The sequence below is a fragment of the Spea bombifrons genome, chromosome 2 (genome assembly GCF_027358695.1).
Source record: "Spea bombifrons isolate aSpeBom1 chromosome 2, aSpeBom1.2.pri, whole genome shotgun sequence".
Lineage (NCBI taxonomy): Eukaryota > Metazoa > Chordata > Amphibia > Anura > Pelobatidae > Spea > Spea bombifrons.
The window spans coordinates 34,575,365-34,717,509 of record NC_071088.1 but is presented as its reverse complement, the minus strand read 5'-3'; the positions used below and the strand labels follow the sequence as shown (position 1 = coordinate 34,717,509).

General features: G+C 40.1%; 4 protein-coding genes across 7 annotated transcripts; 1 reads left to right on the top strand and 3 right to left on the bottom strand.

Moving 5' to 3' along the window:
• Positions 1-4,812: 4,812 nt before the first annotated feature.
• NYX (nyctalopin) lies at positions 4,813-14,531 on the bottom strand. The gene is made up of 2 exons (XM_053455882.1): positions 14,498-14,531; positions 4,813-6,209 (listed from the first exon to the last, which is right to left on the bottom strand). The coding sequence occupies exons 1-2, from the start codon at positions 14,529-14,531 to the stop codon at positions 4,813-4,815; spliced, it is 1,431 nt and encodes a 476-aa protein (XP_053311857.1).
• An 18,711-nt stretch (positions 14,532-33,242) lies between these two features.
• DDX3X (DEAD-box helicase 3 X-linked) lies at positions 33,243-44,610 on the bottom strand. 2 transcript variants are annotated; one of them, XM_053457450.1, is made up of 19 exons: positions 44,313-44,610; positions 41,896-41,950; positions 41,707-41,757; positions 41,034-41,105; positions 40,380-40,499; positions 40,162-40,279; positions 39,574-39,732; positions 39,396-39,495; positions 39,036-39,171; positions 38,743-38,828; positions 38,356-38,454; positions 37,931-38,091; positions 37,535-37,679; positions 37,145-37,289; positions 36,872-37,053; positions 36,677-36,794; positions 36,237-36,390; positions 35,789-35,916; positions 33,243-35,706 (listed from the first exon to the last, which is right to left on the bottom strand). In XM_053457450.1, the coding sequence occupies exons 1-19, from the start codon at positions 44,355-44,357 to the stop codon at positions 35,624-35,626; spliced, it is 2,157 nt and encodes a 718-aa protein (XP_053313425.1). In that variant the 5' UTR covers positions 44,358-44,610; the 3' UTR covers positions 33,243-35,623. The 2 variants fall into 2 exon arrangements, with proteins under 2 accessions (XP_053313425.1, XP_053313426.1); XM_053457451.1 differs by lacking the exon at positions 41,034-41,105 and having other exon boundaries at positions 44,313-44,608.
• Positions 44,611-64,754: 20,144 nt separating this feature from the next.
• RPL8 (ribosomal protein L8) lies at positions 64,755-67,152 on the top strand. Its single transcript, XM_053457455.1, has 5 exons — positions 64,755-64,923; positions 65,152-65,293; positions 65,930-66,148; positions 66,535-66,650; positions 66,950-67,152. Exons 1-5 carry the CDS (start codon positions 64,786-64,788, stop codon positions 67,106-67,108), a joined length of 774 nt encoding a protein of 257 aa, XP_053313430.1. The 5' UTR covers positions 64,755-64,785; the 3' UTR covers positions 67,109-67,152.
• Positions 67,153-75,509: 8,357 nt separating this feature from the next.
• Positions 75,510-136,270, bottom strand: USP9X (ubiquitin specific peptidase 9 X-linked). Of its 3 annotated transcripts, none has more exons than XM_053457440.1 (45): positions 135,669-136,270; positions 119,812-120,065; positions 111,376-111,521; positions 110,990-111,069; positions 110,515-110,627; positions 110,053-110,271; positions 108,092-108,207; positions 106,644-106,895; positions 106,062-106,200; positions 105,778-105,930; positions 103,912-104,016; positions 103,408-103,614; positions 102,324-102,508; positions 100,716-100,849; positions 99,532-99,619; positions 98,470-98,812; positions 96,355-96,450; positions 95,791-96,002; positions 95,371-95,611; positions 95,123-95,272; positions 94,915-95,035; positions 94,342-94,472; positions 93,721-93,999; positions 91,959-92,075; positions 91,736-91,861; positions 90,671-90,837; positions 90,189-90,297; positions 89,537-89,683; positions 88,798-88,944; positions 88,243-88,450; positions 87,582-87,802; positions 86,951-87,141; positions 85,773-85,946; positions 84,994-85,135; positions 83,980-84,730; positions 82,602-82,725; positions 82,122-82,347; positions 81,843-81,972; positions 81,010-81,195; positions 80,536-80,756; positions 80,222-80,310; positions 79,715-79,871; positions 79,396-79,608; positions 78,045-78,140; positions 75,510-77,271 (listed from the first exon to the last, which is right to left on the bottom strand). In XM_053457440.1, exons 2-45 carry the CDS (start codon positions 119,905-119,907, stop codon positions 77,137-77,139), a joined length of 7,683 nt encoding a protein of 2,560 aa, XP_053313415.1. In that variant the 5' UTR covers positions 119,908-120,065; positions 135,669-136,270; the 3' UTR covers positions 75,510-77,136. The 3 variants fall into 3 exon arrangements, with proteins under 3 accessions (XP_053313415.1, XP_053313417.1, XP_053313416.1); XM_053457442.1 differs by having other exon boundaries at positions 102,324-102,460; XM_053457441.1 differs by lacking the exon at positions 135,669-136,270 and adding an exon at positions 134,592-135,354.
• Positions 136,271-142,145: the final 5,875 nt, after the last annotated feature.

Genomic DNA, 142,145 nt, shown 5'->3' with positions numbered 1-142,145 from the left:
CATTAGACTTACTAATGACGGAGCAAAACTAGATTGCACCAATGAATTACACAACCAATTGCAACTTGGCATCTACTCAATAAAAGGAGAGTTGAGAGGAGAGTTGTGATTTCAGCTCTTTGGCTTCACTACAAATCATGAAGGTCCAACCCAAGTGAGCCATCTGCTGCTTCTCCCCCTGGGCAGGAGAATTGCTTAGCCACACCCAGTCTGACACAATACCACCAAAATTCCTCTCCCATTGCCGTCCTATGTCATCTTCTCTGGGCCTAGTCCTGACCTAGTAGCAGCTACTCCTGCATGGGTAACCATGTCACCTTGTGTGGATAGCCCCACCAGCTTATGAAGCACTACCTCAGAAGAGGGAGAGCACCAGGTAGCTTACCCTAGGAAGTCCAAAGCAATGATAATGGATAGTAAAGTGCAGGGGCCACAACTACAACTCTCCTGCTATTGCTGTTTCAGTGTGGCCCTGCATCCAAGAAACTATGCATTTTGCCTTCCAAATCTAGCTTTTTGAATAGGGAACCTCAGAAGAATAGGACCATCATCAAATTTGTCCAGTTGAAACCTGCTTCAGTGACTAAACTCAGTGTCTTCATCTACATGCAGCTGCTTGGCCCGTGTCCTTGATCAGATTTAAGGAGTTGCAAGTTTCTTGCATGGGCATCATACCAGGTATTATTGCTATGAACAATCATAATAGATTAGAGTATATAAAAATTGCTTTAAATCTTAATTTAATAAAATAATAAATACAGCTGTCCCCTGTCATACAAAGACATTTTGAACAATGCTATGTTTCCATCTTTGTGGGAACAGTTTGGAGAAGGCCCTTTGCTATTTCAGCATGACCTGTGCCCCAGTCCATAAAGACATGGATGGAAGAGTTTGGTGTAGAAAGAACTTGATTGGCCCACACAAAGCCCTGACCTCAACCCCATTGAACACCTTTGGGATGAATTGGAATGGAGATTGTGAGACACGCCTTCTTGTCCAACATCGGTGCCTGACCTCAAAAATGCTCTACTGGGTGAATGGGCAAAAATTCCTACAGAAATTTTGTGGAAAGCTTATAGGAGCAAAGTGGGGGGTACTGTCTATTTAGAATACAATGTCATAAACGTCCCTGTTGGTGCAATGGCCAGGTGTCCCAATATGTTTGTCCATCTGGTGTGCATCCCTACCACAGCCTTGGGGATCAAATCATCCGAATCTAATGTTTTATTTGTTAATTTTAATTTGGTATTGTAATATACTATCACTAGTAAAACCCACAGTTACTGTTATATATTACATTTCTATAATGCGTGCATGTGTGTATGTGAATGAAAGCCTTCTGATAACATTGCAAGCCAATAATTGCCTTTAACTAGATATTTAGCTTGGGGAAAAAAAGATCAATCTGCAACATATTTCTTCGGTTTCTGTATTGTGTATTGAGTGCACAGCAGACTACATTCAGAGCACCAGTGGTTATTGGGCTTTACCTATTTAGCAGCTCAGGATCAGTAGCCATTATATTTTGTCTTCTAGGGGCAAAGAGATCACACAAATCCAAAGGCAGCCCTGTCCACAACTAATAAGGTGTTATAGGGAATTTCTACTACTATTAGCTCTTATGTAAGCGCAAATATGATAAAAAAAATGAGTTTGTATTGATCCCTATAGGACGTGTTTTTTGTTTTTTGTTTTTTGTTTTTAGGTATCAGTATATTCTTTGGTAATTTCGAAATCTTTGGTTATATATTTAAAAAAAAAACATTTTTCCCCATTATATTTATATATAGTTGTAGGTAATAGTATAGAATATACTGCAGAGTAGGCATGCAAAAGAAGAGGTTAAATTCCATAATTATTCTAAACAGCAAAAAACTGTTTTCATTTACAACAGCATTTTCTTCACTTTAAAAAGAAATCTGTGCCTTTACCCATAAATGCAAGGCTTTCTTCTGTAACAGATGTCCTGACAGTGCAGTTAAATACAATGGGCTTCAGCTGGGATGTGGGTCTCAGGACCTGAATAACTATACTCTAGATACTTGGTTGTAGCTAAAGACATTAAAGTAAGGAACTATCGGACCTCAGTAAAGCTGAGACCTATGCAAGGAGTGGCAGCATTTAGTTACTTTTCCCGCTGTCTCCTCATCTCACCTTTACAAAGGCTACAAAAAGAGAAAACCAAATTAATAAAGGGTAGAAGCTTCATATAATGGGAACTGAAGGGCACTTCTCCCATTGTGTGTGTGTGTGTGTGTGTGTGTGTGTACACCGAACAGTAAAAAATGACTCAAAAAGGACAGCTCTCTCTATTTTTTTTCATATGTATTGATCTCCTGTTAAATAGTGTCCATTTCTTGTCATTTACTTTTTACTCCCATTATTGCTTGGAGAACAGCAGCAACTCAGGGATTTATTAACGCTTGTTGTTTGTGATTTATAAATGCATTTTAACAGCCCCCTCCATCATACCTAATATATTTAAATAAACGAATTAATAAACCATATATACATATTTAAAATGTATGCTGTGGAATAAAACAATAAATCATAATACTAATGCACATACCAATCATTCCCAGTAGCAGTAGATTTCTAAATGGCCAAAGGGAGAGAGTAACTGTATGTGCAACAGCTGCATCAAGTGATTGGAGGATGTATTGTAAATGAACCCCAACTTACAAGTCGCAGTTAGTTGGTGAATATGCAAGTCATTTTGCAAGTTGTAGCTTTAGTGAGGTTAACCCTAAACTGCACTGGCAGCTCTACTTTTTAGTGAATCAACCTCTATGCTTATCTATAATTTAAAAAATATATATATTAGTGCTTTTTTTTTTTTTATTTTTTTTTTTTTAACAAAAGTAACACTTTATCTTGCTATTTTTGCCATATACCACTGCTTATAATGTTTTGTTATATATATAATAATAATTGTACTTTAACCACAATGCATTGTTCCAGGGTCCCAGCTGGCAAGAGACGGGTTGCTTCATTCCATTAAGCATAGGCTTTGTAAAAGCATCCTTTCATAATACAAGTATGAATTAAGTATTTAAGAGGATTATCTTTTTCATAAATAGCCTCCAAAGCAAGACATTGAATGCAATGCATTAAAAAGGTCAGCCAAGCGCTCATCCAACATCTGGCACCTTGTTTTTATTATTGGGATGCAGAATTGGTCAGTTACCCACAAACCCTTGCTACAGATTAAAATTGATATTTGGTATGATATATTGTACATTTGTACTGCTATTTGTTTTTAAAAAAGCAATTTTACCATGCGCTTATCAGCGACTTCAGTGCTGCACCGTTTTGTGCATTAGTTTTTTTTTTTTTATTGAGGTCAAAAAGAGCATGAAATATAATGTAACGCTAGCATAAGGAGAGGTTAAAAGATATGATATGTAGCCAAAAATAACCACACACACACACACTCTCCCCAGTAGCAGTCTTACCTGGTCTCCAACGACCAGTAAATGGCCACGCCAATCATCTTGTGGAACATGTGTCCTTGAGACTTCATTTCAATCTTTCTTTTTTTTTTTTCTTCATTATTTTAACCATGTATCTTATACATTACAGTTTTAAATTCTAACAATGTCACATTTGAAGAGAAAGGTATTATATTGTGATAAATAAGCAGTACAGTTTGCAGCCTGCCTCACATCACCCGTTTCATCACGTTATCCGATAAATGCTGTCTGAAGATCAGTTTGCACGTTCAAATCAATGTACTTTGGAAGGAAATTGATTTTAATTCTAAACATTGCCTTATTTTCTCCTTCTAAATGTTTTAGAGACTTAAAGGAACACTTTAATGTCTCTGATGCCGCACTGTAGTAGAATGCATATCAATGTACTCTTCAAAACACACAAAAAAATTTAAACCTGACATAGAAGAGGCAGTCCTGAGTATTTTTTGTAACCGATTGGTTGCTTAAAGCAAGCAAGCAAGCAAGCAGTGGCGGGAAAGTGATCCCAAGAAATCAGTGGGAACACTGCCCACAGTGGTCCTCAAGCCAGAGCTGGAGCTGACTGGCAGGAAGTATATGACTTGCACGAAGTTCACGATACACAGCGTTTAGCAGAATTTTTGCAGAATCCTCAAATGCATTTGCATAATAAACACACACATTCAAAGGGACCAAGCAGCTATTTTATGGATTAAAGTGCGTTTGATGGCTGGAATGTCCATTTTACAGCTTAGTAGATATGTAAACAGACATTCATTTTATTTGGCCAACCTTGGCTCATGTCTCTTCCAAAGCAGTCCTACTCTTCCATATACTTGGGGACCAATATTGATAATCAGACACACACACACACACACACACCGTACGTGCAGAAAAATATACATAAATAGATTGCTATCAGCACACAAAAATGCACATATACAGAAGTATACAAATACATATGAATATATACAAACAGTAACAGACATACAGCAATAAAACAAAACAATGTGCATAGACAGTGTCACATGGATTGAATACATGCATTTAATTTAATTGATAACAGTTTATCAACACTGATCATTACAATCTACAATCAGGGATAGGCTGGCCTGGGGGAGGGGGGAGCAATTTTCCTCTGGGCTTGTCCGATTTGGACTGGCTCACTCGTGTAGGCTGGAATGTGGCAAAGTCACATAATGTGATGTTACTTGACCCCATGAGTGTGTATGTGTAAGTGTGTGTTAGTGGGAGTGCATGTTAACGTGTGTATGTGTTAGATTGTGCGTATGTTAGCCGCCAGAAGGGGCAAGAGGCCTACTTGGTTTTACTTGCCTCAAAGGTGCCCACCCTCCCCTGTCTACAATGTATCAAATATAACATAATAACAAGCAATAAAACATAGCGTATATTTCATTCCGAATACTGTACTACCCAAAGATGATCCATTGTCCTTTGTAGCATTTATATTATAAAAGGTTCTGTTGTCAAACAGCTCTGTCATATTTCCCTGATCTTCATAGCTGCCCATTGGTCGAAGCAGCCTTGAAATTAGGCTACTTAGTTTGGTTTCCATAGTCGATGGCAAGCCTTCTGTTGGAAGGGGAACAGAATAAGTAAAATTTTGTTCTGTTGGATCCACGCACATACCATCAGGTGACTTTATGAAAACCACATTACTTAGGTCAACACCTGCTACAGGTGCTGGTGAAGAGCAGGGTATATCACGTACAAGCTTGTAACTATCCATCCAGTCTTTTAACCATTCAATCCTGCAATCACATTCCCAAGGGTTCTTAAAGAGAAAAAGCCTTCCTATAAAATAAACTGGTTTGAACACATCAAAGGGCAAAGTAGTTAAGTTGTTACTATTTAGGTGCAATGATACCAAACTGGTAAGGTTTTCAAAGGCGCCCTCATCAATGAAAGTTATTTTATTACGATCAAGATAGAGGACTTCCAACTCAAATAAATCTTGAAACCAAACATTTGACACATTTGTTATAAAATTCCCACCCATGTTTAGCATCTTTAATCTTCTCAGCCCTTTGAAGGAGTTTTCTGGTAATTCATTCAATAGATTGTCATTAAGAAATAAGTACTCCAGTTTCTGACAATCTTGGAAAGACATATCATGAATAACATGTATTTTATTGTCTTGAAGGTTGAGGTATTTAAGATTTCTTACGTCCTGAAGTGAATTATAGGCCACAGCTTCAATTCTGTTACTCTCCAAGTAAAGATGAGTCAAATTCACCATTCCCTGGATGGCACCAGGTATCCTTCGGAAATTATTCTGAAAAAAGACGAGTTCCTTTAAGTATGGAAGATCTATAAATATTCTATCGGGGATGTTAAAAAGGTTGCAGTCTGCCAAATCAAGTTTTACAAGCCTCTTCAAAGCGGAGAATGCTCGAGTGTGTAAATAGCGTATATAGTCATTGTGTGCCATTTTCAACTCCGTCAGGGTGGGCAGTCCTTTGAAGGCCCCTGGGGTGATGAAGGTAATGTTGTTGTGACTCAATGAGAGGCATTTTAATGAAGGCAAAGTACCAAAAGCCCTTTCAGAAAGGAATTTGATGTTGTTTTTATCTAGGTTAATAAAGGAAGCTTCACAGGGAAATTCAGCGGGGATTTCCAAGAGTCCAATTCGATCGCATAAAACAGAACAGTTCCGTTCCTGAGTGCAAACACAGCTTGGCGGGCAAGACCGATAACAAGCCCATATTGCATAAATTGGTTGGATAACAAGAACAGCTAGGAGAGAGCATAGCAGTTAGTATGAAGTTAAGCATAATATTGTATATACTTGTAAAATTTGATTTTATTGCTTCAGTTTTAAACTTCAAAACTACATAGAAGAATGTGTTTGGTACATGTAAGCATTTTTTTTGATATTCTGAACAATTAAATACTGTATGGCAGGCAGATTATATTGCTACCAGTGCAGCAAAAATAATTTAACACAGAGGGAGAGAGTTATGGGTTTCTTCTCCTTTATTATTTTAATGTGTTTTTGTTTTTTTTTAAATGCTAGTGAACTTACAATAAAAAGGTAGAGGTTCCCAATCAAAAAATAATTAGCACAAGAAACACAAGGAAGAGGCATGAATGCTGGGTGAGATGGGTGCTATGACAACATTATACAACATACTGCATTGCAGCATGAAAATCTTATTGGTGCCATACAAGCTGTTAGTTATAATAAACAAAGAAAAAGATTAAATGAATGGCTCACTTTTCAGCCTGCAAGCTACTGCTTGAACCTGATGGGAATTACCTTCCATCCACTTATTCGTTTAGGTCTCTGTGCTATTTAATAGGTGGCATCCTTTACTTTCTCCCATATATTGATTGAAATGCATGTGTAGAAAAAATAAAAAAATGGAAATTCTTTATTTTAATCTCTGATGTCACCTTTGCATCCACACTAAATAATTAAATATCTTGATGTTATATTTATTTTGGTGTATTTAAGTGGCAGCTCAGTTTAATACCAATTTTTTTTTACTAACTTAGAGAATCATGCTGAATTATTAAATATGTATGGATGGTTCGGTTGATTTACACATTGCATAAACTGTGGCAAATTGCATATTCCAGAATGTTTGAAAAGTCTTCCAAAAATATACAAAATTACAATCAGTGGTCATGTATAAACACACCATGTAGAAAACAGCATTTAATTATTATCATGGTAGTTTGAATGCGAGGAAATAGCTTGCATGTGTCACTGCAGAATAATTTTCACCCGACGTGTGTTTTTACAGAATATGCTAATTATAACTTGTCTTTTTACTGTTCCCCACACCAATAACTGTGCCGGTAGGTGGTAGCAATTTTCCATTTGCAACTATTATCCAGGGCACTCAACTGAGTGAAAAAAAAATGTAGGACATATTAATTTCCCACATTGGCAACACCAATTGCATTGTATGGTGGGGTACTTTGTTATTCAGGATACTGTACTGCAGGGCTCGACAAATCCCAGGTGCCAGGTCGCCATGGCGACTCAGAATTTTGTCCTGGCGCCTAGGTGTTGTTCAGCCTGTGATCGCGGGGGCGCTGCTGCTGCTGTCTGCCCAGGAGTCTGGGCAGATGGCACAGCCACTCAGAGCCCGCCCCCGAGCCTGAGATCACTCCCACGGAGTGATTCTGTAGGCTGAAACAGCGATTGCAGGAAAACCTGCAATCGCGTTTTCATCTGCCACAGGCAGCTTCAGGAAAGGGGGTTTAGTGTTGATCTGGTCCCCACAAAAGTGTGGGGACCTGACACAACATCCCCCTGCTGCCTGATCGCTCCATGAGAGCGACAGTGCAGCGTTAACCCCTTCAATGCCATGATCGCGGCATTTAGGGGTTAATTCCCGTTTTGTAAGGGGCCCTGCTGCTGGTGGTCTGCCTGGAAGCCCAGCAACAGCAAAAACGAGCCCCCACAAGCCATTTGATGATTCCTGTAGCCATGGAAGCCTACAGCAGTCATCAGAGAGACTCCCCCTGCAATGGCTGGTCTATAGACCAGCAATTGCGTCCCAGCTGCCAGAGGCAGCTTCAGGGACAGGGGGAGAGGGTTCTTTGGTCTCCACATGAGTGTGGAGGCCAGCCCCAACACCCCCCTGCTGCCTGATCGCTCCATGAGAGCAACAGTGCAGCGTTAACCCCTTCAATGCCACAGTTGTGTATAACACATTTGTGGCATTGCAGGGGTTAACATTTGTCCCCACAAGCTTGTGGGAACTAAATATCAGTCAATGCTGTGCTCCAATGGAACATCAGCATTGAAAGCGTTAAAAAACAAAAAAAATATAATATATATATATATATAAAAAAAAACAGCACTGACCTGAATGTCCAGGGTGCTTCCAGGTCAAATGCTGTGAGTTTAGTAAGTGGGCTGATGATGATCAGATCACTCCTAACCAACTGTTAGTTTAAAAAAAAAATCCTGGCTCCTAACTTTTTTAGCTGGCGCCTAGAGTCACAACAAATTTGTCAAGCCCTGCTGTACTGTAAAGTAAAAAATCTTTAAAAAGGTTTAAAGGGGAACTCCCATCATTTTTTCTATAAAGTATAAGTAATACAGACTTTCGCTAACATCCTATGAATATTTAATCATTTTACGTTTCACGTAAGTACTCGAAATCTATTTTTGAAGCTAGTCCTCATGAACTAGAAGCTTCCTGAAGATCAGGAAAATTTCAAAGGCTATGACATAACCTCATAAATATGAATGCAGTAAATGCTGTCTGATGCCCCATAGGCAAGCCTATAGGCAATTTTGTAAGTTGGGTACTTAATACTGTGTGCTTCACACATTATTAAGTACCCAACTTACAAAATAACTATGCCACTAAAGAAATAAAAACAACTGAATATGATAGGAGTCCCTCTTTAAGACTAGTCATAGCTAAAAGGCCCTCTTTCCATGTGGCTCCTCTTTGCACGGTCCCTAGAGGGATGTTGAAGACTTCTCAATTGCTTCACTTGAAACAGAAAGAAACTGAATTTTCTGCCATATCCAATATACTGACACTTCTTATAATCACTGAGGTAGTGCCAAGTGCTGGATGCAGCTTTCACAATATATTATTTAAATGGATTTCATCTTTTCCCTGTCTGTGTTTTATGTTACGCTAACCTTCACCTCAGCTTCACCGTTCATTTTCAGGGTGTGTAAAAATGCCAGTGACAATTGGCTATACTAAATTATTATTGCCAGAAATTAATTTGTGTCAATGTAGCCATCACCTAAAAATATTATTCATGTTTTAATTGGATTATAATACATTTCTAATAAAATGAAATATATTCACAGATTATATTGTAGTTGGCAATCATAGTCTGCATAATGATCCGAGAGCTCAAATTCAAGTGAGTACAAGAAAAGTAAGTGATGATTACTTCATCATCTGTCAGGTCTAAATTATTAGCTATAAATGGCTCCACTTCTTAAACCCCTTAAGGGCCAAGGATGTTTTACATGTTTTTACACTTAAGGACCAAAGCATTTTTATTTAACTGGGATTTTCCACTCAATTATATTACCCACAAATATTTTTTTCAGGACCAGTAGGACTTTCTTTTGAAGCAATAATTATATAATAATTGAGCATGATAAAAACACTCTAAAAGAGTGGGAAACAATAAGAAAAAAGCCAAATTACCCCCAAATTATATTTTATTTTTCTCAGGGCTAGTAGTACTTTCTTTTGATGCAATAATTATATAATAATTTAGCATGATTAAAAAAAATCTAGATTTTCACATTTTTAACTATACATATCCAAAGCAAATAAAAAACAAAACAAAATGTATTTAGGTATTTGTCCTGATTTTGAAATACCTCATATGTCTTGAATTTTGATTTATTTTGGTAGTTACAAGGCTAAATATGAATGACGCGCATCGCAGTTTCCAAAGTTAACTTTGTTTAAAATGTGATATTGTTAGAGAGTGAGTGTGAATAAATGTACTGGATAAAAAATGGTGTTCCCGAATTTGAAATGGATCCCCATTTTCTTCCGAAACAAACAAGAAACAGAATTCATTGTCCGAAAACAAATGGGCCAAAGACAAACCAAAAAATGTGTCAAAATTGTTTTCAAATGTATGTATTCAATGTTTTGTGTGCAAAGAGTGCTCGAAATACACCCATCTTTTGGTGCCTTTGCTAATGTGTCATTGATGGATCAGTGTGAGCTGAAAGAAAAATGCCACTAGTGTTTACACCAGACTATGTCTATGATTTACAGCTCAAATACTGAATTTTATGACAGGGAGAGCCATTCTGACAAATTTTTGGTTTCTATTTTTCATGAATGAGTGTCAGGTTTGCATGTGAGATATCTTGAAACCTTTAAAAACCTTACTACATAAGAGAGGTCGCAAATAACCAAAGAACAGATACCTTCCTTTCTCTTGCCCCTCATTTGCCTCCTTCCCCTTGAATCTTTCTTTATGCAGTTGACATAGTAAGTAAGAACATTTTGTCTCCAGACCTCTATTGTTTTACTTAAATGTGTTCCATATTGGCTTGTTTTTTTCTCACTTTAACACTTACTTCCACTAAAAAACTAAAAAAATACATTAAACACTAAGCTGTAAGAAATAGTGACTTCAAATCTGAATAATATTAAAAAAAATTAATGTCTAGAAGAATTTTTTTTTTTTTGTTTTGTACCAATTACAATCCGGCAACTATGTTGGCTGTCATCAATCTTTGTTAGTGTTAAGTATTAAAATTCAAATGCTTTCATACTCATTATTTAATGTAACATGCTGGATTAAGACTAGCACTGAATGAACATGCATTGCGATTTATAATTACATTAAAAGGTCTACAAATGATCAGGAAGCAATATAATTGACATGGAAAATGATCTGGAATATGGAATCACACGGATAAACCAATATAATCTCTTTGCAGAGCACGGACTGTACATTTGAATGGAACTGTTTTTTCCTTGTGTTGATGAGTAATAATTGAGGCTCCTCTTTTCTAGGTCAATGGTCTGGCATTTTCCCATAGCATTTTGAATCAAATCCTTTAAATATTTTAACAACCTTCAGTACTGGCATTCTACAATGTGAAGGCTACTACCATCCATATTATATAAGTAATTATTTTCCATAGAAGAGGTCAAACAGTACATTCCATACAAAAAATGGATGCAGCCAGTGCAGTTACCAATCATCCTCATTATAGATTAACTTCAGTATTTTTCTTTTTGCAATTATATAGATTGAAGCCCTGTTACTTACATTTTAAAATAAGGGGGCATGCATACCTATCACTCCTAAGGGATTTGATATGCTACCAATCCCCCACATCATTTTTACACAGTGTGGGTCTGGGAACCAGTTTGAATACACATGGATGTTCAAAGGGCAGGAGAGCAATGAGGAGAAATTGTTTTTATCCACCGTTGAACAGAACTTGACTTGACTTATGCAACCTGAGCTGACATTCACTACTGCACATACCTGGGCAGGACAGCATATTTAATTGCACTGTCTAATTTAGTTTAGGGAAAAAGTAACATAGGAGTTTCATTTTCTTAATGAAACTTAAAATGAACACATGGATGTGAATGTGCATGTCTTTGTGGCTGGAGCGTGGCTGGAGCGTGGCTGGAGACACACAAAGATACAAGGTATGTCGTGTTTCAGTTTTTTTAAACCATATTGTACGGGGTCCCTAGTTTACATATGCTTGTTACGTGATGCATTGCTTTAAGCAGAGCAAAGAAACATACAATTTGACTGCCATTCTGCCTAGTTTTCCTGCTGAAGAAACATCAGATCCTATTTGGTCCTTGATCTTGTGTTAATTTGCCTATTTCATCAATTTGTACAAGGAAAATGAAAGGGACCCCAAACAAAAACGAACAAAGAGCTCTAAAGTTTCATTTGAAATTCCTTGTTTTTTTCAATCACCCTCATTCACTCATTCATGCTCTTTCGCACTCCCACTCACGTTCTCTTACTATCTAACTCACACTCTCTCTGTCTCTAGGGACGGGCTGGGTCAGGAGGCAATTGCACCCCAGGCCGCCCTAAATGTAAATAAATGGCCAGCCATGCGGCCGCGCACTAAAGTGACCAAAGCAACTGCAATCTCAGAGGTCACTACCCCTGCAATTACTTTCACAGGGGCCCTGCCGGTTACCTTTGCGTTGCTCACACACGCTGTGCGAGCAACGTCTCTTTTTCCACCCAGCACAAGCAGGAACCCAGCAGAGTCACGTGACTTTACGTCACATCACATAACTCCGCTCCGTTCCTGCTCCCCCGGGCAGTACCAGACAATTTGTTTGCACAGTGTCAGAGCAACGCAGGGGGAAGCAGCAGTCCCTGCTGAAGTCTGCAAGGGGCACCGAGATCTACAGTTCAGGTAAGGGGGTGGGGAGGTTGTATGAATGAGTATGCATGATTAAGGGAATGAATGCATATCTGTCAATGAGTGAATTAATGAGTATATCTAAATTATTAGTATCTGTGAATGAGGTAAGATATGAATGAGTGAATGAATGTTTGTGAATGTGTAAATAAATTAATGAATATGTGTGTGATTGCATGGATGTGTAAGTTGAGGATACCACAGGCAGGTTGTTTGGTGCAAAGGTGGCAAGTCCTGTGCTTCCAATCTGGGTGCTGGGCAGATCCTGTGAATTCAATCAGGGTGCTTAATGGGGGGGGGGGTTAATTCACAAGGGGGTGCTGGCTGGGGAAAATACTTTTTTTTTTCAAATTGTTGACACCCAGTGGGTGTCAGAGCCTGTCCTGGTGTGTGTTTGGCTGTCTGTGTGGCAGAGCCTGTCCTGGTGTGTGTTTGGGTGTCCGTGTGGCAGAGCCTGTCCTGGTGTGTGTGTTTGGGTGTTGGTGTGGCAGAGCCTGTCCTGGTGTGTGTTTGGGTGTCGTGTGTCAGAGCCTGTCCTGGTGTGCGTGTGTTTGGGTGTCGGTATGGCAGAGCCTGTCCTGGTGTGTGTGTGTTTGGGTGTTGGTATAGCAGAGCCTGTCCTGGTGTGTGTGTTTGACTGTTGGTGTGTCAGAGCCTGTCCTGGTGTGTGTGTTTAGGTGTCAGTATGGCAGAGCCTGTCCTGGTGTCTGTGTGTTTGGGTGTTGGTGTGGCAGAGCCTATCCTGGTGTGTGTTTGGGCGTCCGTGTGGAAGAGGCTGTCCTGGTGTATGTGTCATGCTGTCGGTGTGGCAGAGCCTGTCCTGGTGTGTGTGTTTGGGTGTCTGTGTGGCAGAACCTGTCCTGGTGTGTGTGTGTGTGTGTGTTTGGTCATCTGTTTCCTTTCTGTAGGAATAAATTTAACTATTTAATTTTTACTTATCCAGAAATATAATGCCCCCCTGAATTTGTAGTCACTTCAAAGGACAAAACTTTCTAGGCCCACAAATCAGTGAGCAAAAAAGTAAAGTTTTTGTGTTATTTAGCTATTTCAATCTGCATATCTTATTAAAAAGGATTAGTGGCACTAAATTGTGGCTTCAGGCATCCCATGTATGATTACTTTTTTAGTGTACTGATGTCCTCCCAATCCCATCACATGACATCAATATGTGTTGGAAAATATCACATAATCAGGCACTTTAATTCATTTTTTTATTTTCATTTTCCAGCTAAGTCGAATTAACATTTTTATAGATTTGAGGCCCCGCCCTTTTTGTTGAGAGTGTGAGAGAAACAATGAATGAGGGTGAGTGACAACAAATTTTGTTTCCGAATGTAAAATGTCCTCCAATTTTCATCCAAACTGCAAGGGCAGGAAACTAAATTTTTTGTGGAAAAAACGAAAAGAAAGATTTGCCCAAATCGTTTTTGGTCCATTTACACAAGTCTATTTTCTATCACTTTCTCACTTAAGTAAAACCTCTTTGGATTACACCTAAGCCTCTGTTCCAATAGTTTTAGGAAGTGCCAGACTGGTGATGTTGGGGTGACTTTAAAGCCTGGCCATCTGCTACGTTTTTATGCTTACATAGCGTGTGGAGTATGTGGTGCTGATGGCCAGCAGCCTACTAGGCATTTGCTCGATGACCAGTTCAGGCCTGGTTTTAGACAATGACCACTTGTCCAAACCTTTATCTTCCGTGAAATATAGTTCCTCCTTGTACTTTTTGTTTCAAGCAGTTCCTTTATTTCTTCTTTAAGCTATACATATTGAGATCATTTCATTTGTAACGACAGACAAAGATGTTTGAAAACAGCTCAACTTAAAAAAGGCAGCTGCTACATTTACTGGGAGCATCTCAAGTTTTAACTCACTTGTCCCATTAAAGAAGAACAATCTCCATCAACATATCAGCCTAATCCTGCCCACCAAGTCAGTCCAGAACCAAAATGCAAGGTAAATTTATGGATACTGCTGTATTATGTACAACATTTCATACATAATGTCCTGACTGTAAATGTTTGCTAAATACCATATCTACAACTTAGAGATATATGTATGTTGGAAGCACATGCATGGACGAACAATGTCCTTCTTTACAATAATGAAATATCATGTATAATTTAAGCATTATATAAGAACTTACCATTCAAAATACTGGCAAACATTAATTTTCCCATTAGAAATTGTCAGAATCCACTTACAGGAACATATTATCTGAAAAATATTTATTAAACAAAATAATAACTGATCGACAAAATACGATTTGCAAGAGTAGCTATGTAATAAAACTGATTGCATAGCCCCTTCCAAACCCTTCCAACTTTCAATATTCTATATATACAGTGTTTTTGTTATACAACAATATTTAAAAAAAAAAAAAAATACTGTGATAAGTAACTCACACTTTAAACATATGTTGAAATATTTAACAGCAATTATACTACAACATGAGCAAATCTTAAACATAATAATAGTAGTGAATATGAATGTAAATACTATATATAAGTGTTAATGCAACTATATAGAAATATTTAACATTATCTATTCAATTACATTTATATATCTATTTTGAGAAACTATCCTTGAGTTATTAATTGTCACTAATTCATTAATATCTTCCTCAGCTAGAATGCACACTGTTTCCTTTATAATAACAGTAGACATAAATAGTCATAAATTAAAGACCAATAGCACATGTAAGGTAGCTTACCTAAGCTCCAATTTTGAATCTTCTTCTCTTTTCATTGTCTTTCTCTGCCGCTCACACAGTGCCATTTGGTGTTTATCCCTCTGAAAGTGATCATTTAATGGTAGCAAAATCCTCAGTATCAAATAGGGATTAGAGAGATGGAGGAATTGAATTGCTTCAAAAGCAAGGCACAGATTGTTGATAAATCTAACCTAAATATGATATCCCAGTCTCAGCATGACTCCACCCTATGATAAATGCTGTGTCACAGATCCAAAGGCAATTTGCGTAACCTTATTTACGATTAGCTGGGACATTTATGTTATGTATATTCACTAAAGAGGGAGTATGTAGAAGAGTTGAATATGCCAACTCCCTGATATCACTATGTATTGTCAAGGGCCAACCCTAGTGACCTTCGCCTGCAGGAAGGTCTGTGTTGGTCCTGCTGTGTGAAAGATTGCTTAAAACCCTCATCACTGATTTAGCTATGCATTATACAAGGCCAGTTTAGCCCAATGAATAGACCTCTTTATATATTTGGTGCTATAGCCAGGGAACATAACACATTGTAGTGCACCATGGCTATCAATGAGGACAACAAAGCTTTTATTTATAATATATGGCACATGGTTCAAGTATATTTAGTTTTGTTGCAAAGTGATTGTGACGAAGACCCGTACTTGGACTGAGTAGCTCCGCCGTAGAGATGTTCCTTGCCGCTGATAGCTCAATTGCTCAGGGGATTAACCCTTCATATTTCCTCAAGCATTAGCTGCGACGTAGTGTAGGATACAAACAGAACTCAGTTTATTGAAGACAGAACAGATATTTATATACCAAACATGATAGGATTAGGGGTATAATCCCATCATCTACCAGACAGCCCTGCATCTCCATACAGTTCTATGGCCAGCAAAGAGTCAATTTTTCAGGGTGATATCGAGGGAGTGCCATCAATCCTGGGTACCAATGGAGAGCTCAGGGTCAAAGGATGTTATTGTCCAAAAAGCATTGTGATCCGACATCAGGAGCGACAGCGTCAGAAACTTCCTTGGGAAAAGTCTGCTCAGTAGCCAGGCCAGAGTTCCAGAGCCTTGGCTGGATAAACCCCAGTCCTAATGATTGGTAATAAACCAGAGTTCCCAAATGAGCTCCCTATTCAAAACCACCTCTTAGTGTTACCTCAAAAGAGCAACACAGTGGGACAACAGGTGTCCGTAGTGACACAGTTCCAAATGTTGGCAGGCATCGCCACAGTTCCTAGCCACCGTAGAGTTCCATGAATTTGCTGCTAGGTTCCAGTCAGGCATTTCCTGGCTTGTAGAGCCCCCATAGCCGGCTAGTTTATGGGAGTCTGGTTAGGGCAGACCAGACAGGGTTTACAGATTACATCTGTTATCTGATCAGAAACACTCTAAGATCTCTACCTTCTGAGGGATGAGTAGCAAGGAGCCGACTAGTTAGAGAGGGACACACAGATATGGAGAAATCAATTAGCGTAGGGGATTGTGTATTGGGGTAAAAAGAAACACCTTTATGTTTCTGCTTTAAAAAAACTTGTAAAAGCCATTCTTCTTTAAGAAAGAAATATGCAGAAATATGAAACTCTTTATCTCAGTGCAAATCACTTACAATCACTGACATGTTACATTTAGAAAACAAAAGCGGAGAAGCACGTTGCACAAAATAATTGGTACTGGATTTTTTAAAAGCTATCAATTTTTCAACTATATAAAACTAGTGTTCCACATTTTGACCCATTAGGTATACTAGGCATTTACATATTTGCCATCTAAGCTTTGAGGAGACTTTAGTATTTTATTGGATAATACATCAATCCCCCACCGCCAGCCACATAACAGTAGCCATAGCAAGCTGCTGTAGCCAGGAGGTAGGTGCATTAGCAGGGTGGAACCTGGAGTGCTTTTCAAACACAGCCTTTATAGTGTGCAAAAAGCATGGTATCATGGATAGAAATAAATGCTTATCTGGAATTTGTGCATGCTGATTTATAGTCTACATCAAATTAAAAACATAGTTTAGTTGAGAAACAGAGTGGGATTAACAGTATACAGTTGTGCTCAAATGTTTGAATACCCTGACAGAAATTGTGAAATGTTGGCATTGATTTTGAAAATATGACTGATCGTGCAAAAAAACCTTTTATAGTCTTTTATGTAAGGCTAGTGATAAAATGAAGCCATGTTTTATTACATAGTTGTTTGGCTCCTTTTTAAAGCATAAGGATAACAGATATCACCCAAATGGCCCTGATCAAAAGTTTACATACCTTTGAATGTTGTGCCTTGTTACAGACACACAAGGTGACACACACAGGTTAATATCCCACATCTGTGGCTTTTTTTAAATTGCAATTAGTGGATAAATAGTCAATGAGGTTGTTCTCACGTGGATGTACTGAGCAGGCAAGATACTGAGCCATGGGGAGTAGAAAAGAACTGTCAAAAGACCTGCGTAACAAGGTAATAGAACTTTATAAAGATGGAAAAGGATATAAAAAAATATCCAAAGCCTTGAAAATGCCAGTCAGTACTGTTCAAGCTCTTATTAAGAAGTGGAAAATTCAGAGATCTCTTGATACCAAGCCAAGGTCAGGTAGACCAAGAAAGATTTCAGCCACAGCTGCCAGAAGAATTGTTTGGGATACAAAGAAAAACCCACAGTTAACCTCAGGAGAAATACAGGCTGGTATGGAAAAAGACGGTGTTGCTGTTTCAGGTACACAATACCAATACGAATACTTGAACAAAATGAGCTGCATGGTTGAGATGCTGGAAAGAAGCCTTTACTACGCCAATGCCACAAGAAAGCCCGGTTACAATAGGTCCAACAACACCTTGACACACCTCACAGCTTCTGGCACACTGGAATTTGGAGCATAAGCTCTATGTTTGGAAAGGGGTCAACAAGGCCTATAATGAAAAGAATACCATCCTCACTGTGAAGCATGGTGGCTCACTGATGTTTGGGGGGGGGGCTCTAAAGGCACTGGGAATCTTGCAGACCTTTAAACAGGAGTCATTTTGTCTTTGTTGTAATTTTCTGTCTTTGTTGCCATGTTTTGCTTTATGATTGTGCCATTCTGTTATAACCTACAGTTAAATATGAATCCCAAAATAATTGTAGCTCACCCATTTTGCAACCTGTTGATTCAAGTTACAATTTCCAGTTGGCTAACAGCATATAATCAATAAAGATCAAGCACAACAGAATTGTGTAAATAATGGATATATAAGGGCAGGTAATAGAGAAACAAAAATTAACTTGTATGATTTTCTGACTAAATAGCATACAGTGAGCATAGTTCACAGAGCATAGCTCCTAGTTTAACTACGCATCCAATGAAATGATAGTGTTACAAATGTATCTCTTCCTCTATTTTTTCACCCTAAGTTCAAAATCAAAATAAAAAATAGTGTTTAAATCTCCCATCTCCTTTTAATAAATATATCAAATAGATGTGGTTGCACCAACATGTAGATTTCCCATGCTGTCCATGTGGTTACACTAAATACAAGTATGCTTACACTTTTGCACCTCTGATGCAACCACTTTCGAGGGCTACAACTTCAACCACCCTTGTCATCATGAGGGTCATGGAAGTTGCAGTCTATGGACATGCATTGATCCATAATTTTTAATTAAAACAATAATTAAATGTGTTCATTTTCTATGTGTTTTTGTATTTACTATTTTATTTACATTTTTATTCAACATACAGCCTATACACCATTGTATTGTGGCATCAATGTTCTCATCCAAACATCATAATACTACAACAGTGGGAGGTTACATAATATTTCTCTCGGTCTACAAGGCACACAACTCTGTATGTCAATGCCAGGTCACTGTAACTTAGGTCTTAACATGTCACATCTGGAACTGTGTTATTGCACTTTCGCCTCTGATTGCCTGCCTTCAGAGATTAGACAACACCCCCAAACCAACTACCTTCACACACACACACATAACCATAGCTAGTCAAAATCACATGTTGTCCACCTTAAGTCGCCAGTGTGGTGCAGCACCCCATGTCTGTTAACTCCCCCTCCCCCAGCTGTTATTATGTAATCGGGTGCTCTCCCCTTATTACTTTAACAATACCAGTTCAAAAGTTCTTTATCAACTGTTTCACCTCTGGTTCCAATGTATTAATTAAGGATTGACACCTGAAAACCTCCTGTCATTGCCTCCAACCAATCCATTCTAAACATATATACTTTTTTAACATTGGGTGAGGGGGGGTTATAGTGGTGGTGGGGCACCTGTGACATGGTAGCGCGGTAGGCCTTTTATTTTTTTTTATTTTTTTACCAGCATGCCAGCAAGCTGATCTCACAATAGTTCTGCTGGCGGAATGTTGGCTTATGTTCCAATGGTAGCAAGCAGCCATATTAACAACTGTGTTGTCTGCAGAATAAAAAGAATCCTGGGGAGGTTTTTGAATTGTCCTTGAATATACTTCTGTATGGTAATTATATCCCACATGAGATTTTGCAGTGCTGGAAACATAAAAACAAACAATTTTCCTGCTTTAAGGGTTTTTTTTACACCTAAGCTCTAAAGGGTTTCTAGCATTTGTGCTGTATTATTTTAAAGCATAATCACCCAATTCATTTAACCACATAAACCATATACCGTATTGGCTCGAATATAGGCCGCACTTTTTTCCCCCACTTTAAGTCTTTAAAGTGGGGGTGCGGCCTATATTCGGCGTCTAGCGCCCGACGCCCGGGACATGGAGTCCCGGGCGCCGGGCAGGCAGCGGGGTTAGGATACAGATCCCCCGCAGCGGTGCAGGGGACCTGCATCCTACTCCCCGATACGCTCAGACAGCCTCCCCTGCCAGCACTTCCCACGGGGGTGGTGCCGGCACGGGAGGTTGTCTAAGTGCATCGTCTGGACGGTCACCGGCTGCAGCGATGCGGGTAAACAGCCTCCAGGTTGTTTACCCGCATCGCCGCAGCCGGTGACCGTCCGGGCGATGCGTATTACCTCTGCCCCCAAGACTTACCGGAGCAGACTCCCGGGTGTCTTGCGGGGCCGGCAGGGGACATCTACGCAATACGCGTATACAACTTCCGGTTGTATACGCGTATTGCGTAGATGCCCCCCGCTGGCCCCGCAAGACACCCGGGAGTCTGCTCCGGTAAGTCGGGGGGGGCAGAGTGGCAGCATATCTCGGGGGGGGAGGAGGAGGACAGTGGCAGCATATCTCGGGGGGGGAGGACAGTGGGAGCATTTCTCGGGGGGGGAGGACAGTGGGAGCATTTCTCGGGGGGAAGAGGACAGTGGGAGCATTTCTCGGGGGGAAGAGGACAGTGGGAGCATATCTCGGGGGGGGACAGTGGGAGCATATCTCGGGGGGAGAGGACAGTGACAGCATATCTCGGGGGGGGGAGACAGAGTGGCAGCATGTTTTTTTTTTTTGGTGCTTTTTTAAAGAAAAAAACTTTTTCTTTAAAAAAGCACCAAACTTTTAGGGTGCGGCCTATATACGGGGGCGGCCTATATCCGAGCCAATACGGTATTAGTATGGTATTTTTTAGAAACCATATGTTAATAGATAAACCTTCTTCTTAGATCTACAGGTGACAGTAGTGGAGGATATAATATTACATCCTCAGCTTTAAATGCCAGTTTTGCAGAGACATAATATCACATTTCCTGGATTTAAGGGTAAAACTTTAATCAGCCCTTGTTCTCATCTTAGATTCAGAATAGCCATATGCCTAGCCCATGCATGGAAAGTCCTTTATCAACAAGTCTTCTCAGATCCTTTTTTTATAGAAGATTTCCCTAATACATGGCCATTTAAAGTATAATAAGAATGCTTTTCTTTTTTTTAAATGCATAATTTTCCATTTTTCTATGTTTTCTATTTTATATGTTGAAACATACTCTATATACAGTATATATGCAATGTACCTGCCCAGTCTTCTATCTTGTCTAAATCCATCTGCAGGGAGATGGTTTCCAATCTTCATTTAATCGCCTTAAATAATCTTGAGTGATGTGCAAATATCAAAATATTGCTTTCTGTGTCATGTTCCATGTTATTAATTAATTAATTAAATACATAAATAAAAGAATAGGACCAAGGACAGACGCTTGGGACACTCCATTAAAAATTGTGTTCAGCTACAAATTGGTGTATTTATATCAACCGTCTGTATTCTGTCTTTAACCAATATTTAACCAATTCTGTATTCAACCAATTCTCTGTCCAAGTACAAATATTTTCTCCTAATGATATGCAATTTATGGAGTAACCCACTCTGTGGGTTTGCAAAATCCATATAGGCCACATCCACTGCATCTGCCTAGTTCAGATTCATGAATATCATAAAATGAGTTCTGACCAGCTTAATTTATGACATCACTTAATACTAAATAAATCTGTTCAAATAAATAATATTATGCGTCATGTTAATAAGATTTTGTACCCGATTAAAGAGCTTAGAGTTTCTCTTTTCTTGCGAGCCACTATTTTATTGCAGATTCCTCTACATTCATGGTGATGTCCACACCTGGGAACTCTCCGGGTTTGACCCGGAGATTGCCGTGTGAAGCACCGCATCTCCGGTCCCCGCCCATTTTCCCTTTAAATGGTGGTGTTTCCCGCTGCCGCCAACGTCAGCAGGACCTCCCACCAACGTCAGTGGACATTCCTAGCTGCGTCCCGCAAGGGAAGGCTCCGGGAAGCCGGAGCCCAGAAGTTCCCAGATATGGTGATGTCAAATCATATTCATATTAATCATTGGCATCACATTACGTCCCACCTGGTCTAAAACCTAACTACTGCATTTGTTTCACTGTAAAATAGGCACTGTGCATGTGAAACCAATATGGTGCCAATCTGTGACTTTCGACAGGACTGTTGGCAAGTGGCAAATAACTCCTGGTCAACACTGTCCCATGCATATCAGGATAACATTTCCTTGTCTCATCAGCAGGACACAAACCCATGTATGTGGAGGAAAAGGAAGGTCAGTGAAGCAAGGGACGCACTTGCCTCATTAGCGGCTGTTGGCCTCAAATTGCCAGGGGTGCCTCGTCGTCCCAAGACTAGCACTATCTGGGGCAATTACTCCATGTGCTCCTTGGTTAGTCTGGCCCTGGGGTTTTCTTTTTTGTATACCTAATTAATTTATACAAATAGTAGGCCTGACTTATACAAGTCATGTGAGTTATTTTTCTTTATAACAGAAGTATGCACGTAATAAAAAAAAACACATTATCTTCCCAAGTTCTATTTTGCTCTATTTATATCAGGAATCTCTTTTTCAATATAATAATCTCCACTTTCATTTGAAGATAAAAGCATCAAAAATACTTTTTTTTAATCTTGTGTTTTGGAATCTTATCAAAATATGCTCAGTGTTGGCCGGGATTATGGAACAGGTTGAAAAAACGTCTCTCCTAATGATGTTAAAAAGCATTAAAGTGTACATAATATGACTCTCAGCTTCAATAAATTCTCTGCTTCTGTTTGACAACTCCTGTGGAAAATTACAGTTTCCCGGGGCCAATCTGCAAGAGAACCATGAGACGAAATTGAGCAGAATGTTTCCAGTGCCTGTTCTACTGCTAGAACCACAGCCTTAGTATTTCTTATGGGGTTTTTTTGTGCGGCTGGTAGATATGACTGGAACAGAAAAAAAAATGTAATTTCACACTGGTTTCACAGCAATGTTGCTTAAATAAGACATTTTAGAACCAAATGACCACATAATAACTAGGACTCCACACAGTGTTATACACAAACAGACATACAGCAGCTCTCTGCCCATTATATGCACACTTCCAGACTCCGGCTATCTGGCGCCCTGTCCTCCCTCTTCAGCTAGACTGATATCATCAGTGGATGGTGGACAGGGCTGACAATGTTGCAGGAGAGGCTAGCCCCAACCAGTTTACATTTGTATAGGGCTGAGATGGGCCCGAAGAAGCAGCTTTATGATTTATATGGCATAAAACTCATATAAATAAGCATTTTTTAGCAACTTTTTTTCTTTTAAAAAAAAGGCCACCTTAAAAGAATGTGTGATGCAACATATCAGGGGCTGAGTATATTTCAAATGTAAAACACTGTCCCTCTGCTCGAACAAAAAGAAGAAATTTACTTTGGGGTGAGCCTGGAGAGTTCCCAGGTATGAATACAGGAAGGCAGTGGTGACTGTTTTGTAGGAATGGTCATAGTAAAGGACACATCCACACAACTGGATTGCCATGTGGTTGGCGTGATATAATAGTTGCTTGTACCTTCACCTTCAAGTAATAACATTTAGTGCATAATTAATAAAACCCACATGAAATTAGAGTTCAAAAACACAAAACAAATTACTATAATGAAGCAATACGGGCTTATAAACATATCAAAACAACCATACTATAATACAAATGTGGACTTGTGTCTTTAAGCATAGCAATTCACACACACCCTAAAGCACAGAAATTATGAACTTAAAAAATCTAATTCAAATAAAAACACGAAATAATTCGGAAGATACACAGGTAATTGTTCCAAATAGTGTACACAATCATATATTATATAATTAAAGTTTACTAGTTCCTCAGTATGCCAAAGGGATCCAAGGAAACCTCGGAATAGAAAATTACACATAATTACCATTAGTGTGGTAATTAAACATTAAATGCAATGAGGCATTTGACAGATCCCACACTGACAAGAATTGCTCCTTACATCACAGCCAATCACTCATTCCCACACTATATTATTTGAACCTCTCCAATTTGACATCCTCTTGGAACAGGACTTGAGCTCATCCTTAATGATCTAGCCAAAATAGAAGTTGTCTATGGCTGTATTAACCCAAGGGAAAATTGAGTTTTTAGTTGCAGTTAATACCTTGTAGCCTACTGGACGAACATAGAAGAGCGTGTGTAGTCACATAAGCTTTCAGGACCCCAAAATTCCATCTGAGGAAGGACATCTGACATCCCAAAAACTGTATATAATTTTCTATGTTGCCCCAATATAAGGTATTAACTCTGTTAAATCTCTGGTTGTAGGAACTTTCTAGCAGGGCGAGTGCAGAAATGTTTGTCACCTTAGGCAAAACCTCATTTGCCTCCCCCTTGGCTACATCCTTCCTTAATTGAAGTCTCCGGTCCTCCTCCATTACAAAATGGAGGAGCTGGAGCCAGCCACCTGGCACATTAGCCTGGTACTGCGACGCCTGTTCAGGGTGGCAGGAGGCTTTCACTCAGACCAGTGCCACTGTGAGACACAGCAGCCACCAGCAGAGCCAGCCTTAGTTGTTCAAGTGCTCTGTGCGGGCAACCCCCATGGTGCCCTCCCCCATCATCACTCCGAGATTCCCTTTATCCCCTTCTTCACTATGCTACACCCCCACATGTAGTTTAGGTACAGATCAAATAAACAACACATGGAAACAGGGCATTACGGGTACAGATCAACTGAATAAGATATACAAGCCACTAGAGTAAATAACACTAGCTGAGCTCCGCTTCCATCAGGATCACGAGCGGCACATACGCGGCAGACACCTACCTGAAACCCACGAGGAGAAATCTTCCCTCGGAGGATCCGGCGCGCAATGCGGATAAATGGCTTCCAGAGCCGCTAAGTGGCAAGAACGGCAAGAAAAACAGGGGAACTTCTTCCCAGCCACGCAAAATGGCGGAGGACACGCGGGAGAGGCCCAGCTTTGAAGAGGCATTACCAACCTCAGACGTTCCTGCAGAAGACTCTGAAGTAAGTCTTCCAGTTTCTGAAAAAGCCTTTAAAGCTATGTTGCTAGACCTACACAGTTCTCTACAAGGAGATTTACGAGAACTAGCTCAAGAAATAAAAATTGATATTTAAGCACTGGGAGAAAGAACCTCCCATTTGGAAAATAAAATGGAGGAATTCAGCAATGTTCATAATGATTTAGTAGACCGGTTTAACTTACTTGAAGAAGATCATGAAATACTCAAAAATAAATTGGCTAACATGGAAGACCGTAGCAGACGTAATAACATTCGAATTAGGGGCATAGCAGAATCTGTGACACTGCAACAGCTCCCTGACTTCCTGGCTGGATATTTTAGGGCCCTGGTCCCTGATCTGTCAGATATGGATATCACTTTAGACCGTGTCCACCACCTGCCTAAACCCGCACACCTTCCCTCATCTGTGTCGAGATATGTTATTACACGGATTCACTTCTTTCAAGCTAAAGAAAAGATTATACAGGCAGCACGCTCCAACAAAGATATTCCTGAGGCCTTTACAGGTTTGTCTATTTTTACAGATCTCTCTGCGTATACACTGGCCCAGAGACGGCTGTTTCAACCAATTACGGCCATCTTACGGCAAAACAACATCAACTACAGATGGGGATTCCCCACCAAATTGTTAGTTCACCGGAAAGATATTCTCAGGGTGATCACATCACTGGAAGAAGGTAAAACAGAGCTTTCAGAGTGGGATCTACCTTCGCCTACACAGCCCCTGATACGGCCCCCTAACACTCGCTTGCGCAAGGAATTGTTCAAGAAATGATATGGATTGACCTTCCGAGATGGATAAATCTTGACCTTCTGTGGCTGACTTACCTCTATCCTGATTAACGGCTGGGAACAACTGAAGACAGACGGAAAAATTACTTTTTTTTTTTTTCTGTAGCATCATACTACCAGTCCATGGCTCCTCAACGTCCTACTCCTTTTTGGACTTGTGAAACGGATTATACACCATCACTCCGCAGCCCTTTCTGACTGCAAAGTACACTAAGCAGACCAGAGCTGCCAACAGAACTAGTGCCTTCCATCATCACTCTACAAACATCTCTACTCTATGGCCATATCATGATGCGGAACATTGCATCAAAAAACACAAGCAAACTCAGCATTGAGGGTAGGCCCGGATGGGGCAGTCGAGCTGTAATTGACACCAGGGCCGGCCCTGCTATGGAGCAGAGTGGGGCAATTGCCCCAGGCGGCACTTTTGAAGAGACGGCACTTTGTGTGAAACGGACGAGAGGGACGCCCAGTGGTTTTCACTTATCAAGTTTTCAGTACCCGATCGGCGCCCCTCTCCTCTGCAAGCCCTCTAGCTCGGTCTCTGTGACGGCTTGTAATGCTGAGCGCCGGAATATGACGTCTTTTCTGGCACTTAACAGTGAAGCAGCGCGCACCACGGCAGAGCAGGGAGACTCTCGCCGCAGGACTGCTGGAAGGTAAGTGAAGTATAAAGGGGGGGATAGGGAAGATAATAGGGAGGGAGGGGTAGATAATAGGGAGGGAGGGGGGTAGATTGTGAGAAGTTAGGAAGGGAGAGAGGTAGATGACTTTGAAATATATTGAAATGAATAAAGGAGTGAGATTGCGTGAGAGAATACATGAATTAGTGCGTGGATGAATTGCCTAAATGAGGGAGTATGAATTAATGTGTGGATGAATTGTCTGAATGAGGAAGAGTATGAATTAATGTGAGGATGAATTGTCTGAATGAGGGAGATAATTAATGAATTTTTGAGAATGCATTAATGAATATGTGCAAATGATTTGTGTGAGTAAGAGAATAAATGATTATGTGAATGAAAGTGTGAATTAGTGAGTAACTGTAAAAGTGTATCATAGATGGATTTGTGGAAGATGGCACAGGCAGGGTGTTTCTGTGACAAAGATGGCACAGGCCGGGCTGTTTGGTGACAATGTTGACTCATGCTCGGCTGTTTGGGGACAAAGATGGCAGGTCCTATGTGTGTTACTTGGGTGCTTGTCAGGTTCTATGTGGACAGTGTGGACGCCAGGGCTGGCATTTTGGTGTGATCTGTACCTGTAATTTAGGGGAGTTTACCTTTATTGCCAAGTCCTTATGCAAATTCCAGTTGATCTATACCTGCAAAGCAGGGTTTGTGTGTTTATTTGATCTATACCATCAGTGCTGAGTTTACATGTGATTTCCAGTTGATCTATACCTGCAATGGTATGTTTCTATACATTATTATTGTATACCTGCAAATACAGGATTTGTTTGTCTGATTCTATGCCTTCCGTGCTGAGTTCACATGTGAATTTCAATTGATCTGTACATGCAAAGCTGGGTTTGTGTGTTAATATGTTAATCTATCCCTACTATGCAATGTTTCCATACATTATTTATGTATGTAGTTATGTAGGTTTGTGTCTTATTCAGTTGATCTATACATTCATGTGCTGTTTTATGTGTTGTTTATTTGATCTATACCTATTTTGTGGTGCTGGAGCGGAGGGAGTGATTGCATGCTAAGGAGCGTGAAGCAGGGCCCAAGGAAATGCTTATGTAGGGTCCAATTTTTTCACTATATATATATAATGGCAGCATGATCTAATCTTGATACATATTGACAGCAGGCGCTAATATTTATATATATTGGCAGCAGGGGCTAATATTAATATTTATATAGTGACAGCAGGGGCTAATATTAAAGTAACTGCGCAGTTCAGTTGTTATTTGCCCCCCCTGCCCCAGTAGAGGCACAGACACAGTAGAGGTCCCAAATATCAATTTAACTCCATAAAACCATATATTCCCTGAAAGCACACCCCTAGTAGGGCAATCATTTCACAAATTTCACAAAAGTGCCATATTTAAGATCACTGAGTACTTCAGTACAACCCATTATACTGCCAATGTTTGTCTACACTATGTGCTTGTATACACTGTAAAGCCAATTACACTGTATTTGCAGCATGCTAGCACCTGTTTGGTAGGCCTCATTTTACACATTTGTATTATTTGAGCCTGGGACTAGCTTAGCGTACCAACATTTTTCATTTGCACTTATTTGAGGTTGTTGGCTCATCATTTGTCTGGTTGCAGCTTGCTTACCAGGGGTTAATTGGGAGGAAGTTTACTTGCACCTCCCCCAACACATTAATAAGTTTTTGGTACCAGTATAAACTGGTTTGTGTGCCCACTATGTAGGAGGTAAGAGTAGGTTATCATCCTATTGAGAGTGTGTTTTGACAGGGTGGGTGAGCTTAATTATGCTTTGGCCAATTCTATTAACCAAAACCTCTCATTTATATTATGATTCCTGCCAGGCCTGTTGAATCTATACGTCAAAAACAGTAGGCCTACCGAAATTCCTCCAAGAGCACATGAACGGCCCATCCAGGAGGTCATAAAAAAAACCTAGACAAAAGCTGAAAACTGCAGGCCATAACTGTAACCATAAATCCTGCTCTTTACTAGAAAATCCTGAAAACAAAATAAACAAAACGAAGGATTTGGAGTGGCCTAGTCAAAGTCCTGACTTGAATTCGCTTGAGATTCTATGGCATGACCTTAGACAGGCAGTTCTTGCTCGGCTGAATTAGAACAACTCTGCCACAGCAATGTAAACTCATTGGCAGTTATCACATTTCATTGCAGTTGTTGCTGCCAAGGGTGGCAGAACCACCTATTAGATTTAGGGGGGATCCTTAATGTTTTGGGGCTGTTTTTCCTTCAGGTGAGATTTTCACAAATGGAAGAAACACAAAATAACTGTCAATCTCCCTCGGTCTGTGGCTTCATTCATGATCTCACCTTGTGGAGTTTCAGTGATCATAAGAATGGTGAAGAATCAGCTGAGAACTACACGGGAGGATTTTGTCAATGATCTCAAGGGAGCTTGGACCATAGTCACCAAGAAAACAATTGGTAACACACTACGCTGTGAAGGACTGAAATCATGCAGCTCCCGCAAGGTCCCCCTGCTCAAGAAAGCACATGTACAGGCCCGTCTGAAGTTTGCCAATGAACACCTGAATGATACAGAGGAGAACGGGGTGAAAGTGTTGTGGTCAGATGAGACCAAAATCGAGCTATTTGGCATCAACTCAAGCAATGCTGCCTATGACCCCAAGAACACCATCCTCACCGTCAAACATGGAGGTGGAAACATTATGCTTTGGGGGTGTTTTTCTGCTAAGAGGACAGGACAACTTCACCGCATCAAAGAGACGATGGATGGGGCCATGCAATGTCAAATCTTGGGTGAGAACCCTCTTCCTCAGCCAGGGCATTGAAAACTGGTCATGGATGGGTATTCCAGCATAACAATGATCCAAAACACACGGCTAAGGCAACAAAGGAGTGGCTCAAGAAGAAGCACATTAAGGTCCTGGAGTGGCCTAGCCAGTCTTCAGACCTTAATCCCACAGAAAATCTGTGGAGGGAGCTGAAGGTTCAAGTTGCCAAACGTCAGCCTCGAAAGCTTAATGACTTGGAGAGGAGCTGCAAAGAGGAGTGGGACAAAATCCCTCCTGAGATGTGTGCAAACCTGATGGCCAACTACAAGAAACGTCTGACCCCTGGGTGGCAAAACCCTTGTTGGCAATCAAAGTAAGTCATGTTTTGCAAAGGGGTCAAATACTTATTTCATTGCGTAAAATGCAAATCAATAACTGCAAATAATTGCAAATGCAAATTTATAACTTATTTGAAATGCCTTTTTCTGGATTTTTCTGCGTTTTGTTATTCTGTCTCACCATTCAAATAAAATTATAGAAAAAAAAAACTGTCTGCGCTTCTCACCCTAATAAAGTTGGCAACAAATATATGAACAATATAAATGAGAGGTTTGGCCAAAGCATAATTACGCTCACCCGCCACGTCAAGGCACACTCTCAATAGGGTGAGAACCTACATAGTGGGCACACAAAGCAGTTTATACTGCTACCAAAAAATTACCAAAATTAAAATTATAGTCTGATCATCTCGTTATCAGTGGGCAAACATACAAAATCAGCAGGGGATCAAATAATTTTTGCCGACATGCTCTAGAGCAGTAGAAACAGACAGGGGAGGAGGAAAATGAGATTTTCTAAATACAATAATAAAAAAAAAAAAAGAACACATGCACACACTTGCATGTGGCGAAATGCATTGGAGTCAATGCAAAGTAGATTCCATGTTCAGAGTTTAGTTTTTATTTAAAGAATACGTAACATTGGATCGGAACAGAACCAAGCAATGATTTTAAAAGGCAAGTTCAATTGAACGTGCTTTCATATAGGTGAGAACTTAATATCTTGATAAACTCACATCTTAACTAGGCTTAGTTGTTAAGAGACAGCGATGGCTTCTTTACGTAGTAATAACCGCACTCTAAATCGATACACTAGCATTATGGAATCTGCTGATATGATGATTCTGTTTCCTTTGACAGCCCCCCCGTGTTTTTAGATTTAATCAATTTATTTACTGTGTATTCTGCCCTCTTCTGTCTTTAAAAATCCTGACATTCCCGTTTCTCCTTTGTACTTTCCGAGGAAGGTAAAGTAACAGCCATGAGCCAATAAACGAGACACTTACACATTCTCGTCTGTGTCTACTGTCAATGAGCTTACTGGGCTTGTTGTCTCTAACACTGCCAAATATTCAATCTTTTAATGAGTGCAGACCCTTCAATCTCAAGAAAAAAAAAATCACAGCATGTGGTTGTGGGATTACTGTCAATTCAACAGAACACAAGCAGATAAAGGAACAAATCCCGATGGCATGTCTCCTGTTTTGCATACTCAAAGTACAGGACACAGCCTTATTTATTTTCTCCTTGAAATCATGCAGTTTGTGTTAGACAACTTATAACGAAATAGCAGCAGTCATTCCATCCTAAAACTATTTCTAAACTATGATCCACACACCCGTCAAATAAATGTAAATATTGTAATATAAATGTAAATTATGTAAAGCAGTCTATATGCTAACTGGATTATCAGAACTGTAGTGTTTTTGCAAATCAGCAACTATTTTGTACTTAATGTGGCAGGAGTGTGAAAGGTCCAAGAAAACTGGGGTTATAGGCATTTTCCTTCATGGCACATTAGAAGGAATGAGTATTAGAACTCAAATTCACTTAGCGGTCAACATGATACAGCATAAATCCAAAAAAACTTGGAACAATAAGATTTTAGTACCTTGCTTATTCTGCATGTTTTTTTAATGTTATTAAAATGCAAACGTTCCAAAAAAATAAGGCTAAAAATAAAAATGATTAGGGAGATCAAGTATTACCAAGCAACGATTGGTCTGATAAGATGACCTCGATTATAAGATGGGGGTATTTTTCCCCCCCAGAGCATTTGCTCAAAAAAAAAAAAAAAAAAACAGAAAAAACACCTTGTCTTATAATCGAGCAAATACAGGTATATATAAATGTAAAAAAACCAAGACATGTAATAAGCTCTGAACCTAGTATTTGCTCGATTTAAAGACGACCCCCTAAAATCTGAATGTTAATTTAAGAAAAAAAGCTTGTATAAGACGACCCTACAGGAAAAAGTTACTGGTAAATATTAATTTATGTAAACTTTACATATTTAATAAAAGCTACGATTGAGAAAAAATTTCCTTTTATTTGCCAACCTACCCCCCGTTATGCTCATCTGCCCCCAGGCTTGCCATTCTGTCCTATACCCCCTGCCTCCCTGATATGCCTTTAATCTCCTATATGCCGCTGCCTCCAGAAATGCCTTATACCCCTATATGCCACCCTGTGCCATTATATGCTTTTTAACCCCCTATCCCTATATGCCAGTGGCATATAGCAGTATAAAGCATTTCTGGATGCAGTGGCATATAAGGGGTTAAAAGGCATATCATGGGGCACCCTGCCTCCAGGAAAGTCATATGCCAACCATACCACACTACCCCCCCGACTTACCAGTGCTTCTGACTCCCTGGTGTCTGGTGGGGGCAGCGGGTGTTCCGCCGGAAATTCTGTGAGCACCAGAAGGTCATAGAAGCCACAACGGAAGTACAAGTAGTAGCGGGGGTTGTCTGCGTTCACTGAGCGGATGTTCACCGGCTGGCAGAGAATTCCCCATAGTGCTGCAGGGAATTCTCCTCTCTGGCAGCCAGGGAGGGTATGCGCAATGGGCGTAGACAACCGCTGCCACTTTGCGATAGACGCCTGGTGTAAGTGCCAGCAGCAGCTGAGGTTACCAGACAGGAGCGCTGCAAGGGGATCTGGATCTCAATCTCATAGTCAGACCTCATTTGAGGTCTGATAAGATGACCTCAGTTATAAGATGGGGTATTTTCCCTCGCAGAGCAAAAAACCTTGTCTTATAATTGAGCAAATACAGGTATATGTAAATGTAAAAACCAAGACATGTAATAAGCTCTGAACCTAGTTAAACCTGCAGCAAACAAATAAAAACCAGATGTCAGAGTATGGTATTGGTCTAGTAGAGACAAGTATGGGTAGTGAACAAAACACAGGTGGATAATACACAAATATATTTAATAGAGGTCAGGAAGTTACAACCATTTATGTACCCATGTGTTTAAATTGCATAATGAAAGTAATAGAGAAATGATACAGCATCCAAGATAGAACTTGCCAGGGGAGAGGATTTTAGCTAAAAGGAGTGCTCAGGATCCAATTTGCCCCTGCATATGCAATCTGCTAAACTATCAGCACAGGGTCTAACCAGAGCAGTCCTTGTTCTTACTGAAGGAGTGGTTTACAAGCTTGGCAAAGTTGACGCACAAAAAGGATGCCATACTTGCAGACATGCATTTCCTATTTTGGGTGCCCAAGCTGTTGTGTAGCCACCAATATCCCAATGGGTATTTTTCTGGGGAAAGTCGTAAAAATGTTAACCACTAGGATCCCTAGTTTGACATTCAAGTAGATGCCTATGAATAAATTAACTTTGTCTAAAGAAGAGGGGGGTTACCAGCTGCTGGCAAGCAAGAGGATCTACTCACTAAAGGGAGAGTTGCCATTTTAATTTAATTGCCTTCACTAAACATGAGCAGGCAGCGTCAGTGAGCTTCTGCACCAACAATAGCTTGACTGGCCTTGTGTAACGTATAGTTATATCAGTCAGATCTCTATTCAATGTGAATTTAACAGGGCAAGTTCAACTCTTCACAAGCCTATGAAAACTTCCAAGTATTTCCCCTTCATATGGGGTATATCTGACCGATTGGGCCATTCATGTATCAGATAATGGTTTCCTAAATTGATGTCAAAAAGGTTTTGTACTGTGTTAGCCATTGAGAAAACAGAAGAGTATAGTTAAAATGCCATTGATTGGCTGAGAGTTAAACTGTTAGCCAATAAATGGTATCATTTTAACTATACTTTTCTCCTAAATTGATGTCATAACAGGTTAGAGAAATCAGACCATGCAATGTAAAACATAACTCAAGTCAAACTGTTTGCCATTCAACTTTTATTTTAATAAAATCAGTAATGCACAGCACATGCAGTGCTAAGCATCTAAACTAGTACAATAAGCATTACTAAACTAGAGCAACTTGAGTCAATCTTGACATTAGCAAGTTTGAATCCATTCATTGCATATGATTTTTTTTAAACCTCATCTTTTAAAAAAAGGTATTGCTGCCAAATATACTTGCTAATATGTAATCATTGAAGACAAGTCACCGATTACACCAATATGACAAAAGAACCACATGTTTTGAGGATTGCAATGTGCCAGACATTCACTGAAATATTTAAAAAAAAAAAAATTAACCACACAACTAAACAAAAACTCACACAAACATCTTGAGAATCTGGACACTTCACATGTGTTTTGAAGTGTTTCATTAATATCTTAAGACAAGTGTATCAAAACCTTGGCATGTTTAAATTTTAAATTGCCAATTGCATTTCAATTACACCAGAGAGTTATGGCTGTGCCGCCAATACCGGATCTGCTTAATTTGACTTAAGAGTTTAATATGACTTAACATTAAAAGCTCACACTACCCCGAAATATATAATTTCACGCATACGTTGACATTCAACATTCAAGTGCCAGTGTTTTTGTACTGTCTTTTGGTCAAGTTTCTTTAAACTTTCAAAGAATCACTTAGGCTTACAAAAATAAATATTTGTCAAAATGTTCAATAAATATTACACAAAACTAGCAGCAAAAAGTATCTAGAAATCCATTGTGTGCAAAATAGTTTCCTTCCCCAGCTAACACTCCTATGGTCCCAAATAAATCTCAGTCTACCCTACACCTCTTTCAAAGCGTTTTTCTTCCCCACCCTATTGAGACAAAATATTTGAGGTTAAAAGGACACGCACACAAGACTTGTATAAAAATTCTCGCCATGTGCAATAAAAGTTTTGTATAAAGTTATGGGCAAAATGTACAAGGGCCACCTATATTTTAAATAGCACCATAACAAAAAGACCTCAATACTGTCAAGTGCACCTACAAAAATGTTGAGCAAGGCACAGTACACAAATCTATTGCACTTTTTTGCCAATCCCATGCCACTAAAATTGTTATTTTACTACACAGTATAAGCTTAATTCCAAAGTGGCAGAGACATGTTACAGGTGAGAATTAAGTCTTTGGCTAAATTTAGCATTGACATACTAAATACAATGGAAACCTATGCAACTAAAACTGACTAAACTGCACTGATTAGCAGATTTAACACCTTGTGCAGTCGTACATTTTTTCCACCACTGATCTTGTGATTTAAGTTTTACTCATCTGGAGCCATTTTTAAAGTCTACTGTAAGCCAAGTATGTTTTAAACTCTCAACGCAGCTTAACAGAGTAATGTGAATCTGCATTAAAATAAAGCCTGCTGCATAATTCCTCCTGTTCATACCCTCTTGACCAAAAAACATCAACACTAGCATGCGTTATTAGACCAAAATCAGCCAGGCCTGTCACAGAACCACATACTGCTGTGGTCAGCCATTCTGCCATATTTCATGACAGGCATATGTAAAATTTGATACGCCCTACAAGCTATTTCAAGTTTCAGATCAGTTTACATGTTCCTTCTAAATGTTAGGCCTTCGTTTGGCTAGCTCAACTTATGGATCTGCCTAAACATTGTTAAAAGGAATTCCTGTATTTTCTTGCATTCTCTGAAAAAGAGTGCTCTGTATGAATGCAAGTCCTTAACACCTTTTGTGACTGGAATGGCTTATTGTAAAGACTTCAGGTTCAAAGTACCTTTCCAGGATAGAGTGAGCAAATCAGAAATTAACTTTGTACAGTTTGCTACATTAGTAACTTAAATATGCTTCAGGGTGTTTTGCCTAAAAATGGCAAATAAACAGAAGCTCTAATGCAGGCTCACTGCACACAAGTTTTGCCTCGTAATATTAATTAGTGGATGAAACTAATCCTGTCTTGTGTTGTATCAGACCTTTGTGCCAAGGTTTGATTTTGCCCAAGTTTGATAAGTTTATTTTATCATAACAATTTTATCTTGAGCAATACTGAGCCAACAGGACATTAAAATAAAAAAGTTATCTAAAGTTAAAGGCACAGTACATTAACAAACAAATTATCCTCAGACAAAATAAATGCAGTTGGTAGGGAGGGGTGGATTTGGGTGTAAACCCCAAAACTACAGCAATGAAATCTTCCAACACTTTCAGAGTCGGGTTTTTGCCCCATTTTTCTTCATGGCCCACAGCTCCCTTGAAAAGAAAATTCCGTGGAGTCACAGCTGGTTAATGTACACGTTTTCTTGAAGCTACACAAGGTATAGTCTGGCTAAGTTACATGTGGTTTCCATATTAGCTTGTTTGGTTTGAGTCATTTCTGCCATCCTTAGTTGCCCCACCAGTCAACCTGGGAGCTACCGCCATAGTTTCCTCCATATCCATCACTGTTATAGAAACCACCATATCCACCTGTAAAGAGAGCAATTACTGTTAAGCACTGCGAGAGACACATTAAGCAGAACCATAGATCGCCAGTACAATTGACACTCACCACCTCCAAATCCCCTGCTACTTCCATGGCCACTGCTCCGGCCTCCACGGCTGCTGCTACCAAAGCTAGTGCTTGAACCACCGCTGCTTGTTCTGTAATCTCTGGCACCAAATCCACCGCTGAATCGGCTATAAGATCACATTTCAAACCGTTAACTATGCATGCATTAAAAGGATTCAAAATTACAAGGATTTCTTTCATAAAATGGTACTAGACCCAGTGTGCAAGGAGACATTACCCATCGTGCCCTTTCTGTAAAGGGGCATGAGAACAGACCACAGTATAAAGTAAAGGAATGATATCCAAAAGGCCATGCTAAAGTAAAAGCAGGCTAGATGAGCCAGTTAATCATTCCTCTATGAACAGGCCTCTTGTAACCTTCAATTTAACACTTAAAACCAACTAAAGACAGCCAAGCCCATGCAAAACCAGGATATAAATTTGTCACCTCTTTGAACGGCCACGAGCGCTACTCTTATGATGCTGTTCATAAGCCATGTTCTCCAACCAAGACGGTACTTCTTGTTTTGCTTCCACCAGCAGATCCAACAAGTCCTTTGTTATATTTATGTTCTTCTCGTTAAAAAAGGATGTTGCAAGTCCTAGAGGGGAAAAACCAAACATTATGCAAGGGAAATTGCTAGACTATAAGTCTAGATATTGACATGCTAAGTGTAGTACTATGCATCAGCTGATCTTTAATGAGAAAGTTAGTGCTTGGGAAGTAAACTTTGGCCAAAAGAGTGGTCATGAATCTAAGCCTAAAGCAGGAAACTGGCAGACTAGATGAGCCAAGTTCTTATCATATGCTGTTAAATGCCACATATAGCTTAATTGGTATTCCAAAACTAATCAAGCAGGGAGTAACATAAAGGCTACAAAACTCACCAAGATTACCAACACGGCCTGTACGACCAATACGATGTACATATTCTTCAATGTCACTCGGCAAGTCAAAGTTAATAACGTGTTTGACATTTGAAATGTCAAGTCCTCTAGCTGCAACCTGTAAGCAAGAGGCACGGTGTTATAGCAGCCAATTACATGAAAGTTATAATACTTTGCTATATGCTAAGAACTTACAGCAGTGGCAACAAGGATAGGGCTTTTCCCCGAGCGGAACTGATGAAGTGCTTCTTCTCTGTCTCTTTGGGACCTGTCTCCGTGGATGCTTGTACAGGCATAGCCTTCATGGTACAGGAAATCTTCAAGTGCATCAGCACCCTTTTTTGTCTCAACAAAGACCAATGTTAAGGAATCTTTACCTAGGACATAATTGTGCACATTTTAACTAATCAGCTTTGAGAATACAAGCCATGTAAGCAATGCATGAGTATTCTAGAAAGAACAGTCTACCTGTTGCATTAAGGAGATCCAGCAAAAATGATCGCTTGTCCATTTCCTCAACCCAAACCACTTTCTGAGTAATGTTTTCAGATGTGGACCCAACTCGTCCAACTGCAAGAAAGATGTACTCCTCCAAGAAATCACGAGCAAGGATCTATATATATATATATAAAAAAAAAAAAAAAAAAAAAACACAAAAACTCATCAACTGTAGAACAAGGGAAGCTGAATGCTCACTAGTCCTCGAATACAAGTTTAAGGTATAACCATTCAAATGTCCAGACACTTATTTACTGAAACAATCCTAGAACAACCTGAAAGAAGCTGTAACTGAAAGCCAAGCATTCTGCTTCAGAAAACACTGCAGAAGTTAATTAGGATTTTTTTTTTTTTAGTTACCTGGATTTCCTTTGGGAAAGTGGCACTAAACATCATAGTCTGGCGGACCCCCTTTGGGGGCATTGTGTCTTGCTCAACAATGCGTCTTATCTGGGGCTCAAACCCCATGTCAAGCATTCTATCAGCTTCATCAAGGACAAGATACCTGTATAAGTGAAAACCAGGGGTAAATGACAACACAAAAAGTTCCTTAAAGTGGGACTCTAGTCACACTCCCAGTTAATTCTGTATTATGAAAGGTTAATTGTGCAAGTCATGTGAGGTTTGAGATTCCTATGTATAAAGAATCCATTATGCATGGTCAAGCAAGTTCTTCCTACAGGAGAAAAATCTGGGGGTCTTGCACCCATTCTCCCAAAGCAACCTGAACATTTGACTATATCCTATTTAACATACTTGCAGTAGTCCAAGCCAATCTTCCCCCGCTCCATCATGTCAACAAGACGACCAGGAGTGGCAACAAGTAAATGGCATCCACGCTCCAAGTCCCGAATTTGTTGCCCTATATCAGCTCCTCCGTATACAACACATGGGCGAACTTTGGATCGGTATGCAAACTGTATGCAAGTAAAAAGATATAGGTTCACCAACTGTTATGGATTCACTGGCACTATGCAGCAGTAAAGTAAGATGGCATTGTGTACCAAGTGTTATTGCTTTAGCAAGAGTGACCAACAGCTTGTTTGACATACTTGACAAGTACTGAGAAAACCTATAGTGTGCTGCATTTTAGCATGTTTTCACTCCAAACTAGAGATTTGCCACAGCTGACATATGGGGTTCACAGGACCAATAATGTCAAGTTGCCTGGTTTAATATACCTTTCTGGCCTCTTCATAGATTTGCACTGCCAGTTCTCTTGTTGGAGCCAAAACCAGGGAGAGAGGAAATTGTTTACGTCTGCCATATCTTCCATTATCCTGCAAAGTTTACAAAGTTGTGTTAAATCAAATCTAAGACTGGTTGGCAAGTATCAGACTTCTCATGAACCCCAATTTAGCATGCTTTATATACCAATGTTCTATAGAAAAGAGTTGAATAGCAGTCTTAGAAGGCAACTGTCTTTCCAAGAATGAAGTTTCTGCAGAAGAGTGTTATCTTCCCACTTCACAGCTACCCAACTTACTATCAAACTACAAGAGAGCATCTATAGACTTCTAGGAGTCATCGTATGGACCCAGTGCAAAATTTGAACAGTTTCACAATACCTTAATGTGCTTAAGTGCTTCACCAGGACCATCAGCATATATCTGACTTAAAATTGGAAGAAGAAATGCTGCTGTTTTCCCAGAACCTGAAAGCATGAACATTTCAAAATGTAAGAGCCACATTAAGTAAAAAAAAACAAAAAAACCCAAAAGTAAATAGACAAGTTGCTCTAGCAAGGAGCTTATGCAAAGGAACCGTAGCATATTTACAAATGAATGTTTGGGACGTTTATACCACAAATCAGGAAGTGAAGAATCAACATCAAGATTACACAAGCCTTAATGCTAGTTACCTGTCTGAGCACATGCCATAAGGTCCCTTTTTTCTATGATTATAGGAATTGCATGTTTCTGCACTGGGGTTGGTCGTGTGTAGCGTGTCAGTTGAATATTTCCCATTATTATTTCACCCATCTGGACATCTTGAAACTAGAAAGAACACATTTTCAGACTGTAAAAAGCAAACTCATAAAAATGCAAGCAATAGACTTATACTAAGGTTTGCCCTTAATGTTATAGCACCGTATTAAACATTGCCAACAATATGCCAGTCTTGGTTTTTATTGTAAAAACTGAGGAACTATGAATAGCTAGCTGCAGAGTTAGATTTAACCAGACCACTTCCCTAGCTTTCTGAGAAAGAAAATACGTACAATTTCAATGTGTGGAGGGCAATTTGAGCCTGTAGCTTCAACTGGAATGTCATCATACTTCTCAAAATTAATGCCCGTGTTGCCTCCGGAAAAGAGCTCCCTGAAAGAGCAAACAAGGTTGTAGGTTTTGGTAGGATGGGGGGGGATTTGAGAGATCTACTCATGATCAATTACTTACTGCTCTATACGATCATTTGGAGCAAGGGGTTTTGACCAGTCATCTTCATCATTTCTCTCATCGGACCAACGGCTATTGCCACGATCAAACCTGCCAAATCCTCCCTTGTCTGCACGATTGCCTGCACCATCAAAGCCATCAACACGACGGTCATCAGATCTACATGTAGAAACACAAGTTAGATATAGGGTTCTAACCTGAGGCACATTTTAAAGAGCTCTACAAATTAATTGTTAATTATAAACCCAAGACCAGCAACACCACCCACCTCCTCTTTCCACCACCCTTTACATTCCAATGTATGTCATGCTTACCTGGGACACATTTGGAGGTTTACCAGTTTATGATGTGGTGGCCAAGGTGCGAGAACAGCACACAGGACTACCCTCAGGTTTATGGGCAAAGGAAAAGTGTTTCACCTTACTTGTGTGCACAAAACACAAGGTGTTTAGTAGGTTGTTTAAACAAATCCCCAGACGACTCACATTAGTTAAATAATGTCAATATTTATAACTAAGCATTCTATATCCAGAATTATACTCTATATAATAATTTGCTTCAAGATTCTGGAGTATAAAAAAGCCTTACCTTCTGGTTCCACTTCCTCTATCACCATATAAACCTGCTTTGCCACGGGATCCAAAACTGCTGTATGCATCTTTGTCTCTGCCAGAGTTCCAGCCAGAATTATCACGGTCATAAAAACCTAAACACAAGAATTCAGAAACTGTAGGAAAGCCCATAGCTCGTTTGAAGGAAACTTTCTACACTGCAAATGAACATATACAGTTCAACGCTGCCAATACCTCCTCTGTCTGTACGTCCGGAACCTCGATTCCCAAGGCCACCACGATCACAACCATTCACACGATCATCATTGGTTCCATTGATATAGCCATTACCTCCACGGGAATCCCAGTTTGCATCTTTAAAAGGAGATTTGAAGAGGAATAAGCTGATAGTATACAACACACTTTAACCTGGGTCATGTGACCAGACTTGAAACTAGTGTCTAAAAGCGAGCTAAAGCAAGCTGACAAAATCTCAAGGTTTAATTTCACATGCATATTAGTTCATTACTTCCAACCGCTGCCAGATTCTTACAAGTGAAAACAACAAGATTAAGACTTGTTGTAAATCAACACGTGTAATTGTTAAAATATTTTAACAAGTTCTACAAAGGGAGGATTCAGATTGTGTCTGCTCTGCAGTTTTCAAAATACAGACCTGAGGGTCAGTTGGGGACCCTCACAAGACTTTACCAAGAAATTATTGCAGGCCAGACTGCTGCATTATAGTCAAGGTAAAAACATTAAGCTGTGGACAGTTTTGGTGTGCTCAGAAAGTTACAAAACTGAGCAACGCGAGTGTAATTTCACTGCAATTCACAGGCAGCTTAATGGCTATAGCTTATGCAAGCCAAGCTATTGCACAGCCAATACACTGACAGGTAACCGTACCATTTCTTTGTGACCACCAATCACCGTAGCCCCTATACACCTCTACAGCAGGGTACGGGCACCGTGGATAACCTACACAACAATAGATCTTTCAGCATGAAGTTTACTCATCACTAGCATGTTTCAAAGGTAATAGTTCAACAGCAGATATATTACTAGTTTATTCCTGTAGTATTATTTCTACTAGTGCACATGTGCCTACTGATTCAAGCAGCAACGGTTTTTTTAATGGCAGTAAGACTGCATACCAAACAGAAGTTTATGAATCCTTTTTTGTGGTGTCAGTAAAGATACTGCATGAGGGACCCCTTAATACACTGCTGCAACTGATCATACTTTGTGGTATGCTCAGCAGGCAGATCAGAAGTGGGGAGAAATTGGCATTGATTGCCAATGATTGTTAGTGATGCCACTATATTTTAGAGATTTACCCATTTAATAAAATGTGAATGAGTTAACTCCTTTGGGACCCCTACTATGTTAGACTTAATGGTAGCCCGTTTGTTTCTGTGTACTGCTCCATACTCGCACTGGCTCAGAGCTGAAGTCTGCATTTATAAATGATAGTCCATATACTCAATCCAAATAATAAATGTTCAGTGAATTCACTACAATGCACGAATAGCAAAGGCTAGTGGTGTTATACTTTCCTTAATAAAAAAAAAAAACTTACCCTGTCTTGGAGGCTCTCTGTTTCGTAGATGAGGTGGGATGTAACGCCCTTCTGTAGTGAAGGAAAAAAATAGATTAGCATCACATGGTTCTATATTCAAGAGCACATTTCCAATAGAAGCGGAAAGAATCTTCAAAGTCAACTGTGCTAGCAGATACAAGACAGTCTCAAGACAAATGCACTACTTACTAGTTGAAGCACCACCACTTTGTCCGTCAGCAGAATCCAAGTCTAGGCCAGCAAACTAAAATTAAAATAAAAAGTTAGTATTCAAACGCAACATATTTAATTACAAAACTGTAGAGTAAATGCATTGATTTGTTCTATTGAAGGATAGGTTCTCAGGGATATGCTCAATATACTGAATATTGACGTATAAGTGACCTCTTCTGGTTTTGTTTGGAACTGCAACGAAAGATACAACGGAAACAAGACAAAATGGAGGATAAAAGTTAAGGCAGTCCAGAAGCAATTCAAGTGAGTGCACTGCTGAGGTACGCACACATTAGCAGAAGAATTCACTCTGACGTTATTTTAACATGTGGATCACACAAGAACACTGGCTCCAAAAGTCACACGTACAGACACTGGCTATGTTAAGTCATAAAGCTACCATAAAAACCCAAATCACTTAACACTGCACAAATTAGGATATCTTGTGCAGAAAGATGCTTTTATCCATGGGACTGAAAAAACAGATACCAGTTATTGCCAAGTACCTTACAGTAAAATAGTTTACATAATTTTTCAGTGACGATCAAGCTCATTAGACATACCCCCAAAGTGCGATATTTAAGGAATAGGACAAGATAGCCATATTAAACAATAAAAGCCTGAACACCGCATGCACTAGAAATAGGTGTATAGCTTATATAAGTCAGACAAAATGTCATTAAAGAGTCTCAAATGTACACAGCAAATCTTTTACAAATATGCATAGAAGGGACACAATATCTGACCGATTCAAGCCAGGTGATACGGATCGATCTTGTCAATGAACTCAAGCCGACCACCCTTATTCCACTGACATTACAAACATCTAAGACTAACTTGGAGTCACTACTACATAAATGTGTTATCTGTAAACACTTCAAAAGCTGTAAACAGAACATGTGTAAACATTGTGCAGTAGCTATTTAACTGTCGTAAACACATTAAAACGTTTACAACATGCCTCCCAATAATGTGATGTCATATGGAAGGCTTCGCTTCAGAGTTTTTTTTTTTAGCTACAAAAAGTTGGATATTGCCCACGCTTAAGAACGCTAGAGCAAAGACATAATAGTATAACGGCAGAGGAGCAGTCGAGATCTATTTTTTACGCTAAGCATTTGCACACATATAATTACACCCATCTTGTGGCTTAGACAGGGTTTTACAGCAGCGTACTTATGCAATTGGGATCCAGAAAGCAAGCAGTACAAGTCAAGATATTTTGGCGCAGGCTAAAAGGCCTAAACCATATTCTGCTCCAATACACAAGAGCAACACCAACCCTGGGTAGGCAAGAGGTTAAAAGAAAAAAAACAAAAAGCCAAACTACGGATCTATTTAAAAAAAAAAATAATAAAAAAAAAAGTCAGCACATTTGATTTTAGGGAAACTCATTCAGTTTTAACACTCGGATTTATTAATATGTTGTACTGGACAGCCAATGGTGTCCATTATAAGACACCTCTAGCCATGGGCCAAAGGATTTTGAAACATACCTACAGTGTTGGACAAGAAAGTGGCCCATTGTCAAAATAAAATAAAGTATTTGCGATAACTACACATTCTGGTTTGATCCAAGGATCAGACTTTACATTGTCTTAGAAACTCTGCGTGGCTGCTTTCCGTTAAAAAAGTAGAGAGCGAATCAATGAAAATAAAGGCATCTTGTGCCCCATAATCGCCATATAAAATACTTAACACGTGGCAATGAACTCTAAGAAAAGGACTAACTTAAAAGCATCAAGCGTAAAATGTTTACCAGTTAAAAAAAAAAAAAATCATATCGCTTTAGAGGCTGCGATCCAAAGCCTAGAACGTGACCAACATTAAAAAACGATTAAAAAAAAAAAATCGAACGCGCGTCAAATTATTAACGGCCTCTTAGTCTTTTTTTTGTTTCCTTGTATTAAGCCAGCTGCGTGCCCCCCCCTCCCCCATAAAGACGGCCATTGTGAGGAATGCCGCATCGCGGCCTGCTCCCAAACCCTAATTAGGACACGAACATCCGCAAGATAAATTAAATATGCAAAAGCAATAAAGGAGAAACTACCGTGGACGGGGGGGGACAATACAACGGGGCTAGAATGAGTCAGCCGGGGCAGCCCGGCCCTCATGACGCACTAGGGCAGTCGTAATCAGAATGAGATATTGGAAGAAGAAAATTAAGGCCGAAACAAGGCCTCATTCGGCTAAGGAGGAGATGATCCGCCTGCACTGGTACGATGTGCCAGGGAGGAGGGGCCAGCAGCCACTGGGATTTCTCCGCATAATGTAACTGCGCACATAGGCGAAGAGCCCATGACTAGGCCTCCATTGTCTGACAAGGGCTGAGCGCACATCCGCTTCACACCACGAGTACACGACATATACTCAGCTCGTTACAGCGAACTCACCTGCTGGTCTAGACCGTGAACATTTTCGATGGCCACATGACTCATAACTAAGGTGTAGGAAGGCCGGGACCTCTCGATCAGTAATTCGGATGTAGATGCCGGGCGGATTAGTTGACGGTTGAATCTGTCTTTCAGTTGCCGGAGTCGATGTATTTTACAATCGGTAATTCGAACACAAAACAAAATAAATAAAAGACGACTATTAGCGATATTATTAGAAATGTCGCTCGTCTATTTCGAAACGGAGACGCGAACAGTACGAGAAGCTGCTCCCAACTGAACGCCAGAACGAGCCGGGCCGTTTTCTTAAATAAGGACGCAGTATAAGTGACGTCAGTACGCTTTCGGGGGAAGCTACCGGCTCTGGTGTAGTTACTGGCAGGGGGCGGAGAGTAAGAGAATTCGTGCACGCGCTCTGAATTCGCGGGAGAAAGAGAGCGTCCGCATCAGCGTTCACGAATCATCGCAGTCTAAAAGCACTTCATCGCCAACGCAGCTTGGCAGAATTCTCGAGCGTCAGATCGCGAGATTTAACGATTCTTGGTTTCGCCCGTCCCCACCCAATCGGTGATACCGGGGTAGTGATTTTAGAGGGTTTGGAGATGAAGAGTTTTGCTTACTGCATTGCGATGCTGTACTCGTCCAGTGTGATGTAGCTAAATACGCACGGTTGACCCGTGATAACTGTTCATTTTTCTGTGACACGATTTTTAATGGTTTCAACCACAACCGTTAGAAATATTGTTTTGAATTGTTTCCCTCCTACTATTAGCATGTCAGCATAATTTTCCTCACAGGAACTTACGTTCCTGTATTAATAAGTAGCTGCACTTATAAAGTGTCCCCGTCAAGGGCCTGATACCATATTTTCTTCACCAATGGCCCTTTTTTTTTCTTTTCTAGGAGCGCAGAATGCTTTTAAGGTATGGGTGTATCATACAGGAATAGGTAAATAAAATGCTATAAAAGTGTTTAGGCATCAAATGTGTGTGAATATAGGAGAATCCCTTATCTGAAAAGATATTAAAAAAAAATTCAGGTAAGGGAGGGAGGGTAGGAAAGATGTGTCTGACCTCTCCTGTAGTCAGTAGATCCTTTCCCCATCTCATTTTTTACTTCTCCCTGATGTCTGTCCCGTTCAGGTTTCTCCCCGCTGTCCCAGGACACTTCTGGTCCATTGTTCAGTCTTCCCCGCTTCTTAGACCAGTGATGCTCTGGGGAAGGCTGAACAAGGGACAAGAAGAGCTTCGAGGACGGTGTGGATAAGCCTGAGCAACAGCAGACACAGGGGAGAAGACTTGAACCGTTATCCAAAATCATCGCTTATCTGAAGTACCGGTACTTCTGGTCCCAAGTGTTTCGGATGAGGGATACTCAACTTGTATGCAAAAGTCTTGGTATGGTCCACACTTCCAGCCACAATTCCTAAAACAAAAGTTCATGTAAATGTGCACTGTTAAGCACTATAAAGTGCCGTATTTGCTCGATTATAAGACGACCTCCCCAAATTTGAATATTAATTTAGGAAAAAAGAAAAAGCCTGAATATAAGACAACCCTATAGGAAAAAAGTTTTACCAGTAAATGTTAATTCATGTAAACTATTTTTTTTAATAAAAGCTATGATTGAGAAAAATATTTTGGTTTTAGTTCCTTCTATTTTCCAACCTGCCCCCCCAGTTATGCCCCAGAAATGCCTTATACCCCCTATATGCCACTGTGCCCCATGATATGCCTTTTAACCCTCTAAATGCCACTGTGCCCCATGATATGCCTTTTAACCCTCTAAATGCCACTGTGCCCAATGATATGCCTTTTGATCCCCTATGTGCAACTCTGCCTCCAGAAATGCCTTATACCCCTATATGCCACTCTGGCATTAAGGGGGTTAAAAGGCATATTATGGGGCAGAGTGGCATATAGGGAGGTTTAAGGCATTTCAAGAGGCAGAGTGGCGTATAGAGAGTTAAAAAGGCATTTCTGGAGGCAGAGTGGCATAAAGGGGCTTAAAAGGCATTTCATAGAAAACTATGCCTCCAGAAATGCCTTATGCCCCCCGTTTAACACTGCTCCGCCCCCTCCCCCCACAAACTTACCGGTGCTTCTGACTCCCCTGTCATGCAGCCGGGGCAACGTGTAGATGTCTACGCAATTCGCGACAACTTACGCTGCAGCCGGAAGGAGGTGTGGCTAGCAGCGGGGGCGAATCGCGTAGACATCTACACGCTGCCCCGGCTATACACCAGGGACTCAGAAGCACCGGGGGGGGGACAGGAGGATCCAGGTCCCCTGCAGCTGCGGGGGATCTGGATCTTAGTTGTCTCATAGTTTGAGGTCTGATTATAAGACGACCCCGATTATAGGACGAGGGGTATTTTTCAGAAAAAAACCTTGTCTTATAATTGAGCAAATACGGTAATAATGTGAGGTCCTGCTTTGTAAGTATATATATATATATATATATATATACATACACACACCAGAAATGCCTTATATCGTTTTATGCCACTCTGGCATATAGGGGGTTAAAAGGCATGTCTGGAGGCAGAGTGGCGTATAGGGGGTTAAAAGGCATTTCTGGAGGCAGTGGCATATAGGGGGTTAAAAGGCATTTCTGGAGGCAGAGTGGCATAAAGGGGGTTAAAAGGCATATCATGGAGCACTGCCTCCAGAAAAGCCTTATGCCCCCCCATATAACACTCCCCCCCCCCCGACTTACCAATGCTTCTGACTCCCTGGTGTCTAGTGGAGGCTGGTGTTAGTTCCGCTGGGGGTTTTTGTGACTGAACACCGGTGCTCCGTCATAGAAGCCCCGGCGGAAGTACCAGCAGCAGCGGGGGTTGTCTGCGTCCATCGCGCAGACGTTCGCTGACTGCCAGAGAAGAGAATTCCCTCTGGCAGACGGGGAAAGTCAACCTCTGCTGCTGCCGGGTGATAGAAGCCCGGCGGAAGTGCCACACCTGAGGTTACCAGACAGGAGGATCCAGGTACCCTGCAGCGCTGCGGGGGTCTGGATCTTAGTCTCATAGTCAGACCTCTATTTGAGGTCTGATTAGAAGACAAACTCGATTATAAGATGAGGGGTATTTTTCAGAGCATTTGTCTTATATTGCTCTTATATTAAATTTGTCTTCTAATCGAGCAAATACGGTAAATAACACAAAACCTTTACTTTTCCTGTCACTGATTCCTGGGAGTAGAAACCACACCAGGACTGGCAGCCAAACACACACGCACCAAGACAGCCTCTGCCACACCGACACCCACACACACCAGGACAGGCTCTGCCTCACCGACACCCAAAATACACACCAGGACAGGCTCTGTCACACCAACACCCAGACACACATACCAGGACAGGCCAAGCGACAACGGAGCATAAAAAAATTCTACACTGCTTTGTCATTGACCCCCCTTTTATATTTTTGCCGCTTGTGTATTAATGCCCCATCCAGGCCTCCCTTTTGTATTGATTAAAGTGTCCCCCCACAACCTTGTGTATCGCCCCCCTTGTGCATTTATGCCCCCACACCCTTGTGTATTGATTTATGTGATCCCCATACCCATGTGTATTGCCCCCAGCCAGCCTCCCCTTTAGTATTTATTTATGTGATGCCCAACCACCCTCTTGTCTATTGATGCCCCCAATGCCATGTGTATTACCCCCAGCCACCCCCCTTTTTGTATTGTTTAATTTTGAATGATTTCCCAAGGCAATTACTCCTCCCCCTCCCTTGAATATGGGTCCCCTTTCCTATTTTTTTGAAATACTTACATTTTTGCTTTTCTTTTTTTTCCTGCTCTCCTCCGACGGGACAATCCTCTCCCTGTCACGAGGAACTCTTCTATGAGCCTGCCCCCTTGAGCAATCACGTCTTGAAAGCGGCGGGACAAAGAGCCTCACTGAGGCTCTGCCACTGGGCGTTTTTTTGAACGGGCGGACTGGACTAACCCTCTTGATAGGCAGCTTCAGTTGTCTTCCTCGAGGCATATCACCACAAAATTTGTTAATGGGTTACTGCGAGACGCCTCTGGTGGTGCCCACATTTCTAAAGGCCTGAAAGCGTGGATGACTCGCTTCTCCGATGTTGACAGGTCTGACTTAATCAGCTGTATAGTATCGACGCTTCGGGCCAGTATTTCTTTTGAAATGCAGATTGTTCATCAGGAATATCTCTCTCCCCATCTCCAATTTCTTATGAGAATACTGCCCTCAGATTCTTGCCCCAAGTGTGGTCTGGCAAGGAGCAGACCTTTACCATAACTTATGGTCGTGTCTCCCACTTTGGTCTTTCCGCACTGTGCGACCGTGCGCTTCAAATCACCCCAGAGGCTGTGATTCTTGGACTGTTGTCATTACCTGATACGACATGTTTCTCTTACCCGTATCGTTCTGGCTGTAGCCAGAAAGACCATACTACATCAGTGGATACACTCTGACCCACCCTGATTGCTTCTATTACATACAAAGTTATTATTTCTGTTTAGAATGGACTGGTTAGACACGTCATTGAACATTGAATCGCTTTTTAAGGTATGGGGGGTTACTGTTTGGCGTTTTCTTGTTAGCCTCCCTGTATTGCAGTGTTCTTTTTTTCTTTTTCTCATTCGTTGGTCATTTGGGGGATGTTACTGGGGTTCTGTCATTTTGCTATGCTATTTGTTTCTTATTATGTTGTACCCTGGTTTTCTTGTTTTTGTTTTTATCTTTGAAAACTCAATAAAAATGTAAAAGTAATTTTATTAGGTGGCTGGCAGAGGCGGTCTTACGGCCGCTCTCAAGTTGGAAAGGATGAACTGCTATGACCATGAGGGTCTGGCCTTGCTTTCTGGGCTTCATACGAATCGTCAGATTCCGAATGCACTAGTCTACTCATCAGTCCAAAGCTGCCATTTTAATCACACTCTCTCCCTACCTTCTCTGCCGACCAATTCCGCTTCGCATCTTCTTCCGCATCTGCTATCTCCTCCCTTTTCTTCTATCTTCAATCCTAAATCTTCTTTCTTCGTCCACATTTCCATGGACATAACGTAAACTTCTGCCAAAATGGCAGAGCTGCGGTGACATCCTCTCCAATCATCCAGTCGGGGAAGAGAACATCACTGAAAGTGCCAACTGATTGGCACTACGATTGGAGGATCAAGGAGATGATGTCAACGCAGTTCATCTGAGGGCAATATGGCAGTGGTTATGGTGACGCCCTCTCCTGATCCTCCAATCAGGGCAGAGGACGTCATTGCAAGCACCAACATATTGCCCCTACTTTACATAAGGGCAAAATTACATTGATTGTGGTGACGTCATCTCCTCTGACTGGAGGATCGGGAAGATGACGTCACACCAGCTTCACCATTTTGTCGGAAGATGCCAAGTTATGTCCGCAGAGATGCGGACAAAAAAACAAGATTAAGGTTGGAGAGAAGGGAAAATATGAAGAAGCAGAAGTGGTCGACAGAGAAGGAAGGAAAACATTTAGAGAGTGTGAGAGAGAGAGAGTGAATGTTATGTTTCTGATTTAAAAATGCCCCTGAATTTTCGTACTAACCAAATGGGCAGGGAACTGAAATTGTTGTTGGAAAATGAATGGGGCATAAACAAACCAAATTGTTTTTGGCCCATTAGCAAATTTCTACTGATTCAAGATTTGAAATATTTGGTTGTAGCCTAAGGTAGTTTGTTTGCCAAAAGGCTGGAGAGTGTGGTAAAAATGAGTGTTTGCAAGCTACAATGAAGCATGGTGGAGCCCCAAATCTATTCTACAGGATGACAATGACCCCAAACATGCAGCCATGGTCATTAAGAACTATCTTCAGTGTAAAGAAGAACAAGGAGTCCTGGAAGTGATTGTATGACCACCACAGAGGCCTGATCTCAACATTATCAAGCCTGTCTGGGATTACATGAAAAGAGAGAAGCGACTGAGGCTGCTTAAATCCACAGAAGAACTGTAGCTAGCTCCAAGTTGTTTTGAACAACCTACCTGTCAATTTCCTTAAAAACTGTGTGCAAGCGTACTTGGAAAAGATCTATTTTAACCCCTTAAGAACCAGGTTGTTTTTGTACCCTTTGTGACCAAGGCTGTTTTGCAGTTTTTGTGTTTAGCTGTAATTTTCTTCTCTGTGTACCCATGCAAGTTATATCGGTTTTTTTTTCTCAGAACAAAAAGGGGTTTCTTCAGATAACTTCAGATATTTTTGTGATCATATCATCTAATTTCATATAAACAAAAAAAATATATTGAAAAATTTAAATTTTAAAAAGGCACTTTTTCTCGCTTGTATTTAAAAAATATTTTACTCATCTACAATTGCTAATGAAAAATAAATTCTACTATTTGTCCTGAATTAAGAAGCACTCAATGTTTTTAGTTTTTTTTTCCAAGTTATATAACAATTTTTTTACAAATCTGTTCATTCTGCCTCCATATGCTATTTGGGTCATCTTTAAGCCGGCCAGTGCAAGTTACCCCCATCTAACCATAGATTTCTTTAAAGTAGACACTGTCATAATTAGCTCACATGATGTACATGGAAGGGTAATCCATCAGAGGTGGTTCCTTTCTTTATGTAAGCATTCAATGGGTTAATCTGATGTTGATTACATCAGTTTCTTGTGCATGCCCTCTGTATCTGTTCTGACTAGAAGTATCATCTTCCCAGGACCCCTGTGGTGATTCATGGCCTAATGGATAAGGATCCTGAGTTATAGGAATTCCATTCCTAGCTTAAGTGGAGGGGTTTTTCATCACCTTTACCCCGCCATAATTTATTGGCAGATCAAACATGGGAATTAATTCTTGGAAAAGGTGTCATAATTGGTCATGTGGCCAGAGGGGTGTTTTCTTTCCAAAAGAGTTTGATTTAGGGGCAATACAGTGACCTCAAAGAAGAACACCATGATTTCCTCGTAAGAAATCATCTGGACTTATGGAGTTTCCACAGGCCTAATTATTGATGGACCTTGTGAGTGAGGGTCCTGTGTTTAAGTCCCATTGTTTTTAAGAACTGTGTGCTTGTTTTGTTTTTTGGTTTGTTTCCCCCCCCAAAAAATATATGTTATTAAAGTTTGCAATATACAACAATAATAAAATAAGGGGATAAACAAGAAAGAATAAACAGGGAAGGAGAAGGAAACGGGGACTGTAGTCTCCAGCCATCAAACATAAGAATTAATACATATTAATGAAAATACAATACAGCAGGGGCATCCAACGTGCGACTTCGAGGTTCGGCCCGCTGGACTTCGAGGTTCAGCCTGCGTGAGCAGGTCCGGACTGGCCCCCTGGAGATTTCCTGGTGGGCCGGCAGACCATCATTCAAAGCGGCCGCACGACGGCTGCTTAGAACTTCGCGTCCAGGCGGCCACTTTCAAAGCGGCTGTAACTTCTGTAAGACCGCCTCCGCCGGTCGCCCAGTGGCAGCAGTGCCTCATGCCCCTTTTAAGACGTGGCGTTCAAGGGGGCAGGCTCAGAAGAGTTCTCCTGACAGCGAGAGGATCGTCACGTTGGAGGACATCAGGGGGGGGGGACACAAAAATATAAGTATTATCAAAAAAATTGTTAGGGGTTTGCGGAAAGTGAACCCATATTCAAAGGGGGGGTGGATTCCCTTGGGACAAAAATTAAATAATACAAAAGGGGGGTGGCTGGGTTGTGGCATTATAAAATCAATGGGGGGGTGGATGGGGGTAATACATATGCCAGTGGGGGCATCGATACAAAAGAGGTTGGTTCGGCATCATATTAGTCGATACAAAAAGGGTGGGAAGGCATAAATACACAAAGGAGGGGAATGGCTGGGGCATCACATAAATCAATAAACAAGGGTGTGGGGGCATAAAGGGGGGCAATACACAAGGTTGGGGGGGCATTAATCAATACTAAAGGGGGCCGGGCAGAGGCATCAATACACAAAAGGGCAAAAATGCAAAAGTGGAAGTTAATGACGAAGCGGTGTAGAAAATATTTTTTTTTATGCTTCATTGCGGCAGAGCCTGTCCTGGTGTGTGTGTCTGGGTGTCAATGTGGCAGAGCCTGTCCTGGTGTGTGAAAATAGCGTGTGTCCGGCAACGTCAGCGGGGCGGCCCAATGATGTCAGTGGGATCGCCTCCGACATCAGTGGGAACCAACAGCGGGACCAAGGTAGCCAGAACCAGAAAGTTCCCAGTTTAGTTTGTCATATAGAGTATATATTATACATCTGACACTCCAACACATTAAAGATAGCTTGTAATATTATATTGTTTAAGCTTGAGGAAGTCAGTTTCATATTGCAAATGTCTGACTTTATTTAGATATGATCATCAAGTGATTTTGCATGTATTTTTCATTTGGTTTTAATTGCGCAAAGCCTTTACCATCTATTTTCTTTTCAAAACAAGGCTTTCCTTAGTTAATTGAAATTTCCATTCAATTTTCAAAAAGTAGTAATTGCCTTAGCAATGTAAAGACCTTTTGAATTTGACACCTATTACCAGAAGCCAGTTGAATTCCATCAACCAGCAAAAAAAGAGAAGCGTGGAAAGCCTTAGCTTTCACACATTGGAGGATGCTAAAAAGCAATTTGTATTTTTATTGTAGCAGAAAATTAGTTTTGCAACCATTGGGGAGGATTCCTAATGCAATGTGAAAATCCTCATTTAGGACACCCCCCAGTTTATGTGGTTTTAAGAGATTCCAGCACTGAATACATTTAACAACTAAACATTGTTATTAAGGGAGTTGAAGGAGAAGAACCAGAAATAAGCTACAGATTAGATTTTACATGAATATTCCACACCTGGTTGATCACAATTAACCAATGACCAAAAATATTATTTTTTTAATAATTTTTACCTAAGGGGTTAATTGTTTATATGTATTTTTAAATCTATATTATGTAGTTATTGTGGTGAGTGTTAGTGGGGAATTAGATAGGGTAAGGTTTAGGGTTAGGTATGGTTTAAAAAAATAAAACCCTAAAAATAAGTAACCTTTATATTTGAATATAGGGTGGTTTTTAAATCAGGACAAGTCAATAAATATACTTTTAGTATTTTTCCAATTTATATTAGCTGTGAAAAACTGCATTTTTGTGTTATTGAAATCTTATTTTATTACTCTATTTGTCTAGAAAAATAATATGTGTTCGCTAAATGAGAAAGATGTAAATAACGGTTGAGGAAACATAGAGCAAAACCATGAAAAATTGCCCTGTTGTTCACTAGCACATGTGCTGTCCTGCAGTGCGTAGGATGTCTAAACACGCAGAAAGGCAACTACTATTATACAACTCACATACTACAGGACCGTTCTTTATATGTTCCAGTCAGCAGGAATATTACCAGTGCCATAGTATACTAGGGAGAGAGTTGAAGGTTAGTCCAATGTATCATAGTGTATGGTGTAGATTTAGGGTATTGGATAACAAAGCTTTGTTATGCAGCGATCAGCAGTATGTGTGGCCTACACCTCAACAGTGGATGTTTGGCTACTAAGGAAAAAACAACATAATAGCTAGAATTTAATGGAGATTCTAAACTATGATTTGCATAAGGCTAGAATAATTAAGAGTTGAAGAAGAGTTAAACATGGGAAAGGGGGTTTGAGGAGCAAGGATTTTCTGATAATGTGTTGCTAAAGGACAAGCTGCTGCTGCTGCTGGAGGAGAAATGCAGGAGATGTCTTTTTAATGCCTTTGCCAGAGAGATATTACATTATATATTATAAGGACCCCCGGGCAAGAAAGACTGAGCAGGCTCAGCACAATGCATAATTCAGTCAGTGAGATTATTATTATTTATTGTTTTATATAGCACCTTCAAATTCCGTAGCGCTGCACAATGGGTGGACAGGACAAAACAAGTAGCATGTAACATAACAATTTGACTTACAGAGACAAGAGGTGAGGAGGGCCCTGCTTAAATGAGCTTACAATAGCTTAAATCTCTCTGAATTAGCGATGCTGTGGACAGGAAAATATATTTCAGTAGAGCCAATGTGAAATTGTCCAGAACAAGGGGTATTACATGAAGAACAAGCAAAAATATTCTAAAGAGTGGTCCTCTGAAGTCTTCACCACAAACGTTACTGTGACGGGACAGACCTGTACCCCGACTGTCACAGGGACCCCGAGTGTCAGCAGTTCAAAGTTCCGCCAGGATGAGCCGCGATGGAAGATGTAGTTTACTACACACTTCAGTCAAAATCTGCTTTTGTAGACAGATGCAATCAATTTTCACTTAGGGTGATAGTAAATCATTCTAATTGAAACCAAAATAGTTACTGTCACGATCCCGGCTCCGGACGCCGCCAGAAGTGTTACCATCCCGGCTCCGGACGCCGCCGGGAGGAGGTCTGCCCGCGGTTCCCGTATGCCAGCCGTTCGGGACGGCGGGCGGTCCTCCGCTCGCGGCACTAGTAGCGGGCGAAGGGTTGTCCGCGGGTCCCGGGAAAACATCTCCCCGGACAGCGGACGATCCTCCGCCCGAGGTGTTGGGACACAGGGAGGATTCGGCCCCGGGAACAGTAGTTCCCGGAGCCTGTGTACTTACCCGTCCTCCGGTCCGCCTCCCGGGCACGCTGCACGTTGCTGGAGGAATGATGGACGGCTGGGGGGCGTGGTTTTGGTTCTGGTCTGGGAGGGGCTTGTGGAATGGTCGCCAGTTTTAAAAAGCTGGCTGTACCTTTCACAAGCACCCTGTTGTGGTCTTCAGTTTACGTCTTTTGCTCGTGCAATCAAGTTTCCTGGTTTTGACCCCTGGCTCGTCTGACTATCCGCTCCGTGCATCTGACCTCTGGCTTGGCTGACTACCTGCTCCGTGTATCAGACCCCTGGCTCGTCCGACTATCCTGCTCCGTGTATCAGACCCCTGGCTCGTCCGACTATCCTGCTCCGTGTATCAGACCCCTGGCTTTGCTGACTACCCGCATTGTGCTCCTGTCTTGTGCTGCGCCTTGCCGCGGCTGCTGCCGCTCAGAACCTATCTCCAGCTGGTGGGAGGTTGTCCACTGTTGGGATCGTCTAAGTCCTGGACTACTGCTGCCGGGAATTCCCTCTCAGTAGCGGTAGTTTGGGCAGAAGAACTTCTGCGGGGACGACCTTCCTTAATAGTCCAGCGAAACAGTGACAGTTACTTCAACTATTATTGAATATATAGTATGCTTTTGTAATGACATGATCATTACCAGATAAAATTATAATTTTATGCAACAGGGCTCCAGTAGTGTAATCATCAATTGCTTTCTTGTGGATTATTGCTCCGAGATAGCAATACTTTAAAATATTTACATACAAACAAATGCAGAGAAAAACACTGGAGTACGAGGGGAGTTTTAGCCACCATCCCCATTTATCACCACTAGGTGGCTAACATCTGCAATTTCCACAAAACATTTAGCAGACTAACATTTATTATAATTTTTAAGCAATTGCACCCTTGCTGCTCCTGTCTACAGACACATATGACATTAGTGCTTCATAAATCTTACAAGTATGTGTGCAAATCATCATGTTTGTCTCAGTTCACAGAATTATTATCTGCCTGCAAACATGCTAAACAGCTTTGTCTGTCATCCTTTGTCCACCACCTTTATAATCAGAATTATAAATATCCTAGTAAAATTATATACTAGAAATATACTAGTAATATAGCTTGTTACATGTGTGGCGGGATTGGCTTGGAACAAGTCTTCAGTGGAGGCCTTTAAATAGAATAATTTAATTAATGACTGTGGATATCTTAGAAGTTTAACTCTCCCATGTAATGACCCGTAGATAGCAGACCTCAAGAAAACTGTTTTAAAGACTGGTTCATACCTCCTATCATTTGTTTTGGGGGGTGGAGTCAGTGGCATGGCTAGAGGATCGGGCTTTACCAAGATTTTTATATCATTTTCTTGCCTTTTTAATGTAATTAAGTAAGAAACTTAGAAGAAGAGCAACGTGTATTTTGTAAAAAAAAAAAATTTTTTTTCATACACTTTCTATTCTTTATATATACGTTATTGTGACTTTTAGGTGCATAGTTCACTGTGATAGACTCATAACAAACAAACATCCATTAAGAAAAGGTAAATATCATGAGAAGAGAGGAGACTAGAGGAGTTTTGGACTATGCTTCCAAAAGAAGGGCAGCGGATCATTACACACAATACAAACTGCAATTTCTTTACACATAATATCAATTCTCCCTAACCTGGAAGAACATTTTAAAATAACAAATCTTTTATATCTCATTGATATTTACAGCTATTATGATCAACATATTATAAATGCTAAACATAAATGATATTTCAAAAACCAGCTACATTTGTAAATACCTATAAACTATATATATCTCTATCTCTTCTGTTGAGCTCTTGTGGAGGAAGTCTTGTTCACCTGAAGACTTCACTTGTTACAAACTCATGCTCTGTTCCTATACATTAGCCCACCATGTCTCAGAGGAAGCATTTCTGGGGCAGGCTGACTCTCCTAGCAGCCAGGAGAGTAGCCTCTCCAGCATAGTGGGCAGCCATAAGGCAAGGAAGGCTAGGCAGGTGGTGGTGGTAAGGGATTCAACTATAAGGAAGGTTGATAAGGTAATCTGTCGCCAGGACCCCGAATGCTGAACAGTATGCTGTCTCCCGGGTTGTGGAACCGGGTAGACAGATTGTTGGGAGGGGCTGGAGATGATCAAGCAGTACACATTGGTGTTTTTTTTTCCATTTTCTGGAATATTACCGGTACCACAAGCTGCATCAGGGAGACAGCAGGAGCTGAGGGAGATCAATTTGTGGCTAAGAGTGTCTTGTAAGAAAGAGGGATTTGGGTTTTTGGAGCACAGGGCAGACTTTTGCAGTCGGCTACAGACTCTACAGCAGGGAACGACTGCACCTCATTGAAAAGGGGGCTGCAGTGCTAGGGGAGAGGATGGCTAGAGAAATCGAGGATCTTTTAAACTAGGTTCTGGGGGGGTAGAATAAAGATAGAAATGAAGTGCTAGCCAGAGTAGACTGGGAAGGGGTCTAGCTATGGGAAAAGGGGATGAGAGCAGTGGTGGAGTTAGCATAGACGATATGGAGCTACCGTACATAGTACAAAAGCTGCAGTCATTAAATATTTGTCAACTGATGAACCAAAAATGGGTAGTAACCTTAAATGTCTTTTAGCAAATATGAAAAGCTTGACAAACAAAATGAGTGAGCTGGAAATATTGGTAAGTGATGAACAGTATGATTTGATTGGTATCACTGTAACGTGGTTGGATGATATGCACGACTGGTCAGTTAATTTACAAGGTTATTCGCTTTTTAGAAGGGACAGAGTAAATAGAAAAGGGGGGGGATCTGTTTATATGCAAACCCTAAAGCCCAGTATTAACCCCTTCATAACAAAGCCCGTACACGTACGGGCTCAAAATACATTGTTTTCAATGGGTTTAGGGACCGCCCATTGTCCTTAAGGGGTTAAACCCTTAATGACAAAGCCCGTACATGTACAGGCTCAAAATGCATTGTTTTCAATGGGTTTAGGGACCGCCCATTGTCCTTAAGGGGTTAAGGAAACATGATGACAGTGGTAATGTGGAGACACAGTGGGTAGAGATTAGCCTAGATAGTAAAAAGAGTCGCACACCACTTGTAGGTGTATGCAGGGCCGGCCGAAGACTTAAGTTTAAAACGAGTTTTTAACGCCGACGCCGGGGGGGGCATTTTAAACTTCGCCGACGCCATACGACCCCCCCCCCCCCGTACTTACCTTTAAACAGTCTCCCTGCTCTGCCACGGTGCCGGCTTGTAATGCTGAGCGCCGGAAATTGACGTCACTTCCGGTGCTCTGCATTACAAGCCGGCACCGGGACCGAACAGGGAGACTCGCCGCAGAGGAGAGAGAGAGAGAGGGGCGCCGAGCGGGTAAGCGAAAACCACTCGGTGCCCCTCTCTCTCTCTCTCTCTCTCCTCCGCTACAAAAATAAAAAATAAATTAACGCTTGGGGCGGCAAAGTGCCGCCCCTTCTAAAGTGCCGCCTGGGGCAATTGCCCCAGTCTGCCCCATTATAGGGCCGGCCCTGGGTGTATGCTACAAGCCACCAAACATTAGTAATGAAGGGGAGGGTCAGCTGCTATTTCAAATTGAAAAGGCTGCAAATAGGAATGACGTTTTAATCATTGGAGATTTTAATTACCCAGATATAGATTGGAATAGTAGAACTAGTTCCACTAAGGGTAGCAAGTTTCTGAACCTGCTTAATGACCAATTCATGTTACAATTAGTAGAGACCCTCAGCTAGAATTGAAAGTGCAAGCTGCCTAAGCGGCGCGCTAATTGTCCATTGCTGGACATTAGTTATATAATAAGGGTCACTAAAAGGTCAGTAAAGTTAAGGCATAAAGTTTTGGCGGGCTAGGCTAGCTAAATCTAATTCTAGGTTACTGGGCAGGCAGCATGAGGTTTGATTGGGCATTCTGTGCGGCGGGAAAAATAAGCACAGCTGATTGGTGCAGTCAGCTGTGCTTACAGCGTGAGGCAACTGTAAAATAAATAAATAGCTGCGCGCAGGGAGATTAAATTCACCTCAAGAAAAATCTTCAAGGCGCTGTTGCTAAGCAAGCGTCCCACCCCCCCCCCTTTTGTTTTAAATGTAAGGTATGTAATATGTAGGGCTGCAACTAACGATTATTTTAATAATCGATTAGTTGGCCGATTATTTTTTCGATTAATCGATTAATCGGATAAAAAAAAACAATATGCAAATTTTTCGTTTATTTAAAATAATTTAATGAACTGGATGTTAAAAAACAACTTAAAATTTACATTAACATTCTTATTTTGTTATGATGTAATAAAAAACAATATTTTCAAAGTACAAGAACCCAAACACAATATTTATGAAACAAAATAACCCCAAACATTCTGAAAAGAGGTGGACTATTACTGTTCAAGAAACTTTGCCCCAGCCCTGGCACTTTGCACCCAGCACTTTGCACCCAGCACTTTGCACTTTCCACCCAGCACTTTGCACCCAGCCCTGGCACTTTGCACCCAGCACTTTGCACCCAGCACTTTGCCCCAGCCCTGGCACTTTGCATCCAGCACTTTGCACCCAGCACTCAGCACTTTGCACCAGCACTTTGCACTTTGCACCCAGCACTTTGTACTCAGCACTTTGCACCCAGCACTTTGCCCCAGCCCTGGCACTTTGCAGCCAGCCCTGGCACTTTGCACCCAGCACTGGCACTTTGCCCCTGCACCCAGTCTCCAACTCTGCCCTGCACCCAACCCTGCCCCCACATTCTGCCCTGCCCCCACACTCTGCCCTGCACCCACTCTGCCCTGCACCCACACTCACACCCTGCCCTGCATCCCCACCCCCACTCTGCCCTGCACCCAGTCTCCCACTCTGCCCTGCACCCACACTCACACCCTGCCCTGCATCCCCACCCCCACTCTGCCCTGCACCCAGTCTCCCACTCTGCCCTGCACCCACACTCACACCCTGCATCCCCACCCCCACTCTGCCCTGCACCCAGTCTCCTGCCCTGCACCCCCACTCACACCCTGCCCTGCATCCCCTGAAACCCCACCCCCACCCCGCCGTGGACCCCCACCCCCGCGAATCGCTCTGTGCGAATGGAGCCACTCGCACAGAGCGAACCGCTCTGTGCGAATGGAGCCACTCGCACAGAGCGAACCGCTCTGTGCGAATGGAGCCACTCGCACAGAGCGAACCGCTCTGTGCGAATGGAGCCACTCGCACAGAGCGAACCGCTCTGTGCGAATGGAGCCACTCGCACAGAGCGAACCGCTCTGTGCGAATGGAGCCACTCGCACAGAGCGAACCGCTCTGTGCGAATGGAGCCACTCGCACAGAGCGAACCGCTCTGTGCGAATGGAGCCACTCGCACAGAGCGAACCGCTCTGTGCGAATGGAGCCACTCGCACAGAGCGAACCGCTCTGTGCGAATGGAGCCACTCGCACAGAGCGAACCGCTCTGTGTGAATGGAGCCACTCGCACAGAGCGAATCGCTCTGTGCGAGTGGCTCCATTCGCACAGAGCGATTCGCTCTGTGCGAGTGGCTCTGTGCGATCTGTGCACATAGACATGAAGAATACTTACCTCCGGAACGCGTCACATCCGTCACGTAGTTAAAAGAAGGCGGAGACTGCAGAGCGTGTAGCAGAAGCGGGGAACGCTCGCGGAGGTAAGTAAAAGGAGCCGAGTGCTCCAACAACGAATCGATCACTCGATTAATCGATAACGGAAATCGTCGACAACGATTTCCGTTATCGATTATTATCGATTTTATCGATTCGTTGTTTCAGCCCTAGTAATATGTTATATTGTCGTAGTTTTATAAGGGGTAAAGGTCGCCTCTGTGTTGAGGTGGAGAGAGGCTTGGTGTTACACAATCAGGCTGAGAAATGGGCGGATTGTATTTGGTGTATTATATATAAGAAGTTATTTGGTTATTATGTTAAATGGTTTGTGTTGTTAATGCCTCTTATACCCTTTTAAATAAAGCTACGGCCAATTTTATCCAATTTACAATTCTGTGTCTGTGGTTATTTTATTGATTTGTTAGAGGTTAATATGTACATGCAATGGACATGGATGCCTGTCTGACGAATGAGGAACTTATCTCAAACATCAAAGTAAGAGAACACTTGGGGAATAGTGACCATAACATGGTTTCATTTGAGATTAATTCCAAAATGCAAATGGGTAACTACTCTACCAAAACACTGAATTTCAGAAGGGCAAACTTTGACAGGCTAAGGTCAACTATGGAATGTATATACTGTGATGGATTGTTCTCTGGATAGAGAACAAATGGAATACCTTTAAGCACACATTGCAAAATTACACTTCCCAATATATACCTATGGGAAACAAATACAAAAGAAGCAAATCAAAACCAATGTGACTTACCAGGAAACAGGAAATAAGAAATAAACGAATGGCATTCAAGCATTATAAAAGCGATCAGCAGTATCATTTATGGCAAACAAAGATCTCAACAAAGCCTGCAAAAAGGTGATTAAAATGGCTAAACTGGAAAATGAGAAACTGATTGCCACAAAAGTAAAACTAATCCCGATAACTTTGTATGTAAATGCAAAATTAAAGGTAGAGAATGCTGGTCCTTTATTATCTAAAACAGGAAACTTGATTAGTGAGGACAGAGAGAAAGCCGACATTAAATAGTTTTTTTTTCCTTCTTTTTATACCAAGTAAGAACCAATGACAGAGCCCCTGCCAGCTAATTTTAAGGAACCATTACAGCAAACATGGGATTGGCTAATACACGAAAAAATGTTCAAGCAATTAAATACTGTTAAGGTAGACAAGGCCCCTGGACCGGATGATATACACCCAAGGGTACTTAAGGAGCTAATTCTGGCCCAACCATTACTGGTCTTTACGGATTCTTTCAGTTCAGGCATAGTTCCATTAGATTGGCGCAAGGCAGATGTTGTGCCCATATTTAAATACATTAGATGCCTTCAAAAAGGGTCTGAATATTTATTAGAAAAGCATGACATAAAGGGCTATAAATAGAATTAATATTTAGAGCTTCTTGATCCAAGGAGAAATCCGATTCAAGAAGGAATTTTTCCCCCTGATGGCAGTATTCGAAGTAGCTTAATTAGGGTTTTTTTTGCCTTCTTTTGGATCAAGAGTAGGAAGGTTAGGTAGAATGGTTGAACTTGATGGACTTAGGTATTTTTTCATCATTAGGTACTATGTAACTATGTAACAAGTGCTGTGGATGAACACAGATCTTCCCTGGCTTAAATCCTACCTCTCTGATGTTAGTGTCTCATTCACTAGAACTTGCTCCTCCTCCCCTGCCGCTATCTGTCGATGCTCCTCGTAGCTCAGTTCTTGGGCCTCTAATATTCTCCATCTACACCTCCTCCATCAGACAACTGATGTTCCTGTGGCTCCTATATCACCTTTATGTAGACAACACCCTAATCTATATTTCCTTTCCTGACCTTTCACCCTCTATTCTAACTCACCTCTTCTACCATTATTACTTCTTCCCACTCCCGCATCCAGGATTTCACCCGTGCTGTGCCCTTTCTCTGGAATTCTCATCCTGTCAGCCTTTTTTACCTCATATGCGACTTTCAAAAGCTCTCTGAAAACCCACTTTTTTCGAGAAGTGTACAATATTTCGTCCTAACACTCTCAGCCAGCATCCTAATCAAGTCATCTGAACGACCAACAACCAGGGCCGGACTGGCCCACCGGGATATCGGGAAATTTCCCGTTTGCACCTGATGAAATTAAAGGGGCTGGTGTGCACGGACCGCACCGCCCAATGGCCGTGCCCCATTGGGCAGCATATAGGGGTATAAGGCATTGCTGGAGGCAGAGTGGCATATAGGGGGTTAAAAGGCATATCATGGGGCAGAGCGGCATATAGGAGGGTATAAGGCATATCAGGAAAGCAGCGTGTAGGGAGGTATAAGGCATTTCTGGGGGCAGAGTGGCAAGCCTGGGGCAGATGTGCATAACTGGGGGGCAGGTTGGCAAATAAAAGGAAATAAAAAGCTTTTATTAAATATGAAAAAATAGTTTACATGAATTAATAAAGAAATAAAAGTTATGGGATCACTGTTTTGTTCCACTGAATGAAATGTAACTTTTTCATCTAAAAATTTCTGCAGTAGCAAATGTTTTGATTCCAAAATCAAAGGATGGAGGCTATCATTAGCCATTTTTAATAAAAAAAAAAATCTCTGCTGCTGTGGTCTACTCTTCCAATGATGCTCAGCCAGCATTATGATGGACAGCATGGAGGCAGTGAGAAGGGGCAGGGGGGGGAGGCAGTGAGAAGGGGCAGGGGGGGAAGAAAGTGAGAAGGGGCAGGGGGAAGGCAGTGAGAAGGGGCAAGGGGGGGAAGGCAGTGAGAAGGGGCAGGGGGGAAGGCAGTGAGAAGGGGCAGGGGGGGAAGGCAGTGAGAAGGGGCAGGGGGGGAAGGCAGTGAGAAGGCGGAGGGGGGAAGGCAGTGAGAAGGGGCAGAGGGGGGAGATTTTTTTCCTTTCTTTTTTTTGGGATGGGGGGGCGCCAGGGGAGTAGTCCGCACAGGGCGCCAGAACACTTAAGGCCGGCTCTGACTGTGCTGACAAAAATAAAGAATGTTTTAAGTGGTGATGCAAGTGCGACATTTTAAAGTGCAATTGCTTGTCCCTCTTTAACATTTTGAAATGTTGGGAGGTATGCTCTACAGATTAATCTGACTGGACCCACTCATCCCCATTCAAGCAGTCCTCTCCTACTGCTTCACTGCCCCCTTAACCACCACGCAAGAGCCAGGCCCTATTCTCTTTTTGTACCAGTTTGTTATCGTGTTTGATGTTAAATTATTCCACCGATTGTAAGAAAACTACGGAATCTGCTGGCCCTATATAAATAAATGTTATATAAGGATATTACGCAAGGAAAAACTAATTATAAAACAAAAAATAAAAACAATACTGGAAATACCAAAAAAATACCATGGAAGTATCAAACGCTGAATATATTACTTGAACTGATAACACGTGCAGCTTTGTTTTTGATGGAATACGCTATTTTCTCGTACACCATAGCTCAAACACAATGGCGTCAAAAAATTGAGGCAATGGCGATAACGTGTGAGTTAGGTCTCTAGTGTTTTTAGTACGGTTCACTATTTCTGGTGACGTCACTACCCATGCTGCTTTGGTTTGCGTTCTCCGGAAGAAATCCTTCGTGCGGGCCGAAGAACTTCCTCTTCGTGGACAGCCCGGGCCTAGGTAGGAGCTCAGGGGCTGCGCTCTCTTTAGAGAATCCGATTTCAATCTCCTTTTTAACTACTCCATCCGCCTCTATTAACCCGCCGGTTTATAAGTAATGCTTCCCTATTACCGGCCTGTTGTTTCGCAGTTGACATTTTTCTGCGATAACGGAGAATTTTAAATGGATTACTTGTCGTTTCCCCGGTCAGAGGATTGAGGCAGACATGGCAGTTAAATAACGATTAGAGATGTGGGACTGATATATAACTCTATATAAGTATTTAGGCTTTTTATTTTGGTTCATATCTTTTCATGGTATTGCTTTATTAAGAATAAAATAATTGATCTCAATTGTATAATGTAACTTTATTTATATGAACAATATTAGCATGGTACATATAAAATAAGCCACAAACAGTGTTAAACATGCTTATCATTCATATGTTTCATTGTTTTATGCCTAATTTGTATGTCAGATATTTATTAGAATCAAATCAATAAGATCATAAGATAAATAACTTGTAGAAAGGCTTTTAGATATCACATAAAGCTTATCGTTTAGTTTGGCTTGATCCAGCAGGATTTTGTACAGAATGCTATAGGCCATCTGTGGCTATTATATTCTAAATGTAATGCCCCTGTTTACAAAGCCTTCAGGATAAATAGTTCTTATATGTAAAGCATGCATTTTAGTATGGTCGCTAATTGACACTTTTTTTTTTCTGTTCGTTTCTAGTGCACAATGGGACGTGTGATAAGGGGACAGAGAAAAGGTGCAGGCTCTGTTTTCAGGGCCCACGTCAAGCACAGAAAGGGTGCTGCCAAGCTCAGGGCTATCGACTTTGCTGAAAGGCATGGCTACATCAAGGGTATTGTAAAAGTGAGTGACCACTTGTTTTATGTATGTTTTCTTGGCAGATGCACTTGACAGCTTCATTGCCTCAAGTGCAGCCCCCCTTTCTTGCTTTGGCTTAAATGTCTGATTTTGTTTTGTGCTCTTGACCATCTTTCTCCATGCATATTCTTCTGTGTTTCACACATATACTTGCTGCATACCTAATTGCTACTGTGATAGCCTCCTAACCTAAAAGCCTTCTTATTCTTTCAGGACATTATCCATGATCCAGGCCGTGGTGCACCACTTGCCAAGGTTGCGTTTCGTGATCCTTACAGGTTCAAGAAGAGGACTGAACTGTTCATTGCAGCGGAGGGTATCCATACTGGACAGTTTGTGTACTGTGGCAAGAAAGGTATATTAAGAACTTAAAGCAAATTTCTTCAGTTGTACATTTTTACATAGATTTTACATAATTGTATTCATCTTTGTAGTGTAGTATTTCAAAAACTGCTATTTTTATGTGTGTCTTTTAATTGGAGAGGAATGGCTGCTGTGGTGGTCTTGTTTAGTATCAACTGGTGTTCTTCAGGTCCTTGGTGTAAATGAGACCTGAGTTTGAAGGCTGTCATTTCTAACATATGCAAGATGCTTTTCTTGTTGAAAGTGTTGCGTTACCTCCAGGCCTTGGATAAGTTTTCACTTGAAAATCTGTGCCTTTTTTGCCGTGTCATCATTTTTTGTGTCCCATAATACATAAAAATGCTTTTCTGTTCACACAATGTGTGTGTAAGACGTTTGAGGGAACAGAAACAGATTGTTTAAATCATTGAATAAAATGTCTGCAGTAAAAAATGAAAATCACTAGGGATTCTACTAGATGGCAGCACATAGTTTGTCATTATGTAAATATATCCTTCACCTCTCTGTACAATCATTAATTCAAGATTGTTGGAAATGCCATTCCTTCTCAATATTTCTTATTGGTGAAGAATAACTGGTTTAGCCTTGTTTCATATCTAATCTTGTACTTTCTGTTTCTTTTCTTTAGCTCAGCTTAACATTGGCAATGTCCTCCCGGTTGGAACCATGCCAGAAGGTACCATTGTGTGCTGCGTAGAAGAAAAGCCAGGCGATCGTGGTAAACTGGCCCGGGCATCTGGCAACTATGCTACTGTCATCTCCCACAATCCTGAAACCAAGAAAACCAGAGTAAAGCTGCCCTCTGGCTCTAAGAAGGTCATTTCTTCTGCAAACAGAGCAGTTGTTGGTGGGTACAAAAATGCTGAAGTACATACATTTGTGTGACCAACCTTCCATCTGTCATGGCTTCTGCGTAGGCATTGTTTTTCCTTGCTCTATTGGTAACTCTGGCAGGGTAGTGAATATTTAGGGTTAACATATGAGCCTTTTCTCACCTACATTGTAGGATGCATTTGTTGTATACTTCAGCAAGTTGAATTAATGTGTCATCTTTTAAATTGCCAATGTGGCAAGGTTTGTGTAGACATATTTAAACTTTTTACCATAAAGGTTATGCTTTTTAATTGTTGGTTGTTGCACGCTTAAACTGCGTTAACCTAGTTACAGTGTAGTTCATGCAGTACTTCACAACCTGACTTTTGCCACGCTGTATTGACATATCCTTTATTACAGGGGTTGTTGCTGGTGGTGGTCGTATTGACAAACCAATTCTGAAGGCAGGTCGTGCTTACCATAAATACAAGGCCAAGAGAAACTGCTGGCCACGTGTCCGTGGTGTGGCTATGAACGTAAGTTTTTCACCTTACCCGAAACCGTATTTTGTGATCAGTTTGTTGGACCTCTTATTGGTCCGTGTATTTTCTCTTAATATGTACGCTATACATGGAACAAGAACACATTTATTATGAATAGATTGCATTATTGATATTTACCTAGCTACATTCTTCATTTTATTGTTATGGAGAAACTAAACATATCATGAGTGAAAATCACAGACATAAATATAGATTATAAAAATAAATCGCTGCCAATTGTATACAAAACCAAAGTTAAATATGCCATATTAATGATCATGTTTTTCCTATAGCCTGTAGAACATCCCTTCGGTGGTGGTAACCATCAGCACATTGGTAAACCCTCAACAATCAGAAGAGACGCTCCAGCTGGACGTAAAGTTGGTCTTATTGCCGCTCGTCGTACTGGTCGTCTGCGTGGCACAAAGACTGTGCAGGAAAAGGAGAACTAAAGTCTGTGTCTACATAATTTACACAATAAACTGTATAAAACTAATTTTGTGTACTGTCTCTGTAGATTACTTGGCATGAATATATATATTATAATCCTACCTCTATGAAGACTGAATACATTTGATGGTTTGATACATATAAATCAGTCACTTTTTTTTTTTTTCTTGTGTCCACTCATTTTCCACCTTCTTAAGAGACTTGTTTTGGTCAGATTCTGTTGTACTGATGAACCAGGCAATTTGACCCTTACTACAGCTCAAATGACATTTAATTCTTTACTGGTTATTAACCGCATCATGGTTATTGTGAGTTATATTATACAGGTCCAGATGAATCTGCCTTGTAGTGACCCTTATTTCATATTGATGGTGTTAGTTGGAACAGTAAACTCTGCTTTAGTGGGTTAATCCCAGTAATATAAATGCTGTGCCACGGGTAACAATTTCCAACCTTTTTTCATGTTTTCATAGGATAGAAGTAAATCTTATGGGATGGTAATATCGCTTAGATGTTACTATTATATACGTTTTACTAAACATCTGAGTGGAATTAAAATTGGGACCTTAAAATTCTCATCTCCTATACTCTAATGTAACCAGTGGAACGGATCAAGATTTTACACTCGAAAGCCGCAAACATACTTTATTACACACATTTCACTACTTACTAGAATTGGCAATGACATCTTATCTTTTATTTATATAGTGTCAACAATTAATGCAGTGCTTAATACAATATATTCAAAGGGCGAGAATTGACAGACTAAGACAAACCGATACATTAGGTGGGGAGAGCCCTGCTCACAAGCTTACAATCTTGAGGGATGGGGTGACAAACATAAGGCACAGAGAAAGGGTGAGGTAGTGTGGTTGTAACAATGTCAAGGAATGTTGGGAGGGAGGGTGAATGCTGAAGGTTTGGGGCAGCCCTAGTGAAATCCTTTTGTAGACTGGGAAAAGGAAGAGGTGATGAGCGAGGAGGAGAGCCTTAGCCCATGGGAAGAACATACCGTATTTGCTCGATTATAAGACAAGGTTTTTTCCAGAGCAAATGCTCTCAAAAATACCCCTCGTCTTATAATCAGACCTCAACTAGGTCTGACTATGAGACTAAGGTCCAGATCCCCCGCAGCGATATAGGGGACCTGGATCCTCCTGTCCCCCCCCCCAACTTACCGATACTTCTGAGTCCCGGGTGCTTAGCCCGGGCACGATTCGCGTAGAGCTCTACACACTGCCCGGACTAAGCACTGGGCAGCGTGCAGAGCTCTACGAGATTCGCGTACACAACTTCCGCTGATCCCTGACAGCACCTCCACCCGGCTGCAGCGGAAGTTGTCTACGCGAATCACGTAGAGCTCCACACGCTGCCTGGACTACACACTGGGGACTCAGAAGCTCCGGTAAGTTTGGAGGAGGGAGTGTTAAATGGGGGGCATAAGGCATTTCTGGAGGCAGAGTGCTCTGTGAAATGCCTTATACCTCCCTATATGCCACTCTGCCACATAATATGCCTTTTAACTCCCTAAATGCCAGAGTGGGGTGCCATAGGGGTATATAGGGGGTATAAGACATTTCTGGGGCAGAGTGACAAGCCAGGGGGCAGATGTGCGTAACTGGGGGGGCAGGTTGAAATAAAAAAATATTTTTCTCAATCATAGCTTTTATTAAAAAAAAATTGTTCACATAGTTTACATGAATTAACATTTACTGGTAAAACTTTTTTCCTATAGGGTCGTCTTATATTCAGGCTTTTTCTTTTTTTCATAAATTAATATTCAGATTTTGGCGGGTCGTCTTATAATCGAGCAAATACGGTAAGTATTGAGATCTACCAGTTTTGTAGACACTGTTTTTACAAACCAAAGCAATACCAACCCTTAGTTCCATCATCTAAGACTGGATTGATGTTATCCAGACTCCTTTGAGAAGCAGAACATGGAAGAAGCAGTGAACTTGGTATGTCTATATGGGAAGCATGCGTTCCGCTTCCTTTGGGAAGTAAAAGAGAAGCTGTTCACAGCGTGTGAGCAATACAGAGGTAAGTTGCGGGCCATACAGAAGTCTGCAAGAACCACAGACAAATCTGCAGTTGAGATAAGGGGGCGGGTGTATGAATGAGTATGTGTGAATTAATGTTTTTTTCTAAATGAGTATCCATGAATGAGTGAATTAATGATTATGATAGCATGGATGTATAAGTGGGGAGGTAGGTTGTTAGCAAAAGCTAATGAAAAAAACCTGCTAAATAGATTTGTCCTGAGTTTAGAAATACACAATGTTTTTATGCTTATTTTTGCAAGTTAAAGGGTAAGAAGTACAAGTAGCGGTTTGCTATTTCAAAACCAATTTTCTCAAATCTGGTCATTCTGCCCCATGTGCTATTTAGGCGATTTAGAGATGTTAACCAGTTCCATTGATTTCTAAATGCAGTTAGCTGTTACACCAGTGTTCCTTTTTCCCTCATTAAGCACTCTTTGTTGTGCCCCTAGAGTCACCGTGGTTGGGCATCCAGTAGCTAGAGTAGCCACAGTACTAAATGATCTCCATTTATAAACAGTCTAACTGTGGACTGTGGACGTGTTTTTTCAAACTTTTCTTTGTAACCCTTTCAAGCTTTATGCAAATCAACAATTCTTGGTTAACATCAGCAGCAGCTTCTTGAGAATAGCAAACTCAAAATGTCTGAGTATCTTTTTATGTCAAAGTAGCTCTAAAACACACCTCCAATCCTGGTTCATTGATAGGACTACAGGTTTCGTATTACCTGACTCCAATTAAATTTGGTTGAAGTGATTAGTCTAGGTGTTCACCCCTTAACGCCCAATGACGGCCCAGGCACATCAGACAAAAACGGGACGTCATTTCATTAAACAAGCTTAGAAAGTGATCTATGATTTCTTGGCTTAAACGGTGTTGCTGTAATGCTTCGATGTCGAGGCATTCAGCAACATCAAGATCGGCATCAGGGGCCATGTTTGGCCCCTCCCCGGGGCATTAATGGTTCGATGGGTTAAATTGGAGTGGTGGGGTTCAAAGATAGGGCATAGGCACACACTGACCAAAATGGGGGGGGCGCACTTCCCAAATTTGGCCTTTTAGCCTCCAAACACCAGACAAACCCATCCTTGAAGTGGTATCACAGTACTCAGGAGATGTTGCTGAACACATATTGGGGTGTTATTTGATAGTGACGTATACCTGGAGCAATAAATTTATACCTGAATTACAATTTGTGTTAAAAAAATACAAAACTAATTATCTCCACAAACTTTGTGAAAGGCTGGTGCTAGAATATCATGCATGGAAAGGGTTAAAATACCAGCATTTGAATTTTTAAAAAAAAAATGGTTTGAAGGGTGAGTAATGCTGGTAATTCCAAAAGGTTCACTTAATTGTTCTTGCCACTGCATATACCGAAAGGACATTTGTCCATAGACACGGAGGTGGAATGCTTGCTATCTCCTAGCATTAATGTAGCGGGATGCATTAATAAACTCCCCATGTGATGTTGAATTCTACATTCTATCAGGTTTAGAGCTAAACTGAATCGTTGTGCGTGCAGCCTACCATCTCATTGAGGAGCATGTCGATTTTACACCAACTGTTACGCTCCCCATCTACACTCTACACTCCCCGCTCCCCTTGCCTGGAAATGGGAAGACAAAAAAATTAAAGCTTCTGAGCAGATATGCACTGCATTCTCCAATTCAGGAAGTGAACCAGAGACTGCACTGCATATATGCTCAGCTTTTATTTTTCCTATTTGATATTTGAGGGGTACCGTTGTAGCAGCAACCGACTGGGGTCCCATAAGGCAATTGTTTGAGTACAGTTAAGAGACCTATTATGCATTTGGATGTTTCTTGGAAGTAGAAAGACCTCTTAGTCTTACTGACTGAACAGTAGTGGAGAAAAGTACCGGCCAAGAAGTGTTCCGTTGCCACCAGGTTTCAGCAAAATGCATATAGCATATTTTCATTTTCTTCCCTTCCCTTTTCATTTCTGTATCCCACATATTTGAAAACTCTAATAAACATTGATTTACCCTAAAATTTTATCGTTTTGGTATAGAGTTTCCACTTCGGAAGCAAGAATTTTTCCAAACTCTGGTCCAGAACGCTGGAGATCCGAGGCCCTTTCAGAGTTCGACTGCCCAGTAATTCAATCATTTAGGAAGACATTTTGACTTGTGGAACCTCCTCCATCATACTCCCCAGGTGATTTCTGTATATAAAGGCTCTCTAACTAGGCCTTTATTAAATCATGGTATGTATTTCTTTCCAGTTTATTGAATGGTAAAAGCGGCCCTGCAGCGTGGATTCATAAAGTTAGAGATATTAGGGAGACGGAGGAGTTGGCCAAATCAGCTCCTGATCAGAAGATCTTAAATAGTGCTACTTGGTTGGATGGAATTCTTGGCATCAGAGGAAATCAGTCATTAATTTAGTAAAGGGATAATTCGCAACGGATAAGAGCTACGGTGTTCTGGATACTCTCTGTCCTCACCTTTATCTTTTTGTATGGCTTTTTCCACCCCTTCTTTACGCAGAATATGTTGACAACGCAACCAACAGATTATCAGTAGAAGTAAAGAACTGCAGATTTGGTAAGGGTTGTTCTTGAAAATATTTTTTTTGCATTTCTATTATGTTTTGATTGTTTGATTGCTATGTAAAATTCCAATAAAACACATTTAAAATAGATTTTGCTTCCTCCATGCCCAAGTTAGCAAGGCTTGTGTTTATTCACTAAAGGACAAGATGTTTAGAATGTTTGCAAGAGTTGTGATTTCAACCCCTCCCATCGCTATAAAGGGTCAACCCTGGCAAGTTTCAAGAAGGACCGAGCTGGTTCTGTATTACGCATAAAATCTCAGATTTAATTACCGTATTTGCTCGATTATAAGACGACCCTGATTATAAGACGACCCCCCAAAATCTGAATATTAACTTAGGAAAAAAAGAAAAAGCCTGAATATAAGACGACCCTAAAGGAAAAAAGTTTTACCAGTAAATGTTAATTCATGTAAACTATTTTTTTTTAATAAAAGCTATGATTGAGAAAAATATTTTTTTTTTGTTTTTATTTCTTTTATATTTTCTATTGTATTTTCCAACCTGTCCCCCAGTTACGCACATCTGCCCCCAGGCTTGCCACACCAATATGGCACTGTGGCCCATGATATGCCTTTTAACCCTCTATATGCCACTGTGCCCCATGGTATGCCTTTTGACCCCCTATGTGCCACTCTGCCTCCAGAAATGCCTTATACCCCTATATCCCATTCTGGCATTTAGGGGGTTAAAATGCATATTATGGGGCAGAGTGGCATATAGGGAGGTATAAGGCATTCCAGGAGGCAGAGTGGCATTAAGGGAGTTAAAAGGCATTATATAGAGCATTCTGCCTCCAGAAATGCCTTATACCCCTATATGCCACTCTGGCATTTAGGGGGTTAAAAGGCATATTATGGGGCAGAGTGGCATATAGGGAGGTATAAGGCATTTCAGGAGGCAGAGTGCACTATTAAATGCCCCCTTAACGCCACTCTGCCTCCTGAAATGCCTTATACCTCCCTATATGCCACTCTGCCCCATAATATGCCTTTTAACCCCCTAAGTGCCAGAGTGGCATATAGGGGTGTAAGGCATTCCAGAAATGCCCTACACACACACACACACACACACTTACTTACTTACTTACCGGTGCTTCCAATTTCCTGGTGTATTGCCGGGGCAGCGGGTTGACGTCTCATTCCGCGGCAGCCGGAAGGAGGTGGAGTTGGCAGCGGGGGTTTGTATGCGTCCGTCGCAAATACCTTCCCCGGCTGTCAGAGATCAGGAACTCTGGAACAATGATCTCTGACAGTCGGGGAAGGTATTTGCGACGGACGCATACAAACCCCCGCTGCCAACTTCACCTCCGGAAGCACCGGTAAGTGTGTGTGTGGGGGGGGGCGACGACAGGAGGATCCAGGTCCCCTGCAGCGGTGCGGGGGATCTGGATCTTAGTCTCCTAATCAGACCTCTATTTGAGGTCTGATTAGAAGACGACCCCGATTATAAGACGAGGGGTATTTTTCAGAGCATTTGCTCTGAAAAAAACCTCGTCTTATAATCGAGCAAATACGGTACATAGAAAATTCCAGCCAACGTCTTCATACAGCAAAGTTAACTAGGGCTGAATGTATAGTTAAGTGCAGGATTGGAGATCACAATTCCCATGCAGTCTTAATTTTAACATTCTTTGCCACTACCAGCAGTCTTTCATGCACATATTGTTTATAGTAAATATTTTTAGCAGTATTTATACACTATCCGCATGATTTCTGTTTCATTATTGAAGCTCTATTAGTTTACATTTGGTGAATTTACGTGGGTTAGGACTGGACATTGAACTCATTGCATCCTCACTTGGCTAGGCTTCGTGTCAGGAAGACAATCGGTCTGGTCACTTGGTTGATGTATTATGAATTATTTTTGCATGTTTGAAGAGATTAAAAATACTTCCAGAATTGCAGAAACAGATTATCTATACACCAATACAGCAATTTTTGTTTGCCATTTGAAACACCATGACATTTTTCACGCCTGGTATGCCTACTGATGACGAGATGAATCCAGCAGGATCTTTTATAGTATGTAACAATTATCTTATCTATTTATATTGCTTTTATATTCTCCTTTAAAGGTTGACAATACATACCATTACACCAATTTAGAATATCAAATTGAAAAATTCATCTGACAGAGGGACAATCTACTACTGACTGCTCCTATAATTGCATGAAAAATATATTTTTTATTAAAAAAAGTTTCGGTGATTTTCATAAGGTGGTTTAATTTTGGAATGCTATATGACAGCATTGCTTCTAACTGATTGCAGGATTACAAATACCTGCAGTACTGCTGAATGCCCAACTCATTTTCAGAACTACTTCATGTAATTTACTTTTTTGACTGGGATGATTTAATTATAGGTTATTACAATTGAATTAAAATAAGCTTCTTAAGAAATGTTTCTGGTTAGTATTCATATGGTTAAACATTCAGACAGTATCTTTAACTAAGTGAAACAAGTAATATGGGAAGGCGGGGGGAGATTGTTAAATTGGGTGGAAAACTTTTCCAAAGCCATTTTTTTCCCCTGTTAAAATGTAAACAAATGGAGTGTTACAATGATAAATAATGTTTGACATGGCATTCTCAAACAGTATTACATAAAGACTTATGATGCAATGTGTCCACATCAGACTGGCACAAATAACACTAGTTAACTTTTCCATTTGCAATTGGTGCAAATCTCATTGGGCGACTGATCGCTCTCCCCGCCCAATCCATGTAGGAGGATTAGAGGAAGTGTTTTTTTTGTTTCGATGGCTTCTTCATTGATTTTGTCGCACTTGAGGGAAAGGAGGGGTTACCTATTCTCATGTATAGTTGAAATGTTCTTAACATAAACAGACCTTGTTTCATTTGCAACAAAAAAAAAAAGTTTTAAAAACCAAATTTAGTTTACCGAATAAGCTGTATTTCAAGCATGATACTTTCATATACACTGCATTTCATGTTCCCAGAGTAATAAAATAATTTTAAATTTGTAAAACTACTCCGCCCTAAATTTTTTTGATTTTTTTTTGCCGGAAAAACTTTTCCCATGGCTTCAAGATTTCACATTTCTAACCATGTCTACCTTGATTGGTAGAGTTTCTAAATGACCTACCACCGCAGGCACTAAAAAGCCTGTGAAACACACACAAAGCAATCCACATTCACTTTCCAAAACAGAAGTGCGCTGTTTGGTATTATGGGATAACACACCTGAGACAGATTTATTGTAAATTTCTTACCGTTTATCTGCTCTAATAAAAGGTTGCCTGCCAGGTCAACAAAAAATAAGATAATGAAATGGGTAGCTGTGAAAGGGACTATGAGATTGATGGAGCCCCAAGCAATTGTTCTTTTTACCATGTTGTAAAGACAGCCCTGATGACATCAAACAATTAGGTTGTTGGCGATTTTCAGTACAAGGATTGCAGTATATAGCACCATCCTCCTAATATGTTGTAAGGTAGCTACATGTATCTAATTATTGCTACACTTAGGCATTTGAAAAAATATAAATACAATCAGGGAGAGGAAAAAAATGGTCACTGTGAACCATATATAAATATCATGACCATATAGACCTATTCTTGTTTAAAATCTGAGCCACATATGATTGAATGTCAGTTCTGTACACAAGTGTTAGACGTCCAGGATAAATAATAGCAATGGGGGTGGACAATCAGTTATATCAGCAGCTGTGAGTACAAGTCCCATAACTCTTAATAAGCTGTGCTTGACCGGTTAAAAAAAATAAAAGATCAGTGGGTTATAAAGAACACACAACAGGACAATTTATTTCTTCTTAAATCAAATTCTATTTGTGAATTCAGCAAAATAATTTCTATAAAATAAAACAGCAAAATATTTAAATATTATAGGGTGGGCTGTATCTGTTTTGCAGGGGTATTTGGTTTTTCTTGAGACAAGTTTCAAAAAAAAAAAAAAATACACACATTCAAGTTACCAATTTTCCTTTAAATACAGTATTTACTGATGCTTTCCTTGAAATTAATAAAACATTTTGTCATGGACTCCAGGAACTGAAGAAAAACTGCAGTCGGCTAACCAGTAGTTTTATCGTCTATTCAGACCCTACTTCTAATATTAAATATTCACCATAGAGTATGGAGTATGGGCTACAGGCCAATTCTAATTTCAAGTAGAACTGTTTTACAAAGCAAATACCACCAAATTTTTACCCGGGTAATGGTATTCACAGGTATAATGTAAAGTTGTAGGCCTTCTACTTTGAGGTGTTATAGAAGGAAAAGTGTATGACATATCTGTAGAATAAGCTTTACCAAAGGAACAAACAAGCACACAAAATACCATTTGACTATGCTTTAGAGATTCCCGCATAGTTAATATTTGCATATCTGTGTTTTTATTTAATTATACTTTCCCCCACTTCTTATATTTATTATTGAAGCCTAAGTATTCTGTATCCCACCCACAGGCAATTCTCAAATATTACGAATGGGAATATGTGCAACTCCGTTCCATTCAACGTCTCTTCTCTTTCCATTTCAACTGTAATCTAGAATGAAGAAAAAAAAGAAAAGAAAAACAAAAACATTCCCCTCCTACCCATAAAGGGAACCCCCCCCCAAAAAAAACCTGAACAGTGCAACTGTTTTCCAATCATGGCATCACCACCCTCAACAACCCTTCTTCCAAACCCCTAAACCTGGCTACACTGATCTGGTGGGAAGCCATGCTAACGTTACAAAAATAAGACCCCCCTCCCAAAAAAAGAAAGAAGGCAATCAAAAAGAAAATCTAGAACGAGATGTTACACCACCACTTGTCCACATCATTCAAATAATTAAAAAGGTTACCAGGCATCAAAATGCTCCATTTAAAAGTGGTAATGTGGCAAAGAACAATGAACCACTTATGGCTGGCGAGGGCAAGTGTAGCTTCTTTTGTGTTGTCAATATCCGACGACCCATGTGGCAGAAAAAAGAAAAATCTTGTAGACAATTCAAGAACACCAAAGGTTTGGTGATTTTCTTTTTTGAGATTTTGTTTGTTTTTCATTTTTTGTAAATCTGTGAATTTCAATAAACCCCAAATTAAAAAAAGAAAAAAAAAAAAAGAAAAAAAAATCTTGCTTTAGAATTAACAGTCAAACATTAATATACTATGTACACCTTTGCCATTTACACATTAGCATCAGGCCGTTTATTACAAAACACTATACACTTTCCACTGCAGGCGGGTTATATATTGACAGCAACTTTCTGCAGATAAGACAGTGAATAGGATTTTCACTCCAAGTTGATTAGGAATAGTTTTTTGTATTTTTTTTTTCTCTTTTCTATTTTTAAATATTAGCCAGACACAAAGAAAGGTTGGACTGTAAGGCCTGGGTGCACAGTCTCGGAGGGGTTAAGTAAAATGATTATGTGTATTTCACTACTCTTTTGTTTGAATCAGGGGGACTTCTTCACTGCCTTCAAAATCTTCTTGTGCTCGTTGGCCTGTCCGTTGAGGGTTGTTCATGTGATGTGCTGCTGGGCCCGTGTACGGTTGTCCATGCAAATGGTTATTCTGAAAGGTTTAAAAAAAAAAACGTAAGAAGCAGAAACATGATTTTAGGTTAAATCAATGTCTACAAACTGAATGACTTAAAAGTTTGCAAATAAAATATTTGTTTACGAGGGTCTATAGTAAACATTATTAAACAGTTTCCCCAGTATATTAATGTATCCACTAGTGTAAGGACCTGCCATTATTTGAGCGTGATTACCATAGAAACTGCTAACATATATGGGTAGGGCATATAAAGAAACCAATTTGCAAGCACTCTGTAGAATGGATGGTATGCGCGGAAATGCGCTGCTACGGGACAGGTTGGTAATAGATACACTACGCCATTAATATATGTAGAACAAAATAAAAAAAACGCAGGTAATAGTTTTACAATTTGTACAGAACATGAGTTGTTACAGGGAGGGTTATGCATACAGACAAAAGCAGTTTGACATACATTTTACCAACTCCAAAGATGCAAGGTACATGCAAAGTGAAGGGGGGGGTGAAAAATCTCAACTGCAAAACGCAAACTTCTGAAACAAAACTTGTTTAATAAATGGCAAGCCTCACTAAGAAAAGTTTTACAGCACACTGAACTGCAAACTATGCATATTGGGAGTGTCAAAGAGAAGCATGTGTTCTTTACGTCAAGTAAAATTCAGCAGAGATGACTTTATGCTGAGGACTCAGGGTTAGATCAAGAAAAAACCCTGGATTTAGCATTTAGGATAAGTTACAGTATTGCTTTAAGAACAAAATAAAATAATAAAAAAAAAGTCTCCTTATACCTGTTGATACTGGGAACCAGGTGAATGGGGATACAATGGGGCATCTTCAGGTGGGGAGGATTCATGTTCCTCAGGGGCATCTTGGTCATCTGGCTCCTATAAAGTTTGCAAGAGTCGATTTTTTGTCATGAATATTCACCAGTTCAGACTCAAAACAGTTACCAGTTAACAAATCCTTAAGACTCCTCTAGTAAGAAAAGGTGCTACCATTAGGTATAACCTTAGTTACAGACCTAGCAGCCGAGATCAACAGATGGCTAAACTCAAAACTGAACGGTCTAACAGACTGAAATACTTAAATGCTCAAACATATTTTCCCATTTAACAGTGTTTTATGGGGTAATATAGTTTAGCATTAAAACAAATTTAATTTTCTTCCTATAAACCTCCATTATCTGCATCATTTGGATGGCTTTCCCTGCTCAAATAGCACACTGAGCTGTTCATGGCAATGTTAAAGAAATCTGCTTGTCGAAGGAAAGAATTTAATTGCAGGAGAGCAGTAAGAAAAGAGACATCTGGAGGGGATGCTGAAGGACCATGCACTGGGTCAGACCTAGGGCAGCACCTAAGAGAAACATTACTGACTTTCATGCATACTAAAGCTGAGCCTTCCTCCCGTTAAAAGTAAATGGAGGGGATTCATTAGAACTCCACTTTATGCATTAGACCTAATACTATGCTCCAGTGCTGGCTTGTGCGCGATTTCTAGTGGTCTAACTTGCACACACATAAAGCATTCCCATTGATTTAAATTACTCTGACTTCAAGTGCAATGCTTATGATGCCAGCTCAGGCTCAAAGGGCTACCTTAGCGATGCAAGTTCGGGCTAGAAAGGCGACAACTGTAGTGGGCAACGGATATAATGCATGTAAAAAAAAAAAAACAAATAAAAAAAAAAAAAAAAACTGGGAAAAACAGGAACTAAATAACACCCATGGAAAATGTTATGGATGTTTTCCTGCTTTTGTGCTTCAAGTAACAGAAATATACACTACTGACAACATAAATATGCCACAGAGCAGAAGGTGATGCTAGTCCTCTTTAAAACTGAATCCAAAAATATTAGTACAGAATTAGTACAATTAGTAGACTACAAATTATGCATCATACATAATTTTGCATTCAGAATGAACTATGACGCTGCAGCCACAGAATATTACATTTAAAAACAGAACGAAATAAAAATCAGCCTGAGCTTGGTTTAGAGACAATGAGGTTTCATGCCAGGTCATTTTCTACTGGTTTTAAAATAATCCAACATAAAGGTTTCAGACTTTATGGAATTCATGGAGGCTGACCAAACAGTCGATATTTTCAGGTGTCATGTCAGGATTAAAATAATTTTACCTCCTCTGGGCAAAGCTCACAAGCCTTTGCAAGAGTCATCCGGGCACTGTGTGACCGCTCTAAAAAGTAGCCGTTTGAGGTTTCGTTACTTTGTACTGGTGGCGACCAATTGTTGTAGGTGTACTGTGGATTGCCAGTATAAGGCCTACGCTCCAGTTCGTCACCTAGCCACTCCACAGCCCAGGTCCATTTCCTTTTCAAGTCTCCGTTGCTCTGTGGGGAGTGGAGGGAAAAAAAAACCCTCATTATTATATGCTCAATCAGCAAGTCATATTGTAATGGTAACGCCTGGCTGATGATATGTCAGTGCATACATTACCTGCAAAATCTGGTATGCAACAGAACAGTTGCTAAACAAAGCCACCATGCATTTTATACATTGGTAGGCTCTTTTCTGATAGTGGTTCTTGGAACGCTGGATGGTATCAAATAAACCATCTCTATCATCTGGTATTCCTTTAAGTGCATTGTGGATCCTTAAAAAAAAAAATAATAAAAAAAAGATCAAAACATAGGTTTGTGGCAGTAAAACAGAATATGTCAAATGCATCATGCCACCAGGTAGCACAGTTATATTTGAAACCTAAAAATCAGATGTGATATGAATTGGGGAAAAAACATGGCAATCTCTATATACTGCTACAGGGACAGTTTTAAGATGATACATTAAGGACTTACTATTCAAAAATAATATTCTATACATGAATGAAAGGTTACTTACTGTGGATTAATGAGAACATACGCAATAATGAAGTGATACCTAAAAAAAGATCTCGAATACTCTCTACGAGTTAATGCTTATGGAAGTTTCCCACAAAATACTAACCTATGAGTTTGCCACGAGTCCTCAATCAACAAAATCTGCAGCAAGAGGTCCAAGTAGGGTCTAAGCTCATAAGTGTACGAGTATGCAACCTGCAAAAGGGACAATAAAATAAGAAATTAACTTACATTTCTATTTCTTGCTCAAAAATGTTAAACATATCTTTGCTGTCACATAGGTCTACAATTCAGATCTTCAGAGCTGAAAACGCAATATATTAGAAAACAAAAAATGCATGTTTTGAATTATTATACAATTGTAAAATTCCTATAACGTAGGTTATGAACACGTGCTAAAAGTACACTGTAATATATCACCTGCCACAGGAGTTCACTGAGAACTGTAGATGAGAACTGTGGATTTTCCCAGCAACAAAACCGAAGAAGTTTGATAGTCTCTTCTGAATTGCTGCAGTCCTCAATTATTTTCTTCACATAACTAGTTTTTACAAACAACAAATCTGCCACATTCTGCTGAAGAGGCATTATGGGCTGTGATAAATTAGGATCACCATAGGGGTTTGTAAGTGGTGGGTTACCTGGAATTAAGAATGACAGTATTAAAAACAGAACTGCCCAACAAAAGTGCATATTTATACCTTTACATATCAATTACTCACACAGTGTATACCTTGAAATAAAACAAAGAAAATCAATATAGAATCAAAACCAAGAGAGTTCCTATAGTAAAACATGCTTGACTATAAATACTAAAAGAATTATGCTTTTATTAAATATATAATGTATTTATTGAATTCTAAAGCATTTTATAACAAAAAATTTGAACCATACCATTAATAGAAGACTGCATACGCGATGATACATCGCAACAACGGATTAGCTGTGAGACTACAGTGTACAGCTTGCCCAGTTCAGCATACTGGTATTTGATCGGAGGACCAGGACCTTCATCCATTGCTACCAACATAAATGTTGCAGGCACGTTGAGTTTCAAGAGCTGAGTCTTTTCTTGCATCCCTGAAAATAAAAGGTTAAGTTAGACCTCAACAGACAAACCCTCACAAAAGCATGTGTGTGGCTTAATATTGCATTAGCACTTCAACAACTAGAAAAAGTGTGTACTAGGAAGTCAAACTCACAGTTGACTGATCTGTAACCTCACTCCCCAAAAACCAAAAGAAATAAAAAGAAAAAAACAGAACACTAAATACAGCAAACCCAAAATCCTTGCCTCTGTCGCCAATACTACCGTCTGAATATACTTTAGAGTACTTTGATATGCACTATTTAAAAAAAAATATAAAAGCTACAGGCAACAACCCCCTCCCCTTCTAATTATTCTTGCCAAAGATTGGTTGCTTAAAGTCCATGGGGTAAATTTATTCAAGCTATATCACAGTGCTAAAGACACATGCATCCCACATTAAAAGGATTTCCAATCGCCTCTCTAAAAGGGGGGGGGGGTCGCTTGTTGAATTCTTAATTCCATAATGGCAGTCTGATTTCCCACTGAATCAACAAGCTGAAACTAATCATGCCTTTGTAAACACTGGGATCCTACAAACAAATTTTCCACAGAGAAAACTCTTTTAATAGCCCTCTCAAAGATTTTTTTTTTTAGATCATGCGCATTAATTGGAGAGTAAGTAAAGAAGTTTCCTCACCAAGGTTGGCGTACATCACAAACAGATTGAAGTACTGCTGTAAGTGCCGACCATGCTCGGACACTTCTCTCCGCAGAAGGTTCAGGACTGCTCTTAGTAACTGGTCACTCAGGCTCAAATTATCATATGCCTAACAAGAGAAACAAGCAGCAATAACTTAACCAGACTGAAAAGAAGTCATTATAGGCATCATACATCCTCATCATACAAGATTTCCAAGTCACACTCAAATGAACCACTCTGGAAAAGGGCTATTGAGAGATATCTTAAGGTGGATACCTGACTTGAAGGTCCAGGTGAAGCAAAGGGTAAGGTACAGGGTCCATCTTGCAAAGAAAAATGTGCAATAAATACGATAAGTTTTGCAAACGCGCCTCTAACTTCAGCGCTTGGGCATTCCAACAGGTATTCAGAGAAGCGATTTGGATAAGCAAAAAGAACGCCATGTGCAAACCAGTAGCGTACATTCTTACTGTGGCGGAGGAGAATACACAATGCATCATACCTAGAAGGAACAGAACAATTATAGCATGATTAATTGATTATATGCCAGGCAGAAGGTTATGAACGTAGAAGAAACCAAAAAATAATATAAAATGTGCAGTTGTATTTAAAACATAAGTACTTTTTCATTAGAAATATAAAAAGCCATATTTTCCAGAAAGTGTTCTCAGAGCTGAATGCTTTGATCGACAACTAAACATATTATAACAGATACCAAAAACTTTAAAAAAAAAAAGGTCTTAAGTTTTTATTTACCAATCACTGGCTGGCCCACGGACAACTTTCTTTGTGTGAAATCCTGCGGTAAACAAGAATTTAGCAGCAAGCTGTATACTGATCATTGTTATTTCTTCAGCCTCAGGCATAAGATGGTCTTGTCCTAATGGAGAGAGAAAGTTTTTTGTTGTTTTTTTAATCCACATATAAATTTGGAACAGGAAGATAACAGATCCTTATGATTGAGACCACAGAAAATAATAAAACCAGTATAAATCAAATTTTAATACGAATCACATTTTGCAACTTTTTGCAGAAATCAATGATGGCAAGCAAAGGGGGGGGGGAAGCCTTTTAAATTATTATGTGCAATCTATTTAAAGTCAAGTTAACATTAGCTGCCTCTGAAATATTGAACAGACATTAGCGTTGAAGTTGAGAGAACTTTTGCCCTAAGTGGCGTTCCTCTTAATGACTGCAAGTTAGAGCTACAACATATTTTTAGATGTGGTCAATAGGATGTACAAGTTAAAATTTTCATCAGCGTGGGGATGATCTTTTCTGATAACATATCTCTGGCATATTCCATAAATTGGTGTAAATAAATGCAAAAAAAAAATATATCCAATGTTTAAACCAGAAATAATCAATTAAAAGTGCTGCAAACAAAATAGCACATCCCAGACAGGGTTAAAATAAAGATTCTAACAGTGATGACCAGAGTCCAGCGATGCGCACATAGGGGGGGGGGGATGAATACTTTCCCTTCAAAAATATTAATCTGTTTGTCCATACAGATTCTTGCAATGTGATCAGGGGTGATAGATGTGAAATAAAAACTATGCACAGTGTAAGTTATCTTACCGCTGCGCATCTTCACAAACAATGGTGAGGGGGGCCACCAGATAAACACACAAGGAAGAGAGAGGTATCCGATTTATAGTAATATAGTTAATACGAACAAAAATAAAACTATTTCTGCTGATGTAGATGTAGAAACTTGAACATAAAAGCAGGGACTGCAATGTCCTAAAGAGTGGCTGAAATCAGCTGTCCTACGTATTCAGCAGGCATTCAGTTCTATATTTTCAATACATTTTAAGTTAACTTGCACTATGGTCATCACTGTTGATGTTCCTTAAAACGATGCATGGTTCAGTGAAAAATTATGTTGTCTGACGCAAAATGATGCACAGAATAAAAAGGAGTGGTCCTATAAGCACTATTTGCCACCTACATTAGTTTGTGGTATTTAATATATGAAGTTACTGAGGTTCTGTGAAATAATTTCCTTATCCTCTTAATAAAGATAAGGCCCTTTAAAGACTACTGCACAAACCTGAGACAATTACAAATGAAGGGGAAAGAAAATATGGAGGATCACTGACAAAAAAAAAATGTATGGGTCACTACTTACCTGGGGGAGGATTTAGGTAGACACTGTTACAGGTTAGTAACTTCTTAATAAATTGGAAATATTCTAAGCTGAATTGCATTCTGTTGTGCATAAACTGCACGTTTTGCTTGCGAACACTTCGCTCAATGGCTGATGGCATCTTGATCTGATGGGGTTTAGAGGTGATTGCTAGTTCTGTAATATATTTAATCAGTTCATTGTCCTTGTCTAATGTGTCCATACGCTCATAAAAAAGAATGTAGGCGTTCCACCATCTCTTCTGTCGCCGATAAGACATTCGCTTCATCATGTGGTCAAATACTTCTCCCATATACTCTCCTCCGAAGCACTGGTTCTTCATTTCCTCATCATCATCCATTTTGCATTCAGTAACATCCCCATCATCAAACTTATACCAACGGTTCTTCTCGCCATCTCCACCGTTCCTTTGGATAATGTATGAATAGTAATGGCCTCCACTAGCCTGCCCACTGTGTACCAACACTCCCACCAGTCGGTACTTGGTGCTTCCAGCAGGCTCGTTTTCCGTCTGTTCATTGGGGATGACCTGATTTTCAGGGTTTACATCATCTCCTTCCAACTTGGCAACACCTGCAACTGTGTAGGGCTCCATGTCAAGCTCCCGGGGAAACTCAAAATAATCATTAAATTTGATTGCACATTCCCTTTCCCAGTCATAATCAAAACGCTTCAGCTGGATTGCCAAAACAGGAGGCAGCTTTTTAATGAGTAAACGCTTCACTGTATCAACCTTAAAAAAAACACAAATGTTAGAAATGTTTAAGGATTCAGCAGACAAACACAAAATTAAAATCAGAGATTTTTAATATAGGGACCATGTAATTGCAGTGAACACAAAATAGTCAAAACCCCCCTAATAGCCCTCCCTCCTCTTACCAAGTTATCAACTTTGTGTGTGCCTATTTTTTGTCGTTTAGATCATTGATAGACATATTGGGATAGTGATACTCTAGACATCTACACTGATAAACCATGTGGGCAGACTCCAGTTACCTTTTTGTTGCACTTCTCACAATGATACGCATTTGCGCCCTCCAGCAAGTCTCCTTTGACATACTGCTCCATTGAGTCGAGCAGATTTTGGTGGTTCCTAATATCTACATTCAGGGTTGTAAAAGACTCCTCACATTCGTACCTGCAAAACAATGCTGTACTCAATTAAAGAGGCAGTTTAGTGTGCCTGTCTATAGAAGATTGACTGCTTCAATCACGAAACGGCTCCTATGAAAATCAATGGGAGTGCTTTCCTACACAAGCAGACATGGGACTGAACAGTGCCCTGCATGCAGCTTTTCCTGAGCCAGTGCTGGATCTGACCGGAGGTAAGAGACCTGTTGGCCGAACAGGGCATCTCCTACAGGGCATTTAGATCAGTGCTGTGGAAAGGGGAAATGCATATGGGGCGATTCTGCAGAACCTTGCCATGAATTTGCAAAAGGGACAACAAATTAAAGGGGCTTTGGGTCACAAATACATCCTCTAAGATGTATTTAGAACACTTAAAAATTGATAGAGTACGTTTTCCCCCCCAAGACAAAGCATTTTTACACACAGTTGTCTAGTAATAGTATGCATACCAAAATAGTAGAAAACCTAATTAAAAAGGGACTGTAAGATGTTCAAAATATTACATTCAAGTTAACATTGTAATATTTTGGAAAATGTATTTTATAAGTAGCAGGATTTTAATCCTTACAGTAAAATATCAATGTTAATAGAGGATAGACAACAGAAATAGTTTAATAAAAATGGATTTGTTTTAAGACACTTACCGATGTGGGCATCCTTGGCAAATTTTTTGATCGGCGAAGGATCCTCCTAAAACTTTACTTAGCATGGTTGGGTGACCTAGGGCTTTTAAAGCTTCATCTAAACTGTCAACCAGTGAATTGAAAAATTCTAAAGCGTCATGTTGCTCACGAAGATTAACAGGCTCTCCCCAAAGCCTAAAATAATGACACAAATAAGTCACAGAATTTCTCTATGCCTTTTACGCACTTTTAGTATAAATCCGCAAAATACACAAGCTGCGATTTAAAGCTAAAAAAACCCCAAAAAACTAAACAAAAAACACTTTTGCTTTATATGCTTTGATTCTATCCATACAGCAGGATAAAACACATGTATGGCGCTTGAGCAAGACATTTCTTGGAAGGAGCCTCTTCATTGTCCAACTCTCCGACATTTAAAACTACTCAAATTATAAAAAAAATACTAGCCTTCGAAGGCTACATTCTACAATCCCTTCTGGGCTTCTCTACACCACCTGCCATATGGAGCCTTTACCATAAATGCATGTCTCATGTCCTTTATGGCTAAGCCACTGCTCCCCCCAAATAGTCTTAGAGTATTGCACACATTGAGCTAAGCAGCTGCTTTGGATGAAATTTTACTTTCTCTGTTTCGAGGGTAGTAAGAAGGCAGCAGGCGAATCTGGCTCATGCGATATATTTATATAATCGTGAAATGCCCTCAGCTCCTAATCAGTGCTCACACAGCACATTAGGAGATGGCTGTTATTTCAGTCATTGAAAACTGAGCAAGGATGTCTATCATCACTGGGCAAGTCACGTTATGATATACAATGCAATTAATTGACAAGACATTTCTGGATAAACACAGAACACAGAAGTACAGGTAATGTGAAGGTGCTCCTGCACCTAACACGCTAGAGCTCAATTAACATCCTGTTTACGTGAACAGTACTTTAAAGCAGAAATTTTAGGATTCCTCTGTTTCAACACACTAAGAACAGCACTTTTTTAATGTAAATAATGGGAACCAGTGCTATACATGGCCAGACTTGGACGATTCATACACCCAATGCAGGATTAATACAGTTTACTGTACATAGTTTGAGAATACGCATATACATTAACCACTCCTCCAATAACACTCATTTTTAGTTTTTCATGTCCTATATTTCAGCGAAAAAGACACGAAAACACACCTAAACTGTTTCCAAAACCCTCTTGGAACATAGTACTGCAATCTTGATGCAGCCAAGTGGCCAAAGATGACCTGCAGATGTCTCAGTACACCAATGTTGTACTCTTTCCGGTCTTCGGTTTTACTCAGCGATGGCTTGTCATCATATTGGTGAGGATAACCAAATACGTCATCCCGAGGATCAACATTACTCTGCCAAAAGAATATAGTGATTAAACATGGGTAGTATGAACATGTTGCTGAAAGAAGATTAAACAAAAGGAGCCAACACCTAGTTAGTTGATCCATTAGCATGCTGGGTTTTTTGTTTTGTTTTTAATATTGTACATATTATAAATATTATGACAATCCCCCCCAAAAAACACAAGAAATTGAATACAAACCTTCCTTTTAAAAGTAAAACATGTGTATTTATGCAGCCCCATCTAATTGATTGGACAGTTTCCTTTCAAAAGAACATTGAATAAAAAGGAAAAAATCCACATACAGCCTATAGAAACTAATGAAAGCCATCCTAATCTTCTAATAAGACTTTGTCCAAAGAACCTCTTTAGAGGTAAACAAAAATCTACAACAATTTAAAACATATGAAGAATAATATGCAGAAGCAGGTTCACCAATACCCAAATTACCTCATTGTCCTGCTTTTCGTCTCCAGACATGTCATCATCAACATCACTACCAGTGCCTTCAATAGCAAGAATCCCATTTCGGATGGCAGGGATCATGTACAGCTGCTGTATCACAGAATTCATGTAGCATGTAGCCCCGGCATTTTTCAGCCCAACAAACCCTTTGGGAGGTCTTGGTCCCACCGGAGGAAGGTATTCCCATTCTGTTAGTGCTTCACAACCTAAGAAACAGAGGAATGACCAGAGCCTTGGAATAATAAATCAAAACAATTAAAGTAATAAACATTGAGTTGAGAATTCAAAACCATGATATAATCTAGCACTGAAAATTATCAGTGCACTATTTTCTTTAATGTTCTGAATTAGGCTTTTCCAGTTCTAATATGACACGTGGCCTTCAAAAGGAAATGTGAATTTTCCTTCAAATCCCATAAACCACCACTGAATTTCATTGGTATCAACACATGTCGCTCGATATAAAAGCAAAAAAATCTCATGGTTTTAGTTTTCAATCCAGTATCACCAGAAACGGCCCTGGGTGGAGTTTTTAAATTGCTATAGTACAGGTTTATTTCCAGTATTCTGTAGGTTTCTGTATAGTGTCATGATTAGTTTAAATTAACACAAAATTAGAATAACAATTGCTAACAAGATGTGATACCTGTGTAGTACATGTCATTTAACGTGTCAACGATCTGTTTCAGATTCCGGACACATCCCACTGCTAATGCCACCAGCAACTCAAATCCGGCATTTATTGTAGCTGGTGAGCTACAGACTGGAATAGCTTGCTCTGCTGGCAGTTCTCCAGATTTCATGTATTGCAAATACACATTGGAAGCAGGAAATATAAAGTCGTCAATCAGTTCCTAAACAAAAGAGAAGAACCCAACACACAAATGCATCTTTATCGGTACACAGAAAACATCTTCAAATAGTTCCAAGAAGAAGGATAGATGGTTTGCACAAGGTAGAGTTATCATATTTTCCAACAAAATATTTCAAAGGAAAGATTGTAGAGTTAATAGTGGAATCTTAAAAGTACACAAAAAGGTGTCCTATAGAATATAGGGATAAATGTTAATTTATATATTAAAAAAAAAAAAAAAAAAAAAAGCTGTTTTGGGATAGAAGGTTATTAAAAGAAAAAGTGAGACTGTGCTGCTTTGCATGAGCTGCAGCAGGTTACCTAAGAGCACTCATAAGTGAAACAAACCTTAATAAGGTTAGCCCCTCCTTTCTCGCAGCCGATGTGGTACTTCTTTTCCGGCGTTTGGAATGCCAGCAATTCTTTTGTCACTCCAAGGTGGCCTTCTAGAATGGTCTCCTCGATACCGGTTTCCCCTGTTCTCTTCACATCATCCTGAAATCATACAAGAAGAGCTAAGCAGCTGCTTTGGATGACATTTTACATAGCTTTCTCTGTTTCAAGGGTAGTAAGAAGGCAGAAGGCGAATCTGGCTCATGCAATTTACTTATTTATATAATCGTGAAATGCCCTCAGCTCCTAATCAGTGCTCACACAGCACATTAGGAGATGGCTGTTGTTTCAGTCATTGAAAACTGAGCAAGGATGACTATCATCACTGGGCAAGTCACGTTATGATATAAAATGCAATTGACAAGACATTTCTGGATAAACACAGAACACCAAGTACAGGTAATGTGAAGGTGCTCCTGCACCTAACACGCTAGAGCTCAATTAACATCTTGCTTACGTGCTTTAACACGTACCTTCTACTTTAACTAACGCAGAAATTGTATGATTCCTACTTAAAACAAGTACCAATACGTATACATCGATTTACTTATATGACACTATACACTAATGCATTTAGAGATTTCAGAAGGCCTGATGACTACAGGAACAAAAAAATCACAAGTGCCATAGTACTGGAACTTCAAACCATTACAATTCAAAAAACACCAGTTTCAGACATAAGCACATTACTTACTCTTATCCTCTTCAGCCAGTCGATCTCATTGTTAAGCAGAACCTCAGCATTGGGGATGTTAATATTGCTGTTGTAGGCATAATTCAGTAGGTGTCTCAACAAGGTGAAATAATCTCCTGCATGTTTTGCCCGTTCTCTGGCAGTGCTCTGATATACATATAAAAATAAAAATTAGGTTATGCAGCAGTTTATAACCAAGAACACATGTCAACACTATAACACAACTGCCCCTTCAAGAATACCCAAATGCCAAAGAGCATAACATGGCATTTCAATCTGGCCTATAAGGCACTTCGTAACATGACTACTTATCCAGCAGCCCGTAGAAAATGCATATAAAAAAACAAAAAAAAAACAAAACAGTATAGACTGAGCTCAAGCATCCTTCTATATTTTAATTTGTTTCCATGACTCACTCTAGTTAGAGTCTCCTTGGTAATATTGGGCATGAGTCCAATATGATGCACATACAGTATATCAAATGATACTTAATCTTGGCATGCTCTTGACCAAGGGAGCCGGGAAACAAAACGTCTTGAGGTTAAGCCAAACCATTAAACATACCCTCTATCACATCTGGGTAATCCCCAGTACCATTCTGATCACTAATATGGTAAACTTCCTAAATATTTAAATACATCACATTTGTTACCCCAAGTACTGTAAACAGCAGAGTAATGAAGAAGATCAATGGCCTGTGTCCCATGCAGCATCTTGTAGCCATGAGGAAAAATTGTTCTTGTGCCATTTGTCGTACAAGCCTGAAAAAAAGGAGACCATCAGGACTGGAAATGGTATCAAGAAAATACTACGGTGAACAATCTAATGATTTAGAACGTTATCTTTTCCCATCAACAAGTATTATAAATCTATAATAGTGTTGTAGTGTAGTAACAAAATATTGCAGTGTCACACAATGGCAAGGCACTCCAAGACCATATATGCATTATATGAAACAGCACCTCCGGAGGTCACTCGGGTCTTATTAGTATGATCTTTACAGTGCTGCATGCCATCAAAAAACAGATATCTGTTCACAGGGTTTAATGATTAAAGTCAAGCAAGAAAGACACTGACAAATTTTACATTTAAGAAGGCGTTTTACTGGCAGACTGTATAATTAATCAAACTCACTTGCTCTGACAGTGTAACAGCAAGTCAATGATGAAAGTCTGCCAGGCTTTCTCTTTACTGAGGGTTTCCAGCGCAGTTGGGATTAAAGCAAAACAGAGAGTCATTGCTTCCAGAGCTTCACAGCACACCTGTTCATCTTCTGGGTCAGGCTCGTTTCCAGCATTGGTCTAAAAAAGTTTGGATCAAACAGTTAATTTACTTGCATATAATCTGGGGCACTGCTAAATCCCATCTAAACCCATTGTTTTGCAAAAAATTGAGATAAAATTCTATGTTACCATACTTCAGTAACTTCAGTTAATTGGGGATTTAAACTACATATATATTTGTTTATATATATATATATATATATATATATATATATATATATATATATATATATATATATATATATATATATATATATACATATATATATACATACATATACATATACATATATATATATATATATACACACACACACACACACATATATATATATACACACGCACATATATACACTATAAATTTCAGTTTTATTTTAGTTATTTTTTTATGTAGCATATCTGTTCCTTAACAGTGGATTACAGTTTAAATATGTTTTGCAATAGAAAATTTGAATGTGAGCTTTAAAAGGGAGCAGCGGGCTTCATTAAATTGTAATCTTGCGGGAGCCCCCTACTCATTCTCTGCCGCTATGCCAGTATTATTGTTAATTTGTACTGTCCCCCTATTGTAAATGCGCTATAGAATGTGCTGGCACTCTAAGTATAATGCAATGTACCCTAAAGGCAACGCACTTCAACATTGTTTTGTTAAAATGCTAATTGTTTCAGAGAAACCTGTCATTATGGAACAATCACACATTTTTCCTGTTCAGACAACAGTTTGGCTCCAAAAATGTACAACTCTGATTGTAGGTTTTTAAAGATGGCTTTAAGGGAAGTAGGTCAACCAAAAGCCACAAACATTTTCAAGTTTCTATCAAATACAGAATGGAATAATAAACGTATTGAGAAGGGAAACATTTGCTTATCCATACACATAATAAATGCAAGAGACGCGGTTTAAAAACCCATTTACCTTTTCATAGATTTTACTTATTTCCTCATTGGCAGAGAACACCAACTGAACAGATCCACAGCCAGAGGCCCAGATTATCTTTTGTATTGCTCTAATGACACATATATCAGGGATGTACTTGGATGCCTAAAATGGAAGACAAGAGAGAAATGTAAAAACTTTCTTCATCTACGTCACAAAAACATGCATCCAGAGTGTTTCTAAAGACAAAAGAAAAAATGACCTCATCAGATATTTGCTGCGCAAGGCGTATTGCTACATTTCTCAGCATACATTCGGATGTTGGGTTTGGAATGTTCTGTAGGGCATTCTGCAGCACCACGGCTTGATCGTGGATAGCCTACACAAAGAAAAAGGACAGCAGATGGGCACAATGCGTGTAACAAGCACAAGCAGGCCACCTGTACACATGCTTATATCATTCTTGAATTCAGTTAGCTCTGCTGCTCTTTAAGCGCACACGCAAAGGAAAGACTTTGAGCCAAGTATAATGTGTAGCGCGGGCACTTCAGTCCCCTTACCAACAGAATTCGGCATTATACAGGATCAGCTCTTTTTGCCAAAGAAACTTTCCAGAGTTGGCTCAATTTAAAACGAATAGCACCAACATAAGCAAGTGAGGGAGTTGATACAAGTTAACTTTAATGAATAAACCCCAATAAAACAGCAGCGAGAAAAACAAGACATGACAGAATTCCAAAAAGCTTAGACAAGATCAACAGTTGTCCTGTATAAAAGTGAAGATCTAGAAGATTACATTACAAATGAGAATTAAGCCGGCAGAAGCATTTTGTGAAGTTAGGGTATTACAGGGTAGTATTATTTTATATAGCGCCATCAGATTCTGCAGCGCTGTACAAAGGGTAGACATTATTAGTATAATGCAACATGATGACATACAATAACAGGGCGAGCTTACAATCTATAGGGAGTTAGAGTGTTATACGAGAGGTATTTACATAAATGGGAGTAGGAAAGCTCAAGGAACATGGGGGTGTTAAGGCGTAAGTACGTAGGCGTCCTTAAAAAAAGGTGGGTCTTGAACGATTTCTTGAAGCACGAACGCAAGGGGAAAGAAATATAGGCAGAGGACGTCCTTGAGAAGTCTTGGAAGCGTGTACAAGAGCTAAAAAAAATAAATCAGGAGCGGAGAGACCAGTTAGTGTATTTAGAAATGAGTGAGGAGATGTAAATAGGGGAACCACTATGATGCGCTTTGAAAGAGTCAAGCGTTTGTAAAGAATCCTGAAGCACACAGGCAGCCAGTGAAGACACTGACAGAGGGGAGAGGAAGATAAGTCTGGCAGCATCATCCATTGTGGATTGTAGAGGGGCGAGATGGTACAAATGGAGACCAGCTTAGACAGATTTACAATAATTGCGGCGAAAGGTAATGAGGACATGAAAGGCCTTAGTGGCATCTTGTGTTACAAAGGGACATATGCGAGAAATGTTTTTAAGATGAAGGCGGTGTTTTTTGGGTTCTTTTTTTTTCTTTTTTTGAGACTGACATTGTTCACTTCCCACATTCAGTTTGAGTAAAGGATGACACCAAGGCAGCGAGCGTAAGGGGATGGAGAGATGATTGCACCATTGATATTGAGAGAAACTGTTAGGGGAATGTTGAGAACGGAATCCAGGTTAAAGATGCCGAGTAAGGTGTTAAGTCAAGAAACTTAGTTGGGTTTAGACAATTTTTTTCAAGAATGGGTTGTGAGTAAAAATAATGAATCAATCATGTTTTAAGACTATCATAATCCACTGCATTAACACAATTGTATGAAAAGTTTTTATATCAGGAAAGGTTCCCAATCAAATCTACACACTTTCTAGGGTTTTGAAGGATTTTGTTAAAGCATTCTTTATTTGAAAGAGTGTAGAGGACACTGGACAACACACTATGATGGAAGCCACGGTGCCCATATTTGATTGCATAGTGTATTTCTTAAAATATTTCTAAAAATAGTGTAATCCGTGTAACTTACTGGAGAGACAGGATTTGTGCCTTCAACGACAGGCTGGCAAGCTTCAGCAACAGCACGGACATGGCCGTAGCCAATCGCTGTAAGCAGCAGTTTGGCGACCTTCAGAGCATTAAGGTAAGCGCTCCTCCTTGTTTCCATGTCAGCATTTGGCAAGAAGTTGTTCCGAGTCAACATGCTCAAAACGAGTGGCAATCCACCACTTTTCAAAAAGTTGTACTGGAAACCACTTGCATCCTCACCAAGTGGTGCGTTGGCAGGCATTAACAAAGCATACACTACCTAAAAAAAATTAAAAAATAAAAACAAAATAAATAGTAAGTTGAAATGTAAAATGTAGCAAAATATATTACTGATGCTATTTGATCACATACATTACTGGTCAAAAAAAAAATCCTGACTACCTTATGCACTTTATGGTTGGCAACACATCTAAGTTTGTACCTACTATGTCTGATTAAGCACTCAAGGATAAAAAGTCTGTTGTTATGCATTGTTATGCATGTACATATATTGCATTACAGTGGAAATTGGTGTTAATTAATTCCTTAATATATTTTCAAGGAGTAACTGTTAAAAACAAAGAATATTGTCAATACAGAAATTATATTTTCAATCACTAACCTCTGTTAAATAGAGAACTTGAGAAGCAGAAGGACCAAAGAAAAGGGAGTCCAACGATGAACTGAGACTGGTTTCACCAAGTTTTGCATGATCTAAACATATTGCTCTTAGTTTTTCGACAATGGTGTTGTCTGGAATAAAGCAGTGTATTCATCACTTAAGGAGTCAGGTGTACAAAGAAAAACATTGCACATTTTAATTCGACAAAACATTATGTTCGCCTTTTCAGCTAAGGAGTATACAATACAGAACACATCCTTCCCAAAAGTCCTGCCCGTAGAACAGCCCATCTTTAAAGGGCCTCCACACATTTGTATTGTACCATGGTGCTCTAGAGCAGTTAAAAATGTACACAGCTCTGATTGACAAATCAACCAGTAGCTATAAATTGTTTAAAAAACGGACAGAGAAAGCAGTGCATCTACTGTATAGGCAGAAAGTATTTTCTCCTGTATTTCAACAATGTAAAGTCTTCTGATGGTTTTCTACGGACAACTATTCTTAATAAAACATTTTGTGAGGACTCTTCTTGAAGACCTTGTAATAACTATTGGGTATTTAACATGTGCTTACCTGGAGGCATCAGCTTCATCAGCACTCGTGCACCATCTCGAAGTGGTGGCATACTTAAGCTACTGCCCAAGTCTGCAACTTGCCAGAGAAAAGATATATATCTGTGATGCAAGGACATTATCTGCGGGGAAAAGAGACAATATCAAACTTAATAAATGCAACTGTTTTGTTACAGCTTTAAGTATTTAAAGATAATGAATCTACAAACCACTCCAGGCAGGCAACTTTCCACCTCTGGGTTGGGGCCGTCGCTATAGTGATTCCCATGATTTCCAGGAGAGCCAGTAGAGGAGTCAGAAGAGCTATCAGGGCTTGAAGGCATATTTGAACTTATCTGTGTAAGCTTAGCTGTAATAAGCTGGAAAAGAAAAACACCAAATGGAATAATCATTGAACCACCAATGGGACTGTAGAGCACAGCAAAGTACAAAATTGTCTGAAAAACCGAACACTTACAGTTTTATCTTTTAGATTTAATTGGCCAATCAATTTTCTGTCTTCAGAGGGATCTACCAGTTCTCCACCAATAAACAGCTCTACTTTTGTATGTGCACTATTGGCTTTAATCCGATTAAGAATGCAACGACGAACAGAACCTATTGTGTCATTTGTGTGAGACCATATATCCAGATCCTCTACTTGCCGGCCTTGATTTGGAAATCGGACCACCAGTGTTAAGTGTTTGCCACGGAAAGCCCTAAACACATAAAAGAGAGCCATCTGACATATCCATACACACAAGAAAACAAAGATAAATAGAACCTATCTGTATTGAAAACTAAGCTTGAAGTACAACTCAACAAGCGATTGTGTATGGTTATATTGTCTATGGAAGCTGGATTAGTTTTTATCATTTGTAGACCATAACGGGCAAACCTTGACATTGGAAGAATTGTCCGCTCCTCGTGGTAGTCACTGTCACATTCATTGATGTATTCCTTCAGGACAGTCAGGACCCGGACCATTCGGATTGCTTCTTGTCTTGCACAATTAATACTGTCTTTGTCTCCATCCAGTACACACAATGTGTCATATGAAGCCTTCAAACGATCAAAGCAAGACTGAATGAAGTCCTCATGAATCTCCACCTACAAAAGAAACACGACATGAGCATGTGAAACAATAAGTGGAGAATTCTACTAAACATGGCATAAAATGTTATTAATATGTTGACTAAAGATAAGAAATCATTTCGCAATGGACACCAAGTAATGAGAATTCACTACACATAAAATGCTGGAATAAATTTCTGTACTAACTCTATAAAATGTAAATAAAGTACAAAAAACATCAAAAGGTACCTATATCACCTGCTTGCCTAGGTGTAAAGGCATACCACTTTTTACTGTCTCAGTAGTAGTAGTATAGAAGTATGTACAACAAACCATATTTATGAAAGACAAAGTCCTGAACGAACACGAAATTATAGTATTAGGTTACCTGGTTGACTTGCAACCTTGGCCCAAGATTGGTGTATATTTCCTTCAGAAGGTCTATTGCTCGAGTTGCAATGTCATCACTGCCTTGAATCACAACCTATCAAAAATATAAAACAGGAATTTAATGTCTGTTGCAAAGTTGGCATAGAGTCTAAGCGGTGACCAAGACAATATACAAATCCTGGTCACTGCTACATATAATTTGAGAAGAGACGTAAGCAGATACATTGGTCTCCATGTTGGTGTAGGGGGGATACTTAAAAGTTAAATTATCCAGATTGAATCGGTTAAAGAGACAGCCTAATCTCCTTGACACTTCCACCATAGAAGACTGTGTATTAAAGTGCTGGATCAGATGGGAAGAGATTAGTTCACATGCAGGGAGATGTATCTAGCTGAATGCATTTATTGCAGGGGATTTGCTGGGGTCACGGCTGACCTCACCCGTAAGGTCATCGGAGGACAGGATATGCTTTGCAGGGTTTGTACAGACCCTGCTGGGATATCCAATCACTCCGATGAGGCACAGATCACGGACAATATGATCTCTATGCTGTGGGGACTTGCATAGGGATCACAGTGTGATCGGCGCAGGGGGAAATCGCAGGGAGAAGAGTGAGAAGCCATGTTGAAATGATTTAAAAAAAACAAAAAACAATAAAGTTCGCTAAGTGATGCCATTGTGACATCACTGGCATTAACAACATGTTCAAGAGGTCCCTAGGAGGACCTCTAACCACACCGCACAAAAAAAAGTTACATCCCATTGCCCTAACACAAAAGTATAACCCCTCCTGCCCCCGTTCACAACCCCCAAACCTGTTAAGCCATAAGTATAAAAAATACCACCCTAAAGGGTACTATATGTATGGGATGGATCTGGCTCTCTAGAAAGAAAAGAAAAAAAAAAAAAAAAAACTAAGGATGTGGGGTATCTCCATAATCAGGAGATGCAGCTAAACAAGTTTGGCCGGGTTTCTCTGCCGTAACACATACCCTGTGCAACAAATCTAAACACAGAAGTGTTGGCGGAAAAAAGTTCAGGAAATAATTTGAGGCCACCTTTGACAGTGATTTTTGGCCAAATCGGGGTATTTGGGCATTGTTCATGCAGCTGATACAATAGTCTGGGTTGTCTGCGTTACAGAAATATACTTTTTTTTTTTTTTTTTTTTTTAGGTATTTTTGGTTTAAAATTAGAGTTGCAATCCCATCATACGTAACGTAAAAATTCTACTAATAATGTACACCTTATAAGTGCTGGGAAATCCTTGGAGGGGATTTTCCATCACTTTACCTAATTTTGTGAGGATTGAGAGGGGAAAAAAAAATATAATTTTTTTTTCTAATTTTCACTAGTTTTTACTAAATTTCTCATCCTAAATTTTCAGCTAATCATCTAACTATGGTATCAAAAGAAAGCTCTATCTTTCCTTGAAAAAAAAACAAAAAAAAAAACTATATAGTTTACATGGGGTACACTATTCGCAGGAAAGGAGAATAAATCGCTGAACCGACATACAACAAAAATCGCAAATGAGGTACCAAAAACTCCTGGGAATGAAGGGGTTAAAGATTCTCTCACGAGTACAAATACTGAATGTTACTTTAAGGAAAAATAAATAGCTGAACAATTTTTTTAAGCAGTGGAAAGTTATTATAAGTAAACTTATTATAAAACCTTAAAAGTGGAAGTACATTTGTTACAGGGATAAAAATATAAAAAGACAAAAATACAAAAGTAGAAGCTTTAACTTCAACATACTCTACTCTAAACAAAGAAAGCCGTTTAAACGTATAAGCCACAGGCTATAGAAGTTTCCAGAAGAAAAATCAAGTTCAAGATAAGTGGGACATGACAGATTCTGAGCAAACAATGTTAATATACGCCAAGACAAAAAGGCAATTTCACATTAAATTAATCATGTGTTTATCAACTATAGCAATAGGATGTCTGTGCTGTTTTTATGTTACTTTAGAATGATGAAAATAATTACACTATACATTGCAGAATAAAAAACTTTAAACTGTGGTACAAATACTAGAATATTTTAACAAATCTATGAAACATGTAGAGATATACAACCCATGGACCAAAAGAAAGGACAATGCTCACCCTCCAGAGGTAATCAAGTCCAATGAGCTCTAGATCATCCATCATGTAAGCACGTCGTTTTGCTACGAGCTTTCCTTCTCGACAGTTCACAGCTTTAAAAAATCGTTCAAAACATTTCATGCCATTCTCTGTTAAGAGGGACGGATCTAGCTGCAAAACATTGTTTTCGAAAAAGTCTTTGTTAATGTCTGGGTCCAAGTCCGGTTCGTCTCCCATGAGTTTGGAGTACCACTTGAAACAGGCCTCACGGTCACAAAGGTAGACTGCGTTTTCAGCCAAACACTTCCATATTTGCTTTGCCTGCGGGGCACAAAGCCAAAGCTGGCCATCTTTTAATAAAAACCTGCATACAAGTACATATAAAACAAGAGAAACATTTACCAGCAGACTGTGTATGGAGGACTATTAACCTTAAACAGTGGAAAACCATATACGCAAGACATTGATATCTAAGCAACGGCACTTAACTATTTAAATCATTTAGTAAATCAGAAAAGATCTAAATGTCGATAAACACACTGCTACAACAGCCAAAGATGGTAAAAAGAAAGGCTGCTATGACTGGCAGAGGCAGCCATCATCGCCGCACAGAAACAAGCATCGTAAATACACAAACTTACACAATGCCTATTTTTATATAAAAACAGAATCAGTGACATGGGGGGAAGACACGCGTAGTGGGCATACTGTGCATGCGTGAACCGTCCCATACCAAGAAGCACGTCTTTAGTCAGATCTGACCAATATTTTATGCAACATGGATGTGTCCAGCATGTTATGGGGGGGGGACATAAAAATTTCTTATATCCTTTCATTTACATTTTAGTGGAATGTTATTAGTGATTAAAGAAATTTAAAGAAACATTTTCTCACTACAGTTGTCATAAAATTTTTGAAGCTTCAGTAATTAAAATAATTTAACAAAAATTAAAAAAAAATTGTTCATAATGTTTAACTACCCTAGATGTGCGGCAAAGCTCATATTTGGAAATGTATTTATCCTGCATAATGCTTCAGTCTTGTCTTCGGTAAATGTCATATTTTAATGCACTAAAATACTACCTCAGAAAGTTTAGCCGTTCCTGGACTTCCTGAACATGGCTGTATCGACTTCCTGGTCTCACAGTCTGTGGATCATATTCTCCGTGTTCTGCAAGCAAAAATATAGTATTTGGAGAACGTTGTTTAATCGCAAATATTTTAGACTTAAAAGTATTTGTGTAGCTCACTAAATACGAATGTCAGTTTGCAGATTAAATACTTTTCAGGATGCTCTCTGTTTTTAAATGCACAACAAGACCACGTCAACAGTTGACATATCAAGGAGACATTTTTTCTGATGCCATATTTTTTGTACTAGACCTTTATTGGCCTTGATCTGTAAAAGATCTAGCAGATGGTATACGCAATACATTCTAGGCACATAAGGTAAGACACATGCTTAAACTGCATGATCATATAGTAAACAATTGTGATCAATCCTCTAACGAGGGTGCTTAATGTAAAAACAATACAAATGTATGACTGACTCCTGACAACTTCCTTAACCAAACTGGAAGACTGAACATTGCCCATTGATGTACATTGTGAAGGGGCAATCCCATATCCTGCAAAATAGTTCCAATACCCATACATTACGCAGGACCCTCTCAGCCCTTTTTGTATGATGGGTGCTGGGCTTTCATTAGACAGTGCAGCCGCAGTTGTAATTCTAAACTTACTACTTCCTTATTCTAAATTTAAGCTTTAGTGAATAAAGCTTAATTTTTGGTAAATCTTACTACTCAGACAAACTCACTGAGTACAAAAACACACAAAAAACCCAAAACACATACTGTCATTCCCAAACCAATAGCTGGTATAAAGTTTATTGGATTATATATGTTTGTATCTTTTGACCATAGCGAGTTATAACCCATTCAAAACAAGCACCACTCCTCACCATATGTTAATGAGAAATTAGTAGCAGACATTACATTCTCTGAGATATCTCCATAAGCCTTGACCCTGGTCTTACTTTATTTTCAGCAATGTTCATGAGATCTCACATTCATCATCAACAGCTTTAACTGGCCTGATGAAAAAACTCTGTATTCAGCACCAGAGTCTTTTTCCCCCCAATCTAAAATAAATAGCACTACTCTCGTATTCTGTGTGGCGAGCCATCTTTCCCTTTATCTCTGAAAATAATTAGCATGTCTAGGACAAAACCAATGAATAGAAAGGTCATACAAGGACTCTGTTACCTTTGGAGTATTGCCTCATGCTATCCATGTAGGATGAGAGATTTTCGGCCACCAAGGTAACAAGGGCATGATTATGTTGAAGTTGGTTAATTAAATCATGGCGGTAGAAGACATGAGGGCTGCGCTGGGTTTGACTGCAATTAAAATGCAAACAGGTTATTAGCTAATAAAATTTCACCTTCAGGCAACCGATAACTGGAGTGCCCCAGGGACAGTATTATGCAGTACATCTTTATGCAAACAAATCTCGCAAAAACCATTCTGGATGTTGCCCACAGATAACATACAAAGTAAATTAAACACCTCGTTCAGCAAATGGTGAACCCGTCACCTGGAAAATATTACATAAAGCCAACAGAAAATCTAAATGCTGTGCAAAGCAATATTTCCTTAAATGGTCCAGCATTTTTAGATACTTTTAATACATTTCATTACTTGTTTTTTGTTAAGGGAAGATATTCTCTTTGCCCTTCGTCCCCTGTTTGTTAAATGTGTCAGAGAGCAAGAGCGTTCCAAGCAGCTGGTTGTCAGATGTATTCGAGGGGGACAAGCAGAGATTAAATGGAAAGCAGAATATTTGACAGTAAGAATGAAGGGACAGGCTGCAGAATGCTTGAGCGGGGATGAAGTAATTGTGATAAAGGATCTGAGATGGACAGAAAGGAAGCATTGGATGGAGATCATCGTGACAGTGTTATCACATGAATTTGTTCCCAAATGTTTGTTTAGTGATTCTTTATAAAAAAAAAAACATTCTGTAGATCACCCCATGAACTGGCATGGTAGGCTGTTGAGCAAATCAAATTGGATTCCTGGATTGGACTCTGCCATGAACTTATTCATGTCATTGACAGCTAATGGGGAGAATCTATTGGAAGTGCATGGACATTACACCATCACAAGCAGCCAAGACCAAAAAGCAGAATTCCCTAAAACAGTTTTCCAGGTGTTTCCTTTCATTGTCTGACATGGTCCTGATGTATTCTAGAAAGGCAAAATAAAACCTATGTATTGGCTCTATTTTACAAAGGCATTGGCTTCACTTTACAAAAAGTCCTATAAACTAAATGTCCATAGCTCTTTAACATTATATATAAAATGCCTCCGCACATACTGAACTGTATTAGATGGTGTCAGTTTTCCAGTGTGCACAGCAAATGTTTAGAACATAAATACAATGTTAACACTACATACACTAGATGATACATATAAAGCAGAGATCTTCCACATAATGTATTGCTTTTTTTTTTTTTTGGTAAAATATGAAGAAAAAAAAAAAGGGGAACTAGTTTTTCATTTGAATATTCGGCAGCAGACTATTAACTTTGCAGACACTCTTTAGCCGCATGGTTTGCCAACTATCCACAGCATACGGATTTCAAACTGTGCAAAGGTTATGAGAACAGCATGTTCTAGCAAAATAGCTGCTGTTTAATTTACAGTTAAACCAGTTTTTATTTTTTCTTCATCTGTAAAAGATTGTCCATAGCCGGCTTGACATTTATGTTGAGAAGCAAAAGGAAGGTTCAGTTGTCTGATCGCACAAAATCATTTTATTACAATATCAACAGTTTATTTACAGATTGCAGAACAAAAAAAAAACGGTACCTTAAATTTTGAGGTGCTTCTCCAAACAAACTACATATTTCTCGAATTTGTTTAAGTGCAGGAATGACCCATTTTTCATTTGTACGCAGCTCTTCTATAAAGCGATCTATCCACTGAATCTTCTGAGTGTCACGATCCTTCAATGGAAAAGTTACAGTGAGCTCTTTGTTCCCAACGTTATGGGTCTGTATTAAAGAGGAATTAACACTTATTTGTATAAAGTCATACATTATACAGCTCCCTCAGAGTAAAACAAGGCTCCCCATAGGCTGAAATGACAAGTTACATTTTAGTCTGCTCTGTACAACATCAGATTCTTACATTTTACCATTTTAAGCTAAGCCATAGTAATCACCCAATTTTCAACTGGCTGCACAATACACCTGTTAACACAAAAAGTCCGGTTTAAAGACCTGATGCAGTACAGAGAAGACTTCAGGAGACTTGGTTATCAAGTGGCCATGGGAGAGTCCTTAGTTTTCTCAGGAAGAGAAGCTTTATAACATATCACTTAGTCTAAAGTAATAAATTCATATTTTACCATTAGCATTTTAGTATGAATAGCAGATTGCTGTAAATCAGTTACTTGCATATAACAAAAATACACCAATGATCTCATACTACAGGTGTAAACATGATCACACAAAAGGCTAAATTAACACCTTTCACTGCATGCTATTGTGTGATGACTGATGTTTTCATCCAAATACATACCAGCAACGTATAAACAATTAAAATCACTAAAAATCAAATATAATCAGTTCCAAGGTTTTGTTCAAAAACTGGGGGTCAGCTGTATTAGCACTTTAGTTGCCATTTTTAGCCAGTATGCAAATTTAAAAGCACCATATTCATCTAATATACCAAAGCTGGTAAGGGTGTTTAAGCACCCAGTCAGCTGTCGGTCACAAGATATGTTACAAGCAGACCTGTTATACAATCTTGTATATACCAACACTTGCTGATGTAATAAAAAGGTATGGCCCAACGCACAAACTGAAATGTATTACACATTATGAAGTCTCCTTGAAAGATTTTGCTGTATGCCATTACAATTCTAAAAAGAAACAAGAATTTGATCTACCTGTGAACAGCTGTAATCCAGAATTTTAATGTGCGCACTCAAAGCCTGGTCCATGATATCAACCGGAACGTCATCACTGTGTGCCAAGTTCCACAAAAGGTTTAAAACCTTGTGAGCCATCACGCCATCTTTGTCATCTTCTGCTAACCGACGTATCAACTCCAATAGTTTTTCCCTCTGTTTTTTACTTGCGTTTGTCCAACTTGCCTGGAAATTCAGAGGAAATCATATTAATCTCACAACAAGACTAAACTAGGGTGCGGGTTGGCAGCTGGGCTGATGTGTTTAAATTATATTCAATTCCATTCTACAGAGCGGTGCTTACAATGGCTTGTACATAAAACACTTGTACATGACACTTTCAAAGCCCATAACTGTACACACAGCAGCCTCAGAAAATGTATAAAATGTCATATATATATATATATATATATATATATATATATATATATATATATATATATATATGGCAAAGAATGAGAAGAGGCTATTAAAATACTTTACCTTGAAACAATCAAACAAGTGGTCTAGTTGTTCAGGGGAAAAATCCCATGCTAGTTTGGCCAGGAGGTCATGGACATTCTTCACAATGGCTTCATGTTTTCCTGCCTGAAGAACAAAATGACAGGTATCAGAAATGACATGTTCACTAAACAAGTATTTTTTCTCCAATAGGTGTAAAAACTGCACCAGAAACATATTATGAAGTTCTGAGAACAGGGCATATAGGTGAAGGAATAATAAATATGAAGACTAAATAAAGCTTTATTAATGAATATAACACTAGTAGATTTACTCATTTAAGTTTTGGATTGGGGTCTACATTTTCAAGTAGCCAGCTTAAACAGGCTTGCGCAGGCATGCAGACAAGAAAGGTCACCTGCCAAACATATGTATTACTTTAAGTAAATCTATTAAAAACATTCAATTTAAGCAGTCATTTATATTTGTACACTTAACAAATATGGCAAGTAGCTTATAATACCAAACTCATAAACTCAGTACATCACAGTAAAAAGAAAAAAAAATCTGGTACCAACACAAACAACAGGTTTTGTTACTTTTTTTCACTCTGCCCAATCAGCATTTACAAGAGGAAGGAAGCCTTATATATTATATTATATATAAATATACAAATATAAAAGTGCTGACGCCATTAACTTGTCGGTAGCAGAAGTTAGACTGATGAGAGCTGGACAGTGACAGTTGGCTTAGCAGGATGTTCATCACTCATATACAATTCTGCAAGTTTTATTAATAAAGTAGTAGTTTATTTAAGCGCAGATTACGTACAAATTTACTGGTGTGGGGTGGATTGGAGCAGCTGTATTGTATGTATAAAATTTATAGATACCACTTACATAGACTGCATCTTTTCCTCAATTTATTTTAGGGCAAAACCTCTAGTTTTTGGTCAGCACAAAAAATGTGTGACAAAATAAGGCATTTGATTGTACGTACATGGTGTGTTTTTGTTCTTTATTAAATACTGTTTAGTTACAGATTGGAGTTTAGTTGATTAAGACATTTTGCCCATTTAAACTACTAGTCAAACATCTGGGGAACTTTTTTAAGTTTCTATAATATTGGGGAAATTCAGTCTTGCTGCAAGAGACTGCATCTGCCCATCATATGCCAACACCCTACTACTACTGCTGTTACTGCTCTTTCATCGCCCTTAATCTGGTGGGACCTTTTTCATTTATTGGCAAACTTCAGTTCTGCTCCAAGGAGCTGCATTTGCCGGTGCCTGCCCAGTGCACTTCTATTGCTGCACCTCCTCCTCACTCACCTTCCTTATTCTGGGGGATACATTCTTATTTTTTCTAATATGGATGATGTGTGTCTGGTGCCTGTCTTGCCCTTTTCCCTGTAGCTCACTTTCCTTCCTTACTCTGAGGGTTGAACATTTTTATAGTTTCGGGGGAAATTCAGTGTCCCCTACGGATATGTGCCAGCATCAACCAATCCCAGTGTCCTGCTAATACTGCTGCGATATCACCTCCATTACCCTGAGGCATTAACCAAACCGGTTACATTTTTCTGAAGAACCCGAGACCCATATACCATGCTGCTGCTGGCGGCTATGTGGTGCTGGTGCTGCCCTAAGCCAAGCCAAACTGCCGGAGAACAAAATGTCACCTGAAAACTAATGTGGCAAAAATGAAATTTTGGTCTGAACCAATTTTTCTTGCCATGCGCAAGTCTATTATACACTGTACTTAATGTTGACATTTTTTGGTGCTAAAGTTCATTTCATTCCCACGAGAGCTCCATATATAAAACCGGACACTTTACCTTATTAATGACCCAAGCATATATAGTATGCAATAGCCTTCAGTTACCAAAACCTAATCAAGATTCAATTACCTGTGCTGCCCAAATGTTGTCCAGATCCTGCAACGTTAGGGCTTTTTCTTTGATAACGAATCTAAGAATCTTCTCTAGTTTTTCTACATATTGAGGCTGATGCAGACTATCCCGTAAAACAATTGAGAGAATGTTGTTCTGTTGTATCCATTCCTATAAAGCAATTACAGAAAGAAAACCATCTTCAGTATTGATTAAAAAAAAATCCTTCCTAATTGTTCTAAAGTCTTAAGTCACATTATTCCAAAACAAAGAACTCTACAAATAATGAAAGCTGTACTTACTGCCATTCGTTCGGCAGTGAGCCACTCCTCCTCCTCTGGATTTCCATGTCTATGTGTATAATATGATACACTTGATATCACTTTGTTGACTTCATTAAGTGCATTCATTTTTCCATTGAAGGAAGAAATTTGTAATAACCTGCAACACAAATTTAGTTTTAAAATACAGCGCACATTAAGCATCTACATTTCATCAAGGAAAGAAAACATACTCCAACAGCAAAGAGGGCGGTAGTGGGTGGAATTCTCTTATCAAGAGATATTAAAATTAATTTCTTACATTTCTAAAGCAGCCCTTAGACCTGTACAAAAATCAGCGACGTAGAAACAAGTCCTTCTGGCATAAAGGTGTGCGCGTACGTGTGGGTTCCGATGGAATAAAGCTCACAGTACCTAATGAAAGTTGAAATCATAAGGTTTTCAACTCTTATTCATCTAATTTGTGTTGGTTTCCTCTATGATCATATACTGGCTTGAGGTTTGATTTTGCTATTACATTTTGATTAAAATCAGTCTCAGTGCTTTCATAACTGTCAAGTCTTCAACAACAAAAATTACGGCAACTAGAGCAGTTAATCTTACCTAAGTATCATTTTAAGCCTAAAAATTTCTAAATTTTTGACAGTTTCTTCTTGCCCTGGAACACGAGAAGCTAGGTTTTTAAGGGATTTTATAATCATGGAGAGGGCATCATTTTTGGCTTCGTTCTTTGCTTCTTTTTTCAGCTCATCGTCTGTTAAATTTTCTAGAAATTGTGGAACCATTTCTATAATTGGAAGAAAGTATTTCTTGACTGTGTGAAGAGTTAAAAAATCGTAGCATTGTCCAAATGGCCTGAAAAAAAGTAAAAAACAAACTGTGTAAATAGCTAGACACCTTATAAGCTATGCTCATTTGTTTTTCTAGTTTATCTAATCGCATCATTAGTTTACGACATTTTTAATTGTTTTAAAGAGCCATTATATTCCATAGCACTGGGTAGACAGGACATAGGTAGTAATATAACATACCGCATTTGCTCGATTATAAGACTAGGTTTTTTTCAGAGCAAATGCTCTGAAAAATACCCCTCGTCTTATAATCGGGGTCGTCTTATAATCAGACCTCAAATAGGTCTCACTATGAGACGACTAAGATCCAGATCCCCCGCAGCTGTAGGGGACCTGGATCCTCCTGATCAAAGTTCCCCGCACCGGTGCGGCATCGGCACGGGGAATTCTCTGACAGTCGGGGAAGGCCTGCGCGATAGACGCAGACAACCCCTGCTACTAGACACACCTCCTTCCGGCTGCAACGTAATCTACACGCTGCCCCGGCTGCATGACAGGGGAGTCAGAAGCACCGGTAAGTTGGGGGGGGGGGCAGGGGAGTGTTAAATGGGGGGCATAAGGCATTTCTGGAGGCAGAGTGTTCTTTGAAATGCCTTTTAACCCCCTTAATGCCACTCTACCTCCTGAAATGCCTTTTTAACTCTATGCGCCACTCTGCCTCCTGAAATGCCTTAAACCTCCCTATATGCCACTGCCCCATAATATGCCTTTTAACCCCCTTAATGCCAGAGTGGCATATAGGGGTATAAGGCAGTTCTGGAGGCAGAGCGGCACATAGGGGGTCAAAAGGCATATCATGGGGCACAGTGGCACATAGGGGGTCAAAAGGCATATCATGGGGCACAGTGGCATTTAGAGGGTTAAAAGGCATATCATGGAGCAGATGTGCATAACGGGGGGGGGGCAGGTTGGAAAATAGAAGGAAATAAAACCAAAATATTTTTCTCAATCATAGCTTTTATTAAAAAAAATAGTTTTTTTGGTAAAACTTTTTTCCTATAGGGTCGTCTTATATTCAGGCTCTTTTTTTCCTAAATTAATATTCAGATTTGGGGGTCGTCTTATAATCGAGCAAATACAGTAATTTGACTTATAGAAACAAGCGAAGAGAGTCCTGCTCAAATCTAGGAGGACATAATTGTTAAGTACAAAAATTGGGTTAAAAATACTGTTAAAAACATATATTAAAAAAACACTTACTTTATGAGTGCTGCAATGATTTGGACATTCAGTGCGGAGCCATTCATGAAGCGATCATGCAGTATCTGGAACCCGTTTAATGTGCCAAATTTATTTATGAGGTCTACTAGCCAACCCTTGAAACAAAGGGGAAAAGACAGACGTTAAAAGCAAAAGAAACACTTTAGTTCACATTAAACAATCAACCCAAAAAAGAACATACACATACTTAAATAAGCCATAATATAAAAACAGTAAAGCCAGTGTATAAACTGGACTACTTGTGTGCTCACTTTAAATGCTGCTGTGTAGACACTATCACTTACCATGCCCACAAGAGGCTTAGATTGTGTTCTTGGAAACCATATAGGTGTGAAGCATGGGTTACTTTTTTTGACCAGTTACAAAAGCACCCGCTATAATTAGTTAAGGGCCAAGGCACACCAATATGATAAAATGTAGCAGTCATTTAACTGTCTGGAGAACCCAATCTTTGTATCAAAGATACAAATTAAAAAAAAAAAAGCTCTAAAAAGCTGTGATGTTGCTGTGGGTAATGTTCTTTTAAATGCTCTCCCTTCTCGAGTGACTTCATCCTAATTATGTTTAGACAGAGGGAAATAAAAAAAAATGAATATAGCAGGGCTCGACAAATCCCAGGCGCCAGGTCGCCATGGCGACAGAATTTTGTCCTGGCGCCTAGGTGTTTGTCAGCCTCTTACATCTGCAAAAAATTGCCCCTGTGTCACTACGTGGGGGCGCTGCTGCTGCTGTCTGCCCAGGAGTCTGGGCAGACAGCACAGCCACTTCAAGCCCGCCCTCAAGCCCGAGATCACTCCCACGGAGCGATCCTGTAGGCTGAAAACGAGGTTGCAGGAAAACCAGCAATCGTGTTTTCAGCTGCCACAGGCAGCTTCAGGGAAGGGGGTTGTGTGTTGACACAACATCCCCCTGCTGCCTGATCGCTCCATGAGAGCGACAGTGCAGCGTTAACCCCTTCAATGCCGCATTTAGGGGTTAATTCCCGTTTTGTAAGGGGCTCTGCTGCTGGTAGTCTGCAAGACCAGCAACAGCAAAAACGAGCCCCCAAAAGCTCTTTGATGACTCCTGTAGGCATGGAAGCCTACAGCAGTCATCAGAGAGACTCCCCCTGCAATGGCTTGTTAGAGGCAGCTTCAGGAACAGGGGAGAGGGTTCTTTGGTCTCTCCACAAGTGTGGAGACCAGCCCCAACCCTCCCCTGCTGTCCGATCGCTCCATAAGAGCGACAGTGCAGCGTTAACCCCTTCAATGCCACAAATGTGTATGACACATTCGTGGCATTGCAGGGGTTAACATTTGTCCCCAAAAGCTTGTGGGGACTAAATATCAGTCAATGCTGTGCTCCAATGGAACATCAGCATTGAAAGAGTTAAAAAAAATCTAAAAAAAAAAAAAATCTAAAAAAAAAAAACAGCACTGACCTGGAAGTCCAGGGTGCTTCCAGGTCAAATGCTGTGAGTTTAGTAAGTGGGCTGATGATGATCAGATCACTCCTGACCAACTGTTAGTTTTAAAAAAATCCTGGCTCCTAACTTTTTTAGCTGGCGCCTAGATTCACAACAAATTTGTCAAGCCCTGGAATATAGTACTGGCAACAAAGCACTGCACCAATTTAAAATAGAAAATAAGTTATATGTTAAACTAGACTAGTCCAGCAAAGGACAGCCCTATACCTGGTCTTTTCATGAGGCCCAGTTCATCACCTTCCCTATTGAAACACAGCCTGACTGCAGATAAGGACCACCCAGTTTGCCTATTTTTTTCTAAACTTCAAAACCTTATTTGTTCCTTGGTCTTGTCTTATACTAAGTTAATACGCATATGTCTATCCCATGTGTGTTTAAATCCCCTCACTTCCCACTTTTGCTGGAATGGGTAAGATATAATGGTGGTCGGGTATAAGTCAATGTCAACATGTGCAATGATCCAGGATAGGCTCACCTTTGGTGAACGTGGATCAGGTGGTCGAGCAAAAAGCTCATCTTCCGCCAACTGGACTCCAGCAGGAACAGTCTCTGACGGACGTGTACCATTGTAGATATGAAATTTACAATGAGGATTTAAGGCCATAGCAAGAAGTTCAAGAAGGGGAAACCAGTCCTGGGAAAGCTTGGCCACACATAGCTCCACAAGGCGATGAGTGTTGTTAATAATACACCTCTACAACAGGAAGAAAAACAGATTGTTTAAACATTATACATAAACATGGTAGAAAAAAAGTCCCAAACATTTGAAAGTACGATTTATAGGACCAATTAAAGTACCACTTTACCACAGATTTTTCACATTTTCAACAAAAAAAAATAGCACTGATATACGAAAGCATAATATATTGAAGTACATATTGCGTATCTTAGAACGAGAGCGAGGTAGGGGTAAAAACCCACAACAAAAAATACTCACATGAATCTCAAACTTCCAGCCACTCACTGCCTCATCAGTGAGAATTTTTGTAAAAGATATTGTTAGCCCATCTCGAAAGAATCGTTGGCATGCCTCACTTTTCACATCAAGGCCTTTATAGGGGGTAAGAGAGCAATATTAGAGTTTAAATATCTAATAAATCCCAACATCTTTTCTTGCCTTTTTACTTTGCTTAAACAAGATTTAATGTTTAGATTTAACAAGTATCATTGGGGACCTTGAGGTTTTTTTTTTTTTCATGATAACGACAGGTAGAAGCAGGAGTCACTCCTTCTGAAGAAGCTCTCAAGCGGCGGCAGAAATAGTTAGTCTAGGTCTCCTATTGCCATATTTTCCTCACAATTAGCTGGTAAGCACAAGCAAAGGATGTCTGAAACAGCTGGTGTTTTCAGACGTACTTTATACTTGAAGTACTTATTTATAGTTAAAATGTAGTTTGTACTAGAAGTATTACCTTTTTTACTAAGATCAATAGCAGCTTCTAGAAGGACTTCTAATTCACCTTTAGGCAAAACTGGAACCACCCAGCGAGGCCTAGAAAAACGACAAACAGAAAATGCATGTTTGACATGCCCCATCAGGCAGTTTTCCAAAATTTCTAAATGGTGTATTATGTAAGACGTCGGGTCATACACATTCATTCTCATGTCAGATAAACTGTAAGATGCGTTAACTGACTGGATGCACGTTAATCTTACTAACAGAACAATCAGCATTTGCCAGTTATGCAACAATGTAATATTAGAGTTCTTTATAAGTTGATTTGGAACTGGAGCCACATTTAGAAAACATGACTCTCCTACTATAGTGAATAAACCCAAAAACCTGTTTTGTTTTTACCTGTTGATCATGTCATCCAACTTGGCCAAGTCAGTATGAGGAAAAGCCGGCTCCTCATCTTCAAGCTGAGGTGTGGCATCCACCTGACCCTGCTCATCTGGAGGGCTAATGGGGGAATTTTCATTGGATGAATCAGGAGAGGAGGTCTATAAAAAATAAAATAAATTAATAAAATATATATATATAATACATTATAATATTATATTATAATATATAATACATTTAACACACACACAATTATGTGAAAAAAAAACCATATTCCTTTACTTTAATAATTTTTTCTCTTCTCCAATAGATCTTAGAAACACGTTTTACTGTTGGCTGTTAATCAATGCCCAATGAAACCATTTACTTCCCTTACCCTAGTTTAAGGGGCATCACAGGTTGACACAAGCGTGACACCAACTGCTGCTTTTCTCCAGGCCACATACACGTCACATGTAAAATGCAGCATGTGGGATGAATTATTGAGCAATTCGAGCAGTATTGACCCATCCCACATACTGCAGGGTAGCACTTTACAAGTCACCAACATCTGAAATGTACACAAGTTCTGGGAAAAACGGCAGCAGCTTAGTTGATATCTGTTAGAAGTACACACGTAGACTACATAACCAAAAGTATGTGGACATCTGACCATCACACTTATACAAGCTTATTGGACACTCCATTCTAGACCAAGCTTTGTGCACAGGGTCAGAGTCATGCTGGAACAGGAAGGAGCATTCCCCAAACTGGGGCCATAGAGTTGTAAGCATACAATTGTCTAGACGAGGGGCGTCCAACATGCGGCCCGCAAGACCTCGAGGTGCGGCCCGCGTAAGATCGGCAGCCAGGGCAACCGATCTTACGCGGGCCGCACCTCGAGCCCTGCTACTTACCTGTGGGAGGGTCTTTTGTACTGCATAGAGGAAGCGGAACCCAGCAGAGTTCACGTGACATCACATGACTCTGCTCCAGTCCTGCTTCTATCCTGGTGCAGTACCAGAGAACGCAGAGGGAGGCCACGGCCCCTGCTGAAGTCTGTGAGCGGCATCGAGGAGCTGCAGTGCAGGTAATGGGGTGGGGAGGTTGTTTGAATGAGTATGTGTGATTGAGGGAATGAATGAGTATATGAATGAGTGTGTGTGATAGCATGGATGTGTAAGTGCTGGAACCTAGGCATGATGGGACTGTGATTGTTGCAATCATACTCCTATCATGCCAAGTCAGCCAGTATGGGATCTGCACATCACTTAGAGCCACACTGTACCAGCATGTACTGGCTGACTTGGCATGATAGGAGTGTGATTGCTAACAGCAATCACAGTCCCATCATGCCTAGGTTCCAGCATTTACTGTTTGGATGTGTAAGTGCTGAAACCTAAGCATGATGGGACTGATTGCTGTTAGCAATCACACTCCTATCATGCCAAGTCAGCCAGTACATGCTGAAACCTAGCTAGCTGCCCCCCCTTGTGTATTGATGCTGCCGGCAATATGGGGTCTGCACATCACTTACAGCCACCCTGTACCTGCATGTACTGGCTGACTTGGCATGATAGGAGTGTGATTGCCAACATCACAATCCCATCATGCCTAGGTACCAGCATTTACTGGTTGCCTGGGTATGATAGGAGTGTGATTGCTGTTAGCAATCACACTCCTAACATGTCAAGTCATATTGCTAATTTTCTTGTCCAATTGTGGTGTGTTACCTACTTTTATTAAAAATGTGAGTTTTTATTATTATTTTTTTTAAAGGTGAGGGGTCATTTTCAGTTTTGGGTAAGTGAACCGTGAATGTTTTGGTCCAGAATTTTCATTTTGGTGCATCCCTAGAATAGAACCATTTCATTTTTAATTATCCTGAATTTGTAGTCACACAACTTTCTAGGCCCAGAAATCAGTGAGAGGAAAAGTAAGAGGTTTTGTGTCATTTACTTTATTTTAATCTGCATATTTTATTAGAGGCCATTGTAACGGAGCTGGCTAGTCCGACCGACTACCTCCGCTGTCTTGCGCTCCCTTAGCCTGGGACAACACACTTTCCCCGGTTCCCCAGTCACTCGCCGAGACTCAGTGTAGGGTAAAACCAAACGAAGAATGATTTATTTCTCACACACAGGACTGGATATATCCAGCAAAACACACATTAACATAAAACAAGATATTGGGACACAACCCGCCCCCTTAATCTGCCTCCCAGAGACAACAGGGGCAGTAACGGGATTAACAATACAATGGGGGGGAGACTGATTTATACAACATTACTAAAAGAATGGTGGTCACTCCCTGGTGGCAGATCCTGGCTGTCTGCCGGAGATAATCCCCTCAGCCAGTGATGAGATGATACTGCTGGGGGTAGCCACAGAAGCCTTTACAAACCCAGGGCCCATAGTCAATAGGGAGGAGGCTGGCAGTCAGGCCTCTCCAGTGGTCCCAGTGATGGAGGCTTCCGTCACAGTCATATTTTCTCACAAATGAAAAATGAGTGCGGCCCTCGCACGTATACAATTCTGGTGAAGTGGCCCACTACAGAAAAAACTTGGACACCCCTGGTCTAGACTATTTTGGTATGCTGTAGCATTAACATTACTTTTTACTAAAATTAAGGGGCACAAACCCTGACAACAGCCCATACTACTAGTCCCCCACCAAATTTTACAGTAGGCACGATGCATTCTGATAGCTAGCGTTCTCGCAGTCGCAAAAACCCAGATTTGCCCATCAGACTTCCAGGAAACCCATTTCAAGAAGCTCCCGGCACACAGTGCTTGTGCCGATGTTGCTTCCAAAGGCAGCTTGGAAGTCTGTAGCGAGTAACGATACAGAGAACAGGTGTGTTTGTCCGCATATTGCATATAAGCATGTATTTTCCTAAATGTGAACCACCATATACATTCTTTAGAAAGCATTAGTGCCGTTTAATTCCTTGCCAGGCTGCCTCTACTGAAATCAGTAAGCATACTTCGGTACGCTCCCGGCACAGACACACTGTTGGACTCACACCAATATTAATGGAATTTTGGTTCCGATAGGAGCATAACAGACTATCGCCTGTAAGTAGTTGAACACCAATATTTCGACAGATAGCATTAGGGAGGAGACACATACGACCAAAGTCTAATGGATTTTTACTGCGTGTAACTTGGAGCATGGACTCTTTACAATTAGAGTTAACAAATTGACTCCAATATGTACTTACATAGAAACGGGACAGATGTGGTCCCTAAAATTGTTTCTTCAATTAGCAAATTAAAGAAACGCACTAGGATCACATTAACACAATAGTGCATGCTATCTCTGGTAAAATCTGTGAATTAGTGCTTTTAACAGGAAAAAGGCTGTTGCAAAACACACAGACTACACAGTTAGCTACAAGAATGTTTAAATTGTAATCCTTGAAATACTACTATTAAAGAGCCCTCATTTAAGGTTTAGAAACCAAACACTTTTCAAACCTAAAAGGTTGGAAAGCTGTATTCGGACAAGATTCCATGTCAGACCAGAAGTCACCAAATCTGGTTTGGACCTAAGAGCCCCAACCCCATGTATTTTTTTTTTTTTTTAATTTTCATATTAAAAAAGGAGCTTTGCCACATGGGGGGCAACTGGCAAACATGTCCAGATAAGCCCTGTTACGTAGAGAGTAAAATAATTGTCACTGTTTCTCTTTAATGCTCCGTTTAAAAGTTTGAAATATTACAGTTGCCTAGAAACAGAGTTCTGTCAGTCATCCGAAGCCTGCCCCTATGCATTACATCACAGCATGTCTCAGTGGTGGCCATTGAGTGTGACTAAGTAAGGTGGTGTGTGATGAGATTAAGATTTGGCGATGTCAGAAATGGGCAGACTGAACCCTGAAGGCAGACATGATTCAGCAAAATTGTATGTTATTTTAAAAAAGAAATACACATTTAAGAGGCATTCCATATTAGTACATAATACAAAAATGTAGGAATGTTGGGAAAAAATATCTATGTGGAACAGCACCTTCAAATCTGACCCGTCGATATAACACTTCTGCCACCTATTATAGCCCCAGTGGACACATAAGCACGCATTCATAGACTTGCCAGAACTCTAAACTACAAGAAAATATGCGGAGTGAGTCACGTGAGTTAGGCAGCAGTCTCGAGCACGCCACTGAGGAATGATCTTCACAAAAGTGTATGCTGCAGTATGATCTCATACAGTTCTGCCAGTCAGTCTGTTCTTCACAAGTTGTGGAGAGGAGCTTGTTCAAATGGGGCCACATTTTTGTGGACTATATATCCCATGGTTCTCAGTCTGCCTAAAGGTTGAATGGGCATCATGGGACTTGTTCCCATGAATGTGCTACTCATTCCTGAACCACTGAGTATTCAAGATTGTACACAAGTAGTATGGATGAAGTTACTGTACATAGGTGTTATAATGGAAAACAGTATGATTCATGGCTACAGTAGTAATTTTAGCAGTCGTATAAGTGGAGGTAGTAGTACTAGTGACAGCATTATGTTTTGTGTGGTTCAAGTCTTGAAGGGAAAACATACCCCTATATGCCACTCTGACACTTAGGGGGTTAAAAAGCATATAATGGGGCAGAGTGGCATATAGGGAGGTATAAGGCATTTCACCTCCCTATATGCCACTCTGCCCCATAATATGCCTTTTAACCCCCTAAATGCCAGAGTGGGATATAGGGGTATAAGGCATTTCTGGAGGCAGAGTGCTCTATACAATGCCTTTTAACTCCCTTAATGCCACTCTGCCTCCTGGAATGCCTTATACCTCCCTATATGCCACTCTGCCCCATAATATGCATTTTAACCCCCTAAATGCCAGAATGGGATATAGGGGTATAAGGCATTTCTGGAGGCAGAGTGGCACATAGGGGATCAAAAGGCATACCATGGGGCACAGTGGCATATAGAGTGGTAAAAGGCATATCATGGGCCACAGTGCCATATTGGTGTGGCAAGCCTGGGGGCAGATGTGCGTAACTGGGGGACAGGTTGGAAAATACAAGGAAATAAAAAAAAAAAAATTCTCAATCATAGCTTTTATGAAAAAAAATAGTTTACATGAATTAACATTTTCTGGTAAAACTTTTTTCCTTTAGGGTCGTCTTATATTCAGGCTTTTTCTTTTTTTTCCTAAGTTAATATTCAGATTTGGGGGGGGGGGGTCGTCTTATAATCAGGGTCGTCTTATAATCGAGCAAATACGGTATTTATCGTGCTACAAATGGACAAGCTAAGTTTATTGGTTATATGTTTAATGCTAAATCTAGGTCTGTCTTGCTACGAAATGACTTCTTAGAATACATAACTTTCTACTTCTGCAGGTTCTAGTGAGGACACACAACGTGTCCAATGCCGATGTTAGTACTCCCAGAACGCGAGCCAGAAGAAGAGTGGGGAGGAGCAGAGGACTTCATCATAACACACAGGAGAAGATCGGTCCAGTACTCCACTTAGGAACAGAACCAGAACACACCATGAGGCACCTTATGGTTAGCTGACAAGCAGCCTGGGCAATACACTTGCTCCCTCCCAGCCACAAATATAATTCTGGATACAGGAAAGTCCAACATGTCCAGTATGCTGATCTAGAGTAGGCAGTCACAGGGCATGTGTTATCACCATATTTACATCAGTAGTTAAAGAGCATTGGTTTTTCACCAAGCGTTAGGGTGAAAACTATCTGCTCTGTTCAATAGCATATAAAATATGTATCTGTCTCCATGATTTTTTTTTATTAAATGTTTAATGATTTACCCCAGAGATTTTTTAACAAGGTAACTCTACCCCAGCCTGGCCCATAGCCCTCTCCTGTGACAAACTGGTAGCAACAACAACAGGATGTAGTTTGAAAATCCAGCAAGCACTAAAAATCTGAGCTCAGTGATGAATTAACAAGGCACATAAAGTGCAAAACGGTTCTTCCCTCCCCATTCTTGTTTTTCTTTAGCTGTCACATTTCTGAATATGGAGACCCTGGAATTGACGTGCCAAGCAAGGGAGATGTCAACTTCGGCAAAAAACAACTTATTGCCGAGGGTTTTTTTTTTGTTTGTTTTTAAACCCTCTGTGTGCCAGGCCAGAGGTTCAGGGAGTCTGCAGAGACTCTTCTGATTCCATGTCCTCCGATACTGAAAAGCTTAAAGTAACTGTGGGTTAACAGGTGGCCACATGATTCAGGGAGGTGCTTGTGCCTGTGGCACATGAGTGCCTCTATCTGGGTTCGGGCAAGGTTTTGTGAGAAGTAGTGGTGTCTACAGATATTCTCGTCAATGTTTTGAGAGCCAATGATTTGGGCCAGATGATTGAGTTAAATGAAGTGTTGCCTGCAAGCCAGATGGACTTAAGGATTAAAAGGGAGAAAAGGGGTTCTTTGGAATGGGATGGCCACGTGTGTCAAGAGCAGAATTAAATGTACTAGGGGAAGGGCTTGATTTAACCATTGGAGTGCTAGAGGATAGGGAACAGAGAGTGGGGGGGGTTTTCCTAGCCCCTAAGCCCTCTGAAACTGTAAAGTCTGGAGATAAGGGGGGAGGAAAATTCCCACCTTATTATGTTGTGTGTTCCCCAAGTAGGTAGTGGGTAGGGGAACATATTTCCACTATAGCTGTGGTAAAATGCCAGCCAACTGATGTGGCAACGGCTACAGAGGCTAAGAGTTGATTAGACGACAAATGCCTTGTCAGAGTATCAGAGCAATCGTCAACCTGCCTTGCTTGGGAATGGGCGATCCCAAGCAGGACAGGGGAAAGGTTGGTTGGAACCTTAAAACAAATAGTTCACTTGAGTAGAAGGTCACTGCCAAAAGAAGAGATTTGTTCAAGGGTTGTAAAGGAGTGCGTAGCTATGGCAGGGGATCTGCAAGTTACAGCCATACTGTGACATCAAATTAATAATTTATCACAACCCTACTCCATGGGCAGAATAGCAAGTTGCTCAGATGGAGTCTAGTGCAGCAGCAATATAATTTTACCGGGCAGCATAGAAAGTCGGCTTCCATGGGAATGCTCACAGGTTGTCTTGTCAGAGGTATACTAGGAGTGTAGATAGACAAAAGGGGCCAGCTTGTGTCACAATGTTAAAAGGGCGGTTTGATGGTACCTGTATGTTCATAACATGGGTGATGTGTTCACCCCAGATTCATTAACTTACAAGGAACCATAACAGCAAAATATGGCATATTAAAGTATCAAATAAAGTATGGGATGATAAAAAGTGTGCTTGATATCATATGCAAGTATGAAACCTGTATACCAGGGCTTGAGAAATTTGTTGTGAATCTAGGCGCCAGCTAAAAAAGTTAAGAGCCAGGATGGCTAGGAGTGATCTGATCATCATCAGCCCACTTACTAAACTCACAGCATTTGACCTGGAAGCACTCGACTTTCAGGTCAGTGCTTTTTTTTTTTTTTATTATTATTATTATTAAAGCGATCACAGGCTGACAAACACCTAGGCGCCAGGACAAAATCCTGAGTCGCCATGGCGACCTGGGATTTGTCAAGCCCTGCTATATATTTTATTCTAAGAGAGACAGAGAAAATATTTCCATACACAGTTTCGCTGAGGCTTTCACAGACTTTACATGGAGAAGTAGCAGCAGCAGCATGCCTAAAGGGCAGGATGCAATATTAATACATTTAAAACAAACACCTAAAAGCAATTTGTCGACCTCAACTGAGACAGTTCTGCATTTTGGTACAAGCTTCCGGAACAGCCATAAAGAACATTTTTAGTTTAAATACAGTGTTAGCTACTAAGTAAATCAGACACATCAAAGAATGGGATACACCAACTAAACATAACAAAGACATGCATAAATGAATTTATTTATAATAGAATGGCACTAAGGCACGCGTCTCATGTAAAGAGCAACAGTGGAAGTATAACATGTAAATAGATTACGACTGTATAAGGAATGTCAAAATAAAAGCCCTTGGAAAAAAAAAAAATTGCTTCCGGTTTGTGGTAATTTAATTTAAGATTGTCTACTGGACATCAAGATACAGAATATACAATAAACAACCTGGAATTTAACACCCATGGGAAAGAATACCTTAAAGTTAGTTGTCTTTACATATTATACTTTCACATAAGCAAGACATACATTACTGCTGTTAAAAGATTAGGTTTCAGGTTAGCTCAATGACATGACAGCACGCATTCTTGTTTAATACTAACCAATTCTGGTGCAGCATTAAAATATTTATACTCTACTGGTCGCTACAATGACATTTCTTTACTCATAACCCTTGATGTTTAAAAAACAAAAACATCTAAGACCTGCATGAATGCACAATTATTTCACTGCACATTTAAGAATAATGAGTAGGCCTTGGTTTTGTTTTTCCTGCAATTTTTTTGCTTTCAGCTAGCAAAGCAATCAACAAATTGAAATATTCCCATAATATAACATCTTAAAGTGTGCAAGCAGCTGGAGATCGCATACCTGATTCTGTTGGATGGGTGGCTGAGACTGTCCATCTGGAGCCTGGCCCTGGCTTTCATTCCCTCCAACGGGAGAGCCACGGGTCGTGGCTGTCATACTCGACACAGGGCAGATCTTTGCAATTTTGTCTGTTTATGTAGCTGTCGTAAGAGTAGAAATTATAGTCCCCTCAAGAAAGAAGATGAGCCTGCATATGCCTGTCTTACGAAGCTCCACCTCAAACACAGAACGTTTTGCAGAGACCATTGCATTACCTATGAAAACATGAAAAACAATTGTAAACAATTGGATACTCAACACAAGGCACAGACAGCGCCGTACATAATGGGACAAACAAGAACTGCAAGTGTATCAGAAATAGGTGGCGTGCCAAAGGCCACTGACCTAGCCAAGTAGTGATTATCTTTAATTCATAACACATCATATTCTATCACTGTACATGTATCAGAACAAAATGAAAAACAATCACGGTATACCAAAATAAAAAGAATCTCACAAGACACTATTTTCTAGACATTTGATTTTCTTTTCAAGCAGGTCTTCATTGCAAACGCGTATTAAAATAGAGATTGTTAAAGTTTTAGAAGGGCATTCACACCTGTTACTCGTTATATCAAGTTCAGAAAGTAAAAAAAAAAATTGTATACAAATAAAGTATTTAAAACTTTGTGTTTATGAAATAATGCGGTGTCAAACTACTCAGCTCAGGACAGCCTCATTTGCAATGCCTTAAAGTGGGGGTGGAAGAATTTGGCTTGGTTGCAAGAGCCAGTCAAACAAAAAAAAACGTAGGAGTGACACTAACACTACCACACGTAGCAACACATACTAACAGACACTTTTTCGTAGCCTTGGCTCCCTCGCAGGCCCCACACACTGGTTGTGTCTGAGCGCCGGTATTGGAAGTTAGAGTATGGGGACTGAGTGGGCATGGCCTGCAGACCGTTAGAAGGGTTTGGCAGCGCGTGCTTTCGAGGCCCTGCTGACAACGCGGGGGCCTCCATTACACCAGTGGTTTCAACGGTGCTAGGGTGGTGCCGGTTCCCCAAAACACAATAGGTGCCAGGATGGGTTTGAAGAACCTGCCTTAAAGCTCAAAACCCTCCCCGATATTCATCAAAAACAACCAAGTCTTTATTCTGGGAATCCGAGATACCCTTCAAAAAAGGAATGTCTTGTATTTGGTCCAAGCTCTAATCAGCTGTACACTTTGATAAAGGATCTTGGTTGTTCAGGAACGTTAATGATTTTTTTGGATCCGCATTACTTGAGTGGTGTCCTTTCTCCCCCCCCCCCTCGACTAGGATTAACCCTTCATCTACTCTCTTTGGTGCTGTAAGTACCTTACCCCATTTTTAATTAGCAACAAACAGTCCAAGAGACATCCACAGTATTTATATTGCGCTAAAACAGGCAATATCTGCTTTCATTCTAAAAAGGAAACAACTGTAAATGTTCTTAACGTTCGATGTTCTCAGAATCGTCCAGAGATCCTTAGCGGTATACACTGGATAGTTCCTGGAGACCCACATGGTAACGAGGTTGCAACATCCCCCCCCAAAAAAAAACAGGCACGTGTTCCGCTACAAGAGCTTCAAAGTGCTATGATCAAAACTAACGACCTACCTCCCTTATACGTGTCCTGTGGCAGTATTCTAATGTCGCAGTCATGATATGCCAATTGTCATGGTAGATACATTACATGTTACAGTTGTAAGCAGATAAGGCTTGTTTTAGGTGTTTATTAAATGTGATTTTTCACCGGCCAACTCAGCATCCTCGTCTGTCTGTTTATGGTGATATCCGTGGGGCCCCGGAGACACACCGAGTGCCAGACAACAGAGGGCTTATGCGAATTAACTATGAAAATATTGAGCATATGTACACCTTTTCCATTTTTCAGCTTTGTTCCTTCAATGTTATTTACATTCCATAAACAAAACCCCAGAAGTAGCAACAGATTACGTAAACAATGCAAAAACACGACAATTCCACCCCGGAAGGGTGTACTCACTTCTCTGGAGGTTCCCAAGAGAGATGAACATTTCAACTTGCCCATATCACTACGCGTTATTACAACCCAAGACCAACCCAAGCTAGCTTCTACTGCAAAAGGGGCTGAGCTGGACTTGCATAATTCATAGCTGAATCTGTAAGATGACTCAAGAAATCTCATCCACGTTAACTAAAAAACATGCAGTGCCAGTTCCACGCCTTCCTGCCACAAATCCCAGAAGACAAAGATCCTTACTTTTAAACCAAACTGAAATTATACTAAAGCACAAGCTATAGATGATAACTATAATGAATGGAGCTATGCAAAAAGTTCCACTGTTATGAGGAGGAATATTCTTACAAACCCCGAGAAGAGAAACAATCATGTCTGTATTTCTAGGGGTTTTTTTCTTGGAGAAGCAATGAACTCTCAGTCTGTGTAGCCAGCTAGTGTGAATTCAGCACACGACTAGAACCAATTGATACTTCGCAGAACAAAGGTATCCAACATGAACACACTTCCAATGAAAGATGATGCCTACAGCCATTGCTTGGCAAATGTTAGGTGGCGGCGGTCAACAGGTAGGTGACTGAACTGGTTGTCTGTGATAAGCAGGGTCAAATACCACAGACAGTAGAGCAATCCAGTACAACAGCTGTTCCCCCGCAAATTGAGAAAAAAAGGGCAGTGAAGTTGACTGTATATTGTTACATCAAAACAACTGCGATATGTAAATTCAAGATGCATCTTGGTATGTTGAATAAAAAGGCAAACTCAAACCCATCATATGCCAACATCCTCCTGCGCATGATATACTCACGTCCACCGCTGGACCAGTAAGCGCTGCTTGGTCAGCAGGGCAGCTACTGCAACTTGTGTGTCAGGGAAGTGCTTTTTTTTTTCCATTTTAGAAGAATACATCAAAAGTACCCACAGAGCACTTACTACACATTATTTTGTACCTTTAACATAACAAATGGAGAATCCATCAGGGTCAAGAGTCTTGTGTGACTATTTTTATGGTCTCCAAAATTTCCTTTACTTTAATGATATATAAGTGTGGCACTTTGGGTTTTTTGTTAAGGGATACAAATACTATTGAGTTAAGAATTAAAAGGGTTGAAGAGTTTCTTGTGAATCACCAAGGTTGTACAATGTTGCAATATAACCGGCAAACTTGTCAACTATATCAGTTGGGTTCATAAAGGTTGTAAGTTCAAACGCACGTCAAGTGCAAGTCGTAAAATAAACAGCCTCCTAACGTCCCTGTACATGACAACCAAAAGGGTGGTGAGGGAGAAGTTATCTGTAACTACCCGTTATAATGGGCTAACATTGGCAGGTCGCTACAGAAAGAAGGGCAGAGCTAGCCCTGTATACTTCAATGCGTAAGGATTTAATTACGACTTTTACAGAGCCAGCCCTAGACGCTCACACATAACGTGTATGTGGTTACCATTATTAGTGCAGATAGTGCCACCTGCGTACTTGACTAAGTTAAAACACCCGTCACAATTCTTAGTTTTAATACGTGTTACAATCAGGGACTAAGCTCAGTTTAAACATCAGAAAAACTATAAAAACAAATAGGAATGAAGCTTTACGCACAGATTTAAAGGAACTTACATTACACACTCAAGCATTTAAAGAAATATATATATATATATATACATATACACACACACACACACATATACTCAATGTATGCTGCCAGTGGGTTTTCGCCATTTCTATTAGGGTTAACAGCCTATTCTAAGTTTTATGGAACACTCTGGGCTCAGGTAAGTGAACATTAAAAGGGACATCATATGCACATGATAGCAGTGTGACCCCTTTACACTTTCACGTTTCATTCTTTTGGGAGAATATCGATGCCAATAAACTGTACCTTGAAGTCAACAGGTAGGTGACTGAACTGGTTGTCTGTGATAAGCAGGGTCAAATACCACAGACAGTAGAGCAAACCAGTACAACAGCTGTTCCCCCGCAAATTGAGAAAAAAAAGGGCAGTGAAGTTGACTGTATATTGTTACATCAAAACAACTGCGATATGTAAATTCAAGATGCATCTTGGTATGTTGAATAAAAAGGCAAACTCAAACCCATCATATGCCGAAAACATCCTCCTGCGCATGATATACTCACGTCCACCGCTGGACCAGTAAGCGCTCTTGAAACACACAAACTTGAATTGCTCATAGCCGTGGTGACGCCACATAGCTGATCTACACGGTTATCAAACATAAGCAGTTGTCTAGCTTGCGTTGGTTGGCATAACTGGGGGAGCAACGACGCATGAAGCAGTTTTACTCAAGGAGATAAGCAGAGGACAGGACAGACAGAAATACAACCCTGGGTTTGCCAAAACCCAGGTATTTTATTATACATTGTGAAGAAAAACTGGTTTCTACACAGACGCCATATATACCAGACAAGGAATTTATGTTTGATCTCCCACAATGACCATATGGCGATATAAAAAACATCTAAGTTTGAGATTAAAAATACAAAACTATTATGTACACATATATACATGCACACAAAAGTTCAAAAGTTTAACGTAATTGCAAAAGGGTTTTCTAACGATCAATAAGCCTTTTAAATTTGAATTAGCCAACACAACATGCCATTAGAACACAGGAGTGATGGTTGCTGATAAAGGGACTGTTTACCTATGAAGCCTTTTCCAGCAACAATAGGCAGTTACAACATTAACGACATCTACAGTATTTCTGATTCACTTCAATGGACTAAATTTGCTTTTCTTTCAAAAACAAGGACATTTTAAGTGTTCGAGTGTTTGAACTGTAGAGTACATAGACAGACAAAAACCCTGATTATAAATCCCAAACTATCACTGCGATGTTTCTATTGTGTGCCAAGTCTACTGTCAAACATAACCTTACAAAACTGCAGCATTTGGTGAATGCCATTCATGCAGCATGTGACATTAAATTGTATCGATCCACAAAGAATATACTTTTTTGGAAGGTCAGAACTGGTATAGCAATCCGGTCAGGAACATTCATTTTATTGTTTTTTTTTCCTGTTTTTCACAGATTCTGTATCAAGAGAATATAAGCTTTTTGGTTACGGAAGATAAAAACAGCATTCCTGATCCTTATAGTACCTATAAAACTGAATATAGTAATAGAAATGCTCGAAAATACACAGCAAAGTGTTATTGATTGTATGAATGGGATATTAACAGTCAACCATTATTTTTTTAATTTAGCAGAAAAAAAATGATTTAATGCATGATTTGCATGTAATGAAGACTAAAGAAACTTACAAGCTTCCAAATGTCTTATAGAAACCAAACACCACCGAGTGGCAGATGATAAAATAAAAAAGGCACCGCAGAGGCAGAATGCATCCCAGTTATTACACATCACAAAAAGTTCCAGTGTGAAAGAACAAAAACCAACCAAGATTATTGCTTGGGTGTCAAGCGCCATATATGAGCCCAGGGCGTGACAAACCCAAGGCCACCAACCACTTCCTGGCGCCCAGGGTTTTACTAGATAAGGGGATAAAAACTGTCCAGGTCTGCCATTGTGAATCCGGCATCCTATACTTTCCTGTGGGGGCGGGGTGAAGCGGCTAACGGGGTCACGTAACAAAGGCTAGATGACCCACTGGGCCTCACAGCACCCTATTTCCCCACTGGAAAGCATGGATTCAGGATAGCAGAAAACAAGCAGCGGTGCGGCAGGTCTCCATGAAGGGAGAGGGGGAAAGGAGGGGAATGGTGTATACTAGTGTCAGAGCGTGTGTGTTTATATGTATATTGCCAGTCAGAATATCTACTGTATTGTTTTGCCAGATTCAGTGTGTGTGTGTATTTTATATATGTAAAGTGTCTGCCAGCGCATGTGTCTTGTTGGATAGCGTGTGCATTTGTATAGGAACATGATAGGCGTTGTGTAGGTTACAGTATGGTATTAGTGCACGTGTGGGTGCGTCAGCATATAGTATTACAGTATATGGTGTTAGCATGTGTGTACATGAGCGTAGGATTTCACAAGTACATGCCCCAATCTATAATGGATGAGGCAGTCCTCTACAGACAGCAGATTACTGGCGTTTTCATTTATAGTTCTGTGCATGTGTGGTAATTATTAGAGGAAAGATCTTGCGAGCCATTTAGTTTTAGCGTGATTTGACTTCAGGTCTAATTTTTTTTAGCTTTCCGTTAAAAAGCAGTGGGTGCTTCGTGTGACAAATAAGTAGTATTTATTAGCATCAACATGGTTTATGAACATTGGCACAAATATGGCTTAATATGAAATATATTTGGCAGGTATAATAAAACAGAGGAATAATGGCTAAACATACAGGTTTGAGTCAAAATGATGTAAACACCCTTTTGTCATCAATGGGTTAAATGCGGTACCATACAAAGTTGTGGAGAGCTATAAAGTGTTTTTTGTCATAATGGCCCAATATATATCCATTAACTGCACACCAGGAGGTAATATATATAAAAATAATGATTGGGGGGGGGAGAAAAAAAAGTTGGCTCCTAATTTTTTGGCTGATCCAAACCAAAATTTTAGACCCTTGTATGAACCTATAATCAGTATGGGTTTGTTTCCTCCATTGTTTGCGAATGTCTGCGCTAACCTCAGCCGCTTGGCATTCTGCTGATTTTCCTATGCTGCTTTCCAACCCCTATTTTAGGGTCCTCTTCCACCTACTCTACTGAATTTAAACAAACACTTTTGTAACTTAATGCATCATTGTTCCTGCTGAATACCCTTATCCTCTAATATATAAAATGTTAGTCTTATTTATAGTTTTTCTGGGAATGCTTCAATGTCATTTATGCAAAAGCTTGCACTAATTGTTGACATAGAAAGTGAAAATAGGTGGTTCTTAAATCGCATAAAAAAGTATTTTATGCGATTTAACCTTTAAAAACGAAAAAAATTACAGGTCGTCTAAGGTTTATGTGATTAAGAACAGCACCTCCGACCAAATGTATTTCTCATGCCCTCCTTCTTCTGCCAACATTAAAGGGAGTGAAATATGGCACACCAGAAGACCAGCACTTTCCAAAGAAAGTTTGGGGTTTATTTTGTGCTAAAGGGATGAGGAGACTTAAAAACATACACAACACCCATCTTCAAAGGACAAGTCATGCTTCTTCCACAGCTCTCATACCTCCAATTAGATCCCATCATACCCACTTAAGATGTTACCTATTAATTAGTATATTTAAAAAGACTGACTTCTACAAGTGGATATAGTTCATGTTACCATACGATCTCAGCACTTGCTTATATGTCAACCTTAAATATTACAGGTTTTTAAGCATACACTTTTTTCATTTAGGAGCAAGACCTGAATGTCAGCTAGCCTTCAGATCTTCAACCTATACATAAGCATTTTGTGGGGTGGTTATACACTATTCTGTTAACTTTATTTAAGGCTTCTTTTGTAGCAATCTGTGAGTGATTTGGATGGACCTTTCATCCCAATTTAGAATCTTCTCATTTGGAAGGGAACAGCAGACACTAGGTTCACAAACAAAACATACAAAAATGCCAATTATGACCGATACACGTATATAACATCACTTTAGGTCTGACAAATATTACATATAAATTTGTTTGTAAGAATAGTGCTGAGGACATCCTTGCCCGGTATATCCTGCTTTACATCCAAAAGCATAAAGTCTAAACAGAAAAAGGGTAATAAATCACTGAAATCCTTTTAAGTATTTTATTGTATTTAGCTTTGGAATAAGCTCCCCACTTCTTCCTTGGCCCAATGATTCTTGCCATTCACAGCTTGAAGCAGCAGAAGGAAAGCAATGCAAGCGTTTTACTCACACTTGCCAGCCCTCCTGGTGACATCTGCCAATCCACTGCTGGAGTTGACTGTTGGTAAGTAATATATAATCATATATAATGTGTCCAGCCAGCATGATAAAAACCATGGGGCGCATATGGGGGATGCATGATGGGCTCCAAGTTATTTGAAGGGACCTCTCTCAGCTATGTGTTAAAGTGCATATCATGGCTTGAGCATCCCTTTAACAAATTTAGAACATGAAACCTAAGGGTTGGTGGCGTTTCACAAAAAGCTCTTTAGAGAGGTCATTTTCACATAGGAATCAAGAAATTTCAGACAGCTTAATATTGATTTGCTGGATCCTGTTCTTCCCTGTAAAAGGTGGTTTTAGAGCTCTGGAACTGCCGATGACGACCAACTTACAGAAAGGTTAATTTATCTATCCAGAGCACAGCTGCACCAATAGCCTGATTTGCGTCACAGAAGTACTCAGGCAGAGCAAGAACTCCAATAAAAAAAAAAAAAATTGGAACATAATAGAACTACTACTATTAACCTCGCTATAGTGGTCAATATAGTGGCCTGAAAGTAATATTTGAAGCATTTTAGCAATTATGACATCCAAAACAAAACTATGCTATCAATGCCCTTTAAAGCAGGTGGATCTAGACATCAAAAGCACTTAACAGCAAAGTTTATATGCCAATGGTAATAACAAGGACCGAAAAATACCGCTAAACTAGACAGCAGAAAATTACTCATGCGGTTACTAGCCCCCCCCAAACATTAGTGTTTCTTTTCTCTAATAATGTGTATTTTTTTCCTTCTCACAGGTGTCTCGGTTCTTAGAAATGTGTAAAAACAGGAGCTTGTTTAGCTCATAGACTGATATTCTTTAATACCTCGTATTCTACAACTAAATTGTGTGTTTCATCATAAATAGTTTATTATAAAGAATAGCGGAAAAACAATTCCGGGGCAGCCATGCAAATGCCTATATTCGGGGAATAGTAAGGGCTAATGCGGCACCTTACATTTATACCATAAATAAGTTTTGTTAGGGCTAAGAAGGCTATTAATATTATCTAGAAACCCAGCCAGACATCATCATAAAATCAGTGGAACACGAACAGCATTCTATTTAGAGTGCCATAAAATACTACAGGTCACAAAGGGGTTAACAGCAGCCACCATCATCATAGTTACTCCAGAAAAACAGCTGGGTTTGTACAGTAGAATCTGAACGTGAAAGTGCTCCGTGTGCCCTTTTAAATGACAAAAAACATGGGGTTTAAACCTTAGAGAAACACTGATTTTCCTGCAATTTCCTCTGATAAGAGATTCCAATAAATTACTTTACTTTGGTACAATATATAGTTTTCTGTGTTTAATCACCATTTTATATGTATTTTCATATATGCACCGTGACTATTACCAATATTATATTTTATTTATATAATGGCAACAATTTACACACCGTATTGTCTCGATTATAAGATGACCACCCCCCAAAATTCCAATATTTAGGAAAAAAAGAAAAATGCCTGAATATAAGACTACCCTATAAGAAAAATGTTTTACTAGTAAATAGTGATTCACATGTAAACATTTCTCATACCAAAAAAAAAAAAAAACAATGATTGAGAAAAATCACTGCCCCCAGTTATGCACATCTGCAACCCCTGATATGCCTTATACACCCCTATATGCCACTCTTACCCTCCCCCGACTTACCAGTTCATCCCTAGACTCCTCCCCGTGCTTCAGACTCCCTGGTGTCTAGTGGGGCCGGTGGAGGTCTGCACGATGCGCTAAGACAGCCTCCACTGCTGCTGCCAGCACTTCCGCCGGGGCTTCTATGAATGAGCACCGGAAGGTCATGTGATGTCGGCGCATCGCATGGACCTCCACCGGTTGCCAGAGAGGAGGATCCGATGCTGCGTGGGATCTATTTGAGGTCTGATTAGAAGACAACCTCAAATATAAAACTATGGTTATTTTTCAGAACCTTTGCTCTGAACAAAACCTTGTCTTATAATCGAGCAGATACTGTACATTTAGGGGGCATGGCATTTCTCCAGTTTGAATAGCCCATGGATTACCAAAGTATCCTTAGGTATTTGTAAAATCTTACATAAACTTGGTGACAACAGGGAGTAAATGGCTGTGTTAAGATGAAGTTGTTCTGGGCCTAATTTCCCCTTTCACATTCCAAATGCCCTAATACCACAGTAGAGTTGGTAGATGGTAAACCCAGCATATGTGCCAATGGCCAACAGGGTCAAAGAGATGAAACCTTGCTATGTCAAAACTTTGCACACTGACCATACTCTGCTCTTTTGGAATAAATGGGCCATGTCAGCGCATATGCAAAGTACCAGGGCTTGTACTGCTGACATCCTCACCTGTTTCTGTAAGTCAATATGTTACATACTACTTGTTATGTCCCGTCTACCCATTGTACAGCGCTACGGAATTTGATGGCGCTATATAAAATAATCCAGCCCTGCAAGGCACACTAAACAGTATGTAAGCATTTCAGTATGTATTCAAACTGAAGATTTTTAGATCTTTAAGGTAAATAGTAAGAAGCAGTCCTGAAAACATGTACCATTAAGAGGCTCATTCAATGACAAATATAAACGCATGTATCATGTCTGGCAGTATAACACAAAAAGGGAAAAAAAAAATTGAATTATACACCATATAATTGTATGAGTAAAAATGTTTAATTTACAGCAAGTAGTATGGGACTCAAATGATTACTCAATCAGTAATCACTGTGTTTGCAGAAATCCAGACAGGAGAATTGTTGAACTGATTTTAAATCCTTTACTTGCACCTTTCTCAGTCTTTCAAAACTCAGAATTAATGTGCCAATCTTGGGCAAGTTCCCTAGAGCACAATTAACAGGCTTCTAACCCAACAAGTATGCATAAGCAGCCATGTATAATCAACACCACATCTGCATACAACTAATGTGGGTAGGGAGAGAATCATGGACACACAAAGCCCACCTGCCATAGAAGCAAATTATTTTTTTAAAAAGCCATTTAAAGCAGATGACAAGTTTTGCCCAGAAGGGAAGAAAATTCGCATGATTTCATTCATAGAGAAATCCCTTGATCAACAAATGACTGTGCATTCTGGTAAGCTCTTTTCTTGCCAAAACACCCTTCTCTGTTTAAGATAGAACTACAACTGATATATAAGTTATATAAGATTCCCACGGTAGTTGGTACTTGACATTGTGTATGTTGAGAGTTTGTACGCAAATTGCATCCTAAAAACCCTAACCAAAATGACAACAGGACCCAATCCCACTGTACATGTGTTTTTAGTACCTGCGACAACTACTTTACAATTATCGATAATAAATCTCATCAGATTGCCTAATGTAATCACATGAGTCAACACATCATGCACTGAATGTGTATACACACACCAACAGTGCCATTAATGCGAGGCCATCAGGAAGACAATGTCAGGTAATGTGACATTTCATAGAAAAATGACAGGAACTGTAATTGAAAAAAATTTTTTTTTATATATATATGCATATACATACATACATATACACACGCATATACATACATACACACACGTGTTTACTTCAAAACAATTATTGATTCCTGTACTTAACTGCAGGATTAAGAGATTTGGATAATTGGCCTGGCGCTCCAGTGCATATGGACGTTCTGCAGTCAATGCAAAGTTTTATGTTGCCTGCATTGACAACGGGAACTCACAGAAGCACCAATAAGCTACAAGGATTGTGATATTTGCAGCTTTAGAAAAGCAAAAAGGCTGTGTTTCTCTCTTACGGCAACATAAGCACTTAACATTACAATTATTTCAACTGCAGACAAGTTTTTTTTGTCAAAAACCCAATAATTTCCCCTCATGTTCACCAGGGCCAATTCCAAAGCGTTGAACCTTTCAGCATTGTTTTTTTTTTTTTTTTTTTAATATATTTATATATATTTTTTATAACTGTGTTCTGATTCATAGACAATGGCAAGTGCCAAGATTGAAAAAGGATTTGTATGCCTAAGGAGCTTGAATTAGAAAATGTGTATTGCCATTATATACACACACACACACACACGTTTGGGAAATATTTTTTTTTTTTTTTTCATGTGATAACACTGAAGAAATGACACTGCGCTACAATGTAAAGTAGTGAGTGTACAGCCTGTAAATGTGCAAAGCCATTAATGTCTAAACCTTGGCAACAAGTGTGTACATCCCTAAGTGGAAATGTTCAAATTGGCCCCAGAGTGTCAACAGTTCGTGTGGCCACCATTATATTCCAGCACTGCCTTAACCCTATTGGGCATGGAGTTCACCAGAGCTTCACAGGTTGCCACTGGAGTCCTCTTCCAGTCTTCCATGACAACACCACCGAGCTGGTGGATGTTACAGACCTTGCGCTCCACCACCTTCTGTTTGAGGATGCCCCACAGACGCTCAATAGGGTTTAGATCTGGAAACATGCTTGGTCAGTCCATCACCTTTACCCTCAGCTTCTTTAGCAAGGCAGCGGTCATCTTGGAGGTGTGTTTGGGGTCGTTATGTTGGAATACTGCCCTGCGGCACAGTCTCCAAAGGGAAAGGCTCATACATGTTGGCATTCATGGTTCCCTCAATGAAATGTAGCTCCCCAGTGCCGACAGCACTCATGAAGGCCCAGACCATGACACTCCCACCACTATGCTTGACTGTACGCAAGACACACTTGTTTTTGTACTCCTCACCTGGTTGCCACCCCACGCTTGACACCATCTGAACCAAATTAGTTTAACTTGGTCTCATCGGACCACAGGACACGGTTCCAGTAATCAGTCAGCAAACTGTTTGCAGGGTTTCTTGTGCATCATCTTTAGAAGAGGCTTCCTTCTGGGACCCCATGCAGACCAATTTGATGCAGTGTGCGGCGTACGGAGTGACTGCTGAAAGGCTGACCCGCCACCCCTCCAACCTCTGCATCGATGCTGGAAGCACTCATATGTCTATCTTCCAAAGACAACCTCTGGATACGACGCTGAGCACATTCAACTTCTTTGGTCGACCACGGCGAGGCCTGTTCTGAGTGGAACCTGTCCTGTGAAACCGTTGTATGGTCTTTCCCACCGTGCTGCAGCTCAGTTTCACGGTCTTGGCAATCTTGTTATAGCCTAGGCCATCTTTATGTAGAGCAACAATTCTTTCTTCAGATCCTCGGAGAGTTCTTTGCCATGAGGTGCCATGTTGAACTTTCAGTGACAAGTATGAGAGCGTGTGAGAGCGATAACACAAAATTTAACACACCTGCTCCCCATTCATACATGAGTCACATGACACCGGGGAGGGGAAATGGCTAATTGGGCCCAATTTAGACATTTCCACTAAGGGGTGTACTCTTTTGTTGCCAAGGTTTAGACATTAATGGCTGCGTGTTGAGTTATTTTGAGGGGACAGCAAGTTTATATACTGTCATACAGGCTCTACTTTACATTGTAGCAGAGTGTCATTTCTTCAAAGTTGTCACACAAAAAGATAATAAAATTTACAAAAATGTGAGGGGTGCCCAAAAGAAGGCACTAGGGTCCCCCCTGTCATATGGCAAGTTAGCAGGATCAACAGGCCAGATTATAATGGCACCAGGTTGCATCTGGGCTCAATCTAGCCTCCATCCACAAAGCTCATGCACATGGGATATGGAAAAGCTGTCTGACAGGAGTCAGGAAGCAGCCTTTAGGAAAATAAACAAGGGGTGTTTTAGTGAAATACATGCCAAAGAAAGAAGTCATGCTCTAAATATTGTGTGGAATCAACTCACTGGAAAAGTAGGGAAATACCACAACAGTATAGCGTCAACCCTATAAAAAAGCAGTATGTCTGATAGAGGCCACAAGGACATTACCAAAATATATAAAAACATCCAAGGATATGGACGCTATCTTACATCAATAGTCATTAATGAATGGCAAGCTTCCAAGCATACACTTACAAACCCATCCTGTCTCACTCGCCGCAGGCTTTCAGGCCCACCATGTATGCAGCGATGAGCTCACCAACTATACCTTACTTGTTTCAATTATTTTGACTTATACAAAATAGATTATTACCTGATGAAAGGAAGTCATAAACATAAGAATCAATAGCATTATTTTGCTTTTAGATGGAGCAGCATTGCCACTACACAATACTTGATAAATGTAAAGAATCGCCAAATTCACATGGTATACAGGTGCACGGATTAATATACATGAAACATGCTCCTGAAATATCGTGTATTCCAGGAGATTTAGATTCAGATGCAACCTACATTTTATCAATATCACGTATATTGTTTTGTAGAACATTCCAGTTTACACTAATTCTTTGACCATTTTCTCTCTCTCATATACATACACACATATATATACTACACATATATATACACACACACACACACACACAGTAGGGTCTAATTAATTAGTACTTAAGACACACGCCTGGACAGTACGACTGCACAGCACTTACGAATACGTCGGCGTCTCATAATTCATGAGCTGAATATGAAATAAACCTAACTGGGACTTAAAGAAGCAAAGGAGACATTTAAGAAACGGCTTGTTTCTCACACACAATGCGATAAGTTGAAGCGAGCGTTTCTTCATACACAAGGTCACCTGACATGCCTGATTAAAACATATTTAGAAAACTGAGAAAAGTGAGATGCAGCAATATGTTAACTGACAGCTTGTACGAACAACATGCCTATTAACAAACAGCTGTATATAAAATGATATAAAACGTACCCAAGTGGACATATATGTATATATATATAAAATATAGGCTGTTAATAGACATGAATAATCAAACAATGATTTGCAACAGGGATGGGGCAAACGTCATACAAGCTTAACACCAGCAAACAATGTCAAATGTAATGCCTTAAACCCAGGACTGGACCCATTAGAGCTTCTATGGCACTAGGCCCGACGTTGTCTTTACTTACATGTCCAGCGTCTTTCGTCTCTAATTTAAAACGAAAGGTTATATTAAAAGAGTACAGGGACTGCTCACAGGAACGGTGACAGTGAGCCAATCCTGTTAGATAAACGGAAACGGCCTAAAACAGCAGCACCAGCAGGCTGAACAAATTGAGTCCGAGGCCTGTAATTGCAGGCAGGGCCTACATGTCTCGCTTTTTTTTTTTTTTCTTCTTCTTTCCCCACCCACCCCCTCCACCTCAGTAATGGCGTTTGGCAGAAAGCAGAAGAGAAGAGGGAAAGGGGAGGAGAGAGAGGGAGGGAGACGAGAAGAGGAAATGCTGGAGGGCACAAAAAGAGTGGAGGATAGGTATATGTCTGGTGGGGTCAATGGCAGAAGCTCTGCCGATACCCTCACCGTACCCCTTACCCCGACCTCACATAACAAGGGCAGGAAGGAGTTAAGAAAAAATAAATACAAGATGGGGGTCTGAGAAAACGAAGGGGGAGGGCAAGATCGGGGCAGCAATGGCTCCTGGAGGAGGAGGAGGAAGAGGAGGAGGAGGAGGAGTGCTAGATCATCCTCAGTCAGCCCCAGACAGGATGGGGGAGAGCAGAGACGTCAGCCATTTTCATTTACAGTTCGTGTTAGTTAAAAAATATATACCGTATATCTATATATACACGGGGGGAGGGAAAGGAATAAGTAAGGGTGGAGACACGGTACATTTATTACATGCAAAACCCCATAACAACTGAGCAATCTGGAATATGAACCCTACGGATACACTGGGGACCTCAAGTGTCATGTATTCACGTCATCCCTTTCAGTGAATAGGTTGGCCGTGGCGCTATTTTATTGGGGTAATTGGCCCACCTGCAGCCATTCATAATGTTAGGGCAGCTGTTTGGGGGGTAAATGGTGCATTGAATGCATCCCTTTCTGGGCTAATAGCGCACAGGCTCCAAGTCCAAGCAATAAAGCGCAAGCTAACTGGGCACACAGCAATGCCGAGGGCCTGCACGCCACAGCCGGTGCCTGACATCACCTTCTATTTAAATACACAATAGCAAAGGGAAGCCGCTGACGGCCATTTACTCACCGCAAACTAGTGAGCCCTCCTCCCTTGCTGGAGATTAAAAAGAGCCGGTTTGCTGCTCATACCAGAGACACCAACAAAAAAAAAAAAACTATAGGACGCAAAATAAGTCAACGCATACGGTGTACGCAGCACTGCCAGCAGTAATCCTATATAGCCATGACTTGTATGGAGGTGGTTTGAGGCTGAAGGCTATGCGGAGCTGCGCGGTCGGGCGGGCTCGGCTTCCCTGATGTAATTTTTTCCCTTTTCTGTCGCTTCCTTTATGTCCTCCCCCTCAACTTCATATGCATTAAAAGTTCTTCGCGTCGCCTCCCGCGCCTCTTTTCTTTCCTCCCCCTTCTCCCTTCAGGAAACCGGTCCGGTTAAAGGCTTTCCCTCCCCCCGCCTTCCTGTGGCCTGTCACTGGCTGTGTCTCTGTGCGCAGGACTGGGTGTCTCGGTTTAATATGTCCTGTTGCCCTTATGTACGGGTTTATTGTATCTCTTTCCCGGTCTCGCAGTGTCTCTCTCTTTCTGCCTTTGGCCGGCGATGCGTTTTTCCTGCGTCATGAGCAGTAGCAGCTTCAGCTGGGTACCTCCTCCTCCTCTTCCATCACAAGCAACCACCTCCTCTTCCTCCTCATGGCCGGACATACACACAGGCTGCTGCACTCATACTCCTCAAACTGCTATTAACACCTAAAGCAGATAAAGGGTTCTTCACAGAAAGAATAGTAATAATATGTAGATTGCTCTACCCACAGAGGTTGTGCTGTGAAAATCAATGAGCTGTCTTAAAGCACACATGGCATGAGTTATTTTTAAATTAAAGCAGAACATTAAGACATAGTTTCTTAATCTAGCCATTTTGAAGTCAAGAAGGATTTCTTGCGCCTTTTGAGGCACATTTGTTATATTGCCTTAGTGTGGGTTGTTTTTCTTCACATTGAAGATGAACTTGATGGGCTTTGTCTTTTTTCAACCCAAATTACTGCGTTAGTACATGCAGGATGGATTTAGTTATTTGTTATTGGAAATTTCTAATGGCAAGCTAAACTAAACATGTCAATGGAATACTACTTAAGGTTGTCTAACAGTTACCAGTGGGGTAGCTAAACTGATGCATGTCAATACATCTAAAGTTGGTCTATGTAATCAATAGATATCTTGCAACACGTGAAATAAATATATAAAGGAAGCCTTTGGGATTACATGGTTTTCTACATTGTTCATACGTTTAAGTCACTAGTATAGACAAACACAATCTGCTTAAGATAATAACACACAAACAATGATAAACTTTTGTCTCTTAATTGAACTCACCCATTAAGCATTCACAGTGCTGGTGGAAAAAGTAAGTGAATCCTTGGAATTAAAAACTGGTCAAACCTCTTTGGCAAAAAAAAGCACTTCCAGTAGCTGCGGATCAGACCTGTGCAATGTTCTGGAGGGATTTTAGACCATTCTTCCTTACAGATCTGCTTAAGATCAGCCATATTATTAGGATGCCTGGTATGAACTGCTTTATTGAGATCATTCCATGCCTGTTCAATGTTTTGCATATGGTAGAATCATGAACACAGATGCTCCAAGAGTACATCATGCCTTTAGCTGTTATGCTAGGTTTTTGGTTTTTTTTTAGATTGAGCATTCTGCAAGCCATTTTAGTTGGGCGCCCACTTCCCACACTAAGAAATCATCTCCATTTATGAACTATTTCTATATCTGTGGACTAATGAATATATAAACTCTTTGAGATTGCTTTGGGACTCTTTCCAGCGTTATGCCGATCAACAACAACTCTTAATTGTAGGTCTTCTGAAATTTATTTATTTTTTGTAAATCACAGCATTCTTGAGAATGGCAAACTCAGAGTGTTATGTTTTTTATGTCAAAGTTGCTCTAAAAAGACCTCCAATCCTGTTTCATTGATTCCAGACTTGCTAACCCTTGATTCCAATTAGCTTTTATTGAAGTGATTAGCCTGGGGGGGATAATGTACTCAATAACAATATAATAATGTGTGTTATTAGTTAAAACAGATTGTGTTTTTTGTGCCTTCCACTAATATTGGCTCTCTTGGTAAATATTAGCAAAGAATGCTGTGAAAAAATTGTCTTAAAAAATACACAAAAATACCCTGCTGTCATGGATATCAATCGATTGCAGACACAACACGGGTTTATAACCATAAATTGTGAAATATATGTGTGGCATAATTATTGGCACCCTTTTAGTCAATAGTTTATGCTACCTCTATTTGCCAATGTAACAGCTCTAAATAATACATGGCATGGGATCTGAGACCATTCCTACATACAGAATCTCTTCAGATCCTTTATATTTCGAGGTCGATGCAGGTGGACTCTTCTTCAGTTCACCCCACTGGTTTTATATGGGGTTCAAGTCAGGGGACTGGGATGGTCATGGTAGGACCTTCATTTTCTGGTCATTAAGCCATTTTTGTGTTGATTTTGATGTCTTTTTTGGATCATTGCCCTGCTGGAAGATCCAACCACAGCCCATTTTAAGCTTTCTGGCAGAGGCAGAGTCCATGATGCCATATATCCTAAAATGTCCAGGTCCTCTGGCAGAAAAGAGCCCCAAAACATTAACGAGCCACCACCATATTTAACCATGTGTATGAGGTACTTTTCCACATGGCTACCTCTTTGAGTGCACCAAACCCACCTCTGGTGTTAATTGCCAAAAACTGTATTTTGGTTTCATCTGACAGAACCCAATCCCATTTGAAGTTCCAGTAGTGTCTGGTAAACTGAAGACAGTTGAGTTTGTTTTTGGATGAAAGGAGAGAACTTTTTTTCTTGAAACCCTTCCAAACAACGTGTGGTAAGGAAGGTGACGTTGGATTGTAGTTTGGGAGACTTTCTAACTCCAAGATACAAGTAACTTCTGCAATTCTCCAGCTGTGATCCTTGGAGTTTTTGGGCCACTTGAACTATCCTCTTTACAGTGCGTCGAGACAATATAAACACACATCCTCTTCCAGGTTGATTTATAACATTTCCAGTTGACTGAAACTTCTTAATTATTACCCTGGAAATGGGCATTTTCAGTGCTTTTGCCATTTTTTATAGAAACTCCCCATTTTGTTTAGCTCATCCTATATGTTGCCTAATATTTATACCCCATGAGCCCTAATAACTCAACTGTACTAAAAAAATTAAATATCAATGGGAATGTACCTCAAATATATTTTCCTCATATGAATTCACAATTTTACCTCTGTTGTGTTTGTAATTATTTTGATATCCATGAAAACAGAGCGTTTATGTATATTTTAATGAAGAAAAATCTAAGCATTCTTTGCTCATTTTTACCAAGGGTGCCAATATTAGGGCACCATATATAATATATATAATGCCACAAGATGCTTCTTTGGGGCCTCCCTTCAGAGGTCTATGTGATACCTATAGTTAGAGTATATGAACTAGGTGGCTGAATTAAATGGACTGAATACATTTTAGACAATGTGACCTTGTTGATTTTTTTGGGAAAAGAAAATTATTCTGCAAAATGATAAGTGTAATATTGTTTTCCAGATTTCTAAGCTGAAATCACCATTACTCTCCACACTACCATATTATTACCAATTCTTTTTTGTAACAAGATAATGAGGACCAAAGCAATGCCTTTTCCACATAAATGAAGGACTTCCCCCAGAGTGTTTATAAGAGACAAAACTTCCAAACGGCTAAGCTTTCTTTTCCACGCATTAGCATTTGGCTGGCTATGGTGCTGGTAGCACAGATATGCTGCTAGGAGAGAATGCAATAGTAATGCATGAATCTTTGGTGGTTTAATATCTAAACTATTAAATTAACACCTAATCAATGAAATATATAATAGTAGATCTTTCTTGCAAATGGCATAGAGCCTTATTTCATGACTTCCCAAGCAAAAACAATGTCCTTTTAAAGGCCCTGGTTCCTCATGTACTATGCTTCATGTGTAAAAGGAAGTGGCAGGAGCACAAGACAGAACAGAAACTGGGTTTAATTAGAAAATATACCAGTATTATATAGGTTCATCATTTGGTATGAATATGATCCTGTACGACTTCCATTTTCTATACCAGTTTACTGAATACTGACTGTTGACAGCTGCTAATGCACAAAGTATATGGTTTCCACAACTTCCATTTTATTCCTCATATTTACTTTATTATGGCATTAGGTGTACTTGTACAACAGTCCCAGGGTCTAAGCTTAATTAGCTATGACCAAGCCAACACAGCAACTGCTTGGAAGAGGTACAGTCCTGTGTCACTGGGTTGTGATTATAAGCATACTTCCCAAGCAATGTTCCATTTAATTTTTCTTAGTTGGCGTGCGCAGAAAATTTCTCTTGTGCAAAAATTTTCACAGAGCAAAAATTTTGTGCGCACAATATCCGCGCCGCATAAAGTTTCAAAGAAAATATAATTTTTTTCTTTTTTGGGGAAAAACTGTTGTGCGTACAATTTTTGGACGTGTGCGCTCTCTGAAAAAGCTATGTGCGTGCGCACAAGTGCACAGCTTAGTATGTTTCTTTTTAATGTTTGAGGTGTACTTTTTTTTATTGACTATACACATGCAAGGCCTGTATATGCTGTTGATATGTGTGTGTTCTGCGCTGTGTCACAGTATTCCTTGTATGTGATTTGCATGTTTTGTCTTGTGGCATAAGCTCAGTCAAGCCCTGTGTACCCATTGAAGAGCACTGTGCCATTCTGGCCTAGACCAACTGTACCACTGCTCAATTGCCTGGTTACAAGGAAGTTCTCTGATCTCCCCAACCAGCCCATTTACACTAAGCAGGCTGTGCCAAGGCAGTTCAGCCTCCATAGGAACCCTTACAAGGCACTGGGCGCCTTTAAGACATCACATGCTACCTGGGTCCTAGGACAGAGCCCAGGGTAAGTGCATTGCTGGCAGGTAGACTGCCACACCTACAAATATTATCACAATAACAAAGTGCCGACGCATATACATTTATAAAAAAATTCTTTCTCATCTACAAAATCTTTCCGATTTTTCTAAACTAAAGAGTCTTTTTAGTCATCAGAGTTTTACTTTTGGTTTTCTATTGCTTTACTTTTTGCAAACAATTGAAAACAATTATGTGTTTAGAAGAGTTTAAAGAATAAGAGTAAGATAGAGGAGAGAAAGAGGGCCCTGGGAGAGAGTTGGTAAGTTGCTGCTTCAGGCTACTACATCTGAGTGTAAAGAGACCCCTGGTTTAGAGGCCCTGTTCCTCGTGTAGGTCGCACCATGGTGTAGCAGAACAACGTCATAAAGCCAAGTTCATACTCCAGCAAAATAAGCAAAACTTTGCAGATAACAAGGGTGAGTGAGCGTACCCGATCTCTGGTCATATAGCTGGTCCAGTAGAACCAAGCGGAAGTGTATTTTTCAAATTGACTTTTAGAGTTCAAAATAAGCTTTTCCATTTGATGGCATTCTTCTATTTTTGTAAGCCAAACTGCAAGGCCGGGACATTCTCTCCTTTTCCAAAACAGCGGAATTAAGGATTTGGCAGTGTTTAATATATGGTGAATGAGACTTTTTTTATACTGCTTGGGTAATTTGGTGTGGTATAGGAGCGCTCCTGTTGGGTCATATGTTAAACCCAGGCCTGTGGTGTGCTTAGTGATGCACAGGATAATTGACCAGAACGGGTCGATCTTTTTGCAGTACCATCAAATGTGTAAGAAGGTGCCAATCTCCTCCCCACATCTCCAGTACTTCTTGTGGGTACTTGGGTACAATTTATGTAACAGGTTTGGAGTGCTGTACCATCGCACCAAAAGTTTATATGTCGATTCCTGTATACGGTTGCTTATGGAGCAATGGGCCGTGAGATCAAATACTCAGCAGTAATCTTGTGAATAAGAGATCTACTGGCAACACATGGCAGGCCCAAACCCTGAGTCGTTTTGTGTTTTTTACAGTGTAATTTATTTCAGACAGGGTGGTGAATTCCTCATATCGTGTAATTATTGCTTTTGCAGCCTGTAAGGGACTGGGTCCATAAAGGTGACTGTAATGACCCGGAGCATCCAAAGATGGTGTTTAGAGGTTATTGCGCAGTAGCGGAGTTGGACAGGACCTGGTGCAAGGTGACTGCACTCTCCTGGGTGGGCATCTAGGGTTGTGCGGCCGCGTACCAGGCCACTGACATAGCAGCGGATGTTGTCCAGAACAAAACAAAGTGATATCCTGCAGGCACCCTGGAGCAGGCATGAGACATAGCTCTACAGACGAATGTGCAGGATGCTGCAGGCTGGGAGTAGAGAAGCTAAACAGAGTAACAAAGGACAGGGAACAAGGAACACAAGGGATGCAGTGAGGAGCCCGGATCCTCAGATGCTTCTCCTTTAAGCAAGGATAGGATATCTTAACTGGGACATGGGGAGAAGAGAGGAAACGAAATCCCCAGATGATTCAGGGAAAAGAGGGCAAAGGCACATAAAAGAACATCTCAGAACAGTCTATAT

What these genes read in the sequence shown, in the direction of transcription:
- NYX (XM_053455882.1), bottom strand. Translation starts at nt 14,531, where the DNA reads ATGGGAAAATTAATGTTTGCCAGTATTTTGAATG. An exon ending in GTTTGCCAGTATTTTGAATG is followed by an intron (nt 6,210 to 14,497) that starts GTAAGTTCTTAT and finishes GCTCTCTCCTAG; the next exon opens with CTGTTCTTGTTATCCAACCA.
- DDX3X (XM_053457450.1), bottom strand. Translation starts at nt 44,357, where the DNA reads ATGAGTCATGTGGCCATCGAAAATGTTCACGGTCTAGACCAGCAG. An exon ending in CAGAGAGCCTCCAAGACAGG is followed by an intron (nt 41,106 to 41,706) that starts GTAAGTTTTTTT and finishes ATTGTTGTGTAG; the next exon opens with GTTATCCACGGTGCCCGTAC. An exon ending in AAGCACTTAAGCACATTAAG is followed by an intron (nt 38,455 to 38,742) that starts GTATTGTGAAAC and finishes TAAACTTTGCAG; the next exon opens with GATAATGGAAGATATGGCAG.
- RPL8 (XM_053457455.1), top strand. Translation starts at nt 64,786, where the DNA reads ATGGGACGTGTGATAAGGGGACAGAGAAAAGGTGCAGGCTCTGTTTTC. An exon ending in TGTGTACTGTGGCAAGAAAG is followed by an intron (nt 65,294 to 65,929) that starts GTATATTAAGAA and finishes TCTTTTCTTTAG; the next exon opens with CTCAGCTTAACATTGGCAAT. An exon ending in TCCGTGGTGTGGCTATGAAC is followed by an intron (nt 66,651 to 66,949) that starts GTAAGTTTTTCA and finishes TTTTTCCTATAG; the next exon opens with CCTGTAGAACATCCCTTCGG.
- USP9X (XM_053457440.1), bottom strand. Translation starts at nt 119,907, where the DNA reads ATGACAGCCACGACCCGTGGCTCTCCCGTTGGAGGGAATGAAAGCCAG. An exon ending in GGGTTTTGGAAACAGTTTAG is followed by an intron (nt 85,947 to 86,950) that starts GTGTGTTTTCGT and finishes TCATTATTTTAG; the next exon opens with GCTTTGGGGAGAGCCTGTTA. An exon ending in TATGCAGTCTTCTATTAATG is followed by an intron (nt 80,757 to 81,009) that starts GTATGGTTCAAA and finishes TCTTAATTCCAG; the next exon opens with GTAACCCACCACTTACAAAC.